This window comes from Oncorhynchus kisutch, unplaced genomic scaffold (genome assembly GCF_002021735.2).
Source record: "Oncorhynchus kisutch isolate 150728-3 unplaced genomic scaffold, Okis_V2 scaffold4040, whole genome shotgun sequence".
In the NCBI taxonomy this organism is placed as follows: domain Eukaryota; kingdom Metazoa; phylum Chordata; class Actinopteri; order Salmoniformes; family Salmonidae; genus Oncorhynchus; species Oncorhynchus kisutch.
The window spans coordinates 220870-364032 of NW_022265985.1; the positions used below are offsets into that span (position 1 = coordinate 220870).

Genomic DNA, 143163 nt, shown 5'->3' on the forward strand with positions numbered 1-143163 from the left:
ACACCCCTAATCAGCCGCGATCCCAAATACAACAAACCAACCCCAATACGAAATACAACACGTAAACCCCTGTCACACCCTGGCCTGACCAAATATATAACGAAAACACAAAACACTAAGACCAAGGCGTGACACACCCCTTACTGGAGTGGTGCTGATAGTGGGCCTCTGTAGCCTATGTAGATATTCCATTTAAAAAATCTGTCTTTTGCACCTACAACATTAACAATGTCTACACTGTATTTCTGATTAATTTGATGTTATTTTAAATGGACAAAAAAAATTGCTTTTCTCTAACTAGATATCTACTATCTGGTAGTCACAGTGTTTTCTCTAACTAGATATCTACTATCTGATAGTCACCGTGTTTTCTCTAACTAGATATCTACTATCTGGTAGTCACAGTGTTTTCTCTAACTAGATATCTACTATCTGATAGTCACAGTGTTTTCCTTAAACTGATAGTCACTCTCTACCTGTATCTTCATCATATTTAGTCATTCTCACACAGGTGTGTCTCTTTACCTCACAAATGTATTTGTGTTTTTCGTTTGTTTCGTTTTACCTCAGCCCTCCACTTCCTCCGAAGACCAAGACTGTGTCCTTCGTTTTAAGGTAGAGGTCAAAATTCGAACTCAGGGGACTAAAATTGTACCAAACTCAGAAAAAAACTGTCAGACACTCCTAATAGTGTACTCAACCGTGACTGTCTTCCCTCTCCTCCCAGCACCACCTCAAAGAGCATGAAAGATCCCAAGACAGCCATGAGTCCTGGGAGCACCTCCCCAAAGTCCCTAAACTCCCCAAAGTCCCTAAACTCCCCAAAGTCCTTAAACTCCCCAAAGTCCCTAAACTCCCCAAAGTCCCTAAACTCCCCAAAGTCCCCAAAGTCCCTAAACTCCCCAAAGTCCCCAAAGTCCCTAAACTCCCCAAAGTCCCTAAACTCCCCAAAGTCCCTAAACTCCCCAAAGTCCCTAAACTCCCCAAAGTCCCTAAACTCCCCAAAGTCCCAAAGTCCCTAAACTCCCCAAAGTCCAACTCCCCAAAGTCCCTAAACTCCCCAAAGTCCCTAAATTCCCCAAAGTCCCTAAACTCCCCAAAGTCCCTAAACTCCCCCACGTAAGTCAGACACATAGAACAAGTGACTTTCCATGAGTTTAAAGTTTGATTGTGTTTGTGAGCTTTTATTTAATGCTGTTTTACAGTAACTGACTAAAACTCTTTGTTTTATTTCCGTGTGGTTTTGTAGAAGCTCATCGCTGAAGAGCCCATCCATCTCATCGCTGAAGAGCCCATCCATCTCATCGCTGAAGAGCCCATCCATCTCATCGCTGAAGAGCCCATCCATCTCATCGCTGAAGAGCCCATCCATCTCATCGCTGAAGAGCCCATCCATCTCATCGCTGAAGAGCCCATCCATCTCATCGCTGAAGAGCCCATCCATCTCATCGCTGAAGAGCCCATCCATCTCATCGCTGAAGAGCCCATCCATCTCATCGCTGAAGAGCCCATCCATGTCCCTCTTTACTGCAAGGGTCTTTTCCTCCCCCCAAAAACTATTCTACTCCCCACTAAGCCCTCCAGAGGTACTCCCCCACGCCATTACCCACATCACTGATGAAGAGCCCCCGGCAGTCCCAACAACTCTACCACCACCACCAACAACAACTCTACCACCACCACCTCCTCCAACAACTCTACCACCACCACCTCCTCCAACAACTCTACCACCACCACCTCCTCCAACAACTCTACCACCACCACCTTCTCCAACAACTCTACCACCACCACCACCAACAACTCCCCCACCACCACCACCACCTCCTCCAACAACTCTACCACCACCACCTTCTCCAACAACTCTACCACCACCACCTTCTCCAACAACTCTACCACCACCACCTTCTCCAACAACTCTACCACCACCACCTTCTCCAACAACTCTACCACCACCACCTTCTCCAACAACTCTACCACCACCTCCTCCAACAACTCTACCACCACCACCTCCTCCAACAACTCTACCACCACCACCTCCTCCAACAACTCTACCACCACCACCTTCTCCAACAACTCTACCACCACCACCTTCTCCAACAACTCTACCACCACCACCAACAACTCCCCCACCACCACCACCACCTCCTCCAACAACTCTACCACCACCACCTTCTCCAACAACTCTACCACCACCACCTTCTCCAACAACTCTACCACCACCACCTTCTCCAACAACTCTACCACCACCACCTTCTCCAACAACTCTACCACCACCTCCTTCTCCAACAACTCTACCACCACCTCCTCCAACAACTCTACCACCACCACCTCCTCCAACAACTCTACCACCACCACCTTCTCCAACAACTCCACCACCTTCTCCAACAACTCCACCACCACCTCCAACAACTCCACCACCACCTCCAACAACTCCACCACCTCCTCCAACAACTCCACCACCTCCACCACCACCTCCAATGCCCCAAGTTGTAATCAGTGAGATCAGGTACTTCTGACATAATGAACATTGATGATTGACAGTATGCATTTAAAGTCATGACAACAATGAACAGTTATTTTATTGTGTTACTGTTTCCTTTGTTATGTTCTTACTTTTTAACTCTGCACTGTGATTATTATTTGATCCTGCTGGTCATCTATGAACGTTTGAACATCTTGGAGAACGATCTGGACTTAATGGCCATGTACTCTTATCTCCACCCAGCACAGCTGGAATTTTCTCAATGAATGATATGTTACGAATTCCAATTTGTGGTGGCTAACGTTGGCTAAGTGGCTAAAGCTAATGTTAGCTAGGTGGGTAACATTAGCTAGGCTAGGGGTTAGGGTTAAGATTAGTAGTTAAATTAAAGGGTAGTTGCAATGTTGCTAATTGGCTAAAATGCTAAGGTTAAAGTTGTCCATGATGAGATTCAAACACGCAACATTTGGGGTTTTGCCTTAATAACCTTCTGTCTTATGTAACCATACCCAAGGTAACATATCATACTGATTAGAGTCCTGGAATTACTTTTACTATGTTACGTCTAGTCTATGAGACCAGGCTCTCACAAGGGGGAAGATTTGTTTTTGGAATTCTCAAAATATTTCCAAAGCGATTCATTTCCATGTTGGCTCTATGCCAGGAGATGTTGTCCTCCGGATTTCAAACTCTCCAAAAAAGTGTTTAAAATTCTAAAATAATAATGAATATATAATGAATTCTAAAATAATAATGAATTCTACAATAATAATTAATATAGAATGAATTCTACAATAATAATGAATATAGAATGAATTCTACAATAATAATGACTATATAATGAATTCTACAATAATAATGAATATATAATGAATTCTAAAATAATAATGAATTCTACAATAATAATGAATATAGAATGAATTCTACAATAATAATGAATATATAATGAATTCTACAATAATAATGAATATATAATGAATTCTACAATAATAATGAATATATAATGAATTCTACAATAATAATTAATATATGATGAATTCTAAAATAATAATGAATATATAATGAATTCTACAATAATAATGAATATATGATGAATTCTACAATAATAATGAATATAGAATGAATTCTACAATAATAATGAATATAGAATGAATTCTACAATAATAATGAATATGAACTAAAAAAGGGTTTAATGTATCTTCTTGCCCTCTATGACTTTAAATAACTTTTATCTCAAAACTGTGATTCCGATAAAATGTGTCCGGAGATTTGGTCAACTGTCAGATTTGTCTAAAATCCTAAATGAATCAGGACTGAGCAGGGTCAGCGACTCCATAACGACCCTTCTTCATTCTCTCCTCTCTCAGTTTAGAGACCAGACTCCCTGACCAGCCCTCTCTGACTCCAACCCAGACTCTACTCTCCATACCGAACAGGTTAGTCCTGCCTTCAACCCAGACTCTCCTCTCCATACCGAACAGGTCAGTCCTGCCTCCAACCCAGACTCTCCTCTCCATACCGAACAGGTCAGTCCTGACTCCAACCCAGACTCTACTCTCCATATCTAACAGGTCAGTCCTGACTCCAACCCAGACTCTACTCTCCATACCGAACAGGTCAGTCCTGACTCCAACCCAGACTCTCCATACCTAACAGGTCAGTCCTGCCTCCAACCCAGACTCTCCTCTCCATACCGAAGAGGTCAGTCCTGACTCCAACCCAGACTCTCCTCTCCATACCGAACAGGTTAGTCCTGCCTCCAACCCAGACTCTACTCTCCATACCGAACAGGTCAGTCCTGCCTCCAACCCAGACTCTCCTCTCCATACCGAACAGGTCAGTCCTGACTCCAACCCAGACTCTACTCTCCATATCTAACAGGTCAGTCCTGACTCCAACCCAGACTCTCCATACCTAACAGGTCAGTCCTGACTCCAACCCAGACTCTCCTCTCCATACCTAACAGGTCAGTCCTGACTCCAACCCAGACTCTACTCTCCATACCGAACAGGTTAGTCCTGCCTCCAAACCAGACTCTACTCTCCATACCTAACAGGTCAGTCCTGACTCCAACCCAGACTCTACTCTCCATACCGAACAGGTTAGTCCTGCCTCCAACCCAGACTCTACTCTCCATACCGAACAGGTTAGTCCTGCCTCCAAACCAGACTCTACTCTCCATACCTAACAGGTCAGTCCTGACTCCAACCCAGACTCTACTCTCCATACCGAACAGGTCAGTCCTGACTCCAACCCAGACTCTCCTCTAGTCCATACCTAACAGGTCATCCCTGACTCCAACCCAGACTCTCTTCTCTATACCCTCCCTGCCTCCAAACCAGACTCTACTCTCCATACCCAACAGGTCAGTCCTGACTCCAACCCAGACTCTCCTCTAGTCCATACCTAACAGGTCAGTCCTGACTCCAACCCAGACTCTCCTCTAGTCCATACCCAACATGTCAGCCATGTGTTTTGTGTTCATGTAGCAAATACATTTTCTGTCTGAAGTTAAAATAAATGTTAAGATTATAATGTGTAAATGAACACGGTATCAGGACTGTGTTTGTCTTATCGTCCTTGAACATCACAGGTGCTGACTCTGCACTCAGCAAAGCTGTCACTATGTGTTCTCTCTATCCCCAACTCACTACTGCCCTCTGCTGTACAGGAGTGTGACCAAGGGCCTGTGTTCGTACTGCTGTACACCGATGGTGGCTGGAGCCAACATGATCCTGGAGGATCTACAGATCTACAGCCACTCATCCTGCTTCAAGGTAAAGCAACACACCCGTCTATTCAACATATATCTATGTGTGTCCCAATTGCCTCTCCTAAGCTCTTTAAAAACTGCACTACTTCAGACCAGGCCCAATGGATCCTATAGGCTCTGGTCAAAAGTAGTGCACTATATAGGGAATAGTGTGGCATTTTCACACACGTACAGTACGTCTCACACGTCTATCTATTCAACACACATCTACAGGAAGTCACACATCTTCCACATAGTTGTGCTGTAGTGATAACTGGATATGCCCTCTAGACTGCACACATGTGTATCATGTGTGCAGTCAGGCAGGCAGGCAGTCAGTCAATCAGTTGGCAGTCAGTCAGTCAGTTGGCAGTCAGTCAGTCAGTCAGTTGGCAGTCAGTCAGGCAGTCAGTCAGTCAGTTGGCAGTCAGTCAATCAGTTGGCAGTCAGTCAGTCAATCAGTTGGCAGTCAGTCAGTCAATCAGTTGGCAGTCAGTCAGTCAGTCAGTCAGTCAGTCAATCAGTTTTATTTTACCTTTATTTAACCAGGCAAGTCAGTTAAGAACAAATTCTTATTTTCAATGATGGCCTAGGAACAGTGGGTTAACTGCCTGTTCAGGGGCAGAACGACAGATTTGTACCTTGTCAGCTCGGGGGTTTGACCTTGCAACCTTCCGGTTACTAGTCCAACGCGGTAACCACTAGGCTACCCTGCCGTTGGCAGTCAGTCAGTAGGCAGTCAGTCAGGCAATCAGTAGGCAGTCAGTCAATCAGTAAGCAGTCAGTCAGGCAGTCAATCAGTAGTCAGTCAGTCAATCAGTAGGCGGTCAGTCAATCAGTAGGCAGTTATTCATGTGATTCTAATAATCTGTCTCTGAACCCAAACTGTATGTAACCATCTTCCTCTCCTCGGCAGTGTGAGGTGTGCCATTGTCCTCTAGGAGACCTCCATGTAGGAGACAGTATGTGGCTCCACAGAGGGACAGTCCACTGTGAAGGCTGCTTCAGCACAGCCAGAGGTGTGTGTGTGTGTGTGTGTGTGTGTGTGTGTGTCCACAAATCCGTCATGCTATGCTGGCTTGGCTCTAATCCAGTCCTGTACGGGTTTCTTTACAGAGAAGTATCTCCTCTAGGGAAGGATGACAGAACGCTCACGTCTCCACGGTAACACAGACAGAACAAAGAGACACCGCTTTAGAAGTCAGAAAAGGACACATTGCTTTTCCATGGGTGGATCTGGCGGTTGACGCAACAGTAAATGACATTTTATAATGTCATCTGGATCTATAATCTTCACAACATCTCTTGCAAATGATTGTCACATATAGAATCAGATCCAATGACCTGGATGGATTCTTTATGTACTTCTCTATGTATCTATTGTCATGTAATATGACGATTTGTTCAATCACATTACAATATAACCACCAACTGATGTCAGCATGTCGTCATGTTTATTCAAATGGACATCTTCACGTGTTGTACATTCCACCTACATTGATTTACAAAGCAACAAACTACTATATATACAGTATATACACATACCAGTATCTATATATTTATAAAATACATCAGGAGAGAGACAGAGAGATAGAGCTAGAGAGGAAGAGAGCTAGAGGGAGAGAGAGAGAGCCAGAGAGGGAGAGAGAGAGAGCCAGAGAGGGAGAGAGAGAGAGCCAGAGAGGGAGAGAGAGAGAGAGAGAGAGCCAGAGAGCTAGAGGGAGAGAGCCAGAGAGGAGGTTTGTTTAAGGTCATGTTTAGACACATGATGTGTTATTGGTGCCAGGGGAGAAGGCAGAAGACAGTAAGTACTTGTTTGTGCAGAGTAAACCACTGCATCCCAAATGGCACCCTATTCCCTATATAGTGCACTACTTCAGACCAGGGCAAATGGCACCCCATTCCCTATATAGTGCACTACTTTAGACCAGGGCAAATGGCACCCCATTCCCTATATAGTGCACTACTTCAGACCAGGGCAAATGGCACCCTATTCCCTATATAGTGCACTACTTTAGACCTGAGCCCATGTGTATAGCGTCGACAGCCCAGGCACTAACAGAAGGAAGACTGGAACCAAAGTTAAAGATGTTATTCAACATGTAACAAATTTTTTAAATCTTGAAATCAGACGTCACTGAAATGATCTGAGAAGTGATGGGAAAGATGGGTCCATTTTGAACATCCATCCAGAGATGACCACACAAAAGGATGGGATGGTCCTGAAGCTGTGTGAAATGGAACCCTGTTCCAGAGATGACCACACAGAAGGATGGTCCTGAAGCTGTGTGAAATGGAACCCCGTTCCAGAGATGACCACACAGAAGGATGGTCCTGAAGCTGTGTGAAATGGAACCCCGTTCCAGAGATGACCACACAGAAGGATGGTCCTGAAGCTGTGTGAAATGGAACCCCGTTCCAGAGATGACCACACAGAAGGATGGTCCTGAAGCTGTCTGAAATGGAACCCCGTTCCCTATATAGTGCACTACTTTAGACCAGGGCAAATGGAACCCCGTTCCCTATATAGTGCACTACTTTAAACCAGACCCATTATGTGCTCTGGTCCAAAGTAGTGCACTACATACTAAATAGGGTGCCAGATAGTGTTAAAGGTGTCCACTGACATCATCTCCTCCAAAACGTGCCACTCTTGGGGGGGGGGGTGGAGTTATTGTAATTAATGTGTCCAATCGGTACATCTGACCTAGTTATCCTGGCCAATCACTGTGCATGGAACCAGCCACTGGAATAGTCAGCCCTGCCCACAAATATGCTCCTGGCTTTGTGTACACAGGAATTATCCTTTTTTATTTTTGTTTTCCCCAGATATCAGGGGAACAATACCTTTGGCGTTTTAACAAAACCTAGAAGACTGCTCAGTCCGGTATTCTACACTTCCCTCTTTCAACAATTAAAAAAATAATAATTTAGATCTTCAATCGTGTAACGGACAGTGATTCATTCCTTTATCAAGTAACAAGTGCATCATCGGTGCAGGTGCCAATAGGGAGTCAAACCAGTAGTGGAGTATGGAGGGAATAGAGAGCCAGACAACAACACCTTCATCTACAACATGTAGAGTCATATCTGGCTGTTTCCAGTCACATGGCAGCAGTTACGGTGTGATCAGGAACGCTGTGATCAGTTACGGTGTGATCAGGACAGGTGTGATCAGTTATGGTGTGATCAGTTACGGTGTGATCAGCGTCGGGTGTGATCAGTTACGGGTGTGATCAGGACGGGTGTGATCAGTTACGGTGTGATCAGCGCCGGGTGTGATCAGTTACGGTGTAATCAGCGTCGGGTGTGATCAGGACGGGTGTGATCAGTTATGCTGTGATCAGTTACGCTGTGATCAGTTACAGGTGTGATCAGTTACGGGTGTGATCAGTTACGGGTGTGATCAGTTACGCTGTGATCAGTTACAGGTGTGATCAGTTACAGGTGTGATCAGTTACGCTGTGATCAGTTATGGTGTGATCAGTTACGCTGTGATCAGTCACGCTGTGATCAGTTATGGGTGTGATCAGTTACGGGTGTGATCAGTTACAGGTGTGATCAGTTACGGGTGTGATCAGTTACGGGTGTGATCAGTTACGCTGCGATCAGTTACGGCTGTGATCAGTTACGGGTGTGATCAGTTACGGGTGTGATCAGTTACGGGTGTGATCAGTTACGGGTGTGATCAGTTACACTGTGATCAGTTACGGCTGTGATCAGTTACGGCTGTGATCAGTTATGCTGTGATCAGTTACAGGTGTGATCAGTTACAGGTGTGATCAGTTACAGCTGTGATCAGTTACAGCTGTGATCAGTTACGGGTGTGATCAGTTATGCTGTGATCAGTTACAGGTGTGATCAGTTATGGTGTGATCAGTTACGGGTGTGATCAGTTACGGGTGTGATCAGGACGGGAATAGAGTGCATCCCAAATGGCTAGAGGTCCTGGTCAAATGTAGTGTATTATATAGGGAATAGGGTGCATCCCAAACGGCCAGATGTCCTGGTCAAATGTAGTGTATTATATAGGGAATATAGGGTGCATCCCAAATGTAGTGTATTATATAGGGAATAGGGTGCATCCCAAACAGCCAGAGGTCCTGGTCAAATGTAGTGTATTATATAGGGAATAGGGTGCATCCCAAACAGCCAGAGGTCCTGGTCAAATGTAGTGTATTATATAGGGAATAGGGTGCCACCTGAGAAACAGACAGACACAACACCCTTCACCAACAGAGAAACAAACTGGATATCATAGAGAAGAAGAACAGAGAAGTGTGTGTGTGTGTGTGTGTGTAAAAGAGGAGTTTCACTTAGTCTGTGCTCATCAAATGGTCTATTGCAAAATCCATCAAAAAGTTTGACATTTCACACATTTTAAAAAGTCAAAATAGTTTTTTTGACCGATAAATCAGTTTGCTATAAACCTTGCAAGCAGGGTGAGAACAAAACAACTAAAGCCTTTAAACAAACAGACAGACTGCATTGCAATGCATTTTCCCTTTTACTGTTCACAAAACGCTCATCTGGTTTTAACGCCTCGACACAAAAAACTAATTCGATTTTACCGGCTAATTTGCATAATTGAAGGATTCCCTGTAAATCCATGTGTTAATACAAAGGCTAATTTCTTGCTTTGTTCGACCCACAATCATGTTGTTCACTGATCGACGTGAACTGGGACAGGACCATAGAGATGGAGAGAGATCAGTACTTGGAAATAACACTATTTGCATGGGCTTTGCCACGGAGCGCTTCCACCATTTTAAAGTAGTCAACTGGACAGCGATTCCTATGAGTTGGGAGCGATCGGTCAATGATCAGAGCATTGTCTTCTTCAAATTGGTTTGCTTAGTTTTGTAAATGGCTTTAAGCTATATCAAAGCCTTGTAGTGGCCACAACAAATGAATGACAAGATTTGGTTCAAGACCCCGGGCAATGCAGGTGGAGGTAAATCACTAATATTAACGATACACGATACACTCAAACATAAAAAAAAGAAGAAAATGTACTACTTTAAAATGGTGATAGCCTCAATGGTGCTGCTCATGCCGTCACTGATGTTATAATGGGACAGATACAAAGCTGAGAACTCTATAAATAGGACATAGCTTAGCCTGAGTGCCAGTCTGTTTGTGTCACCATGACAACTCCTTGTCACTCATAGTCATGCCAAAAATAATTGGCTTGACTAATAGCAATGAAGTTGGCATGAGCACGAACAGATCTGGGATCAGGTTAAACGTTTGCTTTGGTCAGTGAAACATTAGCCAATTCTTCTGTTCAGTGTTTTAGCATTTCACATCCCATTGAGCTGGGTCATGTTCATCAGGGAACACCGAAGCAAAATGTTTCGCAGTGGAAAAGGAAAACAAGTTTATTTTTCGAGATGGCTCAGCTAGTCCCCGTCATGTTTACTTCAGTTTGGTGCCTAATGAATACAGCCCTGGTCTGAGCTGAAACCAGCTAGCATCAGGTTAGCTGGATGTTTCAACCCCACCTGGTCTGAGCTGAAACCAGCTAGCATCAGGTTAGCTGGATGTTTCAACCCCACCTGGTCTGAGCTGAAACCAGCTAGCATCAGGTTAGCTGGATGTTTCAACCCCACCTGGTCTGAGCTGAAACCAGCTAGCATCAGGTTAGCTGGATGTTTCAACCCCACCTGGTCTGAGCTGAAACCAGCTAGCATCAGGTTAGCTGGATGTTTCAACCCCACCTGGTCTGAGCTGAAACCAGCTAGCATCAGGTTAGCTGGATGTTTCAACCCCACCTGGTCTGAGCTGAAACCAGCTAGCATCAGGTTAGCTGGATGTTTCAACCCCACCTGGTCTGAGCTGAAACCAGCTAGCATCAGGTTAGCTGGATGTTTCAACCCCACCTGGTCAGAGCTGAAACCAGCTAGCATCAGGTTAGCTGGATGTTTCAACCCCACCTGGTCTGAGCTGAAACAAGCTAGCATCAGGTTAGCTGGATGTTTCAACCCCACCTTGGTCAGAGCTGAAACCAGCTAGTATCAGGTTAGCTGGATGTTTCAACCCCACCTTGGTCTGAGCTGAAACCAGCTAGCATCAGGTTAGCTGGATGTTTCAACCCCACCTGGTCTGAGCTGAAACCAGCTAGCATCAGGTTAGCTGGATGTTTCAACCCCACCTGGTCTGAGCTGAAACCAGCTAGCATCAGGTTAGCTGGATGTTTCAACCCCACCTGGTCTGAGCTGAAACCAGCTAGCATCAGGTTAGCTGGATGTTTCAACCCCACCTGGTCTGAGCTGAAACCAGCTAGCATCAGGTTAGCTGGATGTTTCACCCCCACCTGGTCTGAGCTGAAACCAGCTAGCATCAGGTTAGCTGGATGTTTCACCCCCACCTGGTCAGAGCTGAAACCAGCTAGCATCAGGTTAGCTGGATGTTTCAACCCCACCTTGGTCAGAGCTGAAACCAGCTAGTATCAGGTTAGCTGGATGTTTCAACCCCACCTTGGTCAGAGCTGAAACCAGCTAGCATCAGGTTAGCTGGATGTTTCAACCCCACCTGGTCTGAGCTGAAACCAGCTAGCATCAGGTTAGCTGGATGTTTCACCCCCACCTGGTTAGCAAAGTGAAAACCAAACCATTGTGTTTTTTGCTTGAAGGCAGAGAGACAGTTCTTGAGTAGTGTGGACACAAGGTTCAGGAAGGGGAGCAGGTTGGAGGGGTGAGAGAGAGTGTGTGCAACACAGCAGAACATTTAGCAACAATTAGGAACGCTCCTGGCTGTGAACACAGCCTCACTGGGGAATCATCGTCTTCAAGTTCAGTCTCAGATACCAGCAGCAGAGAGGAGCCACTGTAGTGAAGGAGGAGATGTCTAACTGGTCTGCTTGCACTGTGTTCTGCAGTAAGACCCTCCCCAGGGATAGACTCAAGCTCATCTCAGGTTTGGGCCTGGACAGACATAGCAGAGGGTGGGGTTCAGCTCTAGACCAGGACAGAACAGAGGAGGGGTTCAGCACTAGACCAGGACAGACATAACAGAGGAGGGGTTCAGCACTAGACCAGGACATAACAGAGGGGTTCAGCACTAGACCAGGACAGACATAGCAGAGGAGGGGTTCAGCACTAGACCAGGACAGACATAGCAGAGGAGGGGTTCAGCACTAGACCAGGACAGACATAGCAGAGGAGGGGTTCAGCACTAGACCAGGACAGACATAGCAGAGGAGGGGTTCAGCTCTAGACCAGGACAGACATAGCAGAGGAGGGGTTCAGCTCTAGACCAGGACAGACATAGCAGAGGAGGGGTTCAGCACTAGACCAGGACAGACATAACAGAGGGGTTCAGCTCTAGACCAGGACATAACAGAGGAGGGGTTCAGCACTAGACCAGGACAGACATAGCAGAGGAGGGGTTCAGCTCTAGACCAGGACAGACATAGCAGAGGAGGGGTTCAGCTCTAGACCAGGACAGACATAGCAGAGGAGGGGTTCAGCTCTAGACCAGGACATAACAGAGGGGTTCAGCTCTAGACCAGGACATAACAGAGGGGTTCAGCACTAGACCAGGACATAACAGAGGAGGGGTTCAGCTCTAGACCAGGACAGACATAACAGAGGAGGGGTTCAGCTCTAGACCAGGACAGACATAACAGAGGAGGGGTTCAGCACTAGACCAGGACAGACATAACAGAGGAGGGGTTCAGCACTAGACCAGGACAGACATAACAGAGGAGGGGTTCAGCTCTAGACCAGGACAGACATAACAGAGGAGGGGTTCAGCACTAGACCAGGACAGACATAACAGAGGAGGGGTTCAGCACTAGACCAGGACAGACATAACAGAGGAGGGGTTCAGCTCTAGACCAGGACAGACATAACAGAGGAGGGGTTCAGCACTGGACCAGGACAGACATAACAGAGGAGGGGTTCAGCACTGGACCAGGACAGACATAACAGAGGAGGGGTTCAGCACTGGACCAGGACATAACAGAGGAGGGGTTCAGCTCTAGACCAGGACAGACATAACAGAGGAGGGGTTCAGCTCTAGACCAGGACATAACAGAGGGGTTCAGCACTAGACCAGGACAGACATAACAGAGGAGGGGTTCAGCTCTAGACCAGGACAGACTGTAGGTTTCACTTCAATGTTTAGAGTCATTATGGATGGATGTGGAGTTAAGTTCTTGTTGTAGAACTTCATTCACAACTCAGTCGGTCATCAGTCTCCCTGTTGTTTATGAATGGTGGCACTGGAATAAGTACCTTCCTTCCTTCACACACACACACACACACACACACACACAGTAGAGAGGTGTGGTCAGCTCTGTGTTTCTGAGTATGCTCCAGGGCTGCTCCCACTATGCTGGACCATGGTAGCCATGGTAACCGCTGTGCTTTTATCCCCCATAGTCATCATCTGATGTGACCCCCCCCCCCCCCCCCCCCCAGACGCAACCAATCACAGCCCAGGCTGCTGCTAGGCTCCTCCCATCACACTGGCTCTGGGCGAGGCTTGGGTGGTGATGGTGGTCAAGGGGCTTCATGTGTGATTGTTGCTATTGGCTAGTTGTCTCCTGGTGGGCGAGTCTCGTACCACCCTCTGGGCGGCACAGTGTGTGTGTACGGGCACACCTCCTGGAAGACACACACAGTCTGGCTCGCTGAAGGTGTTGTGGCACAGAACACACCCCTTCTTCTGTGATACCAGGACTGGGCTCCTCCTCTGCTCCAACTGATGACACGACAACATGGCCACAGTTACATCTCACCTTCATCACGACTCAGCAGAACGTAGAAGCAATTACAAAGACTTAAAATCAGAAGAGCTTTGTCGTAAACACATAATGCAGAGTTGTGTGTGTGTGTGTGTGTTGTTGTGAATGGGTAGATATTACTGCACTGTTGGAGCTAGAAACACAAGCATTTCACTACACCCGCAATAACATCTGCTGAACACGTGTATGTGACCCAAAAAAATGTGATTTGATTTTGTTTGTGTGTGTGTGTGTGCGCGCAGTATGTGTGTCGCGTCGTTCCAATCTCACCCTGTCGTGCTGCAGCTGTAGGTTCTCTGACCTCGCCAGCCCCAGTGCAACCTGGGAGGTGCGGCAGGCGTGCATACTCCCCCGCAGGGCACGTCCGAGGAACGGGCGAAGCAGCTGCAGGGACCAGCCTTCAGGAAGCAGGTCCAGCACGCGCACAGCGTCGAACACCTCCCCGTGCCGGTTTAACAGGTCCACCGCTGCCATCTCCAGCTCCCCGGTGACCGTACTACTGGGAAGGTCCCGGTCCAGATAGACCCCCAGGAGGAGGTGAAAGAGGCTCTGCTGGTAGGCCGGGTCCCGGGAGGCGGAACCCCACACGCAGTAGGCCTCAGCAGCGGGGAAGTCTTTTAGCTGGTGCACCAGGATGTGTAACGCCTTATCGTGCTCCTCTAGTTTCCCGTGGAGCGTGGCTCTCTCCAGTAACAACTGGTCACATTCCTGGATCTTACCTGAGGGAGGGAGGGGGAGACAGAGCCATAGGTTGTAGTAGGTTATAACCACGTCATCGTGGCTAAAACCAGGGTTATAACCACGTCATCGTGGCTAAAACCAGGGTTATAACCACGTCATCGTGGCTAAAACCAGGGTTATAACCACGTCATCGTGGCTAAAACCAGGGTTATAACCACGTCATCGTGGCTAAAACCAGGGTTATAACCACGTCATCGTGGCTAAAACCAGGGTTATAACCACGTCATCGTGGCTAAAACCAGGGTTATAACCACGTCATCGTGGCTAAAACCAGGGTTATAACCACGTCATCGTGGCTAAAACCAGGGTTATAACCACGTCATCGTGGCTAAAACCAGGGTTATAACCACGTCATCGTGGCTAAAACCAGGGTTATAACCACGTCATCGTGGCTAAAACCAGGGTTATAACCACGTCATCGTGGATAAAACCAGGGTTATAACCACGTCATCGTGGATAAAACCAGGGTTATAGCAGGTTATAGCCACGTCATCGTGGATAAAACCAGGGTTATAACCAGGGTTATAGCAGGTTATAACCAGGGTTATAGCAGGTTATAACCAGGGTTATAGCAGGTTATAACCAGGGTTATAGCAGGTTATAACCAGGGTTATAACCAGGGTTATAACCAGGGTTATAGCAGGTTAAAACCAGGGTTATAGCAGGTTAAAACCAGGGTTATAGCAGGTTATAGCCACGTCATCGTGGATAAAACCAGGGTTATAGCAGGTTATAACCACGTCATCGTGGATAAAACCAGGGTTATAGCAGGTTATAGCCATGTCATCATGGATAAAACCAGGGTTATAGCAGGTTATAACCAGGGTTATAGCAGGTTATAACCAGGGTTATAGCAGGTTATAGCCACATAATCGTGGATAAAACCAGGGTTATAGCAGGTTATAACCACGTCATCGTGGATAAAACCAGGGTTATAGTAGGTTATAACCAGGGTTATAGCAGGTTATAACCACGTCATCGTGGATAAAACCAGGGTTATAGTAGGTTATAACCAGGGTTATAGTAGGTTATAACCAGGGTTATAGTAGATAAAACCAGGGTTATAGCAGATAAAACCAGGGTTATAGCAGGTTATAACCAGGGTTATAGTAGGTTATAACCAGGGTTATAGTAGGTTATAACCATGTCATCGTGGATAAAACCAGGGTTATAGCAGGTTATAACCAGGGTTATAGCAGGTTATAACCAGGGTTATAGCAGGTTATAACCAGGGTTATAGTAGGTTATAACCATGTCATCGTGGATAAAACCAGGGTTATAGCAGGTTATAACCAGGGTTATAGCAGGTTATAGACATTGTCCTTTTGGGAGGACCCCATTATTCTGCCAGGAAACTAAATGTAGTGTATTGGCATTATCTCATGTTTAAACAGTAACAATACCTCACCTGGACGAGATCAAACTCAAATATCGTTTTAAAAAAGTGGAAATCAACAACATTGGCCACCTACAAAATTACACCCCATTCCTGATGTAGTGCACTACTTTTGACCTGAGCCCTGTGCACTGGATACGGAATAGGGTGTAATAGGGTGTAATTTGGGACACAATGACAATGGACAGCTCACCCAGTAGTAGTTGGACGCGGTACAGGCTGGACTCCCTGAGGAGGAGCTGGAGTTTGTCCCGGGCTACAGACACCTGTTGGTCCACTGGGGGGGACTGAGACAGGAGAAACAGGACTCTGTCTGTGTACTGCACTGCTAGGTGTGTGTGGAGCTTCTCTTTCTACAGAGAGACAGAGTTACATACAGTAGACAGAGAGAGAGACAGAGAGTTACATACAGTAGAGAGAGAGAGAGTTACATACAGTAGACAGAGAGAGAGTTACATACAGTAGACAGAGAGAGAGTTACATACAGTAGACAGAGAGAGAGTTACATACAGTAGACAGAGTTACATACAGTAGACAGAGGCAGAGAGAGAGACAGAGAGTTACATACAGTAGACAGAGACAGACAGCGAGAGAGAGACAGAGTTACATACAGTAGACAGAGACAGCGAGACAGAGAGAGACAGCGAGACAGAGAGAGACAGCGAGACAGAGAGAGAGCGAGAGACAGAGAAAGACAGAGAGAGACAGAGACAAACAGACAGAGACAAACAGACAGAGAGAGAGAGAGAGAGAGCAGTAAAGACCAAGCACCAGGGGAAGTTCAAGGAGGTAAATCGTGGAGTATGGAATATGTTCTGAAGTCCTGTCCTTCTGACCTGTATCCGTCGGCCCAGCACCAGGTGTTCCAGGTAGAGCAGCAGAGCCTGGCTGTGTTTCCCCAGGTACGTAATGACGTCGTCTGGGTTCACCTGGTCCTTCTGCTCCTTAACCTGGTCCTGACCCACCGGCCTTCTGGTGAAGATCTGCACCCCTATCTAGAGAGACCACAGATAAACACCCATAGAATTACAATGAGGAGAGTCTTCTTTACTCCTGCGGGTATATCCAAAATGGCCGGCAGTCGACATCATTACTTAGTTTCTGCTAGAACTTAGGGCCCTGGTCAAAAGTAGTACACAATATAGGGCCCTGGTCAAAAGTAGTATACAATACAGGGCCCTGGTCAAAAGTAGTATACAATACAGGGCCCTGGTCAAAAGTAGTATACAATACAGGGCCCTGGTCAAAAGTAGTATACAATATAGGGCCCTAGTCAAAAGTAGTATACAATATAGGGATTAAGGTGCCATTTGGAAACGCAGACAGAAACGTACCGTCTGGTCTCTCTGCAGGGCCCAGTCCGCATATTTCCACACCAGGTCCGGGTTGGAACAGAAACCCAGGAAGTCCACAATGTACTCATACAGGTCAGACCTGGTAGAGTCCTGAAGGTCCCCATTCACTACCTGCACCCACAACTACAGGAGGAGAGGAGAGAGGCATCTTACAAACCCCATAGTCATTTCATTACAATTCATATTCAATTAATAATCAAGATAATGGATTGGATTTAATAGGGCTTTTCAACCTAGGTGCTCAAAACGCAGTCGTTTAAGATGTGGCCATATCTGATTAAGATATATTTGATTTGCCATATAAAAAGAGCCATGGTGGTACGGTCACCGTGGTCATACTAAAGGTAGTGTACAGTAGTAGCATGTTTACCTGTAGAGCAGCTGAATCCTGTCCGTTATAATGGTAGAGGAGGCCTAGTGCAAAATACCTGATGTTCAGGAGAAAGGTAAACCAACATAAAAAAAACACACTCATTACACACTTTAAAGGCAATAGCATAGCAGGCTACTTTGAACGCAATATCTTAGTGCCCACTAGGCTAACTATAGTAGTGCCAACTAGACTAGGCTAGCTGTCGTACCGGCTGGGCTAGGCTAGGTACCGTACCCGCTAGGCTAACTATAGTAGTGCCAACTAGGACTAGGCTAGCTGTCGTACCGGCTGGGCTAGGCTAGCTATAGTAGTGCCCACTAGACTAGGCTAGCTGTCGTACCGGCTGGGCTAGGCTAGCTGCCGTGCCCGCTAGGCAAGGCTAGCTGCCGTACCCGCTAGGCAAGGCTAGCTGCCGTACCCGCTAGGCAAGGCTAGCTGCCGTACCCGCTAGGCAAGGCTAGCTGCCGTACCCGCTAGGCAAGGCTAGCTGCCGTACCCGCTAGGCAAGGCTAGCTGCCGTACCGGCTGGGCTAGGCTAGCTACCGTACCCGCTAGGCTAGCTGCCGTACCCACTAGGCTAGCTGCAGTACCCACTAGGCTAGCTGCAGTACCCACTTGTGGTGTTTCTCTAGCCAGGGGGCGCTGTCTGCCAGTAAACAGGCGTTGGGGGAGGCCAGCAGGTCCAGAAGACTCTCGTGGTCCTGCTCAGCGTACAGCTTCAACAGAGCCGTGTCCACGTCCTCCTGGCAACCGTTAGCCCCCTCCGTGCTTCGCACCTCACCCAGGTACGTGATGAGGAACCTAGAATAATAATAATAATAATAATAATAATAATAGCCATTTAGCAGCCACTTTATTCTGTATTTTACGTACAGATGGTCCTGGGAATCAAACCAACTATTATAGTGGTTGCAAACATCATACTCTGCCAACTGAGCTACAGAGGACCACGTCTCTTACCTCTTGCACCTCTGGACCTTGTCCTGGTCCCCCTGCGCCAGGTGGTTGAGGTCGGCGAACCCGTGGAGCGGCGGGTGGCAGCGGGCGAAGGAGGAGGAGGCCGGGAGGAGGAGAGGGTAGAGGGAGATCAACTCCCGGACGTCCAACTGACCTGTCCTGAAGTGTTCTTTCGCTTCGAGAAACTGAAGCTGTCCAAACTGTATGAATCCTGCTTGCTGGAGGATTCTTTTGTGCAATATCTGGGGAAGGGGGGGGGGGGATGATGCATCACTGTCACAATAACCCCCTGGGCTGTACTCACAAAAGACCGAAATAAACTATAGAAATCAACTTTTTTTGTTATTAAAAATGCCCCCCTTTTTTCCAATTTCGTGGTTTCCAATTGGTAGTTACAGTCTTGTCCCTATGAGAGTTGCAGCGATGGGACTCGGGAGAGGAGAAGGTCGGGAGCCGTGCGTCCTCCGAAACACAACCCAACCAAGCCGCACTGCTTCTTGGCACAATGCCCACTTAACCCGGAAGCCAGCCGCACCAATGTGTCGGAGGAAACGCTGTACACCTGTACACCTGCCCTACTAGTGGCACAGCTAGCGCTGCCTTAGACCCCTGCTCCACTAGTGGCACAGCTAGCGCTGCCTTAGACCACTGCTCCACTAGTGGCACAGCTAGCGCTGCCTTAGACCACTGCTCCACTAGTGGCACAGCTAGCGCTGCCTTAGACCACTGCTATACTAGTGGCACAGCTAGCGCTGCCTTAGACCACTGCTATACTAGTGGCACAGCTAGCGCTGCCTTAGACCACTGCTCTACTAGTGGCACAGCGCTGCCTTAGACCACTGCTCTACTTGTGGCACAGCGCTGCCTTAGACCCCTGCTCCACTAGTGGCACAGCTAGCGCTGCCTTAGACCACTGCTCTACTAGTGGCACAGCTAGCGCTGCCTTAGACCCCTGCTCCACTAGTGGCACAGCTAGCGCTGCCTTAGACCACTGCTCCACTAGTGGCACAGCTAGCGCTGCCTTAGACCCCTGCTCTACTAGTGGCACAGCTAGCGCTGCCTTAGACCACTGCTCCACTAGTGGCACAGCGATGCCTTAGACCACTGCTCCACAAGTGGCACAGCTAGCGCTGCCTTAGACCACTGCTATACTAGTGGCACAGCTAGCGCTGCCTTAGACCCCTGCTCCACTAGTGGCACAGCTAGCGCTGCCTTAGACCACTGCTCTACTAGTGGCACAGCGCTGCCTTAGACCCCTGCTCCACTAGTGGCACAGCTAGCGCTGCCTTAGACCACTGCTCCACTAGTGGCACAGCGCTGCCTTAGACCACTGCTCCACTAGTGGCACAGCGCTGCCTTAGACCACTGCTCTACTAGTGGCACAGCTAGCGCTGCCTTAGACCACTGCTCTACTAGTGGCACAGCTAGCGCTGCCTTAGACCACTGCTCCACTAGTGGCACAGCTAGCGCTGCCTTAGACCACTGCTCCACTAGTGGCACAGCTAGCGCTGCCTTAGACCACTGCTCCACTAGTGGCACAGCTAGCGCTGCCTTAGACCACTGCTCCACTAGTGGCACAGCTAGCGCTGCCTTAGACCCCTGCTCTACTAGTGGCACAGCGATGCCTTACACCCCTACTCCACTAGTGGCACAGCGATGCCTTAGACCCCTGCTCCACTAGTGGCACAGCGATGCCTTAGACCCCTGCTCCTCTAGTGGCACAGCGATGCCTTAGACCCCTGCTCTACTAGTGGCACAGCGCTGCCTTAGACCCCTGCTCCACTAGTGGCACAGCGATGCCTTAGACCCCTGCTCCACTAGTGGCACAGCGATGCCTTAGACCCCTGCTCCACTAGTGGCACAGCGATGCCTTAGACCCCTGCTCCACTAGTGGCACAGCGATGCCTTAGACCCCTGCTCCACTAGTGGCACAGCGATGCCTTAGACCCCTGCTCCACTAGTGGCACAGCGATGCCTTAGACCCCTGCTCCACTAGTGGCACAGCGATGCCTTAGACCCCTGCTCCACTAGTGGCACAGCGATGCCTTAGACCCCTGCTCCACTAGTGGCACAGCGCTGCCTTAGACCCCTGCTCCACTAGTGGCACAGCTAGCGCTGCCTTAGACCCCTGCTCCACTAGTGGCACAGCTAGCGCTGCCTTAGACCCCTGCTCCACTAGTGGCACAGCTAGCGCTGCCTTAGACCCCTGCTCCACTAGTGGCACAGCTAGCGCTGCCTTAGACCACTGCTCCACTAGTGGCACAGCTAGCGCTGCCTTAGACCACTGCTCCACTAGTGGCACAGCTAGCGCTGCCTTAGACCACTGCTCCACTAGTGGCACAGCTAGCGCTGCCTTAGACCACTGCTCCACTAGTGGCACAGCTAGCGCTGCCTTAGACCACTGCTCCACTAGTGGCACAGCTAGCGCTGCCTTAGACCACTGCTCCACTAGTGGCACAGCTAGCGCTGCCTTAGACCACTGCTCCACTAGTGGCACAGCTAGCGCTGCCTTAGACCACTGCTCTACTAGTGGCACAGCGCTGCCTTAGACCACTGCTCTACTTGTGGCACAGCGCTGCCTTAGACCCCTGCTCCACTAGTGGCACAGCTAGCGCTGCCTTAGACCACTGCTCTACTAGTGGCACAGCTAGCGCTGCCTTAGACCACTGCTCTACTAGTGGCACAGCGCTGCCTTAGACCACTGCTCTACTTGTGGCACAGCGCTGCCTTAGACCCCTGCTCCACTAGTGGCACAGCTAGCGCTGCCTTAGACCACTGCTCTACTAGTGGCACAGCTAGCGCTGCCTTAGACCCCTGCTCCACTAGTGGCACAGCTAGCGCTGCCTTAGACCACTGCTCCACTAGTGGCACAGCTAGCGCTGCCTTAGACCCCTGCTCTACTAGTGGCACAGCTAGCGCTGCCTTAGACCACTGCTCCACTAGTGGCACAGCGATGCCTTAGACCACTGCTCCATAAGTGGCACAGCTAGCGCTGCCTTAGACCACTGCTATACTAGTGGCACAGCTAGCGCTGCCTTAGACCCCTGCTCCACTAGTGGCACAGCTAGCGCTGCCTTAGACCACTGCTCTACTAGTGGCACAGCGCTGCCTTAGACCCCTGCTCCACTAGTGGCACAGCTAGCGCTGCCTTAGACCACTGCTCCACTAGTGGCACAGCGCTGCCTTAGACCACTGCTCCACTAGTGGCACAGCGCTGCCTTAGACCACTGCTCCACTAGTGGCACAGCGCTGCCTTAGACCCCTGCTCCACTAGTGGCACAGCTAGCGCTGCCTTAGACCACTGCTATACTAGTGGCACAGCTAGCGCTGCCTTAGACCACTGCTCTACTAGTGGCACAGCGCTGCCTTAGACCACTGCTCTACTTGTGGCACAGCGCTGCCTTAGACCCCTGCTCCACTAGTGGCACAGCTAGCGCTGCCTTAGACCACTGCTCTACTAGTGGCACAGCTAGCGCTGCCTTAGACCACTGCTCTACTAGTGGCACAGCTAGCGCTGCCTTAGACCACTGCTCTACTAGTGGCACAGCTAGCGCTGCCTTAGACCACTGCTCCACTAGTGGCACAGCTAGCGCTGCCTTAGACCACTGCTCCACTAGTGGCACAGCTAGCGCTGCCTTAGACCACTGCTCCACTAGTGGCACAGCTAGCGCTGCCTTAGACCACTGCTCCACTAGTGGCACAGCTAGCGCTGCCTTAGACCACTGCTCCACTAGTGGCACAGCTAGCGCTGCCTTAGACCCCTGCTCTACTAGTGGCACAGCAATGCCTTACACCCCTACTCCACTAGTGGCACAGCGATGCCTTAGACCCCTGCTCCACTAGTGGCACAGCGATGCCTTAGACCCCTGCTCCTCTAGTGGCACAGCGATGCCTTAGACCACTGCTCTACTAGTGGCACAGCGCTGCCTTAGACCCCTGCTCCACTAGTGGCACAGCGATGCCTTAGACCCCTGCTCCACTAGTGGCACAGCGATGCCTTAGACCCCTGCTCCACTAGTGGCACAGCGATGCCTTAGACCCCTGCTCTACTAGTGGCACAGCGCTGCCTTAGACCCCTGCTCCACTAGTGGCACAGCGATGCCTTAGACCCCTGCTCCACTAGTGGCACAGCGATGCCTTAGACCCCTGCTCCACTAGTGGCACAGCGATGCCTTAGACCCCTGCTCCACTAGTGGCACAGCGATGCCTTAGACCCCTGCTCCACTAGTGGCACAGCGATGCCTTAGACCCCTGCTCCACTAGTGGCACAGCGCTGCCTTAGACCCCTGCTCCACTAGTGGCACAGCTAGCGCTGCCTTAGACCCCTGCTCCACTAGTGGCACAGCTAGCGCTGCCTTAGACCACTGCTCCACTAGTGGCACAGCTAGCGCTGCCTTAGACCACTGCTCCACTAGTGGCACAGCTAGCGCTGCCTTAGACCACTGCTCCACTAGTGGCACAGCTAGCGCTGCCTTAGACCACTGCTCCACTAGTGGCACAGCTAGCGCTGCCTTAGACCACTGCTCCACTAGTGGCACAGCTAGCGCTGCCTTAGACCACTGCTCCACTAGTGGCACAGCTAGCGCTGCCTTAGACCACTGCTCCACTAGTGGCACAGCTAGCGCTGCCTTAGACCACTGCTCCACTAGTGGCACAGCTAGCGCTGCCTTAGACCACTGCTCCACTAGTGGCACAGCTAGCGCTGCCTTAGACCACTGCTCCACTAGTGGCACAGCTAGCGCTGCCTTAGACCACTGCTCCACTAGTGGCACAGCTAGCGCTGCCTTAGACCACTGCTCCACTAGTGGCACAGCTAGCGCTGCCTTAGACCCCTGCTCCACTAGTGGCACAGCGCTGCCTTAGACCACTGCTCCACTAGTGGCACAGCTAGCGCTGCCTTAGACCACTGCTCCACTAGTGGCACAGCTAGCGCTGCCTTAGACCACTGCTCTACTAGTGGCACAGCGCTGCCTTAGACCACTGCTCTACTAGTGGCACAGCGCTGCCTTAGACCCCTGCTCCACTAGTGGCACAGCTAGCGCTGCCTTAGACCACTGCTCTACTAGTGGCACAGCTAGCGCTGCCTTAGACCCCTGCTCCACTAGTGGCACAGCTAGCGCTGCCTTAGACCACTGCTCCACTAGTGGCACAGCTAGCGCTGCCTTAGACCCCTGCTCTACTAGTGGCACAGCTAGCGCTGCCTTAGACCACTGCTCCACTAGTGGCACAGCGATGCCTTAGACCACTGCTCCATAAGTGGCACAGCTAGCGCTGCCTTAGACCACTGCTATACTAGTGGCACAGCTAGCGCTGCCTTAGACCACTGCTCTACTAGTGGCACAGCGCTGCCTTAGACCACTGCTCTACTTGTGGCACAGCGCTGCCTTAGACCCCTGCTCCACTAGTGGCACAGCTAGCGCTGCCTTAGACCACTGCTCTACTAGTGGCACAGCTAGCGCTGCCTTAGACCACTGCTCTACTAGTGGCACAGCTAGCGCTGCCTTAGACCACTGCTCTACTAGTGGCACAGCTAGCGCTGCCTTAGACCACTGCTCCACTAGTGGCACAGCTAGCGCTGCCTTAGACCACTGCTCCACTAGTGGCACAGCTAGCGCTGCCTTAGACCACTGCTCCACTAGTGGCACAGCTAGCGCTGCCTTAGACCACTGCTCCACTAGTGGCACAGCTAGCGCTGCCTTAGACCACTGCTCCACTAGTGGCACAGCGATGCCTTAGACCCCTACTCCACTAGTGGCACAGCGATGCCTTAGACCCCTGCTCCACTAGTGGCACAGCGATGCCTTAGACCCCTGCTCCTCTAGTGGCACAGCGATGCCTTAGACCCCTGCTCCACTAGTGGCACAGCGATGCCTTAGACCCCTGCTCCACTAGTGGCACAGCGATGCCTTAGACCCCTGCTCCACTAGTGGCACAGCGATGCCTTAGACCCCTGCTCCACTAGTGGCACAGCGATGCCTTAGACCCCTGCTCCACTAGTGGCACAGCGATGCCTTAGACCCCTGCTCCACTAGTGGCACAGCGATGCCTTAGACCCCTGCTCCACTAGTGGCACAGCGATGCCTTAGACCCCTGCTCCACTAGTGGCACAGCGATGCCTTAGACCCCTGCTCCACTAGTGGCACAGCGATGCCTTAGACCCCTGCTCCACTAGTGGCACAGCGATGCCTTAGACCCCTGCTCCACTAGTGGCACAGCGCTGCCTTAGACCCCTGCTCCACTAGTGGCACAGCTAGCGCTGCCTTAGACCACTGCTCCACTAGTGGCACAGCTAGCGCTGCCTTAGACCACTGCTCCACTAGTGGCACAGCTAGCGCTGCCTTAGACCACTGCTCCACTAGTGGCACAGCTAGCACTGCCTTAGACCACTGCTCCACTAGTGGCACAGCTAGCGCTGCCTTAGACCACTGCTCCACTAGTGGCACAGCTAGCGCTGCCTTAGACCACTGCTCCACTAGTGGCACAGCTAGCGCTGCCTTAGACCACTGCTCCACTAGTGGCACAGCTAGCGCTGCCTTAGACCACTGCTCCACTAGTGGCACAGCTAGCGCTGCCTTAGACCACTGCTCTACTAGTGGCACAGCTAGCGCTGCCTTAGACCCCTGCTCCACTAGTGGCACAGCGATGCCTTAGACCCCTGCTCCTCTAGTGGCACAGCGATGCCTTAGACCCCTGCTCCACAGCGATGCCTTAGACCCCTGCTCCACTAGGGAGGCCTAGAAATCAGCCTTTTGATCATCTGTTCTCAGCTAGTGGAGAGTATTGAAAAGCTCTCTAGCAGAAACACTATTTGTGGCAGACCGTCTGTACCTGGAACTTGTCTTTGGGAATGTTCCTCCTGACTCCCTCAGTCAGAGCCAGGGCCTCCTCCACTCTGTGTCCAGCTAGCAGCTCCTGAATCTGTCTCTCCAGGGGTAGGGGCACCAGCACGTACACAGCCTTAGTGGAGGCCAGAACCACCTTACCTATAAGGGACAGAGACAGTTAGGAACAGAGACAGGGGACAGGGACATAGTTAGGGACAGAGACAGTTAGGAACAGAGACAGGGACACAGTTAGGGACAGAGACAGTTAGGAACAGAGACAGGGGACAGGGACACAGTTAGGGACAGAGACAGTTAGGAACAGAGACAGGGGACAGGGACACAGTTAGGGACAGAGACAGTTAGGAACAGAGACAGGGACAGTTAGGAACAGAGACAGGGGACAGGGACAATTAGGAACAGAGACAGGGGACAGGGACAATTAGGAACAGGGGTAGGGGCACCAGAACATACATACAACTTTAGAGGAGGCCAGAACCAGCTTACCTACAAAACCACTGACAGGGACTGGTTACAGTTAGGTTTAGGGACAGTTTCAGGGACACAGACAGGTCAGGGACACAGACACGTCAGGGACACAGACGGGTCAGGGTTAGGGACACAGACAGGTCAGGGTCAGGGACACAGACAGGTCAGGGTCAGGGACACAGACAGGTCAGGGTCACAGACAGGTCAGGGTCAGGGACACAGACAGGTCAGGGTCAGGGACACAGACAGGTCAGGGTTAGGGACACAGACAGGTCAGGGACACAGACAGGTCAGGGACACAGACAGGTCAGGGACACAGACAGGTCAGGGTCAGGGACACAGACAGGTCAGGGTCAGGGACACAGACAGGTCAGGGTCAGGGACACAGACAGGTCAGGGTCAGGGACACAGACAGGTCAGGGTCAGGGACACAGACAGGTCAGGGTCAGGGTCAGGGACACAGACAGGTCAGGGTTAGGGACACAGACAGGTCAGGGACACAGACAGGTCAGGGACACAGACAGGTCAGGGTTAGGGACACAGACAGGTCAGGGTTAGGGACACAGACAGGTCAGGGTTAGGGACACAGACAGGTCAGGGTTAGGGACACAGACAGGTCAGGGTTAGGGACACAGACAGGTTAGGGACACAGACAGGTCAGGGACACAGACAGGTCAGGGACACAGACAGGAACGGGTCACCATCTCTTCAGCCATAGATACTGTAGACATAGGTCTACTGAGGTAAGCCAACAAGGCTAGACATTTAGACTAGTGTAGGGGAGCCATGTTGGCACCTTCAAAGTCCTGTAGGATGTGTCCGTCTCTGAAGGAGAGGGTCTGTTTGAGCTGCTGGTCCAGCATACTGTGGATGGTGACGAAGCCCTCGTCTAGCGCCACCACATAGGGAAAACACACAGCGGCTCCCATCACACTCTCTGACCAGTTCACTGGGGCACGCTGGGATATACCCTCTGCATTGGCAAACATACCTGAGAGAGAGAGAGAAAAAGAGAGAACGAGAGACACACAGAGAGAGAGACACACAGAGAGAGAGAGACACAGAGAGAGAGAGACACACAGAGACACACAGAGAGAGAGAGACACAGAGAGAGAGAGACACACAGAGAGAGAGAGACACACAAAGAGAGAGACACACAAAGAGAGAGACACACAAAGAGAGAGACACACAAAGAGGGAGAGACACACAGAGAGAGAGACACACAAAGAGAGAGACACACAAAGAGAGAGACACACAAAGAGAGAGACACACAAAGAGAGACACACAAAGAGAGAGACACACACAGACACACACACACAGAGAGAGACACACAGAGAGAGACACACAGAGAGAGACACACAGAGAGAGACACACAGAGAGAGACACACAGAGAGAGACACACAGAGAGACAGAGAGACAGAGACAAGAGAGAATACGTCACTAGTGATATGTTAGTAATAAGATCTACTGATAAACAATACAGCTGCTGTTGTAATGACTCACCCAGGCCACCAGGGGCAGCCAAGAGGAACTCCTCCCTGCCGATCCTCTTGACTATGGGCTTCCTCTCCTCGCTGTCATAGGGGAACAGGTCCTGCGCGGCCCCTGTGCTGTAGTTAAGGATCATGTACTGCGTGGAAAGGGCCAGGCACAGGAAGTAACCGTCCAGACTGACCGCACACGGCTGCCCCGGCGTGTTGACCTCTTTCACCAGCTGCACCCTGTCCTCGTAAACCATGTATATCTGTACGGTGCGCCGCCGGGCCGAGAGCACCCCGATCTCCACGCAGAACGGGTCCCCGTTCACCGGGTTCTCGTTGACGCAGAACGCGGCCACGCCCTTGATCTTGGCCCCGCCCGAAGGCACGGGTTCTAAGGTGATCATGTCAATAACACTAACTGTAGCATCACAGAGGACAATGATGCGTTCTAACGCTGACGCGGCCTTTAGGGCCTCCACAGGCTTTTTCAGACCCAGGTACTTGAACAGCAGCTTCTGGACGGTGTAGGATAGCATCCCCTTGGTCGTGGCATGCTCCTCTAGCAGGAAGTGATGTATGAAGCAGTCGTTGGTGCCCACGTACAGGTGCTTGCCGCAGCACTCGATGCACTCAATGTTGATGCGGGCCTTGTCTCCCATTAGGAGCTCCCGCTCCACAGCAGGGACCAGCTCAAATGCCTTCACACTCATCTCGAAGGCACAGCACACATCTACTGCAAGAGAAGAGGAGATCAGGTCAACACAGACATCTCCTGCAAGAGAGGAGGAGATCAGGTCAACACAGACATCTCCTGCAAGAGAGGAGGAGATCAGGTCAACACAGACATCTCATGCAAGAGAGGAGGAGATCAGGTCAACACAGACATCTCCTGCAAGAGAGGAGGAGATCAGGTCAACACAGACATCTCCTGCAAGAGAGGAGGAGATCAGGTCAACACAGACATCTCATGCAAGAGAGGAGGAGATCAGGTCAACACAGACATCTCCTGCAAGAGAGGAGGAGATCAGGTCAACACAGACATCTCCTGCAAGAGAGGAGGAGATCAGGTCAACACTGACATCTCCTCCAAGAGAGGAGGAGATCAGGTCAACACAGACATCTCCTGCAAGAGAGGAGATCAGGTCAACACAGACATCTCCTGCAAGAGAGGAGATCAGGTCAACACGGACATCTCCTGCAAGAGAGGAGGAGATCAGGTCAACACAGACATCTCCTGCAAGAGAGGAGGAGATCAGGTCAACACAGACATCTACTGCAAGAGAAGAGGGGATCAGGTCAACACAGACATCTCCTGCAAGAGAGGAGGAGATCAGGTCAACACAGACATCTCCTGCAAGAGAAGAGGGGATCAGGTCAACACAGACATCTCCTGCAAGAGAAGAGGAGATCAGGTCAACACAGACATCTCCTGCAAGAGAAGAGGGGATCAGGTCAACACAGACATCTCCTGCAAGAGAAGAGGGGATCAGGTCAACACAGACATCCTGCAAGAGAGGAGGGGATCAGGTCAACACAGACATCTCCTGCAAGAGAAGAGGGGATCAGGTCAACACACTGTGGATGGGTCCCAATTCTCCACCCTTTTCCCAAAGTGTGCACTTGCACACTTACAGGTTATTTCTGTAACAATGGTGGACATTTCCTTCAGCCAATGCTTTTAAATCCATGCACACTTTGGGAGAAGGGTGGATAATTGGGATCCTGTAAGTGCAAAGAAACAGCCTTTCCAATAATATTTGACAAACTCTCACTGAGAGTCCCAACTCCAAGGCTAGTGTGGAATCAGTAGGACCAGAAACTTTTCCTGATCACGTGAACGGACGTGGAAAAACTCTAGGGCCTAACTAGTTAGCTAGGAGGATACCGCAATAATGGTACAACTAGTGACTTCTAGCAATTATCACTTGACAGTTAGCCATCATGCTAGCTAGCCTAGCTGGCAACAAACCTTCTCTATACCATCATTTCTAGAGAAATTGTGGGGCACTTTGATTAGCAAACCCAGAGCCAAAAATGGGACAGTTAATTACCTAGAAACATCATGCAAATATTGACTATCAGTTGTGGAAGTAGAGCAAATGACTGAAGTAAAGTAAGCTCTCCAGCTAATGTTAACCAGTTTTAGCAGCTTGCTAGGTAGCTGACTGGCTGTATGTAACAAGCTACTAAGCAATGACTCAGGCTGTCATTATTGGTAAATCGGTGCTGCTGTTTACTGTACAAACCTTTCAAAAACAGCTATTTACATGTCCATACAAAGACGATAGCTAGAAGCTGTCATACCCCCAGCCGTAGCCACTGCAGGTCTAGTATAGGAGACGCCGATGTACCACGGCCTTCCTGTCTTTTCACTTCTCAATCTCTCCACTCCCTTCGCTGCTAACTGCTTGCTAACCGCTAGGGAGAGCTGCCGCTACGTTTTCAGGTAGAAGAAGGTCATGAGGAGGTTGTGCTTCCTGTTTACAATGCATTGGGGCAATATATGCATATATTGACAAAATACATGTCTTTCCGCCCTAAAATGGGAGTTGTTGTCCACAAAGCGGCAGTGCGGGCTGTTTAGCTTCCAACTATCCTTTCTTTGGATTAGTGGAACTTATATTCAATCAAATAAACCTCACGTTGCAAATAAGACATTCATTTTTGTGTTGACCAATTTGTTGACTAACACTCCTTGACCTCCATACAAAAACTCCTTGCTTGGTGGGCGAAAAAACGGCACCTGCTGGAGGGAGACAGATTTTCCACCGAGTTGGGCCTCTTTTCCTGGTTGGTGGGAGGAGCAATAGAAGGATGGGCTCATTGTAATGGCTGGAATGTAGTAAATGGAACGGAGTCAAACATGGAGTTTCCATGTGTTTTATCCCGTTCTATTACTCCATTCCAGACATTACAATGAGCCCCTCCTCCTATAGCTCCTCCCACCATCCTCCTCGTGAGTATGCAATTGAGATTCTCCCAGACATTAAAACCAGATTGGGGGCTAAAGAGCCTGCCAGCTTGTTGTCCTAACAAACGGAAATGAGTTACCTGTGGTTCCTTCAGCCATTCCTTATCCTATATAAGGTCTGAGGTTAACACAGGTTTAGGAGATCTTTTTCGTTTTGTGAGATAATATCAGTCAGTTAACATGACCTTTATGAATTATGAAGCCATGATGTGCTTTTGATTATACAAATGCTTCAAAATTCACAAAAAGTGACATTAGCTGATAAAAAATATCAAATTGAACAAAATGTACAAGATCTCATAAGCCTGTGTTTTACCACAGACCTCATTTTCACAGTTTATCCAAACACCCTACAAAAACTCCATTCATTTCCACATAGGCTTTGTCCTTCGAACCTTGGTGGAGTACCAGGGCCTACAAAAATATGCTTGGTCTGTTTCAATAGTGTGTGATTGCGGCCTACAATTCAGGGCATTCCTTCATGTGGGCACGCCCGCCTCAAGCATTTCATTGGTTACTGCATGAACTTGCCCCGTCGAGCATCCCATTAATACCTGCATGAACACCCCACCACCCTTCGAGCATCCCATTGGTTACTGCATGAACTACCCCCGTCGAGCATCCCATTAATACCTGCATGAACACCCCCCCACCCTTCGAGCATCCCATTGGTTACTGCATGAAGGTCTCCTTTGAGCATCCCATTAATAGCTGCATGAACGCCCCCCCCCCCCCACACACACACAAGCATCCCATTGTTTCATGCATGAACACCCCCCCCCCCCCTCGAGCATCCCATTGGTTACTGCATGAAGGTCTCCGTTGAGCATCCCATTAATAGCTGCATGAACGCCCCCCCCCCCCCCCCCCTCGAGCATCCCATTGGTTACTGCATGAACGCCCCCCCCCCTCGAGCATCCCATTGGTTACTGCATGAACACCCCCCCCCCTCGAGCATCCCATTGGTTACTGCATGAAGGTCTCCGTTGAGCATCCCATTAATAGCTGCATGAACGCCCCCCCCCCCTCGAGCATCCCATTGGCTACTGCATGAACACCCCCCACCCCTCGAGCATCCCATTGGTTACTGCATGAAGGTCTCCGTTGAGCATCCCATTAATAGCTGCATGAACCCCCCCCCACCCACACACACACAAGCATCCCATTGTTTCCTGCATGAACACCCCCCCCCCCTCAAGCACGCCATCTTCATGTTTGCATGACACTTTTGATATTCTAGATTTCCTCTGATTGTCTATGCGATTCAAAATTGACCAATAGAAGTATAGAGAGGGGTTCCTAAAGATGCAGGAATGCCCAGATGCAGGAATGCCCAGAATTGCGGGCTGCAATTACACCTTTCTCGTCTGTCCAAGAAAATTAAACCGTTAAAACATGTTTAAAATTAGAAACTAAATTTAGAATACTGTAACTCTATCACACATTTGAATCTAGGTAATTTTTAGAACAGGGTAAACTGATAAAATCACGATGCACAAATCCTGCACCAATTTATATTATACCAATTTATACACCAATTTATTCCATGATCATATTCCATCATATTTCATGATGAGTCTACATTTGAATAAGAGTTTTATGGGTTATTGCTTGTACCTAAAATCCTTTTACATCATGCAAAATCGACAAAAGTCGATGAATTTCACTGAAGTAATTGAAAAGGAAATGTAATTGGAATAGGAAATGTAATTGGGACCCTTTAAAGATGAACTCTTGTAAAAAACTAAAAAAAGTCAAAATAATGTTGAAGTTTCAAACATCACACCGGTAGAATGTGAATCTCCCAAGATGCACTTGTCAAGGGGTGTAGGAAGCCATTTTGTTATGTTTGCTATGTGGCTAGCGCCACATCTCCAGCGGTAGCATAATGATGGATAATTTGAGATTGAATATAGCTTTTAATTTGTTTCACACATGGAAGTCTGAAATATATAACATTTAATATTTGCCTAATTTTAATACGGGCCAGGGAGGGGCGCAGTGGATATACTAAATTGTTTGTTTCGCTAACTAAACTAGGCTAGCTAACGCGTTAGCATACTTCAACGAAATCAATTTTTCAGTTGTTCGGTTCATCCAAAAGTTTCCCTGAGTTTTATGGCTTTGGTCTAGGTATCTACTTTTGTTCAAGTGAGGGATCGGACTAAGTGGTGCATCGTACATGAATTAAGAAACAGGGTCAGAGTTGTATAATCCAACTTTAGGCTCGTTTGAGAGGACGAGTAGAAGTGCCGCTAACGTTAGCTAACAACTCTTCACAACAACGGCCCTCTGCATTAATCTAATAATGGCAGAAGACATACGACAGGACAAGAAAGCCAACTTCTCTGCTCTGACGGAGCACAACAACAACGGAGTGACAAAGATTTCTGGCCTGGCCTCCAACAAAACTGGCGCCTCCAAGAAATTAGTCATTAAAAATTTCAAAGGTAACGCGTGCTGAATAGCTAGTTAACGTTAGCTAGCTTGCTACACGTTATTTAGCTGTTTTGCCTGATTATCAACTATATGTTAGTAATTGGCTAACTAGTTAACTCTACTTATGTAATTGCCATAATGCCATAATTGGCAGCGTAACTAAAGTTCATATTTGAAAGTTGTCCATGATGGCCAGCTGGGTAGCCTAGGAAGTTTTTAGACCAAGTTAGCTTGTGACATATTTGAAGCAATTGATAGCCATGGCATGTAAACAACAGAATATTCCGTTGCGACCTGACCCTGGAAATATTGCTCAACTCTGGTTACGTCTTCTAGCTAACTTTACCAAGCTAATGACATGCTGGCAGAATAAATATATATTTTTTGCATTCTATTACAATTTTGACATTTGTTGACTCTGTCCCTGTCAGATGTTTACAAATGGTTGAACATGCAAACAATAGTCAACTGTTTACAAACAATATTCTCCTTGTTTACAAATTAACTTTACATTTCTCCTCATTTAAATGAGGTACCCAGCTAGAGGCTGGGTCTGTCTAACCATTTTGCTATGCCTTGGTGTGGCGTGACTCTGTTGTGTGTTCCCAGACAGGCCAAAGCTAGCGGACAACTACACTGAGGACACCTGGCTGAAGCTGAGGGATGCGGTAGGAGCCATCCAGAACAGCACCTCCATCAAGTACAACCTAGAGGAACTCTACCAGGTCAGGCCTAAAGCATCAAACACACAGTTGCACTTTCAGGACATGAAACACATAGTTTGTGGAGAGCTTACAGCCCTTATTGACCTTTCTAAAACATGGGCCTAGTTCATGTGTCCAACGGGCCTTGATGACATGTCTATATCCAAGTCCCAGTGTTTCCATGTGAATAATATGTACCGAAATTGGCACTTTTATTGTCTTCATCTGTATGACACCATTACCCCAGCTGTCTTGTCATGTGACCTGTGGGTCGCCCTTTGCTGTTTGTATCTGTGTACCATTACTCCAGCTGTCTTATCATGTGACCTGCTGGTTGCCCTTTACTGTCTGTATCTGTGTACCATTACTCCAGCTGTCTTGGTCATGTGACCTGCTTGTTGCCCTAGCCAGTCTGGGTTGGTGGTGCAAACTGACACCCTATTCCCTATGTGGTGTACTATTTAGGGTATAGGGTGCCATTTGGGACGTTACCCGATTCCAACGGGCAGCAGAGATCGGTCCTAAGACACTATGCCTCTCTAGTCTCAAATTATTGGAGAGGAGAGCTGCTCTATGCCAGCCAGCAGGTTCTGTAGCTCACATCAGCAGTCAGTATACCCAACCACTGTGCTGACCAGTCACCAGCCTGTTGACATGGCTAACCCTATCACTCTGACCAGTCACCAGCCTGTTGACATGGCTAACCCTATCACTCTGACCAGTCACCAGCCTGTTGACTTGGCTAACCCTATCACTCTGACCAGTCACCAGCCTGTTGACATGGCTAACCCAACCACTCTGACCAGTCGCCAGCCTGTTGACTTGGCTAACCCTATCACTCTGACCAGTCACCAGCCTGTTGACTTGGCTAATCCAACCACTCTGACCAGTCACCAGCCTGTTGACTTGGCTAATCCTGTCTTGTAACTTTTCCAAGGAGGGATGACTTACAGAATTGAGGAATACTTAGTATGTTGACCTCCGTCTCCTCTGTTTCAGGCGGTGGAGAACCTGTGTTCCTATAAAGTCTCCCCCACACTGTACAAGCAGCTCCGTCAGGTCTGTGAGGACCATGTCCAGGCCCAGATACATCAGTTCAGAGAATATCCTTTACACTGTGTGTGTGTCTTTGCGTGTGAAAGTGTGCTCCTATATGTTTTGCCAGTGCGTAATGTGTGTGGATGTTTATTAAAGCCTGTTTGACAGGTAGCCTAGGCGGCAGGGTAGCCTAGTGGTTAGAGCGTTGGACCTAGTAACCGAAAGGTTGCAAGTTCGAATCCCCGAGCTGACAAGGTACAAATCTGTTGTTCTGCCCCACTGTTCCTAGGCCGTCATTGAAAATAAGAATTTGTTCTTAACTGACTTGCCTAGTAAAATAAAGGTAAAATAAAATAAAAAAATTCAAGTCTATTTGATGAGAACATCTGTAATTTATGAAGCAGCATGACAGTGGCTCCTCTGAGGAGATAAGCTTGTTTTGTAACATTATTATTATGTTTTTTAATAGTTGATTTGTGTTGCTGCACCTTGTGTTTCTTGGCTATTTACATAGTTTTGTTCACATGCTACGTTGTTTTTCAATGTTTTGTATTTGCTTCAACTACCAGTGAAGACGTCCGCTACTAGTCAGACTAGTCTACTGTGTTATAAACTGGCTGGTTCCAGCCCTGAATGCTGATTGGCTGACAGTCGTGGTATATCAGACCGTATACCACAAAACATTTTGTACGGCTCTTATTACGTTGGTAACCAGTTTATAGTAAGCAATAAGGTACCTTGGGGGTTTGGGGTATATGGCCAATATACCATGGCTAAGGGCTGTGTCCAGGCACTCTGCGTTGTGCTTAAGAACAGCCCTTAGCCGTGGTATATTGGCCATATACCACACCTCCTCAGTCCTTATTGCATAAATATCTCACAGGCACACTGTCACGGACCACTCCAGTGGCTGGAATACCATCATTGCCACAATAACCTTGGCCTGGGTCTCCCTGATAACACCAGCTGATCTGGTTAGTTGTGACTGGGGGGCTTCAAGGAACCTGGCAGCCTCCTGTTATAGAGCTCTATGTCTTCTCAGTGGGCCGCTGTGTAGTAGTGTCTCTGTACCAGCTGTGTAGTAGTGTCTCTGTACCAGCTGTGTGGTAGTGTCTCTGTACCAGCTGTGTGTAGTAGATGTCTCTGTACCAGCAGTGTGTAGTAGATGTCTCTGTACCAGCTGTGTGTAGTAGATGTCTCTGTACCAGCTGTGTGGTAGATGTCTCTGTACCAGCTGTATGTCTTCTCAGTGGGCCGCTGTGTAGTAGTGTCTCTGTACCAGCTGTGTAGTAGTGTCTCTGTACCAGCTGTGTGGTAGTGTTTCTGTACCAGCTGTGTAGTAGTGTCTCTGTACCAGCTGTGTGTAGTAGATGTCTCTGTACCAGCTGTGTGTAATAGTGTCTCTGTACCAGCTGTGTGTAATAGTGTCTCTGTACCGGCTGTGTAATAGTGTCTCTGTACCAGCTGTGTAATAGTGTCTCTGTACCAGCTGTGTGTCTTCTCAGCGGGCCGCTGTGTAGTAGTGTCTCTGTACCAGCTGTGTAGTAGTGTCTCTGTACCAGCTGTGTAGTAGTGTCTCTGTACCAGCTGTGTAGTAGATGTCTCTGTACCAGCTGTGTGTAGTAGATGTCTCTGTACCAGCTGTGTGTAGTAGATGTCTCTGTACCAGCTGTGTGTAGTAGATGTCTCTGTACCAGCTGTGTGTAGTAGATGTCTCTGTACCACTATGTTTGACATGTTGTTCATTTAGCAGACACCTCTCATCCAGAGATACTTACAGGAGCATTTATGTTTACGGTGCTTTGCTTAATGCCACAGACATGTTTTTCACCTAGTCGGCTTGGGGTTTCGAACCAGCAACCTTTCGTTTACTGGCCCCACTCTCCTAACCGTTAGGCTACCTGCCGCCCAGGGGGCACCTTGGACCTCTTCAGCCAGCTAGCTGCACACAGCGACACGCTGCTTGGACTGATGGCAAATAAGAAAAACAATGGACATCCCTGTAATGGGGATCTCTATAAACTACACCGTTTGTAGTCATCAGAAGGTTGTCATGTTTTTTTAACCACAACCTGGTGCGAGTCGAGGCCCCGTCCAAAGAGAGAGTGTTTGACTGTTGTGTTTTGATTGAATTGAGGCCCGGTCCTTAACCGTAGCGCCTCACAGAGTCCCTGGACAGCCTGTCTTTCCTGAAGAGGATGAACCGATGTTGGCAGGACCACTGCAGACAGACGGTTAGTCAGACAGCCTTTATCATGAGACATTTATTCTGTCTAAAAATGTATGTTGTATAATGAGTCTAACGTAAGTGTGTCATGTGTAACCTGGGTTACTGCAGATCATGATCCGGAGTATCTTTCTGTTCCTGGATCGTACCTACGTGCTCCAGAACTCCCTGCTCCCCTCCATCTGGTAAGAGCCCCGTCCAGTAGCTATTAGGAAAAACACAAACATTCATCCATTCTCAGTGGCAAACAGTCTTTTCCTGTTCTGAGATGGTGATCGTTTCTTTCTGTCCTCTGACAGAGACCGTGTCAGAAATGGAACCCTATTCACTACTTAGTGCACTACCTTTGACTAGGTCCTCGTTGGGCTAAAAGAGTTCCCCATGTAGGAAGTAGGGTGCCATTTGGGATGTAAACCGTTACTGTTCACCGTCCACCGTGACTGTGTGTGTGTTCCACAGGGATACCGGGCTGGAACTCTTCCGGAACCACATCGTGAGCGACGGGGCTGTCCAGAAGCGCACGGTCGACGGGATCCTGGAACAGATCGAACGCGAACGCAACGGAGAGACAGTGGACCGCAGCCTTCTCCGCAGCCTACTGGGCATGCTCTCAGACCTGCAGGTGATTGGTCAATATGCTTCATAAGTCTTGTCTTACCATTTGGCCAATGAACCAATCAAGTCAAAGCAGTCATTTGCGAGTCATACGAGTGCATTTTCTTAGCAGTGTAGAACTATTGTTCCATAGGCAGATGGTATGTAGATTCTCTGATCTTCTGGTATCATCTATTGTCTCTCTCCTCAGGTCTCTGTAGATTCTCTGATCTTCTGGTGTCATCTATTGTCTCTCTTCTCAGGTCTCTGTAGATTCTCTGATCTCCTGGTATCATCTATTGTCTCTCTCCTCAGGTCTCTGTAGATTCTCTGATCTGGTATCATCTATTGTCTCTCTCCTCAGGTCTCTGTAGATTCTCTGATCTTCTGGTGTCATCTATTGTCTCTCTTCTCAGGTCTCTGTAGATTCTCTGATCTCCTGGTATCATCTATTGTCTCTCTCCTCAGGTCTCTGTAGATTCTCTGATCTGGTATCATCTATTGTCTCTCTCCTCAGGTCTCTGTAGATTCTCTGATCTGGTATCATCTATTGTGTCTCTCCTCAGGTCTCTGTAGATTCTCTGATCTGGTATCATCTATTGTCTCTCTTCTCAGGTCTCTGTAGATTCTCTGATCTCCTGGTATCATCTATTGTCTCTCTTCTCAGGTCTCTGTAGATTCTCTGATCTCCTGGTATCATCTATTGTCTCCTCAGGTCTCTGTAGATTCTCTGATCTCCTGGTATCATCTATTGTCTCTCTCCTCAGGTCTCTGTAGATTCTCTGATCTGGTGTCATCTATTGTCTCTCTTCTCAGGTCTCTGTAGATTCTCTGATCTCCTGGTGTCATCTATTGTCTCTCCTCAGGTGTATAAAGAGTCGTTTGAGGAGCGTTTTTTGATGGAGACTGACAGACTGTACGCTGCAGAGGGACAGAGGCTGATGCAGGAACGAGACGTGAGTGACAGCCGTCAACCAAATGCTTTAATTCAATATTATGACCATGCCCCTATATAGCTAGCATACCTGGCTTTCCCCTAGTGACGGTCATAAGTGACGTGTGTGTCCAGGTGCCGGAGTACCTGCATCATGTGGCTCATCGGTTGGAAGAAGAGAACGATCGTGTCATCAGCTACCTCGACCAGAGCACTCAGTAAGACCCGCCTCTTCCTCCACACCCCTTAGACTGACAGGCCTGTGCTCCAATCAGAGTACACTAGATCATCTCACAGATTTGAACCACTTTACTTTCTCTTCCACCTCCTCCTCCATCTGTGTTGATCATCTCTCTCTCTGTTTGTATTCAACAGGAAGCCACTTATCTCTAATGTAGAGAAGCAGCTGCTTGGAGAACACATGACGGCCATCTTACAGAAAGGTATCTATCAGCAGTATGTGATATTGACAACCCTCAAGGTCTCTGTATTGTTAGACGGTAACAAGGTGATACTGACCCTCTCCTCCAGGTCTCAGTATTCTGTTAGACGGTAACCAGGTGACTGACCCCCCTCCAGGTCTCAGTATTCTGTTAGATGGTAACCAGGTGATACTGACCCTCTCCTCCGGGTCTCAGTATTCTGTTAGATGGTAACCAGGTGATACTGACCCTCTCCTCCGGGTCTCAGTATTCTGTTAGACGGTAACCAGGTGATACTGACCCCCCTCCAGGTCTCAGTATTCTGTTAGACGGTAACCAGGTGATACTGACCCTCTCCTCCAGGTCTCAGTATTCTGTTAGACGGTAACCGGGTGATACTGACCCTCTCCTCCAGGTCTCAGTATTCTGTTAGATGGTAACCAGGTGATACTGACCCCTCCTCCAGGTCTCAGTATTCTGTTAGATGGTAACCAGGTGATACTGACCCTCTCCTCCAGGTCTCAGTATTCTGTTAGATGGTAACCAGGTGATACTGACCCTCCTCCAGGTCTCAGTATTCTGTTAGATGGTAACCGGGTGATATTGACCCTCCTCCAGGTCTCAGTATTCTGTTAGACGGTAACAAGGTGATACTGACCCTCTCCTCCAGGTCTCAGTATTCTGTTAGACGGTAACCGGGTGATGGAGCTGGCTCTGCTTTACCAGCTCTTCAGTAAGGTGAAGGGAGGACTCCCCACTCTGCTGCAGCACTGGAGAGACTACATCAAGGTACGCTCTCTGGCTCTCTGGCTCTCTCTCGCTCTCTGCCTCTCTCTCGCTCTCTGCCTCTCTCGCTCTCTGCCTCTCTCTCTCGCTCTCTGCCTCTCTCTCTCGCTCTCTGCCTCTCTCTCTCGCTCTCTGCCTCTCTCTCTCGCTCTCTGCCTCTCTCTCTCTCGCTCTCTGCCTCTCTCTCTCGCTCTCTGCCTCTCTCTCTCGCTCTCTGCCTCTCTCTCTCGCTCTCTGCCTCTCTCTCTCGCTCTCTCTGCCTCTCTCTCTCGCGCTCTCTGCCTCTCTCTCTCGCGCTCTCTGCCTCTCTCTCGCGCTCTCTGCCTCTCTCTCGCGCTCTCTGCCTCTCTCTCGCGCTCTCTGCCTCTCTCTCGCGCTCTCTGCCTCTCTCTCGCGCTCTCTGCCTCTCTCTCGCGCTCTCTGCCTCTCTCTCGCGCTCTCTGCCTCTCTCTCGCGCTCTCTGCCTCTCTCTCGCGCTCTCTCGCGCTCTCTCGCGCTCTCTGCCTCTCTCTCGCGCTCTCTGCCTCTCTCTCGGGCTCTCTGCCTCTCTCTCGCACTCTCACTCAGAAACACTTCTATTGATTCCAGTCTCACTGAGATGTCTCCTAACAGAGTTTTGGTGGTGAGATTGTGGGCACCCCGGAGAAGGATAAGGACATGGTTCAAGACCTGTTGGACTTTAAGGATAAGATGGACAACGTGGCCCAGGGCTGTTTCAACAGAAACGAGAGCTTCATCAACGCTATGAAGGAGGCCTTTGAAGCTTTCATCAACAACAGACCCAACAAACCTGCTGAACTCATCGGTGAGGACAAGACCGCTGTGTGTGTGTGTGCAAAGAGTCAGGGCAGGAGATATTTAAAGGCACCTGGAATCTTAAAACGGTGCGCCATTGCTTAAAATACCAGTCAGAGGTTCCACGCCAGTTAGGAGTGTTTCCTAACTAATATAACTATAACTAACTAATATGAGTGTTTCCTAACTAATATAACTATAACTAACTAATATAACTAATATGAGTGTTTCCTAACTAATATAGCTATAACTAACTAATATAACTAATGAGTTTCCTAACTAATATAACTATAACTAACTAATATAACTAATATGAGTTTCCTAAGTAATATAACTATAACTAACTAATATAACTAATGAGTGTTTCCTAACTAATATAACTAACTAATGAGTGTTTCCTAACTAATATAACTATAACTAACTAATATGAGTGTTTCCTGTATGTTTTATCTAACTGGCGGTGTCCTATCTCTGCACAGCGAAGTACGTGGACTGTAAGTTGAGGGCGGGCAACAAGGAAGCTACCGAGGAGGAGATGGAGAGAATTCTGGACAAGATCATGATCATCTTCCGCTTCATCCACGGGAAGGATGTGTTCGAGGCCTTTTATAAGAAGGACCTGGCCAAACGCCTGCTGGTGGGGAAGAGTGCCTCCGTGGACGCTGAGAAGTCCATGCTGTCCAAACTCAAACACGGTAAGCTGTCCAAACACGTTAAGCTGTCCAAACATGGTAAGTTGTCCAAACTCAAACACGGTATGATGACAGGAGATACAATGCATCTCCAAAATCACAACTTTGTCACCATCACATGTTATGGTATCTGTTGTAGCGGGCTTTGTCTGTGGGTAGGGACTTAAAACTAGCTTTTTGGTCTAGCAGTTTTATTACCAGACAAAATATATTTATTTTTTTAAACAAATGAGCATGCTTTGTAATGTTTCAGAAACAAATGAGCATGCTTTGTAATGTTTCGGAAACAAACTTATTACTAGTAAGAAGTGATGTGGTATAGGGCTAATCATTTTTAACAAACTTTTTTTTTTTTTTTTGACCAAAACATCACAGATGAGACATGTTCAGCTGCCCCTTTAAGGGCGGCATGTTACCGTGACAACGGTCCTCAATAGTCCTCTCTACCCACCAACATGGCTGGTGATATAGACCTCTACCCACCAACATGGCTGGTGTAATAGACTTCTTTACCCACCAACATGGCTGGTGTAATAGACCTCTCTACCCACCAACATGGCTGGTGATATAGACCTCTTTACCCACCAACATGGCTGGTGTAATAGACCTCTCTACCCGCCAACATGGCTGGTGTAATAGACCTCTCTACCCACCTACATGGCTGGTGTAATAGTCCTCTCTACCCACCAACATGGCTGGTGTTATAGTCCTCTCTACCCACCAACATGGCTGGTGATATAGACCTCTCTACCCACCTACATGGCTGGTGATATAGACCTCTCTACCCGCCAACATGGCTGGTGTAATAGACCTCTCTACCCACCTACATGGCTGGTGTAATAGTCCTCTCTACCCACCAACATGGCTGGTGTTATAGTCCTCTCTACCCACCAACATGGCTGGTGATATAGACCTCTACCCACCTACATGGCTGGTGATATAGACCTCTCTACCCACCTACATGGCTGGTGATATAGACCTCTACCCACCAACATGGCTGGTGAAATAGACCTCTACCCACCAACATGGCTGGTGAAATAGACCTCTACCCACCAACATGGCTGGTGAAATAGACCTCTCTACCCACCAACATGGCTGGTGAAATAGTCCTCTCTACCCACCAACATGGCTGGTGATATAGTCCTCTCTACCCACCAATGTCAAAATCTACCCGCATTTGGCGAGTGTGTTTATTTTAGGCCCTGTGTTCGTGATGTCAAATGTCCTCCGGCAGATGTTGATTGTTGCCTCAGCAGTGAAGTTGGCCCATCGGTGGTTTGTCACTACCTCCGGTGTGTGACTGTAGAAACACCACCACAGTTACCAGGTCATGCAATGTGTTTTAAGCAGTATGGCCCGTAGGAGGTGTGGAATATGGCCAATACACCACGGCTAAGGGCTGTTCTTAAGCATGACTCAACACGGAGTGCCTGGATACAGCCCTTAGCCGTGGTATATTGGCCATATACCCCAAACCCCCAAGGTTCCTTATTGCTATTATAAACTGGTAACAAACATAATTAGAGCAGTAAAAATGCATGTTTTGTCATACCCGTGGTATATGATCTGATATACCCTGGCTGTCAGCCAATCAGCATTCAGCGCTCGAACCACCCAGCTTATAATACTCTATAATACTCTATAAAAACTTGTGAACAGAAAGTGGGTGTGATGGTTTGTGACTTCCTGCTTCCTGTCCCTGCAGAGTGTGGAGCGGCCTTCACCAGTAAGCTGGAGGGGATGTTTAAGGACATGGAGCTCTCCAAAGACGTTATGATCCAGTTCAAGCAGGTGAACACAGACTCCTCGATGTCACTGAAGTACTTACTGTATTATACCACCAGTGAATCATAGATGCCATCTGACTTGAGGCCATGTTGTCGTCACTCCTCCGTGACGCTCGTCCCTCAACCAATCTGTCTTGTAGGACGTGGAACTCGTATTTTTGGTTGGTCGCTAGTGCCGTGACTTTCAGCTGTGGAGCTGTTGTCGCTAGCTAGCTTACTGACATGGCTACAGTTGAAGTCGGGAAGTTTACATACACGGAGGTTGGAGTCATTACAACTTGTTTTTCAACCACTCCACACATTTCTTGTTAACCAACTAGTTTTGGCAAGTTGATTAGGACATCTAATTTGTGCATCACACAAGTTATTTTTCCAACAATTGTATACAGACAGATTATTTCACTTTTTAATTCACTATCACAATTCCAGTGGGTCAGAAGTTTACATACACTAAGTTGACTGTGCCTTTAAACAGCTTGGAAAATTATGTCATGGCTTTAGAAGCTTCTGATAGGCTAATTGACATCATTTGAGTCAATTGGAGGTTTCCCTGTGGATGTATTTCAAGGCCTACCTTCAAACTAAGTGCCTCTTTGCTTGACATCATGGGAAAATCAAAAGAAATCAGCCAAGACCTCAGAAAAAAATAATTGTAGACCTCCAAGTCTGGTTTATCCTTGTGAGCAATTTCCAAACACCTGAAGGTACCACGTTCATCTGTACAAACAATAGTATGCAAGTATTAACAACATGGGACCACGCAGCCGTCATACCACTCAGGAAGAAGATGCGTTCTGTCTCCTAGAGATGAACGCACTTTTGTGTGAAAAGTGCAAATCAATCCCACAACAACAGCAAAGGACCTTGTGAAGATGCCGGAGGAAACGGGTACAAAAGTATCTATATCCACAGTAAAACAAGTCCTATATCAACATAACCTGAAAGGCTGCTCAGCAAGGAAGAAGCCACTGCTCCAAAACCACCATAAAAAAGCCAGACTACGGTTTGCAACTGCACATGGGGACAAAGATCGTACTTTTTGGAAAAATGTAATCTGGTCTTATGAAACACAAATCGAACTGTTTGGCCATAATGACCATCGTTATGTTTGGAGGAAAAATAGGGAGGCTTGCAAGCCGAAGAACACCATCCCAACTGTAAAGCACGGGGGTGGCAGCATCATGTTGTGGGGGTGCTTTGCTGCAGGAGGGACTGGTTCGCTTTACAAAATCGATGGCATCACGAGGGAGGAAAATGATGTGGATATATTGAAGCAACATCAAGACATCAGTCAGGAAGTTAAAGCTTGGTCGCAAATGGGTCTTCCAAATGGACAATGACCCCAAGCATACTTCCAAAGTTGTGGCAAAATGGCTTAAGGACAACAAAGTCTAGGTATTGGAGTGACCATCACAAAGCCCTGACCTCAATCCTATAGAAAATTTGTGGGCAGAACTGAAAAAGCATGTGCGAGCAAGGAGGCCTACAAACCTGACTCGGTTACACCAGCTCTGTCAGGAGGAATGGGCCAAAATTCATCCAACTTATTGTGAGAAGCTTGTGGAAGGCTACCCAAAACATTTGACCCAAGTTAAACAATTTAAAGTCAATGCTACCAAATACTAATTGAGTGTATGTAAACTTCTGACCCACTGGGAATGTGATGAAAGAAATAAAAGCTGAAATAAATCACACTGCTATTATTCTAACATTGCACATTCTTAAAATAACCTAGGACAGAGAATTTTTACTAGGATTATATGTCAGGAATTGTGAAAAACCAAATTTAAATATATTTGGCTATGGTGTTGTGTAAACCTCCGACTTCAACTGTGTGTGTGTCAGCTGTACAACTGAATGCATTCAACTGAAATGTGTCTTCTACATTTAACCCAACCCCTCTGCATCAGAGGGGGGGGGCTGCCTTAATCGACATCAACGTCAATCAGCATTTTGTTAGTTTAGATTAATTCGGACAGTTTTGTGGCAGAAGTGGGATTCAGCAGATGTCTCCTTGGTAACGCCTTCTCATGTTAGACAGCTTATTGTAGCTAAACTGCTTTGGAGCTATCCCATTAGCTTATTGTAGCTAAACTGCTTTGGAGCTATCCCATTAGCTTATTGTAGCTAAACTGCTTTGGAGCTATCCCATTAGCTTATTGTAGCTAAACTGCTTTGGAGCTATCCCATTAGCTTATTGTAGCTAAACTGCTTTGGAGCTATCCCATTAGCTTATTGTAGCTAAACTGCTTTGGAGCTATCCCATTAGCTTATTGTAGCTAAACTGCTTTGGAGCTATCCCATTAGCTTATTGTAGCTAAACTGCTTTGGAGCTATCCCATTAGCCTTTTGCGAGATAAGAGACAGATCTGTGCAGTCACAAACAACGCTCTATCAGATGTAAGAACATGCGATGACAAAAGATGGCAATCAATGGTTGAAACGGGTTCATACCAATATGGGAAGATAAAGGACACAAACAACTGAGCAATATTACTACTGTAATATATTGATTTACCACAGAAAATCATGTATAACATCTCTACCAATTGGGGTAAGTCCAATGATGTGTTTACATTTTGTTCCCAGATGGATTCAAATGATCTTGAATTAAGGAATACTCCATTTACACCATTTGCCAAGAAATGAAGGATTTGATTGTCTCGCACAACAGGACATTAATGTATTTTATTCCAGTATTGATCAAGGTTGTGTCCACCAGTACATTAATGTTTTGAATCAGGTTGTGTCCACCAGTACATGAATGTATTGAATCGGGTTGTGTCCACCAGTACATGAATGTATTGAATCGGGTTGTGTCCACCAGTACATGAATGTATTGAATCGGGTTGTGTCCACCAGTACATGAATGTATTGAATCGGGTTGTGTCCACCAGTACATGAATGTATTGAATCGGGTTGTGTCCACCAGTACATGAATGTATTGAATCGGGTTGTGTCCACCAGTACATGAATGTATTGAATCGGGTTGTGTCCACCAGTACATGAATGTATTGAATCGGGTTGTGTCCACCAGTACATGAGTGTATTGAATCGGGTTGTGTCCACCAGTACATGAATGTATTGAATCGGGTTGTGTCCACCAGTACATGAATGTATTGAATCGGGTTGTCTGTCTCCCCCAGTACACCCAGAACCAGAGTGAGCCCAGCCAGCTGGAGCTGACGGTCAACATCCTCACCATGGGCTACTGGCCCTCCTACACTCCTATGGAGGTCCACCTGCCCCCTGAGGTATGTCTGTCTGTGTGTGGTTGGGTGGTGTGTATGCTAGGCTTTATGACGCCTATATAAAGTTTATCTCACCCCCCTCCCTCTTCACTCCCCCTCCCTCCTCGCTCTTCACTCCCCCTCCCTCCTCGCTCTTCACTCCCCCTCCCTCCTCGCTCTTCCCTCCCCCTCCCTCCTCGCTCTTCCCTCCCTCCTCGCTCTTCCCTCCCCCTCCCTCCTCGCTCTTCACTCCCCCTCCCTCCTCGCTCTTCCCCTCCCTCCTCGCTCTTCCCTCCCCCTCCCTCCTCGCTCTTCCCTCCCCCTCGCTCTTCCTCCTCCCTCCCTCCTCGCTCTTCCCTCCCCTCCTCCTCGCTCTTCCCTCCCCCTCCCTCCTCGCTCTTCCCTCCCCCTCCCTCCTCGCTCTTCCCTCCCCCCTCCCTCCTCGCTCTTCCCTCCCCCTCCCTCCTCGCTCTTCCCTCCCCCTCCCTCCTCGCTCTTCCCTCCCCCTCCCTCCTCGCTCTTCCCTCCCCCTCCCTCCTCGCTCTTCCCCTCCCTCCTCGCTCTTCCCCTCCCTCCTCGCTCTTCCCTCCCTCCTCGCTCTTCCCTCCCCCTCGCTCTTCCCTCCCCCTCCCTCCTCGCTCTTCCCTCCCCCTCGCTCTTCCCTCCCCCTCCCTCCTCGCTCTTCCCTCCCCCTCGCTCTTTCCCTCCCCTCGCTCTTCCCTCCCCCTCCCTCCTCGCTCTTCCCTCCCCCTCGCTCTTCCCTCCCCCTCCCTCCTCGCTCTTTCCCTCCCCCTCCCTCCTCGCTCTTCCCTCCCCCTCGCTCTTCCCTCTTCCCTCCCCCTCCCTCCTCGCTCTTCCCTCCCCCTCCTCCTCGCTCTTCCCTCCCCCTCCCTCCTCGCTCTTCCCTCCCCCTCGCTCTTCCCTCCCCCTCCCTCCTCGCTCTTCCCTCCCCCTCGCTCTTCCCTCCCCCTCCCTCCTCGCTCTTCCCTCCCCCTCCCTCCTCGCTCTTCCCCTCCCCCTCCCTCCTCGCTCTTCCCTCCCCCTCCCTCCTCGCTCTTCCCTCCCCCTCCCTCCTCGCTCTTCCCTCCCCCTCCCTCCTCGCTCTTCCCTCCCCCTCCCTCCTCGCTCTTCCCTCCCCCTCCCTCCTCGCTCTTCCCTCCCCCTCCCTCCTCGCTCTTCCCTCCCCCTCCTCCTCGCTCTTCCCTCCCCCTCCCTCCTCGCTCTTCCCTCCCCCTCCCTCCTCGCTCTTCCCTCCTCGCTCTTCCCCCCCCTCCTCGCTCTTCCCTCCCCCTCCCTCCTCGCTCTTCCCCCCCCCTCCCTCGCTCTTCCCCCCCTCCTCGCTCTTCCCCCCCTCCTCGCTCTTCCCCCCTCCTCGCTCTTCCCCCCCTCCTCGCTCTTCCCCCCCTCCTCGCTCTTCCCCCCCCCTCCTCGCTCTCCCCCCCTCCTCGCTCTTCCCCCCCTCCTCGCTCTTCCCCCCCCTCCTCGCTCTTCCATCCCCTCCTCGCTCTTCCCTCCCCCCTCCCTCCCTCCTCGCTCTTCCCTCCCCCTCCCTCCCTCCTCGCTCTTCCCTCCCCCTCGCTCCCTCCTCGCTCTTCCCTCCCCCTCGCTCCCTCCTCGCTCTTCCCCCTCCCTCCCTCCTCGCTCTTCCCTCCCCCTCCCTCCCTCCTCGCTCTTCCCCCCCCTCCCTCCCTCCTCGCTCTTCCCCCCCTCCCTCCCTCCTCGCTCTTCCCCCCCCTCCCTCCCTCCTCGCTCTTCCCCCCCCCCTCCCTCCCTCCTCGCTCTTCCCCCCCCCTCCCTCGCTCTTCCCTCCCCCTCCCTCCCTCCTCGCTCTTCCCTCCCCCTCCCTCCTCACTCTTCCCAGATGGTGAAGCTCCAGGAGGTATTCAAGCTGTTCTATCTGGGGAAACACAGTGGCAGGAAGCTCCAGTGGCAGCCCACCCTGGGCCATGCTGTTCTGAAGACTGAGTTTAAAGAGGTGAGACTGAAAGGTTTCCCTTGAACAGTGCTTCTCCGGTCCTCAAATACCCTCAAAGTTAAATATGCTGGGATACAATAGGAATGGTGAGGACCAGAGCAACACTGTCCTAGAAGATGGGCGGCGTTCTTTGTAATGTCACATTTCTCATGCGTCTTTTACCAAGGAGCTGCAGGTGTCTGTTCCAGACGTGTCTCTAACTGTGTCTGTCTACAGGGTAAGAAGGAGCTGCAGGTGTCTGTTCCAGACGTGTCTCTAACTGTGTCTGTCTACAGGGTAAGAAGGAGCTGCAGGTGTCTGTTCCAGACGTGTCTCTGTGTGTCTGTCTACAGGGTAAGAAGGAGCTGCAGGTGTCTCTGTTCCAGACGTGTCTCTAACTGTGTCTGTCTACAGGGTAAGAAGGAGCTGCAGGTGTCTCTGTTCCAGACGTGTCTCTAACTGTGTCTGTCTACAGGGTAAGAAGGAGCTGCAGGTGTCTCTGTTCCAGACGTGTCTCTAACTGTGTCTGTCTACAGGGTAAGAAGGAGCTGCAGGTGTCTCTGTTCCAGACGTGTCTCTAACTGTGTCTGTCTACAGGGTAAGAAGGAGCTGCAGGTGTCTCTGTTCCAGACGTGTCTCTAACTGTGTCTGTCTACAGGGTAAGAAGGAGCTGCAGGTGTCTCTGTTCCAGACGTGTCTCTAACTGTGTCTGTCTACAGGGTAAGAAGGAGCTGCAGGTGTCTCTGTTCCAGACGTGTCTCTAACTGTGTCTGTCTACAGGGTAAGAAGGAGCTGCAGGTGTCTCTGTTCCAGACGTGTCTCTAACTGTGTCTGTCTACAGGGTAAGAAGGAGCTGCAGGTGTCTCTGTTCCAGACGTGTCTCTAACTGTGTCTGTCTACAGGGTAAGAAGGAGCTGCAGGTGTCTCTGTTCCAGACGTGTCTCTAACTGTGTCTGTCTACAGGGTAAGAAGGAGCTGCAGGTGTCTCTGTTCCAGACGTTGGTGCTGTTGATGTTCAACGAGGGGGAGGAGTTCAGCGTGGAGGAGATCAAATCAGCCACTGGCATAGGTACAGCTTCTCCCTCTGTCTTCATAGGTACAGCTTCTCCCTCTGTCTGTCTGACTGTCTTCATAGGCACAGCTTGTCTGTCTGTCTGTCTGACTGTCTGTCTTCATAGGTACAGCTTCTCTGTCTGTCTGCGTGTCTGTCTGTCTTCATAGGTACAAAGGTGTACATTAATTTTCTCTGGTCCTTTCCTTAGATTAATCTAACTACTCTGCTTATTAATCTCTAGTTTAGATTGATTCTGATCCCCTTCAGCCAATGCCAATGGCTACAACTGGTGTTACTGGGCTCCGACACAATGAAAAAGACATTACAGACTGATTTTACAATGTACCAACATTTACACATTACCATGTAGTCTTGTTTGTCATTGTAACCAGAGGGCTAATATTAATACTATGCATGCCAGTCTCTCTTGGCTGAGAGTTGAGGAAACACTGACTGCATTACTTCTTGTTTTTATAAAAACACATTGTGTTGGAAATTCCAAATTGTTTGCTTCGTCAACTTACACCAGACATGCCACCAGGGGTCTTTTCAGAGTCCCCAGGTCCAGAACAAATGAGAAGTACAGTATTATACAGAGCCATGACTGCATGGAACTCTTCTGTCTTATGGAGAGCAAGTGGACGGCAAAACCAACAAATTAAGCAACGGCACCTCCCCATGTGACCTCGAGCAATACGCTCTTTTGTGGTTATGAAACAATTCTGGGCTCTTATTTCTGCTCATGAAACCAACACTTGTTGCGTTTGATTTTTTGTTCAGTGTTGAAAAGAAAAAAAAGTACAGGACTTTGAGAGCGGCCCTGCGGTACACCACACTTTACATGTTTGGCATTAGAGAAGGTTCTATTAGATTGCCATATCATAGGTATTTCTCAACAACAGGTTAGGGTCAATAATATCAAAGGCTGCACTGAATTCTAACAGTACAGCTCCTGCAGTCTTATCCATTTCTTTTAAGCAGTCATCAGTGATTCGTGTCAATGCCGTCCGTACATGTTGAGTGCCCTTCTAATCACCTCGATCTCTCTTCTACATTAATCTCATTGCGTATTTGGGGTAAATAACATTTTGGCTCATTCATGAAATGCATGTAATTTTTCCAATTGAACTTGATGTATGTGGAAGTAGTAGTAACCGTGATCTGTGTCCCCGTTCCGTCCCCAGAGGAGGGTGAGTTGAGGCGTACCCTGCAGTCTCTGGCCTGTGGGAAGGCGCGCGTCCTCAATAAGAGTCCCCGGGGGAAGGACATAGAAGACGGAGACCGCTTCAACTTCAACAACGACTTCAGACACAAACTGTTCCGCATCAAGATCAACCAGATTCAGATGAAGGAAACGGTAGGGTTAACACCGGTCTCTGTGAAGGAAACGGTGGGGTTAACACCTCTCTCTCTGTGAAGGAAACGGTAGGGTTAACACCTCTCTCTCTGTGAAGGAAACGGTAGGGTTAACACCTCTCTGTCTCTGTGAAGGAAACGGTAGGGTTAACACCTCTCTGTCTCTGTGAAGGAAACGGTAGGGTTAACACTGGTCTCTGTGAAGGAAACGGTACATTGTCACGTCTGTGCCTGCCTGTTGAACAGAAAGGAGTGCTGACTCTAATCATTGTCTGTTATATCAGACTAATTCATCCATATAATGGTGCTTTCCACTGAGGGTTGACACTCCAGGTTCCCGTCAGTTAAATCTTATTGCCTAAGTTTTGAGTTCCTCCCTTGCCCATCATTGGAGGAAGTGTGGCCATCATGCATTCACACAGTCAATGACTCGAGTTGGAGTCATTTTTATTCAGGAAGTGAAACGTTCACAGAAAATAAATGGTGAATTACAGTTGTGTTGATGTGTGTGTCCAGGTAGAGGAGCAGGTGACCACCACAGAGCGTGTGTTGATGTTTCTGTGTGTCTGTGTGTGTCCAGGTAGAGGAGCAGGTGACCACCACAGAGCGTGTGTTGATGTTTCTGTGTGTCTGTGTGTGTCCAGGTAGAGGAGCAGGTGACCACCACAGACAGAGCGTGTGTTGATGTTTCTGTGTGTCCAGGTAGAGGAGCAGGTGACCACCACAGACAGAGCGTGTGTTGATGTTTCTGTGTGTCCAGGTAGAGGAGCAGGTGACCACCACAGACAGAGCGTGTGTTGATGTTTCTGTGTGTCCAGGTAGAGGAGCAGGTGACCACCACAGACAGAGCGTGTGTTGATGTTTCTGTGTGTCCAGGTAGAGGAGCAGGTGACCACCACAGACAGAGCGTGTGTTGATGTTTCTGTGTGTCCAGGTAGAGGAGCAGGTGACCACCACAGACAGAGCGTGTGTTGATGTTTCTGTGTGTCCAGGTAGAGGAGCAGGTGACCACCACAGACAGAGCGTGTGTTGATGTTTCTGTGTGTCCAGGTAGAGGAGCAGGTGACCACCACAGACAGAGCGTGTGTTGATGTTTCTGTGTGTCTGTGTGTGTCCAGGTAGAGGAGCAGGTGAGCACCACAGAGCGTGTGTTTCAGGACAGACAGTACCAGATCGACGCGGCCGTTGTCCGCATCATGAAGATGAGGAAAACCCTGGGCCACAACCTGTTGGTGTCAGAACTATACAACCAGCTCAAGTTCCCCGTCAAGGTACTCTTTCATTTTCACTCTCTCTCTCTCATTGCTTTTGTTCTTTTTTCCTACCCTGAAATATATAGTCACATCAGTCATTCACATCAAGTGATGTTCCTCCGTGTGTTCTCTCTCCTGTCATTCCTCTGTGTGTTCTCTCTCCTGTCATTCCTCTGTGTGTTCTCTCTCCTGTCATTCCTCTGTGTGTTCTCTCTCCTCTGTGTGTTCTCTCTCCTGTCATTCCTGTGTGTTCTCTCTCCTCTGTCATTCCTCTGTGTGTTCTCTCTCCTCTGTGTGTTCTCTCTCCTCTGTGTGTTCTCTCTCCTGTCATTCCTCTGTGTTCTCTCTCCTCTGTGTGTTCTCTCTCCTCTGTGTGTTCTCTCTCCTCTGTGTGTTCTCTCTCCTCTGTGTGTTCTCTCTCCTCTGTGTGTTCTCTCTCCTCTGTGTTCTCTCTTCTCTGTCATTCCTCTGTGTGTTCTCTCCTCTGTGTGTTCTCTCTCCTCTGTGTGTTCTCTCTCCTCTGTGTGTTCTCTCTCCTCTGTGTTCTCTCTCCTCTGTGTGTTCTCTCTCCTGTCATTCCTCTGTGTTCTCTCTCCTCTGTCATTCCTCTGTGTTCTCTCTCCTCTGTGTGTTCTCTCTCCTCTGTGTGTTCTCTCTCCTCTGTGTTCTCTCTCCTCTGTGTGTTCTCTCTCCTGTCATTCCTCTGTGTTCTCTCTCCTCTGTCATTCCTCTGTGTGTTCTCTCCTCTGTGTGTTCTCTCTCCTCTGTGTGTTCTCTCTCCTCTGTGTGTTCTCTCTCCTCTGTGTGTTCTCTCTCCTGTCATTCCTCTGTTCTCTCTCCTCTGTCATTCCTCTGTGTGTTCTCTCTCCTCTGTCATTCCTCTGTGTGTTCTCTCCTCTGTGTGTTCTCTCTCCTCTGTGTGTTCTCTCTCCTCTGTGTTCTCTCTCCTCTGTGTGTTCTCTCTCCTGTCATTCCTCTGTGTTCTCTCTCCTCTGTCATTCCTCTGTGTGTTCTCTCCTCTGTGTGTTCTCTCTCCTCTGTGTGTTCTCTCTCCTCTGTGTGTTCTCTCTCCTCTGTGTGTTCTCTCTCCTGTCATTCCTCTGTTCTCTCTCCTCTGTCATTCCTCTGTGTGTTCTCTCTCCTCTGTCATTCCTCTGTGTGTTCTCTCCTCTGTGTGTTCTCTCTCCTCTGTGTGTTCTCTCTCCTCTGTGTTCTCTCTCCTCTGTGTGTTCTCTCTCCTGTCATTCCTCTGTGTTCTCTCTCCTCTGTGTGTTCTCTCTCCTCTGTGTTCTCTCTCCTCTGTGTTCTCTCTCCTCTGTCATTCCTCTGTGTTCTCTCTCCTCTGTCATTCCTTTGTGTGTTCTCTCCTCAGCCTGGAGACCTGAAGAAGCGGATTGAGTCGCTGATTGACAGAGACTACATGGAGAGAGACAAGGAGAGTCCCAACCAGTACCACTATGTGGCCTGAGGGGGGCGCCACCTCCATCCTCCAACCCTCCGGTGCCCTGCCAGTGGGCTCAGCGAGTCAGAATCAGCTGGCCCTGATATAGCCCCATCTCTCCTTGAACTGCCCCACCCCCTCACCGCCCCCCCCTGCTTCTGGGGCCAGTCTGGAGGCCAGAGCCCAACCTGGACCAACACCAGCCCAGCCAACACCACCCTCATTGGGGGACTCAGAGCAGGCTGGGTCCTGGGGCTGGAGGAGTCTGTCTGGTGGGTGGAAGGCCGGCCGGCACACATCATCCGCTGACGACGCTAACAACGAGAACAATGTAGCACTTTCTCAAATGTGTTGTTTTGGGAGGAGGGGGGGGGGGGGGGTCTGTCCACATCTATCTGTCTCAGTCTCAGTTCCACTGTAGTTTAGCTCCTGTTGATTATTCAGGGTTTTTCTGTGAGGTAACATAACATGTACCGGCCTGGGCTAACACTGTGGCAGTGTTGTCAGACAGGGTACAGGAACAGGTTGGGGGGGTTCACATGGATACCGATTACAAGGAGTGACGAGGGGAGGGATGCTTTTGGGTCGGGGGACACTCTCTCCTGTATTTTGACCAACACTTTCCACGCTCTGAATTTTGTAGACCAGATTGTATTCTTTGTAAGAGAGAGAAAGGAAACATGAATAAATTGATATTTAATGAAGAGTTCATTCATGGTGTGAACATCAAATGGATTGAGTAGTTGTGTGTAACATAGTTGTGTGTCTGAGTAGTTGTGTGTAACATAGGGGTGTGACTGAGTAGTTGTGTGTAACAGTGGTGTGACTGAGTAGTTGTGTGTAACATAGGGGTGTGTCTGAGTAGTTGTGTGTAACATAGGGGTGTGACTGAGTAGTTGTGTGTAACATAGGGGTGTGACTGAGTAGTTGTGTGTAACATAGGGGTGTGACTGAGTAGTTGTGTGTAACATAGGGGTGACTGAGTAGTTGGTTGACCCTGTGAGAAGAAATCCTCGACTGAGTGTTCTCTGTTAATACTTTCAAATGTGTTCACCAACATGATGTTTCTGTGTGTCTATGGAGGGAGCTACAGGCTGACAGGGCATGGCTACAGGCTGACAGGGCATGGCTCTAGGCCAGGCTACAGGCTGACAGGGCATGGCTCTAGGCCAGGCTACAGGCTGACCGGGCATGGCTACAGGCTGACCGGGCATGGCTACAGGCTGACAGGGCATGGCTCTAGGCCAGGCTACAGGCTGACAGGGCATGGCTACAGGCTGACAGGGCATGGCTCTAGGCCAGGCTACAGGCTGACAGGGCATGACTCTAGGCCAGGCTACAGGCTGACCGGGCATGGCTACAGGCTGACCGGGCATGGCTACAGGCTGACCGGGCATGGCTACAGGCTGACAGGGCATGGCTACAGGCTGACAGGGCATGGCTACAGGCTGACAGGGCATGGCTACAGGCTGACAGGGCATGGCTACAGGCTGACAGGGCATGGCTACAGGCTGACAGGGCATGGCTACAGGCTGACAGGGCATGGCTCTAGGCCAGGCTACAGGCTGACAGGGCATGGCTCTAGGCCATGCTACGGCTGACAGGGCATGGCTCTAGGCCATGCTACGGCTCCAGGCCAGGCTATAGGTTGACAGGGCATGGCTCTAGGCCAGGCTGACAGGGCATGGCTCTAGGCCAGGCTGACGGGGCATACCTGTGAAGCGGAGTAATTCTGCCTGTGAAGTCATTCCTCAGAAACAAATGATCCTTGCTGTAGTAGGAGGAGTGTGATTGACCTGTGATGTCAGAGGTTCTGGTCCCAGCTTGTCTCCTTTTGGAGCGCTGTTGTGGAATCACCCCCCCTCCAACCTCTCCTCATCCCTGGGTGTGTCTGAAGTGGCTTCCTCTGGTCTCCTCCATCTCAACTAAAACTAAGTCTGTTTACCAGCAGATTGCTATTTGAATAATTTAATTATTTCACAAGTACAGAAAAGCAAAGTATTTTAAACTATTGCGGTTCTCATCTTCAGTGAGGCTGCCCCTCCACTCCTCCCAACAGAACAGGATGTATGTGGCTTAGTGATGAGTCAGAGGAGCTGCTGCTGCTTGTAAGTGTTGCGTTTAGAGTAGTCCTCTTATCACGCCAGGACCCCTGAAGAAATCAACCTTACTGGCCAGGACCCCTGAAGAAATCCACCTTACTGGCCAGGACCCCTGAAGAAATCCACCTTACTGGCCAGGACCCCTGAAGAAATCCACCTTACTGGCCAGGACCCCTAAAGAAATCCACCTTACTGGCCAGGACCCCTAAAGAAATCAACCTTACTGGCCAGGACCCCTAAAGAAATCAACCTTACTGGCCAGGACCCCTAAAGAAATCAACCTTACCGGCCAGGACCCCTAAAGAAATCAACCTTACTGGCCAGGACCCCTAAAGAAATCAACCTTACTGGCCAGGACCCCTGAAGAAATCAACCTTACTGGCCAGGACCCCTGAAGAAATCAACCTTACTGGCCAGGACCCCTGAAGAAATCAACCTTACTGGCCAGGACCCCTGAAGAAATCAACCTTACTGGCCAGGACCCCTGAAGAAATCAACCTTACTGGCCAGGACCCCTGAAGAAATCAACCTTACTGGCCAGGACCCCTGAAGAAATCAACCTTACTGGCCAGGACCCCTAAAGAAATCAACCTTACTGGCCAGGACCCCTAAAGAAATCAACCTTGTTTTGGTCAAATAAAACCTGCACACACAGAACACACTTTTACACATTTCAATCTTATTATCTATGATTCCTTGTCACTTAACCTGCCTTCATGTAAATAACCACCTCAAATAGCTCGTACCTCTGCACATTGATCTGGTACTTCCTGTATATAGCTCCACATTGATCTGGTACTCCTGTATATAGCTCCACATTGATCTGGTACTCCTGTATATAGCTCCACATTGATCTGGTACTTCCTGTATATAGCTCCACATTGATCTGGTACTTCCTGTATATAGCTCCACATTGATCTGGTACATCCTGTATATAGCTCCACATTGATCTGGTACATCCTGTATATAGCTCCACATTGATCTGGTACATCCTGTATATAGCTCCACATTGATCTGGTACATCCTGTATATAGCTCCACATTGATCTGGTACTTCCTGTATATAGCTCCACATTGATCTGGTACTTCCTGTATATAGCTCCACATTGATCTGGTACTTCCTGTATATAGCTCCACATTGATCTGGTACTTCCTGTATATAGCTCCACATTGATCTGGTACTTCCTGTATGTAGCTTCACATTGATCTGGTACTTCCTGTATGTAGCTTCACATTGATCTGGTACTTCCTGTATGGAGCTCCACATTGATCTGGTACTTCCTGTATGGAGCTCCATTGTGTATTTCATTCCTCTTGTTACCATTATTTTTAAACTGTGTTGTTGGTTAGGGGCTTGTAATCAAGCATTTCACAGTGAAGTCTACACCAGTTGTATTCGGCGCAGGTGGCAAATAAAATTTGATTTGAAATATATATGTTTGGGCTTCTTACTGTCAAATTGCAGTCTACAAATATTTGTATTATCAGCCCGCATCTGAATCTAGTTGATGATCCCTGGAATAGACGGACGAAACCGAAGACGAGAAAGTCAAACTAACTGAAGGCGAGGCACCAGTTGTCTCAAATCTCGCCTTGATATTGCTTATATCCCAAACGGCACCTTAGTCCCTATTTAGTGCACTACTTTTCACCAGAGCCCCTATAGAGAATAGGGTGCCATTTGAAATTTCCTCTTTACTATAAGACTGACTACTGCTGTCTGCCTTTCCTCTCTACTATAAGACTGACTACTGCTGTCTGCCTTTCCTCTTTACTATAAGACTGACTACTGCTGTCTGCCTTTCCTCTTTACTATAAGACTGACTACTGTTGTCTGCCTTTCCTCTCTACTATAAGACACTGACTACTGCTGTCTGCCTTTCCTCTCTACTATAAGACTGACTACTGCTGTCTGCCTTTCCTCTTTACTATAAGACTGACTACTGCTGTCTGCCTTTCCTCTTTACTATAAGACACTGACTGCTGCTGTCTGCCGTTCCTCTCTACTATAAGACACTGGGTTTTATATCTCTCTCTCCACATAGATCACAGACAAGTTGTAAAACATTGGCCACCATCCTTTATTTAACCAGACAGGTCACATTGACATTTTTCCAAGTGAGCCAAGACAGCAGTATACATAGTTAACGCAACATAAAACACATCTACTAGATCATTAGTACTTGTTTATCTGCTATGTACATATGTTTTTTCCTTTAGGGTTGCTAGGGGCCTCACTTTGGCCTATAAATAGCTGTTGTTTTTAGCTGACGTTTTCAAATATCCAAAACGAAATAACACATTCTTTGATACAGTATTTTACAGTAGATTCTGATTTGAGCAGGGTTTTTCAGTAGTAGCACAGTACTGAGTTGTGTCAGGGAGGGGAGGTGTCGGTCGCCATCGGGCTGGAATAAGAGGGTGTCGCTGGCTGCCTCACGTGACGGTGCTGGGTGGTTCTAAAGCTTGGTTCACGTGACTGGACGTTCCCTCCTGGTATTAAGGACATGAAAGGAAGCGATACTGTCTGACTTCTGCAACCTGCTCCAAAAACAGGACCAAGTATATGAAAAATTATTAAATAACCAACCGCCATATAAAAGGGGACAGAATAACAGGAAAAGGAAGGTCGATCTTTACTTTTCGGGGTTGTTGTTGCACTGCCTGGACAGCTGCTTTGGACAAGCGGTGTGTGCTATCCGTTAAACTGAACTCTGGACTTGAAACATGACTCGAACATGTCCATTCCTTGTCGGGATCGCCTGCCTTGCGATTCTTGGTAAGTGTTTATTATAGTGGTGGTCGATCGAGGACTGTTACTGAGACGGAGGGGGAAATGAAACGACGTCATAATCTCCGCTAGTGTTATATTATCGTGTAGTATGGTGATTTGTTAATTCGGCATAAGGAAGTTAGACATAAATAATTCTATAGGGGCCTATGACATAAAGCATGTTCTTTTATGTTTTTGGATATACGTTTTATTTATGGACGTTTCGGTGTAATGTTATTTTTTTCTCTCTGTCGTATTTGTACACAACATGTTGATTTCGTCATGATGTCCAGGACATGTTGTGTGACAGACAGTAGAAGGTCAAGTGAATCAAATGGGAACAGACAAACGGGCAGTTTGTTTTCCTAAAATCAACAGCGCATCTGTCTCTCTGTCAACCCATTGTTCCGGGAACGCTTCACGTGACCGTAGAGGTGCTTTGTGTGTTGAAACACTGGAGCCTCTATGACCGACCATTAGCTGGCCGCTCATACTGAGAGACACAAGCACACAGATGTGTTGTCACAGCACTGTCAAGTCAACCGACTATAAGCTATAGGCCTAATGTAGTTGTGGTCTGGATTTTTTTCTACTGTTTTGTGGAAAGTTTGTGTGCTGTGCTGCTATTCATGGGCCAGGTCAAAGGTCACAGGTTCATTGACATTTGAAACATTGTCCCTTGCCTTTGTTTTGTATTTAATACTGATAAGATCCAGGCCTACATAAGAACTGGAATCAGGTTGGTAATGTGTGTGTTGTAGTCAACCTGTGATTACAGTGTTGAGTCACACGTCCTCTCTCTACTGCCGTGGAAACAGTATTATAGTGTTATAGTGTGGTTGCTCTTTGTTTCAGTGTTGTCTGTTTTGCTGTGTGTGTGTGTGTGTGTGTGTGCGTGTGTGTGTTAGGGAGGACGTGAGGCAGGCAGGGTCATGTTCAACTACTGGGGTAAAACTCCCTGAGTCATCATCACACTGGTGCATGAGGCACAGCAGGGCCTGTTGCTCTCTGCTCTCAACCAGGCCAGATAGTTAATGGAAATGAATAACCCACTAAATTATGTTTTCCTGGGACCCAAGCTTAGGAAAATATGCAACTATACATAAATATCGGTATATTTCATTGCCATTATACCTAAAACAAATGCAATATTTACAAACACCATTAAAATGCACATCTGTCTAGGTTGGAACTATTGCTGTTAAAATTCAATAAATAATTTTCATTCTGAACTGGAACAAACTGATTGATCACATCACACAGATGCAGAATAGACAGGCTTTTTGATAGTGCAACCCTAGGTAACAGTACAGATGAAGACAAAATGATCAGGTCTACGGTACATCTAAATGTAAAAATGATCAGGCCTACAGTACATCTTACTGTACAAATGATCAGGCATACGGTACATCTTACTGTAAAAATGATCAGGCCTACGGTCCATCTTACTGTAGAAATTATTGTTGATAGAAAGTCTAGGTTGGAACTGTTGCTGTTTAAAATTCAAGTCGTGTTATATTCTGAACTGGAATAAACTGATTGATCACATCACACAGATATAGACCAGAAAACACACACGCAGTCCTTTTCTATTCTACATCTGTGTGATGTGATCAATCAGTTTATCCCAGTTCAAAATATAACATATGTATTGTATTTTAACAGCAACATGTCTATTCTGGGCTCTGTTTTTAGACAGTGTAACACTGAGGTCATTCTCAGCCTTGAAACTTTATCTGTGCTTGTTTTAAGTACGCCAGAGTTGAGAACCCTGACTCACATCAGTATGTGGTGCCAAACAGGACCAGAACTCATCTACTGCTTTCTCAGTCAAGCAGGAGACCGCTTCCTGCTGTAGATGAGCAACCCAGGACTGTGTGTGGGTTTGCCTCAAACAACGTCTTGCTTCAATCCGTTTATTCCAGTAAAGAATAAAAAATGACTTGTCTTCATCTTCACTGTTACTTAGGGTTGCACTATCAGTAGCTAGCTAACTTCCTTTGGCGAATATTAGCAATTAGCAGTGTACAAGGCCAGGGGATTGTTTGAAAGAGAAACTCACATCTACTACTATGAGAGTTAGTATTCCCTTATTTCTGTTATAAAATGACGACAATGCCTTGCTAGCTGACGTACTTTTCCACTGTCGAAGCGATGTTTCCTGAAGCATTCAGCCCTGCTCTGAAATAACTCCCTGGGTTTACCATCATGCTGTGGATGTTTGGTCAGGACATGTCGTTTTATTAATTTGTTCCTTATGCGAGACTCATTACTAAGCACTTCCACACACAAAAGACATTGTGGGTGCTCCTCGTTATACGTTTGTATGAAAGAGAGAGAAACTCATCGCTGTATATGTGTTTCATGACAATTGAGCTCAGTCAGAATTTATGGCTAGCTTGACTACATTTGATGACAGCTGGCGAGTGAGAATACCAAGTCATTGGCTGACGGCGCATCATCTGCTGCTGAACTACAGCGCTGCGTCGTGTTGGTCGCGGAGTGATCTTCAATTAAAACTGCAGAAAAAAAGATCCGGTAAATCGCGAGACCACTGCATAAGCAGAAAGCGCACTGAACAGAGAGAGGCAGATGCACTTGGCCAAATCAATTCCAATAATTAATGAAACCAGAGCCAGCGTCAGGCTCCCTGCTCTGGAAGCTGATGACCTCATCTTAGATAGACAGGGTGCGTCTTAAGTGGCACCCTATTCCTAACGTAGTGCACTACCTTTAACCAGGGCCTATAGGGTATAGTGCACTACCTTTAACCAGGGCCTATAGGGGATAGTGCACTACCTTTAACCAGGGCCTATAGGGGATAGTGCACTACCTTTAACCAGGGCCTATAGGGGATAGTGCACTACTTTTAACCAGGGCCTATAGGGGATAGTGCACTACTTTTAACCAGGGCCTATAGGGGATAGTGCACTACTTTTAACCAGGGCCTATAGGGGATAGTGCACTACTTTTAACCAGGGCCTATAGGGGATAGTGCACTACTTTTAACCAGGGCCTATAGGGGATAGTGCACTACTTTTAACCAGGGCCTATAGGGGATAGTGCACTACTTTTAACCAGGGCCTATAGGGGATAGTGCACTACTTTTAACCAGGGCCTATAGGGGATAGTGCACTACTTTTAACCAGGGCCTATAGGGGATAGTGCACTACTTTTAACCAGGGCCCATAGGGGATAGTGCACTACTTTTAACCAGGGCCCATAGGGGATAGTGCACTACTTTTAACCAGGGCCCATAGGGGATAGTGCACTACTTTTAACCAGGGCCCATAGGGGATAGTGCACTACTTTTAACCAGGGCCCATAGGGGATAGTGCACTACTTTTAACCAGGGCCCATAGGGGATAGTGCACTACTTTTAACCAGGGCCTATAGGGCTGCTCAAAAATAGTCCTGGTCAAAAGTAGTGCACTATATAGGGTGTCATTTAGAATGTACTCTTAGTTCATCTGACATTCATTCTGTCTGAACACAAGTGCTGATTTGGATGAATTGATCCTCTGAGGAGAGAAAGGAAGCCCGTCTAGACTATTGAGCCACGCCCACGCCCTCTGGTCAGGCACTCCTTAGCCACACACTAATAACCTGACCTTTAACAGTATGTCGGTAGACACATATTTAACCCCTCGACCTCTGTGTCCGTTGTGGTAGCCAGCAGGTGTAAATGAGTCTGAATAGTGCCCTATATAGGGTGTGCCATTTGGAACACAGAGCAGGTATTAATAGTCTGTAGTAGGCTGTGTGCCAGACTAGAGGGTTGGTAATACAGGGGGTTGGTAATGGTACATGTGAAGGAAGAGGGAAGGACCTGCCAGTTTTACATCTGCACTGTCGTTACATCATCACGGGAAACATTCTAGAACTCCTCTCATGCTTGGAACTGAACTGCTAGAACTTATTCTGGTCGTACGGACAGATTACGATGCTTCTCAGCTGTGGACGTGAGGGTTCTGGATCATGTTGTAGACTCGAGGGTTCTGGATCATGTTGTAGACGCGAGGGTTCTGGATCATGTTGTAGGGTTCTGGATCTTGTTGTTGACGCGAGGGTTCTGGATCATGTTGTAGACGCGAGGGTTCTGGATCATGTTGTAGACGCGAGGGTTCTGGATCTTGTTGTAGACCCGAGGGTTCTGGATCATGTTGTAGACGCGAGGGTTCTGGATCATGTTGTAGACGCGAGGGTTCTGGATCATGTTGTAGACGCGAGGGTTCTGGATCACTATCACAGTGGCAAAGTGTTTCTCCAAAATGGCCGCCAAGTCACCTGACAAGTCACCTGACCGCTCAACTGACACATCAGATGGTCACCAGCTGACCATATTAAAGATGGCCACCATACACACACTACACCAGACATTGTTTGGTAGCCATCAGAGAACTCTCCAGTATGCCTTCTTGACTAAGTGAGTGTTATCTGTGTCCTGTGCTATATTAAGGACATACTGTTAATAGATTGTAGAACCCATGTTGTTTGATAATGTTAACTAGTAGACTTTAGCATACGGTTTGCTAGGGCCCATTCAGGTATGTATTGACCCAAGGACCACGTGTTGTGGTTCACATTATGCTACTTATGGTCCTTTATGTTTAGTGTGTATATATTTATATTTATGAGACGAGACGAGACAGGGACTCAGGTCACATATCAATCTAGATAGACAGATAAGTGATGTCACAGCCTGAACACACATCTACAACATGATCCAGAACCCTCGCGTCTACAACATGATCCAGAACCCTCGCGTCTACAACATGATCCAGAACCCTCTCGTCTACAACATGATCCAGAACCCTCGCGTCTACAACATGATCCAGAACCCTCGCGTCTACAACATGATCCAGAACCCTCGCGTCTACAACATGATCCAGAACCCTCGCGTCTACAACATGATCCAGAACCCTCGCGTCTACAACATGATCCAGAACCCTCGCGTCTACAACATGATCCAGAACCCTCGCGTCTACAACATGATCCAGAACCCTCGCGTCTACAACATGATCCAGAACCCTCACGTCTACAACATGATCCAGAACCCTCGCGTCTACAACATGATCCAGAACCCTCGCGTCTACAACATGATCCAGAACCCTACAACATGATCCAGAACCCTCGCGTCTACAACATGATCCAGAACCCTCGCGTCCACAGCTGAGAAGAAGGTTGTGTGACTGTAGTCCAGTCAGTCAGGGTTATAGTGATGATGATGATGTCTCTCCCAGGTTGTGTGACTAGTCCAGTCAGTCAGGGTTATAGTGATGATGATGATGATGATGATGATGATATCTCTCCCAGGTTGTGTGACTGTAGTCCAGTCAGTCAGGGTTATAGTGATGATGATGATGATGATGATGTCTCTCCCAGGTTGTGTGACTGTAGTCCAGTCAGTCAGGGTTATAGTGATGATGATGATGATGATGATGATGATGATGATGTCTCTCCCCAGGTTGTGTGACTGTAGTCCAGTCTCAGGTCACTCTGAAGGTGACCGAGGGAAACTCCACCTGTATAAAAGCCGAACTCTCCGCCTCTTTCTCCATCACCTATGACACAGCCAACGGCACGGTAAACTACATCCCCCACAATCCTCTCCGGCTTAGAGAAACACAGATTATACTTTTGATAATGTCCTGAACATAAGTCTCTCTTCCCAAGACCATTGTGTGCGTGAGTTTGTGCCAACGATACTATTCCTGAACATGTTTTTAAATGTACAAACTTCTTCTTCCCTCCAGCGTACGGTGATGGTGCCCCTCCCAGGTTCGGCGGTGGTGGGTGTGGCCAGCTCGTGTGGGGGTGACGGCCGCTCCCCCTCGCTCGTGGCGTTGTTCGGGGATGGCCACGCCCTGGGCCTCAGCTTCTCATCCAATGTCAGTCTGTACAGCATCGCTAACCTTACCCTGCAGTACAACCTCAGTGATGTCTCTACCTTCCCAGAGGCCAACAGCACTGGTGAGAAAGAGACACACACACACATACTAACACACGGAGTCACGCTTCACACACACACACACATGGAGTCACGCTTCACACACACATACACTCACACACATACTAACACAGGGAGTCACGCTTCATACATACATACATACATACATATACATACATACTGCCTGCCTCACGTCCTCCCTAACACACACACTAACACACGGAGTCACACTTCACACACACACACACACACACACATACTAACACACGGCACGCTTCACACACACATACAGTGGGGCAAAAAAATATTTTGTCAGCCACCAATTGTGCAAGTTCTCCCACTTATAAAGATGAGAGAGGCCTGTAATTTTCACCATAGGTACACTTCAACTATGACAGACAAAATGAGGGAAAAAAATCCAGAAAATCACATTGTAGGAATTTTAATGAATTTATTTGCAAATTATGGTGGAAAATAAGTATTTGGTCAATAACAAAAGTTTATCTCAATACTTTGTTATATACCCTTTGTTGGTCAAATGTTTTCTGTAAGTCTTCACAAGGTTTTCACACACTGTTGCTGGTATTTTGGCCCATTCCTCCATGCAGATCTCCTCTAGAGCAGTGATGTTTTGGGGCTGTTGCTGGGCAACACGGACTTTCAACTCCCTCCAAAGATTTTCTATGGGGTTGAGATCTGGAGACTGGCTAGGCCTCTCCAGGACCTTGAAATGCTTCTTACGAAGCCACTCCTTCGTTGCCCTGGTGGTGTGTTTGGGATCATTGTCATGCTGAAAGACCCAGCCACGTTTCATCTTCAATGCCCTTGCTGATGGAAGGAGGTTTTTACTCAAAATCTCACGATACATGGCCTCATTCATTCTTTTCTTTACACGGATCAGTCGTCCTGGTCCCTTTGCAGAAAAACAGCCCCAAAGCATGATGTTTCCACCCCCATGCTTCACAGTAGATATGGTGTTCTTTGGATGCAACTCAGCATTCTTTGTCCTCCAAACATGACGAGTTGAGTTTTTACCAAAAAGTTATATTTTGGTTTCATCTGACCATATGACATTCTCCCAATCTTCCTCTGGATCATCCAAATTCTCTCTAGCAAACTTCAGACGGGCCTGGACATGTACTGGCTTAAGCAGGGGGACACATCTAGCACTGCTGGATTTGAGACCCTAGCGGCGTAGTGTGTTACTGATGGTAGGCTTTGTTACTTTGGTCCCAGCTCTCTGCAGGTCATTCACTAGGTCCCCCCGTGTGGTTCTGGGATTTTTGCTCACCATTCTTGTGATCATTTTGACCCCACGGGGTGAGATCTTGCGTGGAGCCCCAGATCGAGGGAGATTATCAGTGGTCTTGTATGTCTTCTATTTCCCAATAATTGCTCCCACAGTTGATTTCTTCAAACCAAGCTGCTTACCTATTGCAGATTCAGTCTTCCCAGCCTGGTGCAGGTCTACAATTTTGTTTCTGGTGTCCTTTGACAGCTCTTTGGTCTTGGCCATAGTGGAGTTTGGAGTGTGACTGTTTGAGGTTGTGGACAGGTGTATTTTATACTGATAACAAGATCAAACAGGTGCCATTAATACAGGTAACGAGTGGAGGACAGAGAAGCCTCTTAAAGAAGAAGTTACAGGTCTGTGAGAGCCAGGAATCTTGCTTGTTTGTAGGTGACCAAATACTTATTTTCCACCATAATTTGCAGATTAATTCATTAAAAATCCTACAATGTGATTTTCTGGATTTTTTTTCTTTAATTTTGTCTGTCATAGTTGAAGTGTACCTATGATGAAAATTACAGGCCTCTCTCATCTTTTTAAGTGGGAGAACTTGCACAATTGGTGGCTGACTAAATACTTTTTTGCCCCACTGTATACATACATACACACACATACTAACACATGGAGTCATGCTTCACACACACACACACACACACACACACACATACTAACACATGGAGTCATGCTTCACACACACACATACTAACACACGGAGTCATGCTACACACACACACACACACACACACACATACTAACACACGGAGTCATGCTTCACACACACACACACACACACATACTAACACACGGAGTCATGCTACACACACACACACACACACACACATACTAACACACGGAGTCATGCTTCACACACACACACACACACACATACTAACACACGGAGTCATGCTTCACACACACACACACACACACACATACTAACACACGGAGTCATGCTTCACACACACACACACACACACACATACATACTAACACACGGAGTCATGCTTCTCACACACACACACACACACATACTAACACACGGAGTCATGCTTCACACACACACACACACACACATACTAACACACGGAGTCATGCTTCACACACACACACACACACACACACATACTAACACACGGAGTCATGCTTCACACACACACACACACACACATACATACTAACACACGGAGTCATGCTTCTCACACACACACACACACACATACTAACACACGGAGTCATGCTTCACACACACACACATACACACACATACTAACACACGGAGTCATGCTTCACACACATACTAACACACACATACTAACACATGGAGTCACGCTTCACACACACATACTAACACCACACACACACACATACTAACACACGGAGTCATGCTTCACATACTAACACACGGAGTCATGCTTCACTCACACACACACACACACACACACACACACATACACACACACATACATACTAACACACGGAGTCATGCTTCTCACACACACACACACACATACATACTAACACACGGAGTCATGCTTCTCACACACACACACACACACACATACTAACACACGGAGTCATGCTTCACACACACACACACACACACACACACACACACACACCCATACTAACACATACATACTAACACAAGGAGTCATGCTTCTCACACACACACACACACACACACACATACTAACACATACATACTAACACACGGAGTCATGCTTCTCACACACACACACATACTAACACACGGAGTCATGCTTCATACACACACATACTAACACACGGAGTCATGCTTCACACACATACTAACACACACATACTAACACACACATACTAACACACACATACTAACACACGGAGTCATGCTTCACACACACATACTAACACATACTAACACATACATACTAACACAAGGAGTCATGCTTCACACACATACTAACACACACATACTAACACACACATACTAACACATACATACTAACACAAGGAGTCATGCTTCACACACATACTAACACACACATGCTAACGCACACATACTAACACATACATACTAACACAAGGAGTCATGCTTCACACACAGAATGGATTATTATTTGATTTCTGACCAATGTGTCTTGTCTGTTTTTCGACAGATGTGGTAACTGAGGAGACGACCTCTGTAGGGATGGTTGCTAGGGTCAACACCACCTACAGATGTATCAGCGCCTCACCTGTCATTGTGGGAGGAGCCACCGTCACCTTCTCAAACGTCACGATGGAGGCCTACATGACAGGAGACGATCTGAGCCCCAACGGTACAGCCACCAACACCTGGGCTGAGCCCCCAATCTCACCCTTTCTCTAGATAGTGCACTACTTTGGACCGGGGCTAATTTGGGACGCACAATTTATTGTCCACCACTGACCATCAAACATTAACAACTGTTTACTGACCATCAACCATTAACAACTGTTTACTGACCATCAACCATTAACAACTGGTTACTGACCATCAACCATTAACAACTGGTTACTGACCATCAACCATTAACAACTGGTTACTGACCATCAACCATTAACAACTGGTTACTGACCATCAACCATTAACAACTGGTTACTGACCATCAACCATTAACAACTGGTTACTGACCATCAACCATTAACAACTGGTTACTGACCATCAACCATTAACAACTGGTTACTGACCATTAACACTTTGGTTGTTCCTTTACATGTTTGACTTTGACCACTTAACTTATTGTGTTTAAATGAACAGTCTGAGGGTATTGACCTGTGTTGTGTTGTGTGATAGCTGGTCTGAACAGTCTGAGGGTATTGACCTGTGTTGTGTGATAGCTGGTCTGAACAGTATGAGGGTATTGACCTGTGTTGTGTTGTGTGATAGCTGGTCTGAACAGTCTGAGGGTATTGACCTGTGTTGTGTTGTGTGATAGCTGGTCTGAACAGTATGAGGGTATTGACCTGTGTTGTGTGATAGCTGGTCTGAACAGTATGAGGGTATTGACCTGTGTTGTGTGATAGCTGGTCTGAACAGTATGAGGGTATTGACCTGTGTTGTGTGATAGCTGGTCTGAACAGTATGAGGGTATTGACCTGTGTTGTGTGATAGCTGGTCTGAACAGTATGAGGGTATTGACCTGTGTTGTGTGATAGCTGGTCTGAACAGTATGAGGGTATTGACCTGTGTTGTGTGATAGCTTGTCTGAACAGTCTGAGGGTATTGACCTGTGTTGTGTGATAGCTGGTCTGAACAGTATGAGGGTATTGACCCGTGTTGTCTGAACCGTCTGTTCTTCCCAGAGAGTGTGTGTACTGCTGACCAGAGCTTCACCACAGCCCCGCCTCCATCCCCCTCCACCACCACAGCAGCCCCCGCCCCCGTCCCCACTCCCCCTGGAACCCCTAACCAGGGCAGCTACTCTGTCTCCAATAGCAACGGGACCGTCTGTCTGCTGGCCCGCATGGCACTGCAGCTCAACATCTCCCACTTCTCTGCCTCACAGAATAAGGTAGCCCACACACTCATGTGCGCACACACACACACACACACACACACACACACACACACACACACACACACACTGTCCCAGTAACACACAATAACCTATCCCTCTCCTCCTCATTGACAGACTATCCAAGAAGTAGTAAACCTGCAGCCCAATCAGACGACCAGCTCAGGATCATGTGACCCCACCAGCGCCACCCTGGTGCTGACACAGGGCAGTGCCACCAACCTCAGCTTCCTGTTTACTCTGGTGACATCATCACTCTACCGTTTACCTGTCTGTCAGTCTTTTACACTTTTGTCTGTCTGCCTGTCTGGCTATCAGTCTGCCTGACTGGTTATCTATCTGTCTGTCAATTCTCTCTCCTCTCCTCTGTGGCTGATGTTGTTTCTTGTCTTTCCAGAACACCACGTCTAACAGGTACCACCTGACTGGTCTGTCTGTGGTAGCAGCTTGGCCTGATATGACAGGTTAGTGTTTCCTCTGGTATCAATAGTGTCCATAAAGACCAAACAGTACCAGTATGTTACACTGATGATCGGTCTCTTCAGAACTGAGATGATATATACAGTGCCTTGCGAAAGTATTCGGCCCCCTTGAACTTTGCGACCTTTTGCCACATTTCAGGCTTCAAACATAAAGATATAAAACTGTATTTTTTTGTGAAGAATCAACAACAAGTGGGACACAATCATGAAGTGGAACGACATTTATTGGATATTTCAAACTTTTTTAACAAATTAAAAACGGACAAATTGGGCGTGCAAAATGTTTCAGCCCCCTTAAGTTAATACTTTGTAGCGCCACCTTTTGCTGCGATTACAGCTGTAAGTCGCTTGGGGTATGTCTCTATCAGTTTTGCACATCGAAAGACTGACATTTTTTCCCATTCCTCCTTGCAAAACAGCTCGAGCTCAGTGAGGTTGGATGGAGAGCATTTGTGAACAGCAGTTTTCAGTTCTTTCCACAGATTCTCGATTGGATTCAGGTCTGGACTTTGACATGGCCATTCTAACACCTGGATATGTTTATTTTTGAACCATTCCATTGTAGATTTTGCTTTATGTTTTTGATCATTGTCTTGTTGGAAGACAAATCTCCGTCCCAGTCTCAGGTCTTTTTCAGACTCCATCAGATTTTCTTCCAGAATGGTCCTGTATTTGGCTCCATCCATCTTCCCATCAATTTTAACCATCTTCCCTGTCCCTGCTGAAGAAAAGCAGGCCCAAACCATGATGCTGCCACCACCATGTTTGACAGTGGGGATGGTGTGTTCAGGGTGATGAGCTGTGTTGCTTTTACGCCAAACATAACGTTTTGCATTGTTGCCAAAAAGTTCAATTTTGGTTTCATCTGACCAGAGCACCACTTGTTTGGTGTGTCTCCCAGGTGGCTTGTGGCAAACTTTAAATGACACTTTTTATGGATATCTTTAAGAAATTGCTTTCTTCTTGCCACTCTCTCTCTCTGTCTCTGTCTCTCTCTATGTGCCTCTCTCTTTATCGCTCTCTGTCTGTCTCTCTGTTGAATAATTGCTGTTCCATAACAATGTCTGGATCTCTGTTCACCTCTACCTCTCTACTCTTCCTCTCTCTCTCTCTCTCTCTCTCTCTCTCTCCCTCCCTCCAGCCCCGTTCAACACCAGTAACAGTAGTCTGGATTACCTGCGTGGCTCCCTGGGGCGTAGCTACATGTGTAGTTCAGAACAGACTCTGGCTGTAGACCAGAACTTCTCCCTCAACACCTTCCACCTGCAGGTCCAGCCCTTCGGCATCACCAGAGGACAGTTTGCACAAGGTACCGGATATGATCTAATCTAGCGTTCTCCCTCTCTACACTTTCATATGATCTAACCATCTCTCCTCTCCTTTCATATGATCTATCCATCTCTCCTCTCCTTTCATATGATCTCTCCTCTCTCTACACTTTCATATGATCTATCCATCTCTCCTCTCTCTCTACCTTTTCATATGATCTATCCATCTCTCCTATCTCTCTACACTTTCATATGATCTATCCATCTCTCCTCTCCTTTCAGATGATCTATCCATCTCTCCTATCTCTCTACACTTTCATATGATCTATCCATCTCTCCTCTCCTTTCATATGATCTATCCATCTCTCCTCTCTCTCTACACTTTCATATGATCTATCCATCTCTCCTCTCTCTCTCTACACTTTCATATGATCTATCCATCTCTCCTCTCTCTCTCTACACTTTCATATGATCTATCCATCTCTCCTCTCTCTCTACCCTTTCATATGATCTAGCCATCTCTCCTCTCTCTCTCTATACTTTCAGATGATCTAGCCATCTCTCCTCTCTCTCTACACTTTCAGATGATCTAGCCATCTCTCCTCTCTCTCTACACTTTCAGATGATCTAGCCATCTCTCCTCTCTCTCTACACTTTCAGATGATCTAGCCATCTCTCCTCTCTCTCTACACTTTCAGATGATCTAGCCATCTCTCCTCTCTCTCTACACTTTCAGATGATCTAGCCATCTCTCCTCTCTCTCTACACTTTCAGATGATCTAGCCATCTCTCCTCTCTCTCTCTACACTTTCAGATGATCTAGCCATCTCTCCTCTCTCTCTCTACACTTTCAGATGATCTAGCCATCTCTCCTCTCTCTCTCTACACTTTCAGATGATCTAGCCATCTCTCCTCTCTCTCTCTACACTTTCAGATGATCTAGCCATCTCTCCTCTCTCTCTCTACACTTTCAGATGATCTAGCCATCTCTCCTCTCTCTCTCTACACTTTCAGATGATCTAGCCATCTCTCCTCTCTCTCTCTACACTTTCAGATGATCTAGCCATCTCTCCTCTCTCTCTCTACACTTTCAGATGATCTAGCCATCTCTCCTCTCTCTCTCTACACTTTCAGATGATCTAGCCATCTCTCCTCTCTCTCTCTACACTTTCAGATGATCTAGCCATCTCTCCTCTCTCTCTCTACACTTTCAGATGATCTAGCCATCTCTTCTCTCTCTCTCTCTCTCTACCCTTAGTCAATGTGTCCTTGATTAGAAGTTCAGTAGTTTATTTAATAATGTCTGGTGTACAGAGAATCAGGCTAGTTTCTAGTGCACTACAACAGACACTATCATTCATGTAAGACGACGCTTCAAGTCTACTTCCCAACGTCATCAGTGATCTCATCACTCAGAGGAGAAAAGTGCAAAGTCATAGAATCCAAATCTTGTTATTAAATAAATGTTTATTCCAGTTAAGATGAGCTTCAGCCAGCAACATGAATTTCATACAGTGCCTTGCGAAAGTATTCGGCCCCCTTGAACTTTGCGACCTTTTGCCACATTTCAGGCTTCAAACATAAAGATATAAAACTGTATTTTTTTTGTGAAGAATCAACAACAAGTGGGACACAATCATGAAGTGGAACGACATTTATTGGGTATTTCAAACTTTTTTAACAAATCAAAAACTGAAAAATTGGGCGTGCAAAATTATTCAGCCCCTTTCAGTGCAGCAAACTCTCTCCAGAAGTTCAGTGAGGATCTCTGAATGATCCAATGTTGACCTAAATGACTAATGATGATAAATACAATCCACCTGTGTGTAATCAAGTCTCCGTATAAATGCACCTGCACTGTGATAGTCTCAGAGGTCCGTTAAAAGCGCAAAGAGCATCATGAAGAACAAGGAACACACCAGGCAGGTCTGAGATACTGTTGTGAAGAAGTTTAAAGCTGGATTTGGATACAAAAAGATTTCCAAGCTTTAAACATCCCAAGGAGCACTGTGCAAGCGATAATATTGAAATGGAAGGAGTATCAGACCACTGCAAATCTACCAAGACCTGGCCGTCCCTCTAAACTTTCAGCTCATACAAGGAGAAGACTGATCAGAGATGCAGCCAAGAGGCCCATGATCACTCTGGATGAACTGCAGAGATCTACAGCTGAGGTGGGAGACTCTGTCCATAGGACAACAATCAGTCATATATTGCACAAATCTGGCCTTTATGGAAGAGTGGCAAGAAGAAAGCCATTTCTTAAAGATATCCATAAAAAGTGTTGTTTAAAGTTTGCCACAAGCCACCTGGGAGACACACCAAACATGTGGAAGAAGGTGCTCTGGTCAGATGAAACCAAAATTGAACTTTTTGGCAACAATGCAAAACTTTATGTTTGGCGTAAAAGCAACACAGCTCATAACCCTGAACACAACATCCCCACTGTCAAACATGGTGGTGGCAGCATCATGGTTTGGGCCTGCTTTTCTTCAGCAGGGACAGGGAAGATGGTTAAAATTGATGGGAAGATGGATGGAGCCAAATACAGGACCATTCTGGAAGAAAACCTGATGGAGTCTGCAAAAGACCTGAGACTGGGACGGAGATTTGTCTTCCAACAAGACAATGATCCAAAACATAAAGCAAAATCTACAATGGAATGGTTCAAAAATAAACATATCCAGGTGTTAGAATGGCCAAGTCAAAGTCCAGACCTGAATCCAATCGAGAATCTGTGGAAAGAACTGAAAATTGCTGTTCACAAATGCTCTCCATCCAACCTCACTGAGCTCGAGCTGTTTTGCAAGGAGGAATGGGAAAAAATGTCAGTCTCTCGATGTGCAAAACTGATAGAGACATACCCCAAGCGACTTACAGCTGTAATCGCAGCAAAAGGTGGCGCTACAAAGTATTAACTTAAGGGGGCTGAATAATTTTGCACGCCCAATTTTTCAGTTTTTGATTTGTTAAAAAAGTTTGAAATATCCAATAAATGTCGTTCCACTTCATGATTGTGTCCCACTTGTTGTTGATTCTTCACAAAAAAATACAGTTTTATATCTTTGTTTGAAGCCTGAAATGTGGCAAAAGGTCGCAAAGTTCAAGGGGGCCGAATACTTTCGCAAGGCACTGTATGAGTTAAACAGAAATGTTTCTTTCTCTCCCTCATCTCCCTCCACACTCTCCCTCTCCCTCCACATCCCCCCCTCTCCCTCCACATCCCCCCCTCTCCCTCCACACTCTCCCTCCACATCCTCCCCTCCCCCCCCTCTCCCTCCACATAACCTCCTTCGCCCTCCACATCCCCTCCTCTCCCTCCCTCTAGCGGAGGAGTGTCAGTTGGATCAGGACAGCATGTTGATTCCCATCGTCGTGGGAGCCGCTCTGGCCGGCCTGGTTCTCATCGTTCTCATCGCTTACCTCATCGGCAGGAAGAGGAGCCATGCTGGATACCAGACCATCTGAGAACACTGACACACAACCTTATGTGTATCAATCAGCACCCTATTCCCTATAGTGCACTACTTTTCACCAGAGGTCTATGTGGATTCTGGTCAAACTTAGTGCACAATGTAGGGAGTCTTTTCAGGCAGACTGCAGAGAGCCGGACGCTCAACCACTGCTACTAATGACTGACTGGACCATGTACAAACCAGGCCCTCTCTGCAGTGTGTCTGTCTGTCTGTCTGTCTGTCTGTCTGTCTGTCTGTGTGTGTATTGTTATTCACAGCAACTCATCCTCTGCTACCTACTAACAGACTAGTGCCTGGTCAAACCTACCTTCCCCCTCTGTCTCTAGCCCATCTCTACTAACAGACTAGTGGCTGGTCAACCTACCTTCCCCCTCTGTCTGTCTCTAGCCCATCTCTACTAACAGACTAGTGGCTGGTCAACCTACCTTCCCCCTCGTCTCTCTGTCTCTAGCCCATCTCTACTAACAGACTAGTGGCTGGTCAACCTACCTTCCCCCTCGTCTCTCTGTCTCTAGCCCATCTCTACTAACAGACTAGTGGCTGGTCAACCTACCTTCCCCCTCGTCTCTCTGTCTCTAGCCCATCTCTACTAACAGACTAGTGGCTGGTCAACCTACCTTCCCCCTCGTCTCTCTGTCTCTAGCCCATCTCTACTAACAGACTAGTGGCTGGTCAACCTACCTTCCCCCTCTGTCTCTAGCCCATCTCTACTGCAGCTGGCTCAGTATACCCTTTTAGTTCTGATATCATGTTTGACTTGGGTGGATTCTCGCTTTAAACGGAATTTAAAGAATTTATTTTTTCTTCAATTGCAGTTTTTTGAGTAAATGAAATTAATCCGATATTAAATGATATAGTATTAAACTCTTATGGAAGAGTGGGTCTATCCTAGAAGCACGTTTTGTGATGGACTCAACAAGCTTCCCTTCCTTCCTCATCTCCTTTCGTTCAGGACCGCCATCTTTTCTACGACATCACCTAGGGAGGTCTGAAGACTCCTGTGAGGGAACACAAAGGGAAACTTGAATGTCTAACACCTCCTCCTCTCTGGTCAGGAATACTGACCGGATTATGTTGTAGGTCACAGGAACATTTGAAAGGCCTTGTGGGGGGGTGGGGGAATTATGTGTTTTGTGGTTTTACTGCGTTTCATAACAAAAGGTTGTGGACGCTGTCGGACTGAGGAACAGAACAAGGTTAAGGTTGTTTCATGATGGATGTGTTGACCTGGTGTGTAATATCGTTTAGCTCCTCCCCTCTCCTCCCCTGAGATTGTGTTGACCTGGTGTGTAATATCGTTTAGCTCCTCCCCTCTCCTCCCATGAGATTGTGTTGACCTGGTGTGTAATATAGTTTAGCTCCTCCCCTCTCCTCCCATGAGATTGTGTTGACCTGGTGTGTAATATAGTTTAGCTCCTCCCCTCTCCTCCCATGAGATTTGTGTTCATCCATTGTAGCGAGTTGATCTTTTTATTTTTGTAGAGAATGTTTTGATCATTTTTCTATTATGCGTCTTGCTAAGGTCAATAAAAGACATCTGAAACACCTTTCTTCTGCTTCCTGAGTCGAGAATAGATGGGGTTTGTAGTTCCCAGCACTAGAGATTTACAGGGACTACAAAAGTAGCAGAAAGAACAGACTGGGGAAGGAAAGTCAGTAGTTTATTTAATAATGTCTGGTGTACAGAGAATCAGGCTAGTTTCTAGTGCACTACAACAGACACTATCATTCATGTACGACGGCGCTTCAAGTCTACTTCCCAACGTCATCAGTGATGTCATCACTCAGGAGAAAAGTGCAAAGTCATAGAATCCAAATCTTGTTCTTAAATGTTTATTCCAGTTACGATGAGCTTCAGTCAGCAACATGAATCTCACATGAGTTGGCACCCTATTCCGTATATAGTGCACTACTTTAGACCAGAGTCTACATGAACTATCTAGCTACATGTGTACATTCAGGTCTACATGAACCAATGCAGATGAACACCAACGCTGGACGAAAACTCATGTTGAATTCCTGCATCTCTACAGTGCAGCCGCCGTTTGATGAATGACACCCAGCGACGTCACTCATTAAGACGACATCAGTCTGGTAACGTCCACTGCTGTCCGCGCGTCATTAAGACGACATCAGTCTGGTATCGTCCACTGCTGTCCGCGCGTCTCAGACGATCAGCGACGTCCCTCATTAAGACGACATCAGTCTGGTAACGTCCTCTGCTGTCCGCGCGTCATTAAGACTACATCAGTCTGGTATCGTCCACTGCTGTCCGCGCGTCTCAGACGATCATCTCTGCTTTTTCAAAATGTCACTTATTGCCAAACCACACCACATTTGAGCGTACCATGTTTTCATGTCCATTGGCTAAATATGTTTTATTTCATGTGCCTTTCATACAGTAATGACAATAGTGTAATAGACAAAAGGTTTCATTGGCATCTTTGTTGTTAATTATTGTGATCGGCTCATGTTTAACCTGTACGATGTGCCCCCACAGGATAGGTACTAATTACATTTGCTGGTACTTGTAACACCTTATTTTCACCCCTAGTAGTCTCCATACATGGTAGTCTACATAGCTACATGGTAGTCATGCTAAAGAGTACAAAACAGTCTAGGACACTGTCCCAACAGTGAGGGATAGGATCCGAGGAGAGGAGACCATTAAGGAGTGTTGGGACCCAGCCCGGAATGTGCAGTGTGTTTGATTGACAGGTCAGGAGGATGGGGTCAGGACTCCTCAGCGATGATGCGTGCTCGACACGTCTCCCGGAGCTTGGTGATGGTTGCCATGGAGAGGCTTCCGGGTTCCGTGAAGATTTTCTGGGAAAGCAGCAAGACAAAGGATTAGAGGGATGAACAGAGATCATTATGGTGTACGCGCGCGCGCGCACACACACACACACACACACACACACACACACACACACACACACACACACACACACACACACACACACACACACACACACACACACACACACACACACACACACACACACACACACAGTCTTGTACAGCTAACCTTGTGGGGACACACAATTTAGTCCCACTGAAAATCCTATTTTCCCGAACTGGAACCCATATATATCTAACCTTAACCCTAAACCCCCTAGAAATATCTAACCCTAAACCCCCTAGAAATATCTAACCCTAACCCCCCTAGAAATATCTAACCCTAACCCTAAACCCCCTAGAAATATCTAACCCTAACCCTAAACCCCCTAGAAATATCTAACCCTAAACCCCCTAGAAATATCTAACCCAAACCCTAAACCCCCTAGAAATATCTAACCCAAACCTTAAACCCCCTAGAAATATCTAACCCTAACCCCCCTAGAAATATCTAACCCTAAACCCCCTAGAAATATCTAACCCTAACCCTAAACCCCCTAGAAATATCTAACCCTAACCCTAAACCCCCTAGAAATATCCAACCCTAACCCTAAACCCCCTAGAAATATCTAACCCTAACCCTAAACCCCCTAGAAATATCTAACCTTAACCCCCCTAGAAATATCTAACCTTAACCCTAAACCATCTACAAATATCTAACCTTAACCCCAAACCCCCTAGAAATATCTAACCTTAACCCCAAACCCCCTAGAAATATCTAACCCTAAACCCCCTAGAAATAGCATTTCCCCTCATGGGGACTAACAAAATGTCCCCAGTTTGTCAAATTTGTGTGTTTATTTGCTATTCTTGTGGGGACCAGAAGTTAAAACACATCCACACACATGTTCATTTCAGAGTGTGTGTGTGTGTATACCTGCATGAAGGAGTGGCAGTCCTCTACATCGGGGCCTCTGGTCATGTGTTTGAAGCCGTCACAGACGTCAGGCAGGGAACCGGCCTGTTGGACCTCAGCCTGCTGGTTCCTTATCAACGTCAGAGCCACACGGAACAGAATCTTAGAACCCTCGTAGAACAGACAGTCCCAGATACGCAGAACCGTCTGAGGACGAGAACCAAGGAGAGAGACGAGAGTCACGTTTAATGGGCCGCAGGACAGTCAGGCTTAATGGGCCCAGGACAGTCGGGCTTTAATGGGCCGCAGGACAGTCTGGCTTTAATGGGCCGCAGGACAGTCGGGCTTTATTGGGCCGCAGGACAGTCGGGCTTTAATGGGCCGCAGGACAGTCGGGCTTTAATGGGCCGCAGGACAGTCGGGCTTTAATGGGCCGCAGGACAGTCGGGCTTTAATGGGCCGCAGGACAGTCGGGCTTTAATGGGCCGCAGGACAGTCAGGCTTAGCTTAATGGGCCGCAGGACAGTCAGGCTTAGCTTAATGGGCCGCAGGACAGTCGGGCTTTAAATGGGCCGCAGGACAGTCGGGCTTTAATGGGCCGCAGGACAGTCGGGCTTTAATGGGCCGCAGGACAGTCGGGCTTTAATGGGCCGCAGGACAGTCAGGCTTTAATGGGCCGCAGGACAGTCAGGCTTTAATGGGCCGCAGGACAGTCAGGCTTAATGGGCCGCAGGACAGTCAGGCTTAATGGGCCGCAGGACAGTCAGGCTTAATGGGCCGCAGGACAGTCAGGCTTAATGGGCCGCAGGACAGTCAGGCTTAATGGGCCGCAGGACAGTCAGGCTTAATGGGCCGCAGGACAGTCAGGCTTAATGGGCCGCAGGACAGTCGGGCTTTAATGGGCCGCAGGACAGTCGGGCTTAGCTTAATGGGCCGCAGGACAGTCGGGCTTAGCTTAATGGGCCGCAGGACAGTCAGGCTTTAATGGGCTGCAGGACAGTCAGGCTTAGCTTAATGGGCCGCAGGACAGTCAGGCTTAGCTTAATGGGCCGCAGGACAGTCGGGCTTAATGGGCCGCAGGACAGTCGGGCTTTAATGGGCTGCAGGACAGGTCATCAAGCTGAGATGGTAGACAGTGACACTAGGCATGGTGATGAAATATGTAAAGATGGTTCTTCATTATACTGTCTCTTCCCTTCCTGCTGCTCCAGGACACAGCCCTGGACTGAGTTCAGCTCAGCAGACTGACCTGACACACAGAACCCATTCTGCCCTGTAAACCTGATTCAGTCCTGTTGTGGGGCTGAGTCTCTGATAAAGCTCAGCACTGATAAAACATGATTTAATAGCCCTTCTACAACAGATCACGGACCCAAACCTGACTGGGTGTTTACATGTTCAATAGTTACATCAACTTAGTAATAGTACTCCAACAACAACAAAGATGTGGCCAAAGTTTTCCCCCTAAACCCCAGTCCCTCCCCCTAAACCCCTAGTCCCTCCCCCTAAACCCCTAGGCCCTCCCCCTAAACCCCTAGTCCTCACCCCTAGTCCTCCCCCCTCACCCCTAGTCCTCCCCCCCCTAAACCCCTAGTCCTCCCCCCCCTAAACCCCTAGTCCTCCCCCCTCACCTCTACAGGCAGGACGTCTATGTAGAGACAGATGAACCACCTGGAGACCACCAGGGTCCACATGACGTTGTGTTGCCCCATGGCCTGCCACACAACTGGGGCTTTGGTCCTCACAAGCTCCCCTAAAACCTCCTGGTCCATCTTCAGACCCAGCATGGCTGGGGTGTAGTAGTCTGGACAGGAGACAGACAGGACACACAACTTAGTATCAACAGTCCCTTTCATTACACTGTTGTTTTTTTACTGTCGTCAAGGAACACACACACACACCTCAAAGATATGCGCCCTGAACTCAGTGACGAATATGATCTCAGATCAAATCCACCTGTTTGTCAGAGTGGAGCCCGACTATGCCAAGGTAGTGAGCTGGGGGCGTGATGTCATTTCCTGCGTGACATCATAGGATTACCCCCCTCCCTCCCTCCCCTCCGTGTGACGGGACATGGGTCTTAAAGAGGCTCAAGACCATGTGACCTCCGCTGGGTTATACATAGACCCACGGCAGGGAGAGAAGACAAACACACCTGGTAGTATCCTGCCCAGTAGAGCGTCCATCAGCCAGAATGATTTCTCCTCGTCTTTAGTGATGATGATGAGGTACCCAGCGATGAAGTTCATGCCCTGAAGACAAGACAGTTATTAGATACATATGAATATTACATTTCAGCCACAATACATTGTTAATAGTTATAACTGTGTTTTCAATGTGTTGTTGTCTGGAGGTTGTTGACATCCTCTCCTTGACAGCTTAGTGAGGGGCACAAGCCGTTCTAATTCAACAGCCCTCTTCCCCCCCCCTTTGCCTGGTCAATACATTCTAATTCAACAGCCCTCTCTCTCTCCCCCTTTGCCTGTCCAATACATTCTAATTCAACAGCCCTCTCTCTCTCTCCCTTTGCCTGTCCAATACATTCTAATTCAACAGCCCTCTCTCTCTCTCCCTTTGCCTGTCCAATACATTCTAATTCAACAGCCCTCTCTCTCTCTCTCTCTCTCTCCCTTTGCCTGTCCAATACATTCTAATTCAACAGCCCTCTCTCTCTCTCTCCCTTTGCCTGTCCAATACATTCTTATTCAACAGCCCTCTCTCTCTCTCTCTCTCTCTCCCTTTGCCTGTCCAATACATTCTAATTCAACAGCCCTCTCTCTCTCTCTCTCTCTCTCTCTCTTTGCCTGGTCAATACATTCTAATTCAACCAGCCCCTCTCTCTCTCTCTCTCTCCCTTTGCCTGTCCAATACATTCTATTTCAACAGCCCTCTCTCTCTCTCCTCTCTCTCTCTCCCTTTGCCTGTCCAATACATTCTAATTCAACAGCCCTCTCTCTCTCTCTCTCTCTCTCCCTTTGCCTGGTCAATACATTCTAATTCAACAACCCCTCTCTCTCTCTCTCTCTCTCTCTCTCTCTCTCTCTCCCTTTGCCTGGTCAATACATTCTAATTCAACAGCCCTCTCTCTCTATCTCTCTCTCCCTTTGCCTGGTCAATACATTCTAATTCAACAGCCCTCTCTCTCTATCTCTCTCTCCCTTTGCCTGTCCAATACATTCTAATTCAACAGCCCTCTCTCTCTCCCTTTGCCTGGTCAATACATTCTAATTCAACAGCCCTCTCTCTCTCTCCCTTTGCCTTGCCAATACATTCTAATTCAACAGCCCTCTCTCTCTCTCTCTTTGCCTGGTCAATACATTCTAATTCAACAGCCCTCTCTCTCTCTCCCTTTGCCTGGTCAATACATTCTAATTCAACAGCCCTCTCGCTCTCTCCCTTTGCCTGGTCAATACATTCTAATTCAACAGCCCTCTCTCTCTCTCTCTCTCTTTGCCTGGTCAATACATTCTAATTCAACAGCCCTCTCTCTCTCTCCCTTTGCCTGGTCAATACATTCTAATTCAACAGCCCTCTCTCTCTCTCCCTTTGCCTGGTCAATACATTCTAATTCAACAGCCCTCTCTCTCTCTCCCTTTGCCTGTCCCAATACATTCTAATTCTGTCTAAATCTAAAACTGTCTCAGCCTCCAGTATTTATGCTGCAGTAGTTTATGTGTCGGGGGGCTGGGGTCAGTTTGTTATATCTGGAGTACTTCTCCTGTCCTATTCGGTGTCCTGTGTGAATCTAAGTGTGCGTTCTCTAATTCTCTCCTTCTCTCTTTCTTTCTCTCTCTCGGAGGACCTGAGCCCTAGGACCATGCCCCAGGACTACCTGACATGATGACTCCTTGCTGTCCCCAGTCCACCTGGCCATGCTGCTGTTCCAGTTTCAACTGACCTGAGCCCTAGGACCATGCCCCAGGACTACCTGACATGATGACTCCTTGCTGTCCCCAGTCTACCTGGCCATGCTGCTGCTCCAGTTTCAACTTCCACCTGACTGTGCTGCTGCTCTAGTTTCAACTGTTCTGCCTTATTATTATTCGACCATGCTGGTCATTTATGAACATTTGAACATCTTGGCCATGTTCTGTTATAATCTCCACCCGGCACAGCCAGAAGAGGACTGGCCACCCCACATAGCCTGGTTCCTCTCTAGGTTTCTTCCTAGGTATTGGCCTTTCTAGGGAGTTTTTCCTAGCCACCGTGCTTCTACACCTGCATTGCTTGCTGTTTGGGGTTTTAGGCTGGGTTTCTGTACAGCACTTTGAGATATCAGCTGATGTACGAAGGGCTATATAAATAAATTTGATTTGATTTAATTCAACAGCCCTCTCTCTCTCTCCCTTTGCCTGTCCAATACATTCTAATTCAACAGCCCTCTCTCTCTCTCCCTTTGCCTGTCCAATACATTCTAATTCAACAGCCCTCTCTCTCTCTCTCTCTCCCTTTGCCTGTCCAATACATTCTAATTCAACAGCCCTCTCTCTCTCTCTCTCCCTTTGCCTGTCCAATACATTCTAATTCAACAGCCCTCTCTCTCTCTCTCTCCCTTTGCCTGTCCAATACATTCTAATTCAACAGCCCTCCCTCTCTCTCTCTCTCCCTTTGCCTGTCCAATACATTCTAATTCAACAGCCCTCCCTCTCTCTCTCTCTCCCTTTGCCTGTCCAATACATTCTAATTCAACAGCCCTCTCTCTCCCTTTGCCTGTCCAATACATTCTAATTCAACAGCCCTCTCTCTCTCTCTCTCCCTTTGCCTGTCCAATACATTCTAATTCAACAGCCCTCTCCCCCCCCCCCCTTTGCCTGTCCAATACATTCTAATTCAACAGCCCTCTCTCTCTCTCTCTCCCTTTGCCTGTCCAATACATTCTAATTCAACAGCCCTCTCCCCCCCCCCCCCCTTTGCCTGTCCAATACATTCTAATTCAACAGCCCTCTTTCTCTCTCTCCCTTTGCCTGTCCAATACATTCTAATTCAACAGCCCTCTCTCTCTCTCTCTCCCTTTGCCTGTCCAATACATTCTAATTCAACAGCCCTCTCCTCCCCCCCCCCCCTTTGCCTGTCCAATACATTCTAATTCAACAGCCCTCTCTCTCCCTTTGCCTGTCCAATACATTCTAATTCAACAGCCCTCTCTCTCTCTCCCTTTGCCTGTCCAATACATTCTAATTCAACAGCCCTCTCTCTCTCTCCCTTTGCCTGTCCAATACATTCTAATTCAACAGCCCTCTTCCCCCCCTTTGCATGGTCAATACATTCTAATTCAACAGCCCTCTCTCTCTCTCCCTTTGCCTGGTCAATACATTCTAATTCAACAGCCCTCTCTCTCTCCCTTTGCCTGGTCAATACATTCTAATTCAACAGCCCTCTCTCTCTCCCTTTGCCTGGTCAATACATTCTAATTCAACAGCCCTCTCTCTCTCCCTTTGCCTGGTCAATACATTCTAATTCAACAGCCCTCTCTCTCTCCCTTTGCCTGGTCAATACATTCTAATTCAACAGCCCTCTCTCTCTCCCTTTGCCTGGTCAATACATTCTAATTCAACAGCCCTCTCTCTCTCCCTTTGCCTGGTCAATACATTCTAATTCAACAGCCCTCTCTCTCTCTCCCTTTGCCTGTCCAATACATTCTAATTCAACAGCCCTCTCTCTCTCTCCCTTTGCCTGTCCAATACATTCTAATTCAACAGCCCTCTTCTTCCCCCCCCCCCCCCCCCCTTTGCCTGGTCAATACATTCTAATTCAACAGCCCTCTTCCCCCCCCCCCCTTTGCCTGGTCAATACATTCTAATTCAACAGCCCTCTCTCTCTCTCCCTTTGCCTGTCCAATACATTCTAATTCAACAGCCCTCTCTCTCTCTCCCTTTGCCTGTCCAATACATTCTAATTCAACAGCCCTCTTCTTCCCCCCCCCCCCCCCCCCTTTGCCTGGTCAATACATTCTAATTCAACAGCCCTCTTCCCCCCCCCCCCTTTGCCTGGTCAATACATTCTAATTCAACAGCCCTCTCTCTCTCCCTTTGCCTGCTAATACAGCCTGTTGCTAAGAGGGAGAGATGAACAGGTGGACAGAGATACACTAAGCATCCCAAATGGCACCCTATTCCCTATATAGTGCACTACTTTAGACCAGGGCCCTATATAGTGCACTACTTTAGACCAGGGCCCTATATAGTGCACTACTTTTGACCAGAGTCCTATTCCCTATATAGTGCACTACTTTAGACCAGGGCCATTGGTAAAAATATGTAGTCTCTAGTAAGTAACTATTGGAATTTAAGTGATTCAACGTGTCTTTGATAGTCAAAAAGACAGACTAAAACAGAAAAGCTGCCAATACGAGAGGGAGACAGAGAGAAGGACTGACTGTACACACACCAAACCTTCAGCCATAATGCTGCTTCTTTGCATTGCAAAAGGCTGAAAATCTCCCTATCAAATCACACACAGTAGCCTTGTCTATTCGACATACCGTTCCAACTATAGAATTCCCATTTAGGAACAAAAGCTGATTGAATGATCGAGGAAGGGTTGGGATTCCTGAAAAGGCTAGCTGGTAATGCCTGGACCAGCCACAGGGGGCACTGAACACGGTGCAGTAGCAGTGAGGGCTGAGAAACAGTAGAACAGTGTTTCCCAACTCCAGTCTTCCAGGACCCCCTGATCCAACTCAATCAGGTTGATGGTCCGGGGCTACAATAATAATGTGTACTGTTGTAGAGGACTGGAGTTGGGAACCACTGTAGTAGAGGACTGGAGTTGGGAACCACTGTAGTAGAGGACTGGAGTTGGGAACCACTGTAGTAGAGGACTGGAGTTGGGAACCACTGTAGTAGAGGACTGGAGTTGGGAACCACTGTAGTAGAGGACTGGAGTTGGGAACCACTGTAGTAGAGGACTGGAGTTGGGAACCACTGTAGTAGAGGACTGGAGTTGGGAACCACTGTAGTAGAGGACTGGAGGTGGGAACCACTGTAGTAGAGGACTGGAGGTGGGAACCACTGTAGTAGAGGACTGGAGGTGGGAACCACTGTAGTAGAGGACTGGAGGTGGGAACCACTGTAGTAGAGGACTGGAGGTGGGAACCACTGTAGTAGAGGACTGGAGGTGGGAACCACTGTAGTAGAGGACTGGAGGTGGGAACCACTGTAGTAGAGGACTGGAGGTGGGAACCACTGTAGTAGAGGACTGGAGGTGGGAACCACTGTAGTAGAGGACTGGAGGTGGGAACCACTGTAGTAGAGGACTGGAGGTGGGAACCACTGTAGTAGAGGACTGGAGGTGGGAACCACTGTAGTAGAGGACTGGAGGTGGGAACCACTGTAGTAGAGGACTGGAGGTGGGAACCACTGTAGTAGAGGACTGGAGGTGGGAACCACTGTAGTAGAGGACTGGAGTTGGGAACCACTGTAGTAGAGGACTGGAGTTGGGAACCACTGTAGTAGAGGACTGGAGTTGGGAACCACTGTAGTAGAGGACTGGAGTTGGGAACCACTGTAGTAGAGGACTGGAGTTGGGAACCACTGTAGTAGAGGACTGGAGGTGGGAACCACTGTAGTAGAGGACTGGAGGTGGGAACCACTGTAGTAGAGGACTGGAGGTGGGAACCACTGTAGTAGAGGACTGGAGGTGGGAACCACTGTAGTAGAGGACTGGAGGTGGGAACCACTGTAGTAGAGGACTGGAGGTGGGAACCACTGTAGTAGAGGACCACTGTAGTAGAGGACTGGAGGTGGGAACCACTGTAGTAGAGGACCACTGTAGTAGAGGACTGGAGGTGGGAACCACTGTAGTAGAGGACCACTGTAGTAGAGGACTGGAGTTGGGAACCGCTGTAGTAGAGGACTGGAGTTGGGAACCGCTGTAGTAGAGGACTGGAGTTGGGAACCGCTGTAGTAGAGGACTGGAGTTGGGAACCACTGTAGTAGAGGACTGGAGTTGGGAACCACTGTAGTAGAGGACTGGAGTTGGGAACCACTGTATTAGAGGACTGGAGTTGGGAACCACTGTAGTAGAGGACTGGAGTTGGGAACCACTGTAGTAGAGGACTGGAGTTGGGAACCACTGTAGTAGAGGACTGGAGTTGGGAACCACTGTAGTAGAGGACTGGAGTTGGGAACCACTGTAGTAGAGGACTGGAGTTGGGAACCACTGTAGTAGAGGACTGGAGTTGGGAACCACTGTAGTAGAGGACTGGAGTTGGGAACCACTGTAGTAGAGGACTGGAGTTGGGAACCACTGTAGTAGAGGACTGGAGTTGGGAACCACTGTAGTAGAGGACTGGAGTTGGGAACCACTGTAGTAGAGGACTGGAGTTGGGAACCACTGTAGTAGAGGACTGGAGTTGGGAACCACTGTAGTAGAGGACTGGAGTTGGGAACCACTGTAGTAGAGGACTGGAGTTGGGAACCACTGTAGTAGAGGACTAGAGGACTGGAGTTGGGGACCACTGTAGTAGAGGACTGGAGATGAGTGGTAAAAGGTGACTGAGCCTGTAAAGTGGAATCTGAGGCTGCCTGTGGACTCTGGTCTAAAGTAGTGCACTACATAGGGAATAGGGTCCTGGTCTATAGTAGTGCTCTACATAGGGGATAGGGCCCTGGTCTAAAGTAGTGCATTATATAGGGGATAGGGCTCTGGTCTAAAGTAGTGCACTACATAGGGAATAGGGCCCTGGTCTAAAGTAGTGCACTACATAGGGAATAGGGCTCTGGTCTAAAGTAGTGCTCTATATAGAGAATAGGTCCCTGGTCTATAGTAGTGCTCTACATAGGGAATAGGGTGCCATTTGGGATGCAAACAAAGAACCGCCAGGTGTAACAGGGTAAACGTACTTGACAGTAGCCCACAGCTGGGTTGTGGTGTCCGTACGCTAGCAGCACGTTGTACAGGGTTTTCTGGAGACACGGGTTGGACGTCTTGCGGAACTGAATGTTGTCAGGAAAGGTTCTGTTCAGGTCTGCCAGGGAGACCGGTGGTTAGAATCACTACCAAAAAATAACCTGCCGCCAACTCTAAACATCTCTAACCCTTTCAGCTATTTGTCAAGGCAGAGTACAGACAGAGAGACATATCTCAGAGGTCAAGCTCCCGTGTTCAGGTGAAAATCAGCTAACCCAAGATGATCTATATCAGCTAACCCAAGATGATCTATATCAGCTAACCCAAGATGATCTATATCAGCTAACCTGTTCAGGTGAAAATCAGCTAACCCATGATGATCTATATCAGCTAACCTGTTCAGGTGAAAATCAGCTAACCCATGATGATCTATATCAGCTAACCTGTTCAGGTGAAAATCTGTTAACCCATGATGATCTATATCAGCTAACCTGTTCAGGTGAAAATCAGTTAACCCATGATGATCTATATCAGTTAACCCATGATGATCTATATCAGCTAACCTGTTCAGGTGAAAATCAGCTAACCCATGATGATCTATATCAGCTAACCTGTTCAGGTGAAAATCAGTTAACCCATGATGATCTATATCAGCTAACCCGTGATGATCTATAATCAGCTAACCCGTGATGATCTATATCAGCTAACCCGTGATGATCTCTATCAGCTAACCCGTGATGATCTCTATCAGCTAACCCGTGATGATCTATATCAGCTAACCCGTGATGATCTCTATCAGCTAACCCGTGATGATCTCTATCAGCTAACCCGTGATGATCTCTATCAGCTAACCCGTGATGATCTATATCAGCTAACCCGTGATGATCTCTATCAGCTAACCCGTGATTATCTCTATCAGCTAACCCGTGATGATCTATATCAGCTAACCCGTGATGATCTCTATCAGCTAACCCGTGATGATCTCTATCAGCTAACCCGTGATGATCTCTATCAGCTAACCCGTGATGAGGTATATCAGCTAACCCGTGATGAGGTATATCAGCTAACCCGTGATGATCTCTATCAGCTAACCCGTGATGATCTCTATCAGCTAACCCGTGATGATCTCTATCCGCTAACCCGTGATGATCTCTATCAGCTAACCCGTGATGATCTCTATCAGCTAACCCGTGATGATCTCTATCAGCTAACCCGTGATGATCTCTATCAGCTAACCCGTGATGATCTCTATCAGCTAACCCGTGATGATCTCTATCAGCTAACCCGTGATGAGGTATATCAGCTAACCCGTGATGAGGTATATCAGCTAACCCGTGATGACCTATATCAGCTAACCCGTGATGACCTATATCAGCTAACCCGTTCAGGTGAAAATCAGCTAACCCGTGATGATCTATAATCAGCTAACCCGTGATGATCTATATCAGCTAACCCGTGATGATCTATAATCAGCGAACCCGTGATGATCTATATCAGCGAACCCGTGATGATCTATATCAGCGAACCCGTGATGATCTATATCAGCTAGCGAACCCGTGATGATCTATATCAGCTAACCCGTGATGATCTATATCAGCTAACTAACCCGTGATGATCTATATCAGCTAACTAACCCGTGATGATCTATATCAGCTAACTAACCCGTGATGATCTATATCAGCTAACTAACCCGTGATGATCTATATCAGCTAACTAACCCGTGATGATCTATATCAGCTAACTAACCCGTGATGAGGTATATCAGCTAACCCGTGATGAGGTATATCAGCTAACCCGTGATGATCTATATCAGCTAACCCATGATGATCTATATCAGCTAACCCATGATGATCTATATCAGCTAACCCATGAGGTATATTAGCTAACCTGTGCGTATGGAGTCTACCAGCTTGGGGTCGTGCTGTTGCTTCGTAGTGTCCAGTAGAGAGTGATAGTAGCCTGGGTTCTTCTCCAGGTGCTCCTGGGCCCCGCTGGCTGACATCCAGACCAACCCTCGGTGCTCGTTGGGCACGCCCTTACGCACATACCGCTTCACTGTGGGAGTGCTTCATAAGTCAGTGATACAACTTAAGTCTCTTTTCCTCTCTCACACACACACACCACACACACACCACACACACACACACGCCCTTACCGCTTCATAAGTCAGTGATACAACTTAAGTCTCTTTTCCGCTCTCTCTCTCACACACCACACACACACACGCCCTTACGCACATACCGCTTCATAAGTCAGTGATACAACTTAAGTCTCTTTTCCTCTCTCTCTCTCACACACACACCACACCCCACACCACACCACACCCCACACCACACCACACCCCACACACACACCACACCCCACACACACACCACACCCCACACCACACCACACCCCACACACACACCACACACACCAAACGTATCAGCTGGAAGTGGAAGCCTAAGTATTGTCCATTTGTTTACTCCACGTGGGGGAGGGGTGGCAGGGTTAAGGGAAAATAATTGTATTTATTTTTATTTTTAAATAACATATTTACAAATAAAAATTTAGAAAATAATAAAATACACTACCAGTCAAAAGCTTGGACACCTACTCATTCATGGGTTTCTCTTTATTTGTTCTACATTGTAGAATAATAGTGAAGACATCAGAACTATGAAAAAATATCACATATGGAATCATGTCGTAACCACAAAGTGTGTCAAACAAATGAAAATATATTTAATTTTTCAGATTCTTCAAAGTAGAAAAGTTGCATCTTTGCCTTGAGGACAGCATTGCACACTCTTGGCATTCTGTCAACCAGCCTGGTTAGAGAAGACAATGTTTCTACTAGTCAAGACTCAATCTCACAGGCACAAACATGACTGGAGTCGGGTTACCGCGGTAACCTCCCGCCCTTAAAATGGGGCAGGTGAACATTTGTCTAATCTGTGATATTTTAGTTAATAGACTTGGGATACAATTTTTTTTTACAAATTAAACAAAATACCACATGACTTCTTAGATGTATTGTTTTAGAGACATTACAATGCATGCTCATCTGGTTTGTTGGTGTCATTTTAGCAGAAAATATATATATTGTCGCTGTTAAAATAAATATATAAATAGTTGATTTTATGCTCTGGCTCCGATGAAGTCCCACTCACCCTTGATGCTCTTCTCCAGCCGTCCCCGTCCCTGCAACAGCCTGGACCATCTGATGGACCTCCTGGTGAGCACGGCCAGGTACTCTGACATCAACTCCTCATACGACTCATAGTCAAAGTCCTCCAACCGCTCAAAGCCATACGGGTCCACACTGAAACAGAGTCACAGCCAAACGGAGTCCCACACTGAAACAGATTCACAGCCATACGGAGTCCCACACTGAAACAGAGTCACAGCCATACGGAGTCCCACACTGAAACAGAGTCACAGCCATATCAGTCCACACTGAAACAGAGTCACAGCCATATCAGTCCACACTGAAACAGAGTCACAGCCATACGGAGTCCCACACTGAAACAGAGTCACAGCCAAACGGAGTCCCACACTGAAACAGAGACACAGCCATACGGAGTCCCACACTGAAACAGAGTCACAGCCAAACGGAGTTCACTGAAACAGAGTCACAGCCAAACGGAGTCCACACTGAAACAGAGTCACAGCCAAACTGAGTCCACACTGAAACAGTCACAGCCAAACGGAGTCCACACTGAAACAGTCACAGCCAAACGGAGTCCACACTGAAACAGAGTCACAGCCAAACGGAGTCTAGCTAGCAGGAGTCAGAAACTAAGTCAATCTAAAGGGGATAGTGAGCGACGAGTGTAGTGAGACTGGTGAGTAATAGTAGCATGTTTGGGAATCTGTTGTTTGCTATGGAATCTGGACACAGACTGGCCCTTTATAAGACCAGACACATTCTCCATTCAGCAGGACTGTTTTTCCAGAGGACTAGATTTAATACGATCTTAGAGCAATGATATCATGTGGATTAGTGACCTAATGGGATTTTCCCCAATTGAATACTGAAAGGTGGTTGAGTAAAACCACACTGTGGAAAGGAAGGAGGAGGAGGAGAGGAAAGGAGAGGAAGAATGAGCCCTGAGAGACAACCAATGTTATTATAGTAAACTAAAACATGAAAAAAGTTTGAAAAACTAAAAAACGATTATATTTTACTCCAAAACAAACTAGTATAAATACAAAAAATGTTTTTAAATCATGATGTATGTTTGAACTAAAATAAATAAAACACTAAACTATAATCACCGTGGGGGCCACAACGTGTACCCGATCATGTAGAAAAAGATACAACCTAAAAAAAAAACTCTGTGAACTTCAACAAAGCGTTGCCCTGGCAGCCTAATGTTTTGGTTGGGAACTTTTCCTAGCCAACAATGTTCATCGATTACACTGTGTTTGAATGTTCACAACAGCGGAGGACTCCTGTGCATAGCACAACACGTGTGACTAGCTACTAAAACGTGTGTAATCTCCATGGTGGGGGACGGGGTGTCGGGTGGAGGGTGTGAGGCAGCTTGGAATAGTGCACATGCCATTACGAAGGACGGAGTCCAACAGTCCTCTCATTCTCAACACATCAACTTAGCTAGCGAACTACTGTATGAGGTAGCTTTGCAAAACACAAGTACAACCAACACCTGCCGTGGTTTTGTCGTTAGCCAGATTGACTAGCTAGCGTTGGCCATTTTTTGTTTTTACATAACTCTCCCTAAAATTGTTTAACTTTTGTTTAACGCTAAGAACATTCAATTGGCAGGTGTATGGTGATAGGGACGTGCAAAAATATACAAAGCTTCGTAGCCAGCTAGTTTGTTAAATTGGCATGTAACTTTTACAGGCTATAAAGAGTGGCTACCTGTGCACTCTCTCTTTGGCGCTGCTGCCGCTGGGAGGAGAGTTGATAGTTGAGTTCAGGCTGCGAAGTGGCGGCGAGCGAACCCTGTTATCTTTGTTGTTTTTCTTTTCCATGAGTGAACCCAAATATATTCCAAAATATGCCGTGGAAATATGGCCTAAACGTTTAGTTAATCGCAGTAGGCTATTCTGTAGTCCAGAAGTTGAAACGGTATCGCTGCTCTCTTCATGAAGCGAGTCCCACAACTGCAAGTCCCAGGCGTGGACTCGGATGCCGATCAGGGACAGTCGAAGAGTCACTCGATGTCCCAGACAGTCAAACAACGGAGAGTTGTATTGACCCACCCGAGGCACAAGCAAATTTATCTGGAAGAGGAGAGTAAAGTGTCTCGATCTTTCATCCTATCTGGAAGAGAGAACCCCGTTTATGCACCTGGATTTGTACTTTGGTGGCTGAAACTGGAGAGCAACCGCAATCTGGTAACAACTATGTTAAACGCGATCGGCTGACTCCACAGCGTCTCGAAACATGGTCCATAATTAATAAATATATTGAAATGTCTATGAATCTGCCGGGTGGTTTCTTTCCATGTTTTCCAAGGTAGAACGCCTGACTGTGCCCGAGCTCCGCTTAGCCTCCGGGCGCATGTCAATCAAGCATGAGCGGGAAATAGAACCGCCCTCTCATAAATATTCTAGGTACCCAAATCCAAAAACGATCAGCGATGAAATAACAAACCTATTCGATTATATATAATCACATCTCATTTTCTTACATTTTACTTCGTAATATACTTGGTTTACAAAATGTCAACAATGCCACGTCATGATAACGGAATAGGGAAACCCTTCTGACGCTTACCTTTAGCCACTCCCCCCTGACAGGTGATTTTTACAGTAGATGACGTCATGCATCACACATACCATGACACAAATCATTGTAAAAAAAAAAAAATCTCTGTTAAATTTCTGAAATTAATATTTGAAGTAGCTACATCTTCAAATTAGTATGAATCTAAAGACATATCCTCATATACAGTTGTATGTCTTTGTGTGTTTGAGCATAACCCATCAATACAAGTGCACATCGTCCATTTCTTAGCATAAAAATAGTGTGTTTAGGGCTGTTTTTCCACCCGTCAGTGAAAGGCGACTGGTGTGAATAGTATGAGATAAGTGGGTTATTTCCCCAGGTTATAGTCCATGTCTGTAGCCAAAACACTGGCAGTGAGGGCACATTTACCGTGTTGTGGTCGTAGAACATCTAGCTGGCACACAAACAACCTGTGCGGGTGTATCTGTCACCTTGGAACATTCCAGAAAAAAATTAACCCTCTGGGGGTCAACATTTGAACAAAGATTCTCTTGTAAATCTTCATTGATACATGTCGCGGCCAAATATGTCCCTAATCTCGGAGATTATTCTAATGACATTAAATTAAATGTATGGTACCTTAGTTCCGGTTTACTTGTGATAACGACAATAGTCACGAGCCTTAGGGAGAGTATAGATACGCCAAGGTCAGTAGAGCTAACTCAAACCGGCTAATGAATGAAAGGTTGATTCGAAGGGAACAGTAAAACTGTTTCAGATTGATCACAACGTCAACAATACAATAACTACAAGATAAGGGATTGAGTTTCTTTAATCTGATAAAGAGCAGAGGTTCGTTTGACTCGGTTGTCATAGCTACAGTTTAAGTCCTGATATTCTTGCTTCACATTGTTTTCCACGAAAATCCCATTCTAAAGATTAGGCTTAGCTTAGTCAATGTTTAACACCGCTGTTCTGTTTGTCTTTCCACTGTTACAGTACGGACGACACACGCGCACACACACACACACACGCTACTCTACTTAGAGCATTACACAGCTTCTGAGTAATCACCACACGTAGAGCGTAGGCTGCTTCCTGCAACCCCACGGCTTTCAGAGGACAGCAACACATGGGATAGCTGGCATGACCTTGAAGGTGTATTGTGTTTCACTGTGAGGAGAGAGAATGTTCAGAAGGCTTTTATCCTTCACAGAAGGACGCATCACTGAAGTCAGAGTGAGTGGACGAGTGACTTAGAAATTAAAGGTATCTGTGAATCGGATGATTCTGGGTTTATAAATCAGTTTCGCAGAAGGGTCGCCGTAGTTTAACGTCCTGTACTTTGGTCTCTCCTGCTTTTCTGTCTGTAGTCTTTCTGGCTCTGCAACACTTGAACCACGCATAGTGATGACATCATCTTTATGTGACATCACAGAGCTACCCTGCCCCTCCCCCTCCTGACATGTCACCTCCCCCTCCCCACTTTGCAGTGCCATGAGGACATTTACTTCCTGTTTGGCTTCATGTGGGCGGTGCTCCTGGTTGGACGTTGTGGGCGCTGATGGCAGGAAGCAAAGGTCAAGATCAGGGGTGGTGGGGACAGAGGTCATGACATCAGGGGTCGTAGATTCAGAAGGTGGGGGTGAGAGGCTGGCGTTATGGGCCTGGCCCAGTTCTGATGGTTCTGATTCTGAGCCGTGGGCCCTCCTAGGGATGGGGTATCTGGGCTGGCCTCTCTGGGTGGACCGGGGTTGGGGTGGATCCATGTACTGTTTTTTACAGGGGTAGGAGAGATGTGAGCCTTCCAGGGTCCTGGTTTTGGACCCTAACCCTGAGTATTTCTGTGCTGGTGGATCCACAGAGGAAGCTAGTGCCCACACAGGAGGACAAGGGAGCAGCGTTGCCAGGTACCCAGACTGCAAGGCCTCTACCTCAGGTATCCCTACCTGGGGTGCTGGGGGAGACCACTGGACCACTGCAGCAGAGCAGAGCAGCTCTACCTGCACATAGCTGAGCTCCTGACCTAAGACCTGTACCTTTAATTCCTTATCTGAAACCTGTGCCTTGACCTCCTGACCTGTAACCTGTGCCTTGAGCTCCTGACCTGAAACTTCAACTTCACTGTCTTGATCAGGATCCTGATTTTCCTGATGTGAAGCCTGTACCACCACTTCCTGACCCACTGAGGCCTTAACTTCAATGTTTTCACTCTGAACCTTTAGCTCCTTGTTAAATTCTGAACCATGGCCTTCTCGTCTTTGACCTGAGCTAACAATCTGTTCTTGGTTCGTACCCAGAGTCTCTACCTGTTGGTTCGTACCCAGAGTCTCTACTTGTTGGTTCGTACCCAGAGTCTCTACCTGTTGGTTCATACCCAGAGTCTCTACCTGTTGGTTCATACCCAGAGTCTCTACCTGTTGGTTCGTACCCTGAATCTCTACCTGTTGGTTCGTACCCAGAGTCTCTACCTGTTGATTAGCACCGCAAACTTCTACCTCCTTAATTGAATCCTGAATCTGACCTTCAGTTTCTTGATCTGAACCTGGAGCCCTTATCTGCTTATTGACTACAGAGTGACCTTTCACCTTCTGATTCCAGTTCCTCCCTTTTCTGTGTTGAAGTGAATCCTTCAGACCAGCTACTGTCTTCTCTGATCCTCTATCTCCTTCCTGTACTCCATAGGGGTTCTCTTTCCTCTGCTGTCCCCAGCCTTTACTCTTAACCTGTTGCTTCACTGAACTCTGACCTTTGACGGGTTGACCTGGTTGACCTAAGCACTGTTGTCCCTCTGCTTCCTGACGACTCACTAATTCTTTGACACGTCCAGAGGAGCTGGTACCAGGAGAGGAGCTTTTCTTCTGGCAACTCACGTCACTTCCCCGGTGCACCGTCACCATGGTTTCAAACTTGTCCATTATGGCAGACAGTAGCTGCCCCTTGCCGATTGCTCGGGGTCTTTTCGATGCTCCTCCCACCTGTGTGGCCCCTCCCCTCTCTTTCTGCGTTGCTGCGGCAAACCTGGCCATCACATCCTTAACAGTGTTCCCCTTTCTCACTCCACGTCCTGTTTTGGGAAAGCAGCCCTCAACCTGTCCACTAGGGGCCTCTCTGCCATGGCTCTGGCTCCCACAGCCTCCCCCTCTGGAGGACAGTGCCAGGGCCCCCACCTCCCGGCGGTGAGTGAGCGGAGGGTTGGGGGTGTTCCTCAGGAACTTGGCCTGGAGAAGCTGGAAGGAGGTGAGGCGTCTAGAGACGTCGCTCCCTGCTGGTCGACCTCCACACCTGCTGAACTGGGGCACCTCCAACCCCACACTGACCTCCAGCCCTAACCTCTCAGGGGGCCTCGCGGTGGGGCTCCGGCCGGGCAGGTCCTGGGTTAAGTAGTGGAGCAGGCTCTCCAGAACCCCTCTGAGCTCCGGGCGGGTCGTCCGGTCCCAAACCAGCCTCCTCAGGGTTCTGGTGTCCACAATGAGGCCTGATGGCCCTGCATTCGCTGCTCTCTCTGCTCTGTAGGGAAACATAAGGGCCTAGCTTTGTTCTCAGGACAGAACAGGGAACATAGAAATAGAATCTAGATTGTATTTCTGTGACGGAAACATCCTGTGATAGGGCTTACTAACCTCGACCATCTCTGTACAACTATAACCTCTACCATCTCTGTACAACTATAACCTCTACCATCTCTGTACTACTATAACCTCTACCATCTCTGTACTACTATAACCTCTACCATCTCTGTACTACTATAACCTCTACCATCTCTGTACTATAACCTCTACCATCTCTGTACTATAACCTCTACCATCTCTGTACTACTATAACCTCTACCATCTCTGTACTACTATAACCTCTACCATCTCTGTACAACTATAACCTCTACCATCTCTGTACTACTATAACCTCTACCATCTCTGTACTATAACCTCTACCATCTCTGTACTATAACCTCTACCATCTCTGTACTATAACCTCTACCATCTCTGTACTATAGCAACCTCTATAATCTCTGTACTATAACCTCTACCATCTCTGTACTATAACCTCTACCATCTCTGTACCTATATAACCTCTACCATCTCTGTACCTATATAACCTCTACCATCTCTGTACTATAAACTCTACCATCTCTGTACTGTAACCTCTACCATCTCTGTACTACTATAACCTCTACCATCTCTGTACTGTAACCTCTACCATCTCTGTACTATAACCTCTACCATCTCTGTACTATAACCTCTACCATCTCTGTACTATAACCTCTACCATCTCTGTACTATAACCTCTACCATCTCTGTACTACTATAACCTCTACCATCTCTGTACTACTATAACCTCTACCATCTCTGTACTACTATAACCTCTACCATCTCTGTACTACTATAACCTCTACCATCTCTGTACTATAACCTCTACCATCTCTGTACTACTATAACCTCTACCATCTCTGTACTATAACCTCTACCATCTCTGTACTACTATAACCTCTACCATCTCTGTACTACTATAACCTCTACCATCTCTGTACTACTATAACCTCTACCATCTCTGTACTACTATAACCTCTACCATCTCTGTACTACTATAACCTCTACCATCTCTGTACTACTATAACCTCTACCATCTCTGTACTATAACCTCTACCATCTCTGTACTACTATAACCTCTACCATCTCTGTACTACTATAACCTCTACCATCTCTGTACTACTATAACCTCTACCATCTCTGTACTACTATAACCTCTACCATCTCTGTACTACTATAACCTCTACCATCTCTGTACTACTATAACCTCTATCATCTCTGTACTACTATAACCTCTACCATCTCTGTACTACTATAACCTCTACCATCTCTGTACTATAACCTCTACCATCTCTGTACTATAACCTCTATCATCTCTGTACTATAACCTCTATCATCTCTGTACTACTATAACCTCTATCATCTCTGTACTACTATAACCTCTACCATCTCTGTACTATAACCTCTACCATCTCTGTACTATAACCTCTACCATCTCTGTACTATAACCTCTACCATCTCTGTACTATAACCTCTACCATCTCTGTACTATAACCTCTACCATCTCTGTACTATAACCTCTACCATCTCTGTACTACTATAACCTCTACCATCTCTGTACCTATATAACCTCTACCATCTCTGTACCTATATAACCTCTACCATCTCTGTACTATAAACTCTACCATCTCTGTACTGTAACCTCTACCATCTCTGTACTGTAACCTCTACCATCTCTGTACTGTAACCTCTACCATCTCTGTACTATACCTCTACCATCTCTGTACTATAACCTCTACCATCTCTGTACTATACCTCTACCATCTCTGTACTATAACCTCTACCATCTCTGTACTACTATAACCTCTACCATCTCTGTACTACTATAACCTCTACCATCTCTGTACTACTATAACCTCTACCATCTCTGTACTATACCTCTACCATCTCTGTACTACTATAACCTCTACCATCTCTGTACTATAACCTCTACCATCTCTGTACTACTATAACCTCTACCATCTCTGTACTATAACCTCTACCATCTCTGTACTATAACCTCTACCATCTCTGTACTACTATAACCTCTACCATCTCTGTACTATAACCTCTACCATCTCTGTACTACTATAACCTCTACCATCTCTGTACTATAACCTCTACCATCTCTGTACTATAACCTCTACCATCTCTGTACTATAACCTCTATCATCTCTGTACTACTATAACCTCTACCATCTCTGTACTATAACCTCTACCATCTCTGTACTACTATAACCTCTACCATCTCTGTACTACTATAACCTCTATCATCTCTGTACTACTATAACCTCTACCATCTCTGTACTACTATAACCTCTACCATCTCTGTACTACTATAACCTCTATCATCTCTGTACTACTATAACCTCTACCATCTCTGTACTACTATAACCTCTACCATCTCTGTACTATAACCTCTACCATCTCTGTACTACTATAACCTCTACCATCTCTGTACTATAACCTCTACCATCTCTGTACTACTATAACCTCTACCATCTCTGTACTATAACCTCTACCATCTCTGTACTATAACCTCTACCATCTCTGTACTACTATAACCTCTACCATCTCTGTACTATAACCTCTACCATCTCTGTACTACTATAACCTCTACCATCTCTGTACTATAACCTCTACCATCTCTGTACTATAACCTCTACCATCTCTGTACTATAACCTCTATCATCTCTGTACTACTATAACCTCTACCATCTCTGTACTATAACCTCTACCATCTCTGTACTACTATAACCTCTACCATCTCTGTACTACTATAACCTCTATCATCTCTGTACTACTATAACCTCTACCATCTCTGTACTACTATAACCTCTACCATCTCTGTACTATAACCTCTACCATCTCTGTACTACTATAACCTCTACCATCTCTGTACTATAACCTCTACCATCTCTGTACTACTATAACCTCTACCATCTCTGTACTATAACCTCTACCATCTCTGTACTACTATAACCTCTACCATCTCTGTACTACTATAACCTCTACCATCTCTGTACTATAACCTCTACCATCTCTGTACTATAACCTCTACCATCTCTGTACTACTATAACCTCTACCATCTCTGTACTACTATAACCTCTACCATCTCTGTACTATAACCTCTACCATCTCTGTACTACTATAACCTCTACCATCTCTGTACTATAACCTCTACCATCTCTGTACTACTATAACCTCTACCATCTCTGTACTATAACCTCTACCATCTCTGTACTATAACCTCTACCATCTCTGTACTATAACCTCTATCATCTCTGTACTACTATAACCTCTATCATCTCTGTACTACTATAACCTCTATCATCTCTGTACTACTATAACCTCTACCATCTCTGTACTATAACCTCTACCATCTCTGTACCATAACCTCTATCATCTCTGTACTACTATAACCTCTATCATCTCTGTACTACTATAACCTCTACCATCTCTGTACTACTATAACCTCTACCATCTCTGTACTACTATAACCTCTATCATCTCTGTACTACTATAACCTCTACCATCTCTGTACTACTATAACCTCTACCATCTCTGTACTATAACCTCTACCATCTCTGTACTACTATAACCTCTACCATCTCTGTACTATAACCTCTACCATCTCTGTACTATAACCTCTACCATCTCTGTACTACTATAACCTCTACCATCTCTGTACTATAACCTCTACCATCTCTGTACTACTATAACCTCTACCATCTCTGTACTATAACCTCTACCATCTCTGTACTATAACCTCTACCATCTCTGTACTATAACCTCTATCATCTCTGTACTACTATAACCTCTACCATCTCTGTACTATAACCTCTACCATCTCTGTACTACTATAACCTCTACCATCTCTGTACTACTATAACCTCTATCATCTCTGTACTACTATAACCTCTACCATCTCTGTACTACTATAACCTCTACCATCTCTGTACTATAACCTCTACCATCTCTGTACTACTATAACCTCTACCATCTCTGTACTATAACCTCTACCATCTCTGTACTACTATAACCTCTACCATCTCTGTACTATAACCTCTACCATCTCTGTACTACTATAACCTCTACCATCTCTGTACTACTATAACCTCTACCATCTCTGTACTATAACCTCTACCATCTCTGTACTATAACCTCTACCATCTCTGTACTACTATAACCTCTACCATCTCTGTACTACTATAACCTCTACCATCTCTGTACTATAACCTCTACCATCTCTGTACTACTATAACCTCTACCATCTCTGTACTATAACCTCTACCATCTCTGTACTACTATAACCTCTACCATCTCTGTACTATAACCTCTACCATCTCTGTACTATAACCTCTACCATCTCTGTACTATAACCTCTATCATCTCTGTACTACTATAACCTCTACCATCTCTGTACTATAACCTCTATCATCTCTGTACTACTATAACCTCTACCATCTCTGTACTATAACCTCTACCATCTCTGTACCATAACCTCTATCATCTCTGTACTACTATAACCTCTATCATCTCTGTACTACTATAACCTCTACCATCTCTGTACTATAACCTCTACCATCTCTGTACTACTATAACCTCTACCATCTCTGTACTACTATAACCTCTACCATCTCTGTACTATAACCTCTACCATCTCTGTACTATAACCTCTACCATCTCTGTACTATAACCTCTACCATCTCTGTACTATAACCTCTACCATCTCTGTACTACTATAACCTCTACCATCTCTGTACTACTATAACCTCTACCATCTCTGTACTACTATAACCTCTACCATCTCTGTACTACTATAACTATAACCTCTACCATCTCTGTACTACTATAACCTCTACCATGGACAATTCATTCTTTATACATGACAGAATATTCATTCCTTGTTCAGTACAGCAGCAGATTTAGGGATGATTTAGATTTTAGACTGTTGATGTGTAACAGGGACTGTGTAGTTGATGTGTAACAGGGACTGTTTAGTTGATGTGTAACAGGGACTGTGTAGTTGATGTGTAACAGGGACTGTTTAGTTGATGTGTAACAGGGACTGTGTAGTTGATGTGTAACAGGGACTGTGTAGTTGATGTGTAACATGGACTGTGTAGTTGATGTGTAACAGGGACTGTGTAGTTGATGTGTAACAGGGACTGTGTAGTTGATGTGTAACAGGGACTGTGTAGTTGATGTGTAACAGGGACTGTTTAGTTGATGTGTAACAGGGACTGTGTAGTTGATCTATAACAGGGACTGTGTAGTTGATGTGTAACAGGGACTGTGTAGTTGATGTGTAACAGGGACTGTGTAGTTGATGTGTAACAGGGACTGTGTAGTTGATCTGTAACAGGGACTGTGTAGTTGATGTGTAACAGGGACTGTGTAGTTGATGTGTAACAGGGACTGTTTAGTTGATGTGTAACAGGGACTGTTTAGTTGATGTGTAACAGGGACTGTGTAGTTGATCTGTAACAGGGACTGTGTAGTTGATGTGTAACAGGGACTGTGTAGTTGATGTGTAACAGGGACTGTTTAGTTGATGTGTAACAGGGACTGTGTAGTTGATGTGTAACAGGGACTGTTTAGTTGATGTGTAACAGGGACTGTTTAGTTGATGTGTAACAGGGACTGTGTAGTTTATCTATAACAGGGACTGTTTAGTTTATGTGTAACAGGGACTGTGTAGATGATGTGTAACAGGGACTGTGTAGTTGGTGTAACAGGGACTGTGTAGTTGATGTGTAACAGGGACTGTTTAGTTGATGTGTAACAGGGACTGTTTAGCTGATGTGTAACAGGGACTGTGTAGTTGATGTGTAACAGGGACTGTGTAGTTGATGTGTAACAGGGACTGTGTAGTTGATGTGTAACAGGGACTGTTTAGTTGATGTGTAACAGGGACTGTTTAGTTGATGTGTAACAGGGACTGTTTAGTTGATGTGTAACAGTTGATGTGTAACAGGGACTGTTTAGTTGATCTATAACAGGGACTGTGTAGTTGATGTGTAACAGGGACTGTTTAGTTGATCTATAACAGGGACTGTGTAGTTGATGTGTAACAGGGACTGTTTAGTTGATCTGTAGCAGGGACTGTTTAGTTGATCTATAACAGGGACTGTGTAGTTGATGTGTAACAGGGACTGTGTAGTTGATGTGTAACAGGGACTGTGTAGTTGATGTGTAACAGGGACTGTTTAGTTGATGTGTAACAGGGACTGTGTAGTTGATGTGTAACAGGGACTGTTTAGTTGATGTGTAACAGGGACTGTTTAGTTGATGTGTAACAGGGACTGTGTAGTTGATCTATAACAGGGACTGTTTAGTTGATGTGTAACAGGGACTGTGTAGTTGATGTGTAACAGGGACTGTGTAGTTGATGTGTAACAGGGACTGTGTAGTTGATGTGTAACAGGGACTGTTTAGTTGATGTGTAACAGGGACTGTTTAGCTGATGTGTAACAGGGACTGTGTAGTTGATGTGTAACAGGGACTGTGTAGTTGATGTGTAACAGGGACTGTGTAGTTGATGTGTAACAGGGACTGTGTAGTTGATGTGTAACAGGGACTGTTTAGTTGATGTGTAACAGTTGATGTGTAACAGGGACTGTTTAGTTGATCTATAACAGGGACTGTGTAGTTGATGTGTAACAGGGACTGTTTAGTTGATCTATAACAGGGACTGTGTAGTTGATGTGTAACAGGGACTGTTTAGTTGATCTGTAGCAGGGACTGTTTAGTTGATCTATAACAGGGACTGTGTAGTTGATGTGTAACAGGGACTGTGTAGTTGATGTGTAACAGGGACTGTGTAGTTGATGTGTAACAGGGACTGTTTTAGTTTATGTGTAACAGGGACTGTTTAGTTGATCTATAACAGGTTGATCTGTAACAGGGACTGTTTAGTTGATCTATAACAGGGACTGTGTAGTTGATGTGTAGCAGGGACTGTTTAGTTAATCTATAACAGGGACTGTGTAGTTGATGTGTAACAGGGACTGTGTAGTTGATGTGTAACAGGGACTGTTTTAGTTGATCTGTAGCAGGGACTGTTTAGTTGATCTAACAGGGACTGTTTAGTTGATCTGTAACAGGGACTGTTTAGTTGATGTGTAGCAGGGACTGTTTAGTTCATCTATAACAGGGACTGTGTAGTTGATGTGTAACAGGGACTGTTTAGTTTGTCTGTAACAGGGAAGTGGGGGTAAGTAGAGAAGAGAGAGAAACAGACTATTGCATAGTTTCCTAGGAACGGTGGAATGGTGGTTTCTAGGGTCCTGGTACAGTGAGGTGTCCCAATTATCTCTCCTTCCTCCCAGAGTGTGCACTTGTTCACTTCCCTTCACTGATTTGAAAGGATATGACTGGTATAAGAAATATGGTGGTGGAGTGCACACTTCAGCAGAAAGGAGGTATTGTTGGGACACTTCACCGGTGTTAGTTAGGATTGACCTCTGACCTCTACAGCATTATAAAGACAGTAGCAAAGAGAGACGCGGACCTCAGAGGTAATATATAGATATTCACTTTAATCTGATAATAACACGATTATTATCATGACACTCGTGGTGAATCCACAGCAGACAATAATAAACCAAAACATGAGACGAGTGCAAATAACAGACTAAGAGTGGATCCCAAATAGCACTACCTTTGACCTGGGCACATAGGGTTCGGGTCAAAAGTAGTGCACTATATAGGGAACATATACAATATGGGGGGGGGCAGACTAATAACAAGCCTGTAAGTTGAAATCACATTTACACAGGACCGTCTTCTTTGTCTCCAATCACATGTTTTAAACCCAGGACTGGTGTGTGTACAGTAGGTAGGGATGTTAGTTGATCCACGTTCATCTATAGATGAGAACACCTGGGGCCTCTGGAATCTATGGAATTGTTACATCACAGATCCGGTTTCGGAGTTCCAATTCTGATTCTGATTCAGTTCCACATGAATGACTTTAGTTTTTTTTTTGAAACAAAACACTTCATGGAACAGGAAAGGAACTATTCCAGAGACCCCAGCAGGAGCAGTTGAGAGAGAGGCAGAGAGGAGGGTACAGGCCGGGCTAGGGGGGCTGTAGTGCTGTGGGATGGGTAGGTAGCAGAGGAGGCTGGTAGGAGGAGATATAGAAGGACAGGCTCATTGTAATGGCTGGAATGGAATAAATGGAACAGTATCAAGCATATGTATTCCCCTTCAGCCATTACAATGAGACGTCTTCATACAGCTCCTCCCACCAGCCTCCACTTGGTAGGTAGGTAGGTGAGCAGCCAGTAGCCAGCCATGGTGGAGTCATTCATGTGTAGTTCCTATGTCGGCCAGAAGAGGGCGGTGTGGGCAGGGGGGTGTTGTTACTTCTCTGTGCTCCTCTCTGCGGAGGCTGCCTTGTACAGTTCTGCTCCGAGCTCCTCCAGCCGCATGCGTCGGTCCACATCCTGGTGCAGCCCTTCAGGGACCTGGGACAGGCCGAACAGGAGACCGTACAGACAGCCTGCTATCAGCCCTGTGGCACTGCTCTCCCCTGGGGGACACAATGACTAGGTCAGAGAAGATACTAATGGCAAGGACACACAACATACAACACACACACACACACACACACACACACACACACACACACAAATAAATATACAAACACAACAAGAACACACACACACACTTACCTACACAACTCTTATATAAACTACTTACACAGACAACAAACAAATACACACACACACAGCCCACCTCCGTGGAACATGGCGCGGCGGCAGAGCTGGGTCCAGTCGGAGCCTGAGGCCAAGAGAGCATCGTAGGCTATCATGGGAGCATCATGACCCCTCCGTCCAGCCCGGCCCTCTGAGCTCCAGCGCTTATACACCTAGAGAGAGGAGAACACACCTGAGTTAAATACTTCTACACCTGTAGAGAGGAGAACACACCTGAGTTAAATACTTCTACACCTGTAAAGGAGAACACACCTGAGTTAAATACTTCTACACCTGTAGAGAGGAGAACACACCTGAGTTAAATACTTCTACACCTGGAGAGAGGAGAACACACCTGAGTTAAATACTTCTACACCTGGAGAGAGGAGAACACACCTGAGTTAAATACTTCTACACCTGTAGAGAGGAGAACACACCTGAGTTAAATACTTCTACACCTGTAGAGAGAGGAGAACACACCTGAGTTAAATACTTCTACACCTGGAGAGAGGAGAACACACCTGAGTTAAATACTTCTACACCTGTAGAGAGGAGAACACACCTGAGTTAAATACTTCTACACCTGTAGAGAGGAGAACACACCTGAGTTAAATACTTCTACACCTGTAGAGAGAGGAGAACACACCTGAGTTAAATACTTTTACACCTGGAGAGAGGAGAACACACCTGAGTTAAATACTTCTACACCTGTAGAGAGGAGAACACACCTGAGTTAAATACCTCTACACCTGTAGAGAGGAGAACACACCTGAGTTAAATACTTCTACAACTGTAGAGAGGAGAACACACCTGAGTTAAATACTTCTACACCTGTAGAGAGGAGAACACACCTGAGTTAAATACATCTGATAAATATCTTTAAATATCCAGTTTGCCAGGTTGAATGGAACCAATGGATGACCTTGTCTGTCTCCTCAGCGTTGTAGGTGTCAGGAAACAGGGGCTTGTTCTGCCCCTCCTCCTCCACGCCTCTCTCCTCCAGGTAGAACTGCCACTTAGCCTCGAAGTAGAACCACTTCTCCTGGTACTCTGCAGTGGACACAACATACACCACCATTTAATCACACACACACACACACACACACACACACACACACACACACACACACACACACACACACACACACACACACACACACACACACACACACACACACACACACACACACACACACACACACACATACACACACACACACACACAGTCACACACACATCCACACATCCACACATCCACACACACACACATCCACACACACACACACAGTCACACACACACACACACACACACACACACACCTGCCATGTGGCGTATGGTCTTCTTACAGTACTCCTCGGCCTTGGGGATGACCTTCATGAGGTCGCGACCCCAGGTCACCAGCGGTTTGCCCTGCACCGCGTACGATGCAAACAGAGCCGTGGTCAGAGAGCCCAGGAAACCTGTTGGAATCAGCCAGGTCACTGTCATGTTATTATAGATGGTAAACCCTGTGAACCTGCTCCCAGACCTGTTGGAATCAGCCAGGTCACTGTCATGTCATTATAGATGGTAAACCCAGTGAACCTGCTCCCAGACCTGTTGCTGTTGTCTTGCCTATAGGAGTTGGTAAGACACTAACCTCGTCCCCAAGCTAATCACTAGAGCAAGTTGTGGGTCATGGTACCTGTAGGGTAGTTGTGGATCATGGTACCTGTAGGGTGGTTGTGGGTCATGGTATATGGTACCTGTAGGGTAGTTGTGGGTCATGGTATATGGTACCTGTAGGGTGGTTGTGGGTCATGGTATATGGTACCTGTAGGGTGGTTGTGGGTCATGGTATATGGGACCTGTAGGGTGGTTGTGGGTCATGGTATATGGTACCTGTAGGGTAGTTGTGGGTCATGGTATATGGTACCTGTAGGGTAGTTGTGGGTCATGGTATATGGTACCTGTAGGGTAGTTGTGGGTCATGGTATATGGTACCTGTAGGGTGGTTGTGGATCATGGTACCTGTAGGGTAGTTGTGGGTCATGGTACCTGTAGGGTAGCTGTGGGTCATGGTGTATGGTACCTGTAGGGTAGTTGTGGGTCATGGTATATGGTACCTGTAGGGTGGTTGTGGATCATGGTATATGGTACCTGTAGGGTGATTATGGGTCATGGTACCTGTAGGGTGGTTGTGGGTCATGGTATATGGTACCTGTAGGGTGGTTGTGGGTCATGGTATATGGTACCTGTAGGGGGGTTGTGGGTCATGGTACATGTAGGGTGGTTATGGGTCATGGTACCTGTAGGGTGGTTGTGGGTCATGGTATATGGTACCTGTAGGGTGGTTATGGGTCATGGTATATGGGACCTGTAGGGTGGTTGTGGGTCATGGTATATGGTACCTGTAGGGTGGTTGTGGGTCATGGTATATGGTACCTGTAGGGTGGTTGTGGGTCATGGTAGATGGTACCTGTAGGGTGGTTGTGGGTCATGGTATCTGTAGGGTAGTTGTGGGTCATGGTATATGGGAACTGTAGGGTGGTTGTGGGTCATGGTACCTGTAGGGTAGTTGTGGGTCATGGTACCTGTAGGGTAGTTGTGGGTCATGGTGTATGGTACCTGTAGGGTGGTTGTGGGTCATGGTACCTGTAGGGTGGTTGTGGGTCATGGTGTATGGTACCTGTAGGGTGGTTGTGGGTCATGGTACCTGTAGGGTAGTTGTGGGTCATGGTACCTGTAGGTTGGTTGTGGGTCATGGTGTATGGTACCTGTAGGGTGGTTGTGGGTCATGGTACCTGTAGGGTGGTTGTGGGTCATGGTGTATGGTACCTGTAGGGTGGTTGTGGGTCATGGTATATGGTACCTGTAGGGTGGTTGTGGGTCATGGTACCTGTAGGGTGGTTGTGGGTCATGGTGTATGGTACCTGTAGGGTGGTTGTGGCTCATGGTACCTGTAGGGAGGTTGTGGGTCATGGTATATGGTACCTGTAGGGTGGTTGTGGGTCATGGTATATGGTACCTGTAGGGTGGTTATGGGTCATGGTACCTGTAGGGTGGTTGTGGGTCATGGTATATGTTACCTGTAGGGTGGTTGTGGGTCATGAAATATATGGTACCTGTAGGGTGGTTGTGGGTCATGGTATATGGTACCTGTAGGGTAGTTGTGGGTCATGGTATATGGTACCTGTAGGGTGGTTGTGGGTCATGGTATATGGTACCTGTAGGGTGGTTGTAGGTCATGGTATATGGTACCTGTAGGGTGGTTGTGGGTCATGGTATCTGTAGGGTAGTTGTGGGTCATGGTATATGGGACCTGTAGGGTGGTTGTGGGTCATGGTACCTGTAGGGTAGTTGTGGGTCATGATACCTGTAGGGTAGTTGTGGGTCATGGTACCTGTAGGGTAGTTGTGGGTCATGGTACCTGTAGGGTAGTTGTGGGTCATGGTACCTGTAGGGTGGTTGTGGGTCATGGTGTATGGTACCTGTAGGGTAGTTGTGGGTCATGGTATATGGTACCTGTAGGGTGGTTGTGGGTCATGGTACCTGTAGGGTAGTTGTGGGTCATGGTATATGGTACCTGTAGGGTGGTTGTGGGTCATGGTACCTGTAGGGTAGTTGTGGGTCATGGTATATGGTACCTGTAGGGTGGTTGTGGGTCATGGTACCTGTAGGGTGGTTGTGGGTCATGGTACCTGTAGGGTAGTTGTGGGTCATGTTATATGGTACCTGTAGGGGGGTTGTGGGTCATGGTACCTGTAGGGTGGTTGTGGGTCATGGTACCTGTAGGGTGGTTGTGGGTCATGGTACCTGTAGGGTAGTTGTGGGTCATGGTACCTGTAGGGTGGTTGTGGGTCATGGTGTATGGTACCTGTAGGGTAGTTGTGGGTCATGGGGTATGGTACCTGTAGGGTAGTTGTGGGTCATGGTACCTGTAGGGTAGTTGTGGGTCATGGTACCTGAGGGTAGTTGTGGGTCATGGTACCTGTAGGGTGGTTGTGGGTCATGGTGTATGGTACCTGTAGGGTAGTTGTGGGTCATGGTATATGGTACCTGTAGGGTGGTTGTGGGTCATGGTACCTGTAGGGTAGTTGTGGGTCATGGTATATGGTACCTGTAGGGTGGTTGTGGGTCATGGTACCTGTAGGGTGGTTGTGGGTCATGGTACCTGTAGGGTAGTTGTGGGTCATGTTATATGGTACCTGTAGGGGGGTTGTGGGTCATGGTACCTGTAGGGTGGTTGTGGGTCATGGTACCTGTAGGGTAGTTGTGGGTCATGGTATATGGTACATGTAGGGTGGTTGTGGGTCATGGTACCTGTATGGTAGTTGTGGGTCATGGTACCTGTAGGGTAGTTGTGGGTCATGGTGTATGGTACCTGTAGGGTGGTTGTGGGTCATAGTACCTGTAGGGTAGTTGTGGGTCATGGTACCTGTAGGGTGGTTGTGGGTCATGGTATATGGTACATGTAGGGTGGTTGTGGGTCATGGTACCTGTAGGGTAGTTGTGGGTCATGGTACCTGTAGGGTAGTTGTGGGTCATGGTGTATGGTACCTGTAGGGTGGTTGTGGGTCATAGTACCTGTAGGGTAGTTGTGGGTCATGGTACCTGTAGGGTGGTTGTGGGTCATGGTGTATGGTACCTGTAGGGTGGTTGTGGGTCATGGTATATGTAGGGTGGTTGTGGGTCATGGTACCTGTAGGGTGGTTGTGGGTCATGGTGTATGGTACCTGTAGGGTGGTTGTGGGTCATGGTATATGGTACCTGTAGGGTGGTTGTGGGTCATGGTGTATGGTACCTGTAGGGTGGTTGTGGGTCATGGTATATGGTACCTGTAGGGTGGTTGTGGGTCATGGTATATGGTACCTGTAGGGTGGTTGTGGGTCATGGTACCTGTAGGGTAGTTGTGGGTCATGGTATATGGGACCTGTAGGGTGGTTGTGGGTCATGGTACCTGTAGGGTAGTTGTGGGTCATGGTACCTGTAGGGTAGTTGTGGGTCATGGTACCTGTAGGGTAGTTGTGGATCATGGTACCTGTAGGGTGGTTGTGGGTCATGGTGTATGGTACCTGTAGGGTAGTTGTGGGTCATGGTATATGGTACCTGTAGGGTGGTTGTGGGTCATGGTACCTGTAGGGTAGTTGTGGGTCATGGTACCTGTAGGGTGGTTGTGGGTCATGGTGTATGGTACCTGTAGGGTGGTTGTGGGTCATGGTATATGGTACCTGTAGGGTGGTTATGGGTCATGGTACCTGTAGGGTGGTTGTGGGTCATGGTATATGGTACCTGTAGGGTGGTTATGGGTCATGGTATATGGTACCTGTAGGGTGGTTGTGGGTCATGGTACCTGTAGGGTAGTTGTGGGTCATGGTACCTGTAGGGTGGTTGTGGGTCATGGTGTATGGTACCTGTAGGGTGGTTGTGGGTCATGGTATATGGTACCTGTAGGGTGGTTGTGGGTCATGGTACCTGTAGGGTAGTTGTGGGTCATGGTATATGGGACCTGTAGGGTGGTTGTGGGTCATGGTACCTGTAGGGTAGTTGTGGGTCATGGTACCTGTAGGGTAGTTGTGGGTCATGGTACCTGTAGGACGGTTGTGGGTCATGGTACCTGTAGGGTGGTTGTGGGTCATGGGACCTGCAGGGTAGTTGTGGGTCATGGTATATGGTACCTGTAGGGTGGTTGTTGGTCATGGTATATGGGACCAGTAGGGTGGTTATGGGTCATGGTATATGGGACCTGTAGGGTGGTTGTGGGTCATGGTACCTGTAGGGTAGTTGTGGGTCATGGTATATGGGACCTGTAGGGTGGTTGTGGGTCATGGTACCTGTAGGGTAGTTGTGGGTCATAGTACTTGTAGGGTAGTTGTGGGTCATGGTACCTGTAGGGTGGTTGTGGGTCATGGTGTATGGTACCTGTAGGGTAGTTGTGGGTCATGGTATATGGTACCTGTATGGTGGTTGTGGGTCATGGTATATGGGACCTGTAGGGTGGTTGTGGGTCATGGTATATGGGACCTGTAGGGTGGTTGTGGGTCATGGTATATGGTACCTGTAGGGTGGTTATGGGTCATGGTATATGGGACCTGTAGGGTGGTTGTGGGTCATGGTACCTGTAGGGTAGTTGTGGGTCATGGTATATGGGACCTGTAGGGTGGTTGTGGGTCATGGTACCTGTAGGGTAGTTGTGGGTCATGGTACCTGGAGGGTAGTTGTGGGTCATGGTACCTGTAGGGTAGTTGTGGGTCATGGTACCTGTAGGGTAGTTGTGGGTCATGGTACCTGTAGGGTGGTTGTGGGTCATGGTGTATGGTACCTGTAGGGTGGTTGTTGGTTATGGTATATGGGACCTGTAGGGTGGTTGTGGGTCATGGTACCTGTAGGGTGGTTGTGGGTCATGGTGTATGGTACCTGTAGGGTGGTTGTGGGTCATGGTATATGGGACCTGTAGGGTGGTTATGGGTCATGGTATATGGGACCTGTAGGGTGGTTGTGGGTAATGGTACCTGTAGGGTAGTTGTGGGTCATGGTACCTGTAGGGTAGTTGTGGGTCATGGTACCTGTAGGGTAGTTGTGGGTCATGGTACCTGTAGGGTGGTTGTGGGTCATGGTGTATGGTACCTGTAGGGTAGTTGTGGGTCATGGTATATGGTACCTGTAGGGTGGTTGTGGGTCATGGTATATGGGACCTGTAGGGTGGTTGTGGGTCATGGTACCTGTAGGGTAGTTGTGGGTCATGGTACCTGTAGGGTGGTTGTGGGTCATGGGACCTGCAGGGTAGTTGTGGGTCATGGTATATGGTACCTGTAGGGTGGTTGTGGGTCATGGTATATGGGACCTGTAGGGTGGTTGTGGGTCATGGTATATGGTACCTGTAGGGTGGTTATGGGTCATGGTATATGGGACCTGTAGGGTGGTTGTGGGTCATGGTACCTGTAGGGTAGTTGTGGGTCATGGTACCTGTAGGGTAGTTGTGGGTCATGGTACCTGTAGGGTAGTTGTGGGTCATGGTACCTGTAGGGTAGTTGCGGGTCATGGTACCTGTAGGGTGGTTGTGGGTCATGGTGTATGGTACCTGTAGGGTGGTTGTGGGTCATGGTATATGGGACCTGTAGGGTGGTCGTGGGTCATGGTACCTGTAGGGTGGATGTGGGTCATGGTGTATGGTACCTGTAGGGTGGTTGTGGGTCATGGTATATGGGACCTGTAGGGTGGTTATGGGTCATGGTATATGAGACCTGTTGGGTGGTTGTGGGTCATGGTACCTGTAGGGTAGTTGTGGGTCATGGTATATGGGACCTGTAGGGTGGTTGTGGGTCATGGTACCTGTAGGGTAGTTGTGGGTCATGGTACCTGTAGGGTAGTTGTGGGTCATGGTACCTGTAGGGTAGTTGTGGGTCATGGTACCTGTAGGGTGGTTGTGGGTCATGGTGTATGGTACCTGTAGGGTAGTTGTGGGTCATGGTATATGGTACCTGTAGGGTAGTTGTGGGTCATGGTATATGGGACCTGTAGGGTGGTTGTGGGTCATGGTACCTGTAGGGTAGTTGTGGGTCATGGTATATGGGACCTGTAGGGTAGTTGTGGGTCATGGTACCTGTAGGGTAGTTGTGGGTCATGGTACCTGTAGGGTAGTTGTGGGTCATGGTACCTGTAGGGTGGTTGTGGGTCATGGTACCTGTAGGGTGGTTGTGGGTCATGGTATATGGGACCTGTAGGGTGGTTGTGGGTCATGGTACCTGTAGGGTGGATGTGGTCATGGTGTATGGTACCTGTAGGGTGGTTGTGGGTCATGGTATATGGGACCTGTAGGGTGGTTATGGGTCATGGTATATGAGACCTGTTGGGTGGTTGTGGGTCATGGTACCTGTAGGGTAGTTGTGGGTCATGGTATATGGGACCTGTAGGGTGGTTGTGGGTCATGGTACCTGTAGGGTAGTTGTGGGTCATGGTACCTGTAGGGTAGTTGTGGGTCATGGTACCTGTAGGGTGGTTGTGGGTCATGGTGTATGGTACCTGTAGGGTAGTTGTGGGTCATGGTATATGGTACCTGTAGGGTGGTTGTGGGTCATGGTATATGGGACCTGTAGGGTGGTTGTGGGTCATGGTACCTGTAGGGTAGTTGTGGGTCATGGTATATGGGACCTGTAGGGTAGTTGTGGGGTCATGGTACCTGTAGGGTAGTTGTGGTCATGGTACCTGTAGGGTAGTTGTGGTCATGGTACCTGTAGGGTGGTTGTGGGTCATGGTGTATGGTACCTGTAGGGTAGTTGTGGGTCATGTATATGGTACCTGTAGGGTGGTTGTGGGTCATGGTATATGGGACCTGTAGGGTGGTTATGGGTCATGGTATATGGGACCTGTAGGGTGGTTGTGGGTCATGGTACCTGTAGGGTAGTTGTGGGTCATGGTATATGGGACCTGTAGGGTGGTTGTGGGTCATGGTACCTGTAGGGTAGTTGTGGGTCATAGTACTTGTAGGGTAGTTGTGGGTCATGGTACCTGTAGGGTGGTTGTGGGTCATGGTGTATGGTACCTGTAGGGTAGTTGTGGGTCATGGTATATGGTACCTGTATGGTGGTTGTGGGTCATGGTATATGGGACCTGTAGGGTGGTTGTGGGTCATGGTATATGGGACCTGTAGGGTGGTTGTGGTCATGGTATATGGTACCTGTAGGGTGGTTATGGGTCATGGTATATGGGACCTGTAGGGTGGTTGTGGGTCATGGTACCTGTAGGGTAGTTGTGGGTCATGGTATATGGGACCTGTAGGGTGGTTGTGGGTCATGGTACCTGTAGGGTAGTTGTGGGTCATGGTACCTGGAGGGTAGTTGTGGGTCATGGTACCTGTAGGGTAGTTGTGGGTCATGGTACCTGTAGGGTAGTTGTGGGTCATGGTACCTGTAGGGTGGTTGTGGGTCATGATGTATGGTACCTGTAGGGTGGTTGTTGGTCATGGTATATGGGACCTGTAGGGTGGTTGTGGGTCATGGTACCTGTAGGGTGGTTGTGGGTCATGGTGTATGGTACCTGTAGGGTGGTTGTGGGTCATGGTATATGGTACCTGTAGGGTGGTTGTGGGTCATGGTATATGGTACCTGTAGGGTGGTTTGTGGGTCATGGTACCTGTAGGGTGGTTGTGGGTCATGGTACCTGTAGGGTAGTTGTGGGTCATGGTATACCTGTAGGGTGGTTGTGGGTCATGGTATATGGGACCTGTAGGGTGGTTGTGGGGTCATGGTATATGGTACCTGTAGGGTGGTTGTGGGTCATGGTATATGGTACCTGTAGGGTGGTTGTGGGTCATGGTATCTGTAGGGTAGTAGTGTGGGTCATGGTATATGGGAACTGTAGGGTGGTTGTGGGTCATGGTACCTGTAGGGTAGTTGTGGGTCATGGTACCTGTAGGGTAGTTGTGGGTCATGGTGTATGGTACCTGTAGGGTGGTTGTGGGTCATGGTACCTGTAGGGTGGTTGTGGGTCATGGTGTATGGTACCTGTAGGGTGGTTGTGGGTCATGGTACCTGTAGGGTAGTTGGTGGGGTCATGGTACCTGTAGGTTGGTTGTGGGTCATGGTGTATGGTACCTGTAGGGTGGTTGGTGGGTCAATGGTTACCTGTAGGGTGGTTGTGGGTCATGGTGTATGGTACCTGTAGGGTGGTTGTGGGTCATGGTATATGGTACCTGTAGGGTGGTTGGTGGGTCATGGTACCTGTAGGGTGGTTGTGGGGTCATGGTGTATGGTACCTGTAGGGTGGTTGTGGCTCATGGTACCTGTAGGGAGGTTGTGGGTCATGGTATATGGTACCTGTAGGGTGGTTGTGGGTCATGGTATATGGTACCTGTAGGGTGGTTATGGGTCATGGTACCTGTAGGGTGGTTGTGGGTCATGGTATATGTTACCTGTAGGGTGGTTGTGGGTCATGAAATATATGGTACCTGTAGGGTGGTTGTGGGTCATGGTATATGGTACCTGTAGGGTAGTTGTGGGTCATGGTATATGGTACCTGTAGGGTGGTTGTGGGTCATGGTATATGGTACCTGTAGGGTGGTTGTAGGTCATGGTATATGGTACCTGTAGGGTGGTTGTGGGTCATGGTATCTGTAGGGTAGTTGTGGGTCATGGTATATGGGACCTGTAGGGTGGTTGTGGGTCATGGTACCTGTAGGGTAGTTGTGGGTCATGATACCTGTAGGGTAGTTGTGGGTCATGGTACCTGTAGGGTAGTTGTGGGTCATGGTACCTGTAGGGTAGTTGTGGGTCATGGTACCTGTAGGGTGGTTGTGGGTCATGGTGTATGGTACCTGTAGGGTAGTTGTGGGTCATGGTATATGGTACCTGTAGGGTGGTTGTGGGTCATGGTACCTGTAGGGTAGTTGTGGGTCATGGTATATGGTACCTGTAGGGTGGTTGTGGGTCATGGTACCTGTAGGGTAGTTGTGGGTCATGGTATATGGTACCTGTAGGGTGGTTGTGGGTCATGGTACCTGTAGGGTGGTTGTGGGTCATGGTACCTGTAGGGTAGTTGTGGGTCATGTTATATGGTACCTGTAGGGGGGTTGTGGGTCATGGTACCTGTAGGGTGGTTGTGGGTCATGGTACCTGTAGGGTGGTTGTGGGTCATGGTACCTGTAGGGTAGTTGTGGGTCATGGTACCTGTAGGGTGGTTGTGGGTCATGGTGTATGGTACCTGTAGGGTAGTTGTGGGTCATGGGGTATGGTACCTGTAGGGTAGTTGTGGGTCATGGTACCTGTAGGGTAGTTGTGGGTCATGGTACCTGAGGGTAGTTGTGGGGTCATGGTACCTGTAGGGTGGTTGTGGGTCATGGTGTATGGTACCTGTAGGGTAGTTGTGGGTCATGGTATATGGTACCTGTAGGGTGGTTGTGGGTCATGGTACCTGTAGGGTAGTTGTGGGTCATGGTATATGGTACCTGTAGGGTGGTTGTGGGTCATGGTACCTGTAGGGTGGTTGTGGGTCATGGTACCTGTAGGGTAGTTGTGGGTCATGTTATATGGTACCTGTAGGGGGGGTTGTGGGTCATGGTACCTGTAGGGTGGTTGTGGGTCATGGTACCTGTAGGGTAGTTGTGGGTCATGGTATATGGTACATGTAGGGTGGTTGTGGGTCATGGTACCTGTATGGTAGTTGTGGGTCATGGTACCTGTAGGGTAGTTGTGGGTCATGGTGTATGGTACCTGTAGGGTGGTTGTGGGTCATAGTACCTGTAGGGTAGTTGTGGGTCATGGTACCTGTAGGGTGGTTGTGGGTCATGGTATATGGTACATGTAGGGTGGTTGTGGGTCATGGTACCTGTAGGGTAGTTGTGGGTCATGGTACCTGTAGGGTAGTTGTGGGTCATGGTGTATGGTACCTGTAGGGTGGTTGTGGGTCATAGTACTGTAGGGTAGTTGTGGGTCATGGTACCTGTAGGGTGGTTGTGGGTCATGGTGTATGGTACCTGTAGGGTGGTTGTGGGTCATGGTATATGTAGGGTGGTTGTGGGTCATGGTACCTGTAGGGTGGTTGTGGGTCATGGTGTATGGTACCTGTAGGGTGGTTGTGGGTCATGGTATATGGTACCTGTAGGGTGGTTGTGGGTCATGGTGTATGGTACCTGTAGGGTGGTTGTGGGTCATGGTATATGGTACCTGTAGGGTGGTTGTGGGTCATGGTATATGGTACCTGTAGGGTGGTTGTGGGTCATGGTACCTGTAGGGTAGTTGTGGGTCATGGTATATGGGACCTGTAGGGTGGTTGTGGGTCATGGTACCTGTAGGGTAGTTGTGGGTCATGGTACCTGTAGGGTAGTTGTGGGTCATGGTACCTGTAGGGTAGGTAGTTGTGGATCATGGTACCTGTAGGGTGGTTGTGGGTCATGGTGTATGGTACCTGTAGGGTAGTTGTGGGTCATGGTATATGGTACCTGTAGGGTGGTTGTGGGTCATGGTACCTGTAGGGTAGTTGTGGGTCATGGTACCTGTAGGGTGGTTGTGGGTCATGGTGTATGGTACCTGTAGGGTGGTTGTGGGTCATGGTATATGGTACCTGTAGGGTGGTTATGGGTCATGGTACCTGTAGGGTGGTTGTGGGTCATGGTATATGGTACCTGTAGGGTGGTTATGGGTCATGGTATATGGTACCTGTAGGGTGGTTGTGGGTCATGGTACCTGTAGGGTAGTTGTGGGTCATGGTACCTGTAGGGTGGTTGTGGGTCATGGTGTATGGTACCTGTAGGGTGGTTGTGGGTCATGGTATATGGTACCTGTAGGGTGGTTGTGGGTCATGGTACCTGTAGGGTAGTTGTGGGTCATGGTATATGGGACCTGTAGGGTGGTTGTGGGTCATGGTACCTGTAGGGTAGTTGTGGGTCATGGTACCTGTAGGGTAGTTGTGGGTCATGGTACCTGTAGGGTGGTTGTGGGTCATGGTACCTGTAGGGTGGTTGTGGGTCATGGGACCTGCAGGGTAGTTGTGGGTCATGGTATATGGTACCTGTAGGGTGGTTGTTGGTCATGGTATATGGGACCAGTAGGGTGGTTATGGGTCATGGTATATGGGACCTGTAGGGTGGTTGTGGGTCATGGTACCTGTAGGGTAGTTGTGGGTCATGGTATATGGGACCTGTAGGGTGGTTGTGGGTCATGGTACCTGTAGGGTAGTTGTGGGTCATAGTACTTGTAGGGTAGTTGTGGGTCATGGTACCTGTAGGGTGGTTGTGGGTCATGGTGTATGGTACCTGTAGGGTAGTTGTGGGTCATGGTATATGGTACCTGTATGGTGGTTGTGGGTCATGGTATATGGGACCTGTAGGGTGGTTGTGGGTCATGGTATATGGGACCTGTAGGGTGGTTGTGGGTCATGGTATATGGTACCTGTAGGGTGGTTATGGGTCATGGTATATGGGACCTGTAGGGTGGTTGTGGGTCATGGTACCTGTAGGGTAGTTGTGGGTCATGGTATATGGGACCTGTAGGGTGGTTGTGGGTCATGGTACCTGTAGGGTAGTTGTGGGTCATGGTACCTGGAGGGTAGTTGTGGGTCATGGTACCTGTAGGGTAGTTGTGGGTCATGGTACCTGTAGGGTAGTTGTGGGTCATGGTACCTGTAGGGTGGTTGTGGGTCATGGTGTATGGTACCTGTAGGGTGGTTGTTGGTTATGGTATATGGGACCTGTAGGGTGGTTGTGGGTCATGGTACCTGTAGGGTGGTTGTGGGTCATGGTGTATGGTACCTGTAGGGTGGTTGTGGGTCATGGTATATGGGACCTGTAGGGTGGTTATGGGTCATGGTATATGGGACCTGTAGGGTGGTTGTGGGTAATGGTACCTGTAGGGTAGTTGTGGGTCATGGTACCTGTAGGGTAGTTGTGGGTCATGGTACCTGTAGGGTAGTTGTGGGTCATGGTACCTGTAGGGTGGTTGTGGGTCATGGTGTATGGTACCTGTAGGGTAGTTGTGGGTCATGGTATATGGTACCTGTAGGGTGGTTGTGGGTCATGGTATATGGGACCTGTAGGGTGGTTGTGGGTCATGGTACCTGTAGGGTAGTTGTGGGTCATGGTACCTGTAGGGTGGTTGTGGGTCATGGGACCTGCAGGGTAGTTGTGGGTCATGGTATATGGTACCTGTAGGGTGGTTGTGGGTCATGGTATATGGGACCTGTAGGGTGGTTGTGGGTCATGGTATATGGTACCTGTAGGGTGGTTATGGGTCATGGTATATGGGACCTGTAGGGTGGTTGTGGGTCATGGTACCTGTAGGGTAGTTGTGGGTCATGGTACCTGTAGGGTAGTTGTGGGTCATGGTACCTGTAGGGTAGTTGTGGGTCCATGGTACCTGTAGGGTAGTTGTGGGTCATGGTACCTGTAGGGTGGTTGTGGGTCATGGTGTATGGTACCTGTAGGGTGGTTGTGGGTCATGGTATATGGGACCTGTAGGGTGGTCGTGGGTCATGGTACCTGTAGGGTGGATGTGGGTCATGGTGTATGGTACCTGTAGGGTGGTTGTGGGTCATGGTATATGGGACCTGTAGGGTGGTTATGGGTCATGGTATATGAGACCTGTTGGGTGGTTGTGGGTCATGGTACCTGTAGGGTAGTTGTGGGTCATGGTATATGGGACCTGTAGGGTGGTTGTGGGTCATGGTACCTGTAGGGTAGTTGTGGGTCATGGTACCTGTAGGGTAGTTGTGGGTCATGGTACCTGTAGGGTAGTTGTGGGTCATGGTACCTGTAGGGTGGTTGTGGGTCATGGTGTATGGTACCTGTAGGGTAGTTGTGGGTCATGGTATATGGTACCTGTAGGGTAGTTGTGGGTCATGGTATATGGGACCTGTAGGGTGGTTGTGGGTCATGGTACCTGTAGGGTAGTTGTGGGTCATGGTATATGGGACCTGTAGGGTAGTTGTGGGTCATGGTACCTGTAGGGTAGTTGTGGGTCATGGTACCTGTAGGGTAGTTGTGGGTCATGGTACCTGTAGGGTGGTTGTGGGTCATGGTACCTGTAGGGTGGTTGTGGGTCATGGTATATGGGACCTGTAGGGTGGTTGTGGGTCATGGTACCTGTAGGGTGGATGTGGGTCATGGTGTATGGTACCTGTAGGGTGGTTGTGGGTCATGGTATATGGGACCTGTAGGGTGGTTATGGGTCATGGTATATGAGACCTGTTGGGTGGTTGTGGGTCATGGTACCTGTAGGGTAGTTGTGGGTCATGGTATATGGGACCTGTAGGGTGGTTGTGGGTCATGGTACCTGTAGGGTAGTTGTGGGTCATGGTACCTGTAGGGTAGTTGTGGGTCATGGTACCTGTAGGGTGGTTGTGGGTCATGGTGTATGGTACCTGTAGGGTAGTTGTGGGTCATGGTATATGGTACCTGTAGGGTGGTTGTGGGTCATGGTATATGGGACCTGTAGGGTGGTTGTGGGTCATGGTACCTGTAGGGTAGTTGTGGGTCATGGTATATGGGACCTGTAGGGTAGTTGTGGGTCATGGTACCTGTAGGGTAGTTGTGGGTCATGGTACCTGTAGGGTAGTTGTGGGTCATGGTACCTGTAGGGTGGTTGTGGGTCATGGTGTATGGTACCTGTAGGGTAGTTGTGGGTCATGGTATATGGTACCTGTAGGGTGGTTGTGGGTCATGGTATATGGGACCTGTAGGGTGGTTATGGGTCATGGTATATGGGACCTGTAGGGTGGTTGTGGGTCATGGTACCTGTAGGGTAGTTGTGGGTCATGGTATATGGGACCTGTAGGGTGGTTGTGGGTCATGGTACCTGTAGGGTAGTTGTGGGTCATAGTACTTGTAGGGTAGTTGTGGGTCATGGTACCTGTAGGGTGGTTGTGGGTCATGGTGTATGGTACCTGTAGGGTAGTTGTGGGTCATGGTATATGGTACCTGTATGGTGGTTGTGGGTCATGGTATATGGGACCTGTAGGGTGGTTGTGGGTCATGGTATATGGGACCTGTAGGGTGGTTGTGGGTCATGGTATATGGTACCTGTAGGGTGGTTATGGGTCATGGTATATGGGACCTGTAGGGTGGTTGTGGGTCATGGTACCTGTAGGGTAGTTGTGGGTCATGGTATATGGGACCTGTAGGGTGGTTGTGGGTCATGGTACCTGTAGGGTAGTTGTGGGTCATGGTACCTGGAGGGTAGTTGTGGGTCATGGTACCTGTAGGGTAGTTGTGGGTCATGGTACCTGTAGGGTAGTTGTGGGTCATGGTACCTGTAGGGTGGTTGTGGGTCATGATGTATGGTACCTGTAGGGTGGTTGTTGGTCATGGTATATGGGACCTGTAGGGTGGTTGTGGGTCATGGTACCTGTAGGGTGGTTGTGGGTCATGGTGTATGGTACCTGTAGGGTGGTTGTGGGTCATGGTATATGGGACCTGTAGGGTGGTTATGGGTCATGGTATATGGGACCTGTAGGGTGGTTGTGGGTAATGGTACCTGTAGGGTAGTTGTGGGTCATGGTACCTGTAGGGTAGTTGTGGGTCATGGTACCTGTAGGGTAGTTGTGGGTCATGGTACCTGTAGGGTGGTTGTGGGTCATGGTGTATGGTACCTGTAGGGTAGTTGTGGGTCATGGTATATGGTACCTGTAGGGTGGTTGTGGGTCATGGTATATGGGACCTGTAGGGTGGTTGTGGGTCATGGTACCTGTAGGGTAGTTGTGGGTCATGGTACCTGTAGGGTGGTTGTGGGTCATGGGACCTGCAGGGTAGTTGTGGGTCATGGTATATGGTACCTGTAGGGTGGTTGTGGGTCATGGTATATGGGACCTGTAGGGTGGTTGTGGGTCATGGTATATGGTACCTGTAGGGTGGTTATGGGTCATGGTATATGGGACCTGTAGGGTGGTTGTGGGTCATGGTACCTGTAGGGTAGTTGTGGGTCATGGTACCTGTAGGGTAGTTGTGGGTCATGGTACCTGTAGGGTGGTTGTGGGTCATGGTGTATGGTACCTGTAGGGTGGTTGTGGGTCATGGTATATGGGACCTGTAGGGTGGTCGTGGGTCATGGTACCTGTAGGGTGGATGTGGGTCATGGTGTATGGTACCTGTAGGGTGGTTGTGGGTCATGGTATATGGGACCTGTAGGGTGGTTATGGGTCATGGTATATGAGACCTGTTGGGTGGTTGTGGGTCATGGTACCTGTAGGGTAGTTGTGGGTCATGGTATATGGGACCTGTAGGGTGGTTGTTGGTCATGGTACCTGTAGGGTAGTTGTGGGTCATGGTACCTGTAGGGTAGTTGTGGGTCATGGTACCTGTAGGGTAGTTGTGGGTCATGGTACCTGTAGGGTGGTTGTGGGTCATGGTGTATGGTACCTGTAGGGTAGTTGTGGGTCATGGTATATGGTACCTGTAGGGTGGTTGTGGGTCATGGTATATGGGACCTGTAGGGTGGTTGTGGGTCATGGTACCTGTAGGGTAGTTGTGGGTCATGGTATATGGGACCTGTAGGGTAGTTGTGGGTCATGGTACCTGTAGGGTAGTTGTGGGTCATGGTACCTGTAGGGTAGTTGTGGGTCATGGTACCTGTAGGGTGGTTGTGGGTCATGGTACCTGTAGGGTGGTTGTGGGTCATGGAATATGGGACCTGTAGGGTGGTTGTGGGTCATGGTACCTGTAGGGTGGATGTGGGTCATGGTGTATGGTACCTGTAGGGTGGTTGTGGGTCATGGTATATGGGACCTGTAGGGTGGTTATGGGTCATGGTATATGAGACCTGTTGGGTGGTTGTGGGTCATGGTACCTGTAGGGTAGTTGTGGGTCATGGTATATGGGACCTGTAGGGTGGTTGTGGGTCATGGTACCTGTAGGGTAGTTGTGGGTCATGGTACCTGTAGGGTAGTTGTGGGTCATGGTACCTGTAGGGTGGTTGTGGGTCATGGTGTATGGTACCTGTAGGGTAGTTGTGGGTCATGGTATATGGTACCTGTAGGGTGGTTGTGGGTCATGGTATATGGGACCTGTAGGGTGGTTGTGGGGTCATGGTACCTGTAGGGTAGTTGTGGGTCATGGTATATGGGACCTGTAGGGTAGTTGTGGGTCATGGTACCTGTAGGGTAGTTGTGGGTCATGGTACCTGTAGGGTAGTTGTGGGTCATGGTACCTGTAGGGTGGTTGTGGGTCATGGTGTATGGTACCTGTAGGGTAGTTGTGGGTCATTGTATATGGTACCTGTAGGGTGGTTGTGGGTCATGGTATATGGGACCTGTAGGGTGGTTGTGGGTCATGGGACCTGTAGGGTGGTTGTGGGTCATGGTACCTGTAGGGTAGTTGTGGGTCATGGTATATGGTACCTGTAGGGTGGTTGTGGGTCATGGTATATGGGACCTGTAGGGTGGTTGTGGGTCATGGTATATGGTACCTGTAGGGTGGTTGTGGGTCATGGTACCTGTAGGGTGGTTGTGGGTCATGGTACCTGTAGGGTAGTTGTGGGTCATGTTATATGGTACCTGTAGGGGGGTTGTGGGTCATGGTACCTGTAGGGTGGTTGTGGGTCATGGTACCTGTAGGGGTGGTTGTGGGTCATGGTACCTGTAGGGTAGTTGTGGGTCATGGTACCTGTAGGGTGGTTGTGGGTCATGGTGTATGGTACCTGTAGGGTAGTTGTGGGTCATGGGGTATGGTACCTGTAGGGTAGTTGTGGGTCATGGTACCTGTAGGGTAGTTGTGGGTCATGGTACCTGAGGGTAGTTGTGGGTCATGGTACCTGTAGGGTGGTTGTGGGTCATGGTGTATGGTACCTGTAGGGTAGTTGTGGGTCATGGTATATGGTACCTGTAGGGTGGTTGTGGGTCATGGTACCTGTAGGGTAGTTGTGGGTCATGGTATATGGTACCTGTAGGGTGGTTGTGGGTCATGGTACCTGTAGGGTGGTTGTGGGTCATGGTACCTGTAGGGTAGTTGTGGGTCATGTTATATGGTACCTGTAGGGGGGTTGTGGGTCATGGTACCTGTAGGGTGGTTGTGGGTCATGGTACCTGTAGGGTAGTTGTGGGTCATGGTATATGGTACATGTAGGGTGGTTGTGGGTCATGGTACCTGTAGGGTAGTTGTGGGTCATGGTACCTGTAGGGTAGTTGTGGGTCATGGTGTATGGTACCTGTAGGGTGGTTGTGGGTCATAGTACCTGTAGGGTAGTTGTGGGTCATGGTACCTGTAGGGTGGTTGTGGGTCATGGTACCTGTAGGGTAGTGTGTGGGTCATGGTACATGTAGGGTGGTTGTGGGTCATGGTACCTGTAGGGTAGTTGTGGGTCATGGTACCTGTAGGGTAGTTGTGGGTCATGGTGTATGGTACCTGTAGGGTGGTTGTGGGTCATAGTACCTGTAGGGTAGTTGTGGGTCATGGTACCTGTAGGGTGGTTGTGGGTCATGGTGTATGGTACCTGTAGGGTGGTTGTGGGTCATGGTATATGTAGGGTGGTTGTGGGTCATGGTACCTGTAGGGTGGTTGTGGGTCATGGTGTATGGTACCTGTAGGGTGGTTGTGGGTCATGGTATATGGTACCTGTAGGGTGGTTGTGGGTCATGGTGTATGGTACCTGTAGGGTGGTTGTGGGTCATGGTATATGGTACCTGTAGGGTGGTTGTGGGTCATGGTATATGGTACCTGTAGGGTGGTTGTGGGTCATGGTACCTGTAGGGTAGTTGTGGGTCATGGTATATGGGACCTGTAGGGTGGTTGTGGGTCATGGTACCTGTAGGGTAGTTGTGGGTCATGGTACCTGTAGGGTAGTTGTGGGTCATGGTACCTGTAGGGTAGTTGTGGATCATGGTACCTGTAGGGTGGTTGTGGGTCATGGTGTATGGTACCTGTAGGGTAGTTGTGGGTCATGGTATATGGTACCTGTAGGGTGGTTGTGGGTCATGGTACCTGTAGGGTAGTTGTGGGTCATGGTACCTGTAGGGTGGTTGTGGGTCATGGTGTATGGTACCTGTAGGGTGGTTGTGGGTCATGGTATATGGTACCTGTAGGGTGGTTATGGGTCATGGTACCTGTAGGGTGGTTGTGGGTCATGGTATATGGTACCTGTAGGGTGGTTATGGGTCATGGTATATGGTACCTGTAGGGTGGTTGTGGGTCATGGTACCTGTAGGGTAGTTGTGGGTCATGGTACCTGTAGGGTGGTTGTGGGTCATGGTGTATGGTACCTGTAGGGTGGTTTTGGGTCATGGTATATGGTACCTGTAGGGTGGTTGTGGGTCATGGTACCTGTAGGGTAGTTGTGGGTCATGGTATATGGGACCTGTAGGGTGGTTGTGGGTCATGGTACCTGTAGGGTAGTTGTGGGTCATGGTACCTGTAGGGTAGTTGTGGGTCATGGTACCTGTAGGGTGGTTGTGGGTCATGGTACCTGTAGGGTGGTTGTGGGTCATGGGACCTGCAGGGTAGTTGTGGGTCATGGTATATGGTACCTGTAGGGTGGTTGTGGGTCATGGTATATGGGACCAGTAGGGTGGTTATGGGTCATGGTATATGGGACCTGTAGGGTGGTTGTGGGTCATGGTACCTGTAGGGTAGTTGTGGGTCATGGTATATGGGACCTGTAGGGTGGTTGTGGGTCATGGTACCTGTAGGGTAGTTGTGGGTCATAGTACTTGTAGGGTAGTTGTGGGTCATGGTACCTGTAGGGTGGTTGTGGGTCATGGTGTATGGTACCTGTAGGGTAGTTGTGGGTCATGGTATATGGTACCTGTATGGTGGTTGTGGGTCATGGTATATGGGACCTGTAGGGTGGTTGTGGGTCATGGTATATGGGACCTGTAGGGTGGTTGTGGGTCATGGTATATGGTACCTGTAGGGTGGTTATGGGTCATGGTATATGGGACCTGTAGGGTGGTTGTGGGTCATGGTACCTGTAGGGTAGTTGTGGGTCATGGTATATGGGACCTGTAGGGTGGTTGTGGGTCATGGTACCTGTAGGGTAGTTGTGGGTCATGGTACCTGGAGGGTAGTTGTGGGTCATGGTACCTGTAGGGTAGTTGTGGGTCATGGTACCTGTAGGGTAGTTGTGGGTCATGGTACCTGTAGGGTGGTTGTGGGTCATGGTGTATGGTACCTGTAGGGTGGTTGTTGGTTATGGTATATGGGACCTGTAGGGTGGTTGTGGGTCATGGTACCTGTAGGGTGGTTGTGGGTCATGGTGTATGGTACCTGTAGGGTGGTTGTGGGTCATGGTATATGGGACCTGTAGGGTGGTTATGGGTCATGGTATATGGGACCTGTAGGGTGGTTGTGGGTCATGGTACCTGTAGGGTAGTTGTGGGTCATGGTACCTGTAGGGTAGTTGTGGGTCATGGTACCTGTAGGGTAGTTGTGGGTCATGGTACCTGTAGGGTGGTTGTGGGTCATGGTGTATGGTACCTGTAGGGTAGTTGTGGGTCATGGTATATGGTACCTGTAGGGTGGTTGTGGGTCATGGTATATGGGACCTGTAGGGTGGTTGTGGGTCATGGTGTATGGTACCTGTAGGGTGGTTGTGGGTCATGGTATATGGGACCTGTAGGGTGGTCGTGGGTCATGGTACCTGTAGGGTGGATGTGGGTCATGGTGTATGGTACCTGTAGGGTGGTTGTGGGTCATGGTATATGGGACCTGTAGGGTGGTTATGGGTCATGGTATATGAGACCTGTTGGGTGGTTGTGGGTCATGGTACCTGTAGGGTAGTTGTGGGTCATGGTATATGGGACCTGTAGGGTGGTTGTGGGTCATGGTACCTGTAGGGTAGTTGTGGGTCATGGTACCTGTAGGGTAGTTGTGGGTCATGGTACCTGTAGGGTAGTTGTGGGTCATGGTACCTGTAGGGTGGTTGTGGGTCATGGTGTATGGTACCTGTAGGGTAGTTGTGGGTCATGGTATATGGTACCTGTAGGGTAGTTGTGGGTCATGGTATATGGGACCTGTAGGGTGGTTGTGGGTCATGGTACCTGTAGGGTAGTTGTGGGTCATGGTATATGGGACCTGTAGGGTAGTTGTGGGTCATGGTACCTGTAGGGTAGTTGTGGGTCATGGTACCTGTAGGGTAGTTGTGGGTCATGGTACCTGTAGGGTGGTTGTGGGTCATGGTACCTGTAGGGTGGTTGTGGGTCATGGTATATGGGACCTGTAGGGTGGTTGTGGGTCATGGTACCTGTAGGGTGGATGTGGGTCATGGTGTATGGTACCTGTAGGGTGGTTGTGGGTCATGGTATATGGGACCTGTAGGGTGGTTATGGGTCATGGTATATGAGACCTGTTGGGTGGTTGTGGGTCATGGTACCTGTAGGGTAGTTGTGGGTCATGGTATATGGGACCTGTAGGGTGGTTGTGGGTCATGGTACCTGTAGGGTAGTTGTGGGTCATGGTACCTGTAGGGTAGTTGTGGGTCATGGTACCTGTAGGGTGGTTGTGGGTCATGGTGTATGGTACCTGTAGGGTAGTTGTGGGTCATGGTATATGGTACCTGTAGGGTGGTTGTGGGTCATGGTATATGGGACCTGTAGGGTGGTTGTGGGTCATGGTACCTGTAGGGTAGTTGTGGGTCATGGTATATGGGACCTGTAGGGTAGTTGTGGGTCATGGTACCTGTAGGGTAGTTGTGGGTCATGGTACCTGTAGGGTAGTTGTGGGTCATGGTACCTGTAGGGTGGTTGTGGGTCATGGTGTATGGTACCTGTAGGGTAGTTGTGGGTCATGGTATATGGTACCTGTAGGGTGGTTGTGGGTCATGGTATATGGGACCTGTAGGGTGGTTATGGGTCATGGTATATGGGACCTGTAGGGTGGTTGTGGGTCATGGTACCTGTAGGGTAGTTGTGGGTCATGGTATATGGGACCTGTAGGGTGGTTGTGGGTCATGGTACCTGTAGGGTAGTTGTGGGTCATAGTACTTGTAGGGTAGTTGTGGGTCATGGTACCTGTAGGGTGGTTGTGGGTCATGGTGTATGGTACCTGTAGGGTAGTTGTGGGTCATGGTATATGGTACCTGTATGGTGGTTGTGGGTCATGGTATATGGGACCTGTAGGGTGGTTGTGGGTCATGGTATATGGGACCTGTAGGGTGGTTGTGGGTCATGGTATATGGTACCTGTAGGGTGGTTATGGGTCATGGTATATGGGACCTGTAGGGTGGTTGTGGGTCATGGTACCTGTAGGGTAGTTGTGGGTCATGGTATATGGGACCTGTAGGGTGGTTGTGGGTCATGGTACCTGTAGGGTAGTTGTGGGTCATGGTACCTGGAGGGTAGTTGTGGGTCATGGTACCTGTAGGGTAGTTGTGGGTCATGGTACCTGTAGGGTAGTTGTGGGTCATGGTACCTGTAGGGTGGTTGTGGGTCATGATGTATGGTACCTGTAGGGTGGTTGTTGGTCATGGTATATGGGACCTGTAGGGTGGTTGTGGGTCATGGTACCTGTAGGGTGGTTGTGGGTCATGGTGTATGGTACCTGTAGGGTGGTTGTGGGTCATGGTATATGGGACCTGTAGGGTGGTTATGGGTCATGGTATATGGGACCTGTAGGGTGGTTGTGGGTAATGGTACCTGTAGGGTAGTTGTGGGTCATGGTACCTGTAGGGTAGTTGTGGGTCATGGTACCTGTAGGGTAGTTGTGGGTCATGGTACCTGTAGGGTGGTTGTGGGTCATGGTGTATGGTACCTGTAGGGTAGTTGTGGGTCATGGTATATGGTACCTGTAGGGTGGTTGTGGGTCATGGTATATGGGACCTGTAGGGTGGTTGTGGGTCATGGTACCTGTAGGGTAGTTGTGGGTCATGGTACCTGTAGGGTGGTTGTGGGTCATGGGACCTGCAGGGTAGTTGTGGGTCATGGTATATGGTACCTGTAGGGTGGTTGTGGGTCATGGTATATGGGACCTGTAGGGTGGTTGTGGGTCATGGTATATGGTACCTGTAGGGTGGTTATGGGTCATGGTATATGGGACCTGTAGGGTGGTTGTGGGTCATGGTACCTGTAGGGTAGTTGTGGGTCATGGTACCTGTAGGGTAGTTGTGGGTCATGGTACCTGTAGGGTGGTTGTGGGTCATGGTGTATGGTACCTGTAGGGTGGTTGTGGGTCATGGTATATGGGACCTGTAGGGTGGTCGTGGGTCATGGTACCTGTAGGGTGGATGTGGGTCATGGTGTATGGTACCTGTAGGGTGGTTGTGGGTCATGGTATATGGGACCTGTAGGGTGGTTATGGGTCATGGTATATGAGACCTGTTGGGTGGTTGTGGGTCATGGTACCTGTAGGGTAGTTGTGGGTCATGGTATATGGGACCTGTAGGGTGGTTGTTGGTCATGGTACCTGTAGGGTAGTTGTGGGTCATGGTACCTGTAGGGTAGTTGTGGGTCATGGTACCTGTAGGGTAGTTGTGGGTCATGGTACCTGTAGGGTGGTTGTGGGTCATGGTGTATGGTACCTGTAGGGTAGTTGTGGGTCATGGTATATGGTACCTGTAGGGTGGTTGTGGGTCATGGTATATGGGACCTGTAGGGTGGTTGTGGGTCATGGTACCTGTAGGGTAGTTGTGGGTCATGGTATATGGGACCTGTAGGGTAGTTGTGGGTCATGGTACCTGTAGGGTAGTTGTGGGTCATGGTACCTGTAGGGTAGTTGTGGGTCATGGTACCTGTAGGGTGGTTGTGGGTCATGGTACCTGTAGGGTGGTTGTGGGTCATGGAATATGGGACCTGTAGGGTGGTTGTGGGTCATGGTACCTGTAGGGTGGATGTGGGTCATGGTGTATGGTACCTGTAGGGTGGTTGTGGGTCATGGTATATGGGACCTGTAGGGTGGTTATGGGTCATGGTATATGAGACCTGTTGGGTGGTTGTGGGTCATGGTACCTGTAGGGTAGTTGTGGGTCATGGTATATGGGACCTGTAGGGTGGTTGTGGGTCATGGTACCTGTAGGGTAGTTGTGGGTCATGGTACCTGTAGGGTAGTTGTGGGTCATGGTACCTGTAGGGTGGTTGTGGGTCATGGTGTATGGTACCTGTAGGGTAGTTGTGGGTCATGGTATATGGTACCTGTAGGGTGGTTGTGGGTCATGGTATATGGGACCTGTAGGGTGGTTGTGGGTCATGGTACCTGTAGGGTAGTTGTGGGTCATGGTATATGGGACCTGTAGGGTAGTTGTGGGTCATGGTACCTGTAGGGTAGTTGTGGGTCATGGTACCTGTAGGGTAGTTGTGGGTCATGGTACCTGTAGGGTGGTTGTGGGTCATGGTGTATGGTACCTGTAGGGTAGTTGTGGGTCATTGTATATGGTACCTGTAGGGTGGTTGTGGGTCATGGTATATGGGACCTGTAGGGTGGTTGTGGGTCATGGGACCTGTAGGGTGGTTGTGGGTCATGGTACCTGTAGGGTAGTTGTGGGTCATGGTATATGGTACCTGTAGGGTGGTTGTGGGTCATGGTATATGGGACCTGTAGGGTGGTTGTGGGTCATGGTATATGGTACCTGTAGGGTGGTTATGGGTCATGGTATATGGGACCTGTAGGGTGGTTGTGGGTCATGGTACCTGTAGGGTAGTTGTGGGTCATGATATATGGGACCTGTAGGGTGGTTGTGGGTCATGGTACCTGTAGGGTAGTTGTGGGTCATGGTACCTGTAGGGTAGTTGTGGGTCATGGTACCTGTAGGGTAGTTGTGGGTCATGATACCTGTAGGGTAGTTGTGGGTCATGGTACCTGTAGGGTAGTTGTGGGTCATGGTATATGGTACCTGTAGGGTGGTTGTGGGTCATGGTATATGGGACCTGTAGGGTGGTTGTGGGTCATGGTATATGGTACCTGTAGGGTGGTTATGGGTCATGGTATATGGGACCTGTAGGGTGGTTGTGGGTCATGGTACCTGTAGGGTAGTTGTGGGTCATGATATATGGGACCTGTAGGGTGGTTGTGGGTCATGGTACCTGTAGGGTAGTTGTGGGTCATGGTACCTGTAGGGTAGTTGTGGGTCATGGTACCTGTAGGGTAGTTGTGGGTCATGGTACCTGTAGGGTAGTTGTGGGTCATGGTACCTGTAGGGTGGTTGTGGGTCATGGTGTATGGGACCTGTAGGGTGGTTATGGGTCATGGTATATGAGACCTGTTGGGTGGTTGTGGGTCATGGTACCTGTAGGGTAGTTGTGGGTCATGGTATATGGGACCTGTAGGGTGGTTATGGGTCATGGTATATGAGACCTGTTGGGTGGCTGTGGGTCATGGTACCTGTTGGATAGTTGTGGGTCATGGTATATGGGACCTGTAGGGTGTTTGTAGGTCATGGTACCTGTAGGGTAGTTGTGGGTCATGGTACCTGTAGGGTAGTTGTGGGTCATGGTACCTGTAGGGTGGTTGTGGGTCATGGTGTATGGTACCTGTAGGGTAGTTGTGGGTCATGGTATATGGTACCTGTAGGGTGGTTGTGGGTCATGGTATATGGGACCTGTAGGGTGGTTGTGGGTCATGGTGTATGGTACCTGTAGGGTAGTTGTGGGTCATGGTATATGGTACCTGTAGGGTGGTTGTGGGTCATGGTATATGGTACCTGTAGGGTGGTTGTGGGTCATGGTATATGGGACCTGTAGGGTGGTTGTGGGTCATGGTACCTGTAGGGTAGTTGTGGGTCATGGTACCTGTAGGGTGGTTGTGGGTCATGGGACCTGCAGGGTAGTTGTGGGTCATGGTATATGGTACCTGTAGGGTGGTTGTGGGTCATGGTATATGGGACCTGTAGGGTGGTTGTGGGTCATGGTACCTGTAGGGTAGTTGTGGGTCATGGTACCTGTAGGGTAGTTGTGGGTCATGGTACCTGTAGGGTAGTTGTGGGTCATGGTACCTGTAGGGTAGTTGTGGGTCATGGTACCTGTAGGGTGGTTGTGGGTCATGGTGTATGGTACCTGTAGGGTGGTTGTGGGTCATGGTATATGGGACCTGTAGGGTGGTCGTGGGTCATGGTACCTGTAGGGTGGATGTGGGTCATGGTGTATGGTACCTGTAGGGTGGTTGTGGGTCATGGTATATGGGACCTGTAGGGTGGTTATGGGTCATGGTATATGAGACCTGTTGGGTGGTTGTGGGTCATGGTACCTGTAGGGTAGTTGTGGGTCATGGTATATGGGACCTGTAGGGTGGTTGTGGGTCATGGTACCTGTAGGGTAGTTGTGGGTCATGGTACCTGTAGGGTAGTTGTGGGTCATGGTACCTGTAGGGTAGTTGTGGGTCATGGTACCTGTAGGGTGGTTGTGGGTCATGGTACCTGTAGGGTGGTTGTGGGTCATGGTGTATGGTACCTGTAGGGTAGTTGTGGGTCATGGTATATGGTACCTGTAGGGTAGTTGTGGGTCATGGTATATGGGACCTGTAGGGTGGTTGTGGGTCATGGTACCTGTAGGGTAGTTGTGGGTCATGGTATATGGGACCTGTAGGGTAGTTGTGGGTCATGGTACCTGTAGGGTAGTTGTGGGTCATGGTACCTGTAGGGTAGTTGTGGGTCATGGTAACTGTAGGGTGGTTGTGGGTCATGGTACCTGTAGGGTGGTTGTGGGTCATGGTATATGGGACCTGTAGGGTGGTTGTGGGTCATGGTACCTGTAGGGTGGATGTGGGTCATGGTGTATGGTACCTGTAGGGTGGTTGTGGGTCATGGTATATGGGACCTGTAGGGTGGTTATGGGTCATGGTATATGAGACCTGTTGGGTGGTTGTGGGTCATGGTACCTGTAGGGTAGTTGTGGGTCATGGTATATGGGACCTGTAGGGTGGTTGTGGGTCATGGTACCTGTAGGGTAGTTGTGGGTCATGGTACCTGTAGGGTAGTTGTGGGTCATGGTACCTGTAGGGTGGTTGTGGGTCATGGTGTATGGTACCTGTAGGGTAGTTGTGGGTCATGGTATATGGTACCTGTAGGGTGGTTGTGGGTCATGGTATATGGGACCTGTAGGGTGGTTGTGGGTCATGGTACCTGTAGGGTAGTTGTGGGTCATGGTATATGGGACCTGTAGGGTAGTTGTGGGTCATGGTACCTGTAGGGTAGTTGTGGGTCATGGTACCTGTAGGGTAGTTGTGGGTCATGGTACCTGTAGGGTGGTTGTGGGTCATGGTGTATGGTACCTGTAGGGTAGTTGTGGGTCATGGTATATGGTACCTGTAGGGTGGTTGTGGGTCATGGTATATGGGACCTGTAGGGTGGTTATGGGTCATGGTATATGGGACCTGTAGGGTGGTTGTGGGTCATGGTACCTGTAGGGTAGTTGTGGGTCATGGTATATGGGACCTGTAGGGTGGTTGTGGGTCATGGTACCTGTAGGGTAGTTGTGGGTCATAGTACTTGTAGGGTAGTTGTGGGTCATGGTACCTGTAGGGTGGTTGTGGGTCATGGTGTATGGTACCTGTAGGGTAGTTGTGGGTCATGGTATATGGTACCTGTATGGTGGTTGTGGGTCATGGTGTATGGTACCTGTAGGGTGGTTGTGGGTCATGGTATATGGGACCTGTAGGGTGGTTATGGGTCATGGTATATGGGACCTGTAGGGTGGTTGTGGGTAATGGTACCTGTAGGGTAGTTGTGGGTCATGGTACCTGTAGGGTAGTTGTGGGTCATGGTACCTGTAGGGTAGTTGTGGGTCATGGTACCTGTAGGGTGGTTGTGGGTCATGGTGTATGGTACCTGTAGGGTAGTTGTGGGTCATGGTACCTGTAGGGTGGTTGTGGGTCATGGTGTATGGTACCTGTAGGGTAGTTGTGGGTCATGGTATATGGTACCTGTAGGGTAGTTGTGGGTCATGGTATATGGGACCTGTAGGGTGGTTGTGGGTCATGGTACCTGTAGGGTAGTTGTGGGTCATGGTATATGGGACCTGTAGGGTAGTTGTGGGTCATGGTACCTGTAGGGTAGTTGTGGGTCATGGTACCTGTAGGGTAGTTGTGGGTCATGGTAACTGTAGGGTGGTTGTGGGTCATGGTACCTGTAGGGTGGTTGTGGGTCATGGTATATGGGACCTGTAGGGTGGTTGTGGGTCATGGTACCTGTAGGGTGGATGTGGGTCATGGTGTATGGTACCTGTAGGGTGGTTGTGGGTCATGGTATATGGGACCTGTAGGGTGGTTATGGGTCATGGTATATGAGACCTGTTGGGTGGTTGTGGGTCATGGTACCTGTAGGGTAGTTGTGGGTCATGGTATATGGGACCTGTAGGGTGGTTGTGGGTCATGGTACCTGTAGGGTAGTTGTGGGTCATGGTACCTGTAGGGTAGTTGTGGGTCATGGTACCTGTAGGGTGGTTGTGGGTCATGGTGTATGGTACCTGTAGGGTAGTTGTGGGTCATGGTATATGGTACCTGTAGGGTGGTTGTGGGTCATGGTATATGGGACCTGTAGGGTGGTTGTGGGTCATGGTACCTGTAGGGTAGTTGTGGGTCATGGTATATGGGACCTGTAGGGTAGTTGTGGGTCATGGTACCTGTAGGGTAGTTGTGGGTCATGGTACCTGTAGGGTAGTTGTGGGTCATGGTACCTGTAGGGTGGTTGTGGGTCATGGTGTATGGTACCTGTAGGGTAGTTGTGGGTCATGGTATATGGTACCTGTAGGGTGGTTGTGGGTCATGGTATATGGGACCTGTAGGGTGGTTATGGGTCATGGTATATGGGACCTGTAGGGTGGTTGTGGGTCATGGTACCTGTAGGGTAGTTGTGGGTCATGGTATATGGGACCTGTAGGGTGGTTGTGGGTCATGGTACCTGTAGGGTAGTTGTGGGTCATAGTACTTGTAGGGTAGTTGTGGGTCATGGTACCTGTAGGGTGGTTGTGGGTCATGGTGTATGGTACCTGTAGGGTAGTTGTGGGTCATGGTATATGGTACCTGTATGGTGGTTGTGGGTCATGGTGTATGGTACCTGTAGGGTGGTTGTGGGTCATGGTATATGGGACCTGTAGGGTGGTTATGGGTCATGGTATATGGGACCTGTAGGGTGGTTGTGGGTCATGGTACCTGTAGGGTAGTTGTGGGTCATGGTACCTGTAGGGTAGTTGTGGGTCATGGTACCTGTAGGGTAGTTGTGGGTCATGGTACCTGTAGGGTAGTTGTGGGTCATGGTACCTGTAGGGTGGTTGTGGGTCATGGTGTATGGTACCTGTAGGGTAGTTGTGGGTCATGGTATATGGTACCTGTAGGGTGGTTGTGGGTCATGGTATATGGGACCTGTAGGGTGGTTGTGGGTCATGGTACCTGTAGGGTAGTTGTGGGTCATGGTACCTGTAGGGTGGTTGTGGGTCATGGGACCTGCAGGGTAGTTGTGGGTCATGGTATATGGTACCTGTAGGGTGGTTGTGGGTCATGGTATATGGGACCTGTAGGGTGGTTGTGGGTCATGGTATATGGTACCTGTAGGGTGGTTATGGGTCATGGTATATGGGACCTGTAGGGTGGTTGTGGGTCATGGTACCTGTAGGGTAGTTGTGGGTCATGGTACCTGTAGGGTAGTTGTGGGTCATGGTACCTGTAGGGTAGTTGTGGGTCATGGTACCTGTAGGGTGGTTGTGGGTCATGGTGTATGGTACCTGTAGGGTGGTTGTGGGTCATGGTATATGGGACCTGTAGGGTGGTTGTGGGTCATGGTACCTGTAGGGTGGATGTGGGTCATGGTGTATGGTACCTGTAGGGTGGTTGTGGGTCATGGTATATGGGACCTGTAGGGTGGTTATGGGTCATGGTATATGAGACCTGTTGGGTGGTTGTGGGTCATGGTACCTGTAGGGTAGTTGTGGGTCATGGTATATGGGACCTGTAGGGTGGTTGTGGGTCATGGTACCTGTAGGGTAGTTGTGGGTCATGGTACCTGTAGGGTAGTTGTGGGTCATGGTACCTGTAGGGTAGTTGTGGGTCATGGTACCTGTAGGGTGGTTGTGGGTCATGGTGTATGGTACCTGTAGGGTAGTTGTGGGTCATGGTACCTGTAGGGTGGTTGTGGGTCATGGTATATGGGACCTGTAGGGTGGTTGTGGGTCATGGTACCTGTAGGGTAGTTGTGGGTCATGGTATATGGGACCTGTAGGGTAGTTGTGGGTCATGGTACCTGTAGGGTAGTTGTGGGTCATGGTACCTGTAGGGTAGTTGTGGGTCATGGTACCTGTAGGGTGGTTGTGGGTCATGGTACCTGTAGGGTGGTTGTGGGTCATGGTATATGGGACCTGTAGGGTGGTTGTGGGTCATGGTACCTGTAGGGTGGATGTGGGTCATGGTGTATGGTACCTGTAGGGTGGTTGTGGGTCATGGTATATGGGACCTGTAGGGTGGTTATGGGTCATGGTATATGAGACCTGTTGGGTGGTTGTGGGTCATGGTACCTGTAGGGTAATTGTGGGTCATGGTATATGGGACCTGTAGGGTGGTTGTGGGTCATGGTACCTGTAGGGTAGTTGTGGGTCATGGTACCTGTAGGGTAGTTGTGGGTCATGGTACCTGTAGGGTGGTTGTGGGTCATGGTGTATGGTACCTGTAGGGTAGTTGTGGGTCATGGTATATGGTACCTGTAGGGTGGTTGTGGGTCATGGTATATGGGACCTGTAGGGTGGTTGTGGGTCATGGTACCTGTAGGGTAGTTGTGGGTCATGGTATATGGGACCTGTAGGGTAGTTGTGGGTCATGGTACCTGTAGGGTAGTTGTGGGTCATGGTACCTGTAGGGTAGTTGTGGGTCATGGTACCTGTAGGGTGGTTGTGGGTCATGGTGTATGGTACCTGTAGGGTAGTTGTGGGTCATGGTATATGGTACCTGTAGGGTGGTTGTGGGTCATGGTATATGGGACCTGTAGGGTGGTTGTGGGTCATGGGACCTGTAGGGTGGTTGTGGGTCATGGTACCTGTAGGGTAGTTGTGGGTCATGGTATATGGTACCTGTAGGGTGGTTGTGGGTCATGGTATATGGGACCTGTAGGGTGGTTGTGGGTCATGGTATATGGTACCTGTAGGGTGGTTATGGGTCATGGTATATGGGACCTGTAGGGTGGTTGTGGGTCATGGTACCTGTAGGGTAGTTGTGGGTCATGATATATGGGACCTGTAGGGTGGTTGTGGGTCATGGTACCTGTAGGGTAGTTGTGGGTCATGGTACCTGTAGGGTAGTTGTGGGTCATGATACCTGTAGGGTAGTTGTGGGTCATGGTACCTGTAGGGTAGTTGTGGGTCATGGTATATGGTACCTGTAGGGTGGTTGTGGGTCATGGTATATGGGACCTGTAGGGTGGTTGTGGGTCATGGTATATGGTACCTGTAGGGTGGTTATGGGTCATGGTATATGGGACCTGTAGGGTGGTTGTGGGTCATGGTACCTGTAGGGTAGTTGTGGGTCATGATATATGGGACTTGTAGGGTGGTTGTGGGTCATGGTACCTGTAGGGTAGTTGTGGGTCATGGTACCTGTAGGGTAGTTGTGGGTCATGGTACCTGTAGGGTAGTTGTGGGTCATGGTACCTGTAGGGTAGTTGTGGGTCATGGTACCTGTAGGGTGGTTGTGGGTCATGGTGTATGGGACCTGTAGGGTGGTTATGGGTCATGGTATATGAGACCTGTTGGGTGGTTGTGGGTCATGGTACCTGTAGGGTAGTTGTGGGTCATGGTATATGGGACCTGTAGGGTGGTTATGGGTCATGGTATATGAGACCTGTTGGGTGGTTGTGGGTCATGGTACCTGTTGGATAGTTGTGGGTCATGGTATATGGGACCTGTAGGGTGTTTGTAGGTCATGGTACCTGTAGGGTAGTTGTGGGTCATGGTACCTGTAGGGTGGTTGTGGGTCATGGTGTATGGTACCTGTAGGGTAGTTGTGGGTCATGGTATATGGGACCTGTAGGGTAGTTGTGGGTCATGGTACCTGTAGGGTAGTTGTGGGTCATGGTACCTGTAGGGTAGTTGTGGGTCATGGTACCTGTAGGGTGGTTGTGGGTCATGGTACCTGTAGGGTGGTTGTGGGTCATGGAATATGGGACCTGTAGGGTGGTTGTGGGTCATGGTACCTGTAGGGTGGATGTGGGTCATGGTGTATGGTACCTGTAGGGTGGTTGTGGGTCATGGTATATGGGACCTGTAGGGTGGTTATGGGTCATGGTATATGAGACCTGTTGGGTGGTTGTGGGTCATGGTACCTGTAGGGTAGTTGTGGGTCATGGTATATGGGACCTGTAGGGTGGTTGTGGGTCATGGTACCTGTAGGGTAGTTGTGGGTCATGGTACCTGTAGGGTAGTTGTGGGTCATGGTACCTGTAGGGTGGTTGTGGGTCATGGTGTATGGTACCTGTAGGGTAGTTGTGGGTCATGGTATATGGTACCTGTAGGGTGGTTGTGGGTCATGGTATATGGGACCTGTAGGGTGGTTGTGGGTCATGGTACCTGTAGGGTAGTTGTGGGTCATGGTATATGGGACCTGTAGGGTAGTTGTGGGTCATGGTACCTGTAGGGTAGTTGTGGGTCATGGTACCTGTAGGGTAGTTGTGGGTCATGGTACCTGTAGGGTGGTTGTGGGTCATGGTGTATGGTACCTGTAGGGTAGTTGTGGGTCATTGTATATGGTACCTGTAGGGTGGTTGTGGGTCATGGTATATGGGACCTGTAGGGTGGTTGTGGGTCATGGGACCTGTAGGGTGGTTGTGGGTCATGGTACCTGTAGGGTAGTTGTGGGTCATGGTATATGGTACCTGTAGGGTGGTTGTGGGTCATGGTATATGGGACCTGTAGGGTGGTTGTGGGTCATGGTATATGGTACCTGTAGGGTGGTTATGGGTCATGGTATATGGGACCTGTAGGGTGGTTGTGGGTCATGGTACCTGTAGGGTAGTTGTGGGTCATGATATATGGGACCTGTAGGGTGGTTGTGGGTCATGGTACCTGTAGGGTAGTTGTGGGTCATGGTACCTGTAGGGTAGTTGTGGGTCATGGTACCTGTAGGGTAGTTGTGGGTCATGATACCTGTAGGGTAGTTGTGGGTCATGGTACCTGTAGGGTAGTTGTGGGTCATGGTATATGGTACCTGTAGGGTGGTTGTGGGTCATGGTATATGGGACCTGTAGGGTGGTTGTGGGTCATGGTATATGGTACCTGTAGGGTGGTTATGGGTCATGGTATATGGGACCTGTAGGGTGGTTGTGGGTCATGGTACCTGTAGGGTAGTTGTGGGTCATGATATATGGGACCTGTAGGGTGGTTGTGGGTCATGGTACCTGTAGGGTAGTTGTGGGTCATGGTACCTGTAGGGTAGTTGTGGGTCATGGTACCTGTAGGGTAGTTGTGGGTCATGGTACCTGTAGGGTAGTTGTGGGTCATGGTACCTGTAGGGTGGTTGTGGGTCATGGTGTATGGGACCTGTAGGGTGGTTATGGGTCATGGTATATGAGACCTGTTGGGTGGTTGTGGGTCATGGTACCTGTAGGGTAGTTGTGGGTCATGGTATATGGGACCTGTAGGGTGGTTATGGGTCATGGTATATGAGACCTGTTGGGTGGCTGTGGGTCATGGTACCTGTTGGATAGTTGTGGGTCATGGTATATGGGACCTGTAGGGTGTTTGTAGGTCATGGTACCTGTAGGGTAGTTGTGGGTCATGGTACCTGTAGGGTAGTTGTGGGTCATGGTACCTGTAGGGTGGTTGTGGGTCATGGTGTATGGTACCTGTAGGGTAGTTGTGGGTCATGGTATATGGTACCTGTAGGGTGGTTGTGGGTCATGGTATATGGGACCTGTAGGGTGGTTGTGGGTCATGGTGTATGGTACCTGTAGGGTAGTTGTGGGTCATGGTATATGGTACCTGTAGGGTGGTTGTGGGTCATGGTATATGGTACCTGTAGGGTGGTTGTGGGTCATGGTATATGGGACCTGTAGGGTGGTTGTGGGTCATGGTACCTGTAGGGTAGTTGTGGGTCATGGTACCTGTAGGGTGGTTGTGGGTCATGGGACCTGCAGGGTAGTTGTGGGTCATGGTATATGGTACCTGTAGGGTGGTTGTGGGTCATGGTATATGGGACCTGTAGGGTGGTTGTGGGTCATGGTACCTGTAGGGGTAGTTGTGGGTCATGGTACCTGTAGGGTAGTTGTGGGTCATGGTACCTGTAGGGTAGTTGTGGGTCATGGTACCTGTAGGGTAGTTGTGGGTCATGGTACCTGTAGGGTGGTTGTGGGTCATGGTGTATGGTACCTGTAGGGTGGTTGTGGGTCATGGTATATGGGACCTGTAGGGTGGTCGTGGGTCATGGTACCTGTAGGGTGGATGTGGGTCATGGTGTATGGTACCTGTAGGGTGGTTGTGGGTCATGGTATATGGGACCTGTAGGGTGGTTATGGGTCATGGTATATGAGACCTGTTGGGTGGTTGTGGGTCATGGTACCTGTAGGGTAGTTGTGGGTCATGGTATATGGGACCTGTAGGGTGGTTGTGGGTCATGGTACCTGTAGGGTAGTTGTGGGTCATGGTACCTGTAGGGTAGTTGTGGGTCATGGTACCTGTAGGGTAGTTGTGGGTCATGGTACCTGTAGGGTGGTTGTGGGTCATGGTACCTGTAGGGTGGTTGTGGGTCATGGTGTATGGTACCTGTAGGGTAGTTGTGGGTCATGGTATATGGTACCTGTAGGGTAGTTGTGGGTCATGGTATATGGGACCTGTAGGGTGGTTGTGGGTCATGGTACCTGTAGGGTAGTTGTGGGTCATGGTATATGGGACCTGTAGGGTAGTTGTGGGTCATGGTACCTGTAGGGTAGTTGTGGGTCATGGTACCTGTAGGGTAGTTGTGGGTCATGGTAACTGTAGGGTGGTTGTGGGTCATGGTACCTGTAGGGTGGTTGTGGGTCATGGTATATGGGACCTGTAGGGTGGTTGTGGGTCATGGTACCTGTAGGGTGGATGTGGGTCATGGTGTATGGTACCTGTAGGGTGGTTGTGGGTCATGGTATATGGGACCTGTAGGGTGGTTATGGGTCATGGTATATGAGACCTGTTGGGTGGTTGTGGGTCATGGTACCTGTAGGGTAGTTGTGGGTCATGGTATATGGGACCTGTAGGGTGGTTGTGGGTCATGGTACCTGTAGGGTAGTTGTGGGTCATGGTACCTGTAGGGTAGTTGTGGGTCATGGTACCTGTAGGGTGGTTGTGGGTCATGGTGTATGGTACCTGTAGGGTAGTTGTGGGTCATGGTATATGGTACCTGTAGGGTGGTTGTGGGTCATGGTATATGGGACCTGTAGGGTGGTTGTGGGTCATGGTACCTGTAGGGTAGTTGTGGGTCATGGTATATGGGACCTGTAGGGTAGTTGTGGGTCATGGTACCTGTAGGGTAGTTGTGGGTCATGGTACCTGTAGGGTAGTTGTGGGTCATGGTACCTGTAGGGTGGTTGTGGGTCATGGTGTATGGTACCTGTAGGGTAGTTGTGGGTCATGGTATATGGTACCTGTAGGGTGGTTGTGGGTCATGGTATATGGGACCTGTAGGGTGGTTATGGGTCATGGTATATGGGACCTGTAGGGTGGTTTGTGGGTCATGGTACCTGTAGGGTAGTTGTGGGTCATGGTATATGGGACCTGTAGGGTGGTTGTGGGTCATGGTACCTGTAGGGTAGTTGTGGGTCATAGTACTTGTAGGGTAGTTGTGGGTCATGGTACCTGTAGGGTGGTTGTGGGTCATGGTGTATGGTACCTGTAGGGTAGTTGTGGGTCATGGTATATGGTACCTGTATGGTGGTGTGGGTCATGGTGTATGGTACCTGTAGGGTGGTTGTGGGTCATGGTATATGGGACCTGTAGGGTGGTTATGGGTCATGGTATATGGGACCTGTAGGGTGGTTGTGGGTAATGGTACCTGTAGGGTAGTTGTGGGTCATGGTACCTGTAGGGTAGTTGTGGGTCATGGTACCTGTAGGGTAGTTGTGGGTCATGGTACCTGTAGGGTGGTTGTGGGTCATGGTGTATGGTACCTGTAGGGTAGTTGTGGGGTCATGGTACCTGTAGGGTGGTTGTGGGTCATGGTGTATGGTACCTGTAGGGTAGTTTGTGGGTCATGGTATATGGTACCTGTAGGGTAGTTGTGGGTCATGGTATATGGGACCTGTAGGGTGGTTGTGGGTCATGGTACCTGTAGGGTAGTTGTGGGTCATGGTATATGGGACCTGTAGGGTAGTTGTGGGTCATGGTACCTGTAGGGTAGTTGTGGGTCATGGTACCTGTAGGGTAGTTGTGGGTCATGGTAACTGTAGGGTGGTTGTGGGTCATGGTACCTGTAGGGTGGTTGTGGGTCATGGTATATGGGACCTGTAGGGTGGTTGTGGGTCATGGTACCTGTAGGGTGGATGTGGGTCATGGTGTATGGTACCTGTAGGGTGGTTGTGGGTCATGGTATATGGGACCTGTAGGGTGGTTATGGGTCATGGTATATGAGACCTGTTGGGTGGTTGTGGGTCATGGTACCTGTAGGGTAGTTGTGGGTCATGGTATATGGGACCTGTAGGGTGGTTGTGGGTCATGGTACCTGTAGGGTAGTTGTGGGTCATGGTACCTGTGAGGTAGTTGTGGGTCATGGTACCTGTAGGGTGGTTGTGGGTCATGGTGTATGGTACCTGTAGGGTAGTTGTGGGTCATGGTATATGGTACCTGTAGGGTGGTTGTGGGTCATGGTATATGGGACCTGTAGGGTGGTTGTGGGTCATGGTACCTGTAGGGTAGTTGTGGGTCATGGTATATGGGACCTGTAGGGTAGTTGTGGGTCATGGTACCTGTAGGGTAGTTGTGGGTCATGGTACCTGTAGGGTAGTTGTGGTCATGGTACCTTAGGTGGTTGTGGGTCATGGTGTATGGTACCTGTAGGGTAGTTGTGGGTCATGGTATATGGTACCTGTAGGGTGGTTGTGGGTCATGGTATATGGGACCTGTAGGGTGGTTATGGGTCATGGTATATGGGACCTGTAGGGTGGTTTGTGGGTCATGGTACCTGTAGGGTAGTTGTGGGTCATGTATATGGGGACCTGTAGGGTGGTTGTGGGTCATGGTACCTGTAGGGTAGTTGTGGGTCATAGTACTTGTAGGGTAGTTGTGGGTCATGGTACCTGTAGGGTGGTTGTGGGTCATGGTGTATGGTACCTGTAGGTAGTTGTGGGTCATGGTATATGGTACCTGTATGGTGGTTGTGGGTCATGGTGTATGGTACCTGTAGGGTGGTTGTGGGTCATGGTATATGGGACCTGTAGGGTGGTTATGGGTCATGGTATATGGGACCTGTAGGGTGGTTGTGGGTCCATGGTACTGTAGGGTAGTTGTGGGTCATGGTACCTGGTAGGGTAGTTGTGGGTCATGGTACCTGTAGGGTAGTTGTGGGTCATGGTACCTGTAGGGTAGTTGTGGGTCATGGTACCTGTAGGGTGGTTGTGGGTCATGGTGTATGGTACCTGTAGGGTAGTTGTGGGTCATGGTATATGGTACCTGTAGGGTGGTTGTGGGTCATGGTATATGGGACCTGTAGGGTGGTTGTGGGTCATGGTACCTGTAGGGTAGATTGTGGGTCATGGTACCTGTAGGGTGGTTGTGGGTCATGGACCTGCAGGGTAGTTGTGGGTCATGGTATATGGTACCTGTAGGGTGGTTGTGGGTCATGGTATATGGGACCTGTAGGGTGGTTTGTGGGTCATGGTATATGGTACCTGTAGGGTGTTATGGGTCATGGTATATGGGACCTGTAGGGTGGTTGTGGGTCATGGTACCTGTAGGGTAGTTGTGGGTCATGGTACCTGTAGGGTAGTTGTGGGTCATGGTACCTGTAGGGTAGTTGTGGGTCATGGTACCTGTAGGGTGGTTGTGGGTCCATGGTGTATGGTCCTGTAGGGTGGTTGTGGGTCATGGTATATGGGACCTGTAGGGTGGTTGTGGGTCATGGTACCTGTAGGGTGGATGTGGGTCATGGTGTATGGTACCTGTAGGGTGGTTGTGGGTCATGGTATATGGACCTGTAGGGTGGTTATGGGTCATGT

The 143163-nt window shown here is 48.4% G+C and overlaps 5 protein-coding genes across 15 annotated transcripts; 2 read left to right on the forward strand and 3 right to left on the reverse strand.

The window, feature by feature from the left end:
• Window positions 1–6671: 6671 nt before the first annotated feature.
• Window positions 6672–30110, reverse strand: LOC109881802 (transforming growth factor-beta receptor-associated protein 1 homolog). Of its 7 annotated transcripts, none has more exons than XR_004209561.1 (13): window positions 29846–30095; window positions 27622–28332; window positions 26915–27109; window positions 25637–25791; window positions 18812–19050; window positions 18467–18652; window positions 17849–17906; window positions 17458–17601; window positions 16960–17118; window positions 16317–16476; window positions 14257–14705; window positions 11823–13943; window positions 9555–11550 (listed from the first exon to the last, which is right to left on the reverse strand). XR_004209561.1 is itself a non-coding variant. In XM_031821965.1 (12 exons), the coding sequence occupies exons 2-12, from the start codon at window positions 28307–28309 to the stop codon at window positions 13752–13754; spliced, it is 2625 nt and encodes an 874-aa protein (XP_031677825.1). In that variant the 5' UTR covers window positions 28310–28329; window positions 29904–30110; the 3' UTR covers window positions 6672–13751. The 7 variants fall into 7 exon arrangements, 4 of the variants coding, with proteins under 4 accessions (XP_031677825.1, XP_031677824.1, XP_031677823.1 ...); XR_004209562.1 differs by having other exon boundaries at window positions 9555–10684; window positions 10739–13943; XR_004209560.1 differs by having other exon boundaries at window positions 9555–9717; window positions 9753–13943.
• A 2269-nt stretch (window positions 30111–32379) lies between these two features.
• Window positions 32380–53985, forward strand: LOC109885580 (cullin-4A-like). 5 transcript variants are annotated; one of them, XM_031821968.1, is made up of 19 exons: window positions 32382–33020; window positions 33619–33734; window positions 34713–34816; window positions 36916–36985; window positions 37090–37163; window positions 37438–37600; window positions 38439–38528; window positions 38642–38724; window positions 38882–38949; window positions 39599–39717; window positions 40327–40519; window positions 40989–41204; window positions 42907–42992; window positions 46135–46242; window positions 48080–48193; window positions 49136–49241; window positions 50411–50583; window positions 51099–51162; window positions 51285–51694. In XM_031821968.1, the coding sequence occupies exons 1-19, from the start codon at window positions 32879–32881 to the stop codon at window positions 51323–51325; spliced, it is 2130 nt and encodes a 709-aa protein (XP_031677828.1). In that variant the 5' UTR covers window positions 32382–32878; the 3' UTR covers window positions 51326–51694. The 5 variants fall into 5 exon arrangements, with proteins under 5 accessions (XP_031677830.1, XP_031677828.1, XP_031677827.1 ...); XM_031821966.1 differs by lacking the exons at window positions 51099–51162; window positions 51285–51694 and adding exons at window positions 51701–51853; window positions 53208–53985 and having other exon boundaries at window positions 32384–33020; XM_031821967.1 differs by having other exon boundaries at window positions 51099–51694.
• Window positions 53986–57832: 3847 nt separating this feature from the next.
• Window positions 57833–75682, forward strand: LOC109885578 (lysosome-associated membrane glycoprotein 1-like). Its single transcript, XM_031821960.1, has 9 exons — window positions 57833–58156; window positions 63618–63736; window positions 63907–64123; window positions 67527–67688; window positions 68695–68903; window positions 69024–69149; window positions 69304–69370; window positions 70530–70697; window positions 73985–75682. The coding sequence occupies exons 1-9, from the start codon at window positions 58105–58107 to the stop codon at window positions 74122–74124; spliced, it is 1260 nt and encodes a 419-aa protein (XP_031677820.1). The 5' UTR covers window positions 57833–58104; the 3' UTR covers window positions 74125–75682.
• A 90-nt stretch (window positions 75683–75772) lies between these two features.
• Window positions 75773–92261, reverse strand: LOC109885577 (growth hormone-regulated TBC protein 1-A). The gene is made up of 8 exons (XM_031821961.1): window positions 91607–92261; window positions 89889–90040; window positions 88624–88791; window positions 86730–86854; window positions 80042–80138; window positions 79518–79690; window positions 77908–78093; window positions 75773–76958 (listed from the first exon to the last, which is right to left on the reverse strand). Exons 1-8 carry the CDS (start codon window positions 91717–91719, stop codon window positions 76866–76868), a joined length of 1107 nt encoding a protein of 368 aa, XP_031677821.1. The 5' UTR covers window positions 91720–92261; the 3' UTR covers window positions 75773–76865.
• Window positions 92262–92544: 283 nt separating this feature from the next.
• LOC109888065 (uncharacterized) lies at window positions 92545–106550 on the reverse strand. Its single transcript, XM_031821959.1, has 6 exons — window positions 106543–106550; window positions 106015–106155; window positions 105617–105744; window positions 104735–104867; window positions 104363–104528; window positions 92545–95929 (listed from the first exon to the last, which is right to left on the reverse strand). The coding sequence occupies exons 2-6, from the start codon at window positions 106070–106072 to the stop codon at window positions 93676–93678; spliced, it is 2739 nt and encodes a 912-aa protein (XP_031677819.1). The 5' UTR covers window positions 106073–106155; window positions 106543–106550; the 3' UTR covers window positions 92545–93675.
• Between the last annotated feature and the right edge of the window lie 36613 nt (window positions 106551–143163).

Excerpts from the sequence above, each read along its gene's own strand:
- LOC109885580 (XM_031821966.1), top strand. The coding sequence starts at position 32,879 with ATGGCAGAAGACATACGACAGGACAAGAAAGCCAACTTCTCTGCTCTG. Across the intron at positions 37,164-37,437 it reads TCCCTGCTCCCCTCCATCTG|GGATACCGGGCTGGAACTCT; the intron begins GTAAGAGCCCCG and ends TGTGTTCCACAG. Across the intron at positions 50,584-51,700 it reads AGATTCAGATGAAGGAAACG|GTAGAGGAGCAGGTGAGCAC; the intron begins GTAGGGTTAACA and ends GTGTGTGTCCAG.
- LOC109888065 (XM_031821959.1), bottom strand. The coding sequence starts at position 106,072 with ATGAAGGTCATCCCCAAGGCCGAGGAGTACTGTAAGAAGACCATACGC. Across the intron at positions 104,529-104,734 it reads CCGCGCCATGTTCCACGGAG|GGGAGAGCAGTGCCACAGGG; the intron begins GTGGGCTGTGTG and ends TGTGTCCCCCAG. Across the intron at positions 95,930-104,362 it reads GCAGAGAGGAGCACAGAGAA|AGCAGAGAGAGCAGCGAATG; the intron begins GTAACAACACCC and ends GTTTCCCTACAG.
- LOC109885578 (XM_031821960.1), top strand. The coding sequence starts at position 58,105 with ATGACTCGAACATGTCCATTCCTTGTCGGGATCGCCTGCCTTGCGATT. Across the intron at positions 58,157-63,617 it reads CGCCTGCCTTGCGATTCTTG|GTTGTGTGACTGTAGTCCAG; the intron begins GTAAGTGTTTAT and ends GTCTCTCCCCAG. Across the intron at positions 69,371-70,529 it reads AGCTTGGCCTGATATGACAG|CCCCGTTCAACACCAGTAAC; the intron begins GTTAGTGTTTCC and ends CCCTCCCTCCAG.
- LOC109881802 (XM_031821965.1), bottom strand. The coding sequence starts at position 28,309 with ATGAGTGTGAAGGCATTTGAGCTGGTCCCTGCTGTGGAGCGGGAGCTC. Across the intron at positions 18,653-18,811 it reads AAGGTCCAGAGGTGCAAGAG|GTTCCTCATCACGTACCTGG; the intron begins GTAAGAGACGTG and ends TTATTATTCTAG. Across the intron at positions 13,944-14,256 it reads TACAGCTGCAGCACGACAGG|TTGGAGCAGAGGAGGAGCCC; the intron begins GTGAGATTGGAA and ends TCGTGTCATCAG.
- LOC109885577 (XM_031821961.1), bottom strand. The coding sequence starts at position 91,719 with ATGGAAAAGAAAAACAACAAAGATAACAGGGTTCGCTCGCCGCCACTT. Across the intron at positions 79,691-80,041 it reads ACTGGGCAGGATACTACCAG|ACTACTACACCCCAGCCATG; the intron begins GTGTGTTTGTCT and ends TCTCCTGTCCAG. Across the intron at positions 76,959-77,907 it reads ACTGCCACTCCTTCATGCAG|AAAATCTTCACGGAACCCGG; the intron begins GTATACACACAC and ends CTGCTTTCCCAG.